General features: G+C 40.6%; 3 protein-coding genes, 1 long non-coding RNA gene and 1 pseudogene across 5 annotated transcripts; 2 read left to right on the top strand and 3 right to left on the bottom strand.

Annotated features, from left to right (window-relative positions):
- Positions 1-10,013: 10,013 nt before the first annotated feature.
- Positions 10,014-10,793, bottom strand: LOC110170472 (MORN repeat-containing protein 3-like). Its single transcript, XM_020936129.2, has one exon. The coding sequence runs from the start codon at positions 10,737-10,739 to the stop codon at positions 10,014-10,016; it is 726 nt and encodes a 241-aa protein (XP_020791788.2). The 5' UTR covers positions 10,740-10,793.
- An 8,238-nt stretch (positions 10,794-19,031) lies between these two features.
- On the top strand, positions 19,032-33,988 carry LOC110168495 (NACHT, LRR and PYD domains-containing protein 3-like; annotated as a pseudogene).
- A 6,401-nt stretch (positions 33,989-40,389) lies between these two features.
- On the top strand, positions 40,390-53,171 carry wdr73 (WD repeat domain 73). Its single transcript, XM_055163338.1, has 9 exons — positions 40,390-40,617; positions 42,904-42,971; positions 43,055-43,140; positions 45,784-45,872; positions 46,406-46,473; positions 47,261-47,503; positions 48,515-48,525; positions 50,205-50,562; positions 52,108-53,171. Exons 1-9 carry the CDS (start codon positions 40,544-40,546, stop codon positions 52,335-52,337), a joined length of 1,227 nt encoding a protein of 408 aa, XP_055019313.1. The 5' UTR covers positions 40,390-40,543; the 3' UTR covers positions 52,338-53,171.
- Positions 53,172-55,609: 2,438 nt separating this feature from the next.
- LOC129411900 (uncharacterized) lies at positions 55,610-58,670 on the bottom strand. The gene is made up of 2 exons (XR_008633489.1): positions 58,606-58,670; positions 55,610-58,523 (listed from the first exon to the last, which is right to left on the bottom strand). It is a non-coding gene; the product is annotated as an uncharacterized LOC129411900 (long non-coding RNA).
- A 1,745-nt stretch (positions 58,671-60,415) lies between these two features.
- Positions 60,416-85,250, bottom strand: plekhf2 (pleckstrin homology domain containing, family F (with FYVE domain) member 2). Of its 2 annotated transcripts, none has more exons than XM_020933936.2 (2): positions 85,111-85,250; positions 60,416-62,693 (listed from the first exon to the last, which is right to left on the bottom strand). In XM_020933936.2, the coding sequence occupies exon 2, from the start codon at positions 62,682-62,684 to the stop codon at positions 61,950-61,952; it is 735 nt and encodes a 244-aa protein (XP_020789595.1). In that variant the 5' UTR covers positions 62,685-62,693; positions 85,111-85,250; the 3' UTR covers positions 60,416-61,949. The 2 variants fall into 2 exon arrangements, with proteins under 2 accessions (XP_020789595.1, XP_055020027.1); XM_055164052.1 differs by lacking the exon at positions 85,111-85,250 and adding an exon at positions 82,816-82,887.
- Positions 85,251-105,000: the final 19,750 nt, after the last annotated feature.

Genomic DNA, 105,000 nt, shown 5'->3' with positions numbered 1-105,000 from the left:
AATGACATATGCACCGGGAAACAGAGGTACGGGGACACAAACATGATACAAACCTTTCTCACCATATTACACTCCACTTATTTTCAAGTGGAATAAACGTTTATATGATCGTGGAATACATTAATTCGGCTTTAAAATCGGAATAAACCACCCACTTAATTCAAAATGAAATTTAATTCTGAATAATCATTAGGAATGAAGTGTTTAACTCCGCTTGAAAAAGACCATGTCATTTTTATTATTGTATTATTATTTTTATTATTATTTAATATCCGATGAATTCTTTTGAATCTGAATTAAAGCTGTCATGTAAACGGGACATACTGTTGTGTCTGCGTCGGTAACAGGAGTTTTAGATCATATTTCAAGTGTGTGGATCTAATAGTCAGGGAGCCAAAGTCTCAAAAGCTCTAGAAAATGGGTTGAACCTGACATCGCCTGCCATACTTTTTATTTGTGTTTTTTTGTTAACTGTGACCCTGAGGACCAATAATTGGAGGGTCTGCTCTTCTGGAAATATCGCGAAAAAAAATTGTGGCCATTTTAGTGTAGGTAACCTTCATACTGTGATAGAAAATTTTGAAAAATGAAAAATTTCCTCAAATCCTCAGTGGATTGGGTAAACTGTCTACAAATACATTCCAGATGCAAAGAACACATGTGGTGACAACATTCAGTGAAAAAAATATTCATAAAACACATTTCTACATGATTTTGGCTCAATTTAATGCCAAAAAATAAGGCATTTTTTTTTCACTTTTTTCCAATATTTTCATCTTTACCTCATTGGCAATCAACTATTCCCCCAAGTTCTGACATCAGCCAATATGCCATTCTTTTCTTCAAACAGTATAGTCATTCCACAGAAAAAAATATAAAAATCCAACCAAAATCAGTGGATCTGTGATGATTTCTTTACCATCAACAGGCCCAGAACCTCAATAGAATGTTAGGCTCCTCTCAACTTTCCATAAGACACACTGGATATTTAGCATGGTTGTTAATGTCCACATTATTAAACATCATGGCCTAGGCATCTTTTTAATAATAATAATAATAATAATAATAAATATAGCCGCAAGCGGCAATGATCGGCCCTCACTCGAGCCTATGCCACGCCCATGCCACGCCGCACCCCGGCCACGTTGAGCTCTGCACATGCCGTGCCCCACGAATGCACCTTACTCATTGATTTAACTTATAAATTAACACTAACCCCTAAACCTACATGAACTCCTAACCATAGCCCTAACCCTAGCCTAACCTTAACCCTAGCCCTAACCCAAACCTTACCCCTAACCCAGGGGTCGGCAACCCGCGGCTCCGGAGCCGCATGCTTCTCATTAGCACTCGCCTAGTGGCTCCCTGGAGCTTTTTCAAAAATGAGTGAAAATGGAAAATGAATGATTTTTGTTGTTGTTTTAATCTGGTTTCTTTAGGGGTAAAACCCTCGTTCATCTCTGGTCATGGATTGATCCATCAGCTGTGTGCAAATGCAAACACATGAAAAATGTTTCAGCAGAACAAATAGATGAGCTGAAGTGGGGGTGGTGTCCGGTGCCTCCACCTGAGAAGCGCTTTCCCCGAAAAAAAAAAACAAAAAAACAAAAAAACATGTGCGCAGGCAGACCGCTCAGAACAACATATAACGAACCAAATGGGATTCACGCTTCTGTCCGGATGCTTTGCACCCCCTCAGAACCAGCCGCGGTCGAGCACGGAGGACCGGAGCAGCCCAGACCTGTGGTCCACAGCGCATTCTCACTTTTCCCACACGGAACCAGCGCACAGATGACGGCACTGAAGCAGTCGGCCCCAGTCCTTTGCGCGCTGGTCTTGCTTGCCCCTGTCTCGAACCAAGACATGGAGGACGAAGCCTCCGGACAATCAACAGTGGACCCCCAGACCCGTCTTGAGGGGCTGCGCACTGACTGCTCCCATATGTTTAGCGCTGCTGCCCGAGCTCAGAGCTTCTGCTCCGGGTTTATTTTATGAGTGCTCCTATGCATGACCAGAAGAAATGCGACTGCTGCTCTGAATACTTCCGCACTTTCAGCACGTCAGCTCCTAAAACTCCGTTTATCTCAGTTTACACACAAACGTGAAACCGGAGTTTTCCAAAATCTCCACTCTAGCCAGAGTTTTTAGGAAGATTCGTTTTCAGAGACGAATTCGCCATTTGCGTTTAAACGATGTGAACAAATGAAGGGAAATGTCTCCGTTTTTAAAAATACCTGTGTACGTGTAAACGGGGCATAAATGACAAAGGAATAAACACTAACCACCTGATTTCAGTGGCTACAGACGGCACGCACCGAGTATGAGAGGGTCACAAAAGGGGTTTGTGTAATCATGAATGCTCATTTTGTATTTGTAGCCGACTAAGTCATTTTAATAGTCGGCTTATATAGCTAATATACTGACAGCCTATGTTGCCTTTCATATTAGGCTTATATAAGGCTTTTCATTTTGTGTGGCTCCAGGCAGGTATGGTTTTAGTTTTTTTGGGCCAATATGGCTCTTTGAACATTTTGGGTTGCTGACCCCTGCCCTAACCTAACCCGAACCCCTGATCTTAACCAAACCCTACTGTTTTTCTCAATTTCTGTATGTGTTGATTTTTTATTTTTTTTAAATCCAAGATGGTGGACTTCCGGTTTGGGAGAGAGCGTGGTCACAATATACTTTATTGTTCCTATTCCCATGATGCATCTGTGTACTAAATTTGGTTTGAGTACATCAAAGTTTTTGTTGGGACGTCCCCTTGGTGAAGACAGATTTTTGGTCAGTTGCCATGGCAACGCAACGGGAGATGGAGTGTGGGCGTCATTGACTTTTTTCATTAAGACCAGGCCACGAATGTGTGTACCAAATTTTACATGCCTACGACAAAGTAAAATTTTATTGTTCCATACAACCTCCCAAGGGGGCGCTATTGCGTCCAGTTTAGATTTTTGTATATAAATCTGTTCAGGGTCGGAGTGTCCACCAACAATTAAAGTTTGAGTGAACTTGGCCAAAGTTTGTGCGAATTATCACGCACTGAAGTTTGATGGCGAGCTGCAAAAACGAACCCGAAATTTGCACCGTTGCCACAGCAACACTGTTTTAAAAAGCTTTAAACAACTTTTAATGTCTCACTCGTCTAGATGATACAGAATGATTCTAGTGAGTCTGGGTCAAACGCCGTAGGACGAGTTCGTTCAAATATGAGGACAAGAAAATGTGCCTTTGGCGCCGAGTCGCGCGATCAGTCCAATATGGCCGACTTCCTGTTAATATACTTTTTTGTCCCTATTCCCATGGTGCATCTGTGTACCAAATTTGGTTTGGCTATGCCAAAGTTTTTGTTGGGCGTCCTATAGATGCATCAAGAATCTCAGACTTCTGGTCATTGTGCAATTCATACTGGGAAGGATTTTCCAAACGAGTGAGCATCAAACCTCCATGTTTGTTTTCCCAGTGGAATTTATTGTCAAAGTCGATCTTTTCTAGTCTTTTGAACCATATCACTTTTGTTTCTGGTTCTGATATTGTCATATTTTAGTTTTGTGATTCAGATATCGTTAATTGTGTGGTTGTTGGATCCTAACAGCAGAAAACGACTCAAGAAATTTGTTTGCAAACTTCATAAATGCAAAAGTGAATCAGATGTGTGTGACTCAAACCTCTGTTCAAACTGTTTCTCTTCACAACGGAATTGAAAAATAGTGAAAGGTGAAGGTGATGGGCAGGATTGATCCACAGGAAGAACCAAAAAGGAAACCTTTGACTTCCTAACTCATCCTGAGTTTGCAGAGAACATTTTGTATGTGGAGTGATATTAAAGTAAAATCCTGTTTGTTAAGTGAGAGGAGCAGAAGACAAACAGACTGAGCTGCACTTTCTTGTTCTTGTGGTTTTACAGCAACATCACGTCTTGGTCTCTTTGCAGTGGAAGGTGTTTCTTGGTGAACAGCTGGTGCCTTTCACTTTGGCGTTGACTTTTTAAATTTGTGAATAAGGTGAAGCGAGGGACCATGATGTTTAATAATGTGGACATTAACAACCATGCTAAATATCCAGTGTGTCTTATGGAAAGTTGAGAGGAGCCTAACATTCTATTGAGGTTCTTGGCCTGTTGATGGTAAAGAAATCATCACAGATCCATTGATTTTGGTTAGATTTTTATATTTTTTTCTGTGGAATGACTATACTGTTTGAAGAAAAGAATGGCATATTGGCTGATGTCAGAACTTGGGGGAATAGTTGATTGCCAATGAGGTAAAGATGAAAATATTGGAAAAAAAGTGAAAAAATACCTTATTTTTTGGCATTAAATTGAGCCAAAATCATGTAGAAATGTGTTTTATGAATATTTTTTTCACTGAATGTTGTCACCACATGTGTTCTTTGCATCTGGAATGCATTTGTAGACAGTTTACCCAATCCACTGAGGATTTGAGGAAATTTTTCATTTTTCAAAATTTTCTATCACAGTATGAAGGTTACCTACACTAAATGGTCACAATTTTTTTTCGCGATATTTCCAGAAGAGCAGACCCTCCAATTATTGGTCCTCAGGATCACAGTTAACAAAAAAACACAAATAAAAAGTATGGCAGGCGATGTCAGGTTCAACCCATTTTTGAGACTTTGGCTCCCTGACTATTAGATCCATACACTGTCTGCGCCACACGTGACTGTAAAGAACGCGCCAAGACGCCAGTGTGCTTACGTCAGTGCGCACATGCGTGCTGTTGTTATTTTTGTTGCTACGTGCATCTTTCAAACATTGCAATCTTTGCAAACTTTGATCGAGATGAGAAAGTGCGCTCTTAAACCTGCTCTGAATATTTCTACGGACACCAGCCTCATCTTTGGGATATTTCTTCACCAACAGCTTGCGACCGTCCCCTGACTCGGACTCCAGGACTCTCGGGAGGTAAAAGCACAGGTTTGTCATTTATTTGACTAGGTCCAAATGTCAGTAACGCGCCTTAACCTGGACTGAAATGGCGCCTTTTTCCTTTTTCTTCATACAAATTCACTAAAATCACTGCGATATAAGCTGCAGTAACACGCCAGAGGGACGTAGGTTTAGTCCCGGTTCAGTCTCGTTTTAGTCCTGGATCAGTCTTGTTTTAGTCCTGTTTAATTCCTGTTTTAGTCCTTTTTTAGTCCTGTTTTAGTCCTGGTTCAGTCCTGGTTTAGTCCTGGTTTAGTCCATATATGGTACAAAAGTTGGGCATCATGGCAGAGTTATTTTGGTGAGAGTAAGTGAAAAGTACTGCAGTAGTCGAGTGTCTTACAGTTTAAATGCAGTAATATTGTAATGTAATGAATAAATAACACATTACAGTTTTGAAGTAACTTGTCCAACAGTTTTTTTTACTCTTCTGAAAATTCCTAAAAGTTGCGTCGTTTATAATACAGTGAGATTCCTCACCATAGACAAAATCAGATTTAAACTGGCAAAAATAAATAAAAGTTTGCGTTTGGTGTTATTTCACAAACCCCCATCACGGAGAAAGAAGATAGAAAGATTCAAGTAGTAACTCAAATGAACAGAGATAAACAAAAGATAACGTGCTGTCTGTTTCATTCAGAAATATTCATTTTTTCTATTAGAGTCAAATAGAAAAATGTTTGAGTAAGACTTTAAATCAGTCAATAACAACAGTCATATGTTCATAAGAGAATATAGTTGAACCTGAGAACATGAAGCACCAAACCAGACGTCCTCTTCTGTGGAACCCACGTTAATAGTCACTTTTTTGATTCAAGGAGACGCTCCGAACCACTGATAAATCCTCTTTCTATCTTTAAGTGGTGCGTCCTGTTAGTTCTGGTGTCTGACACAAATGTTTCTTCCCACAGGTCTGTGTGAGCCAAGACCCAGGACTGCTCCTGGCCCCCGGGCCTTCAGGCCCCCAGACCCCCAGACCTCCAGACCTCCAGACCTCCAGACCTCCAGACCTCCAGACCTCCAGACCTCCAGATCTCCACCACAGGACATCACATCTCACTCTAACTCACAAACAGACACTAACACACTAACACACATTAACATCCACTAACACACGCACAAACTCACACACACACACACACACACACACACACACACACACACACACACACACACACACACACACACACTAACAGCAGCACACTCACACAAACACACAAAGATTCACACACAGACACACTCAGAAAAGCACAGAAACAAACACACTCACACAAATACACACAAACACAGAATAAATATACAAAATGCCTCAACAGATGTTTCCCCCTGCAGCTTTTATGTTTCCACCCGCAGCTCCGGTGTTCCTGCCCGCAGCAGCGTCGGCATTGTACCCCAACGATGTGGTCATGTCCTCGGTGGATGACGACATCTCCCTGCCTTCTGCTTCAGCGTGGTACCTGAATGATGTGGTCATGTCCACCCTTGACGATGTCGTGTCTGCTCCTGCTACGCCCCGACCTGCTCCCGTCTCTTCTCCTGCTCCTCGATGTGTCCCTCGTCCTCGTCTAATCTCCCTCTTCTCTCCTCTTCCTCCTCTTAAGCCTTTCCAGGATCCTCTTGCCAGATGCTCCAAGCCCTCTACGCCTCCTCCTACTGTTTCCCTTTTTGCTGCTCCTCCTTTGCTCATCCCTACCTCTTCTGGTCTGTCTCTCCCTGCTCCTGCTTTGTGTCGCTCTGCTCCTCCTATTAGGTACTCCTGTGCTGTTACTCGTCTGCGTCTGAGGTACAGCCCTGCTGCTCCTGCCACACCTCCGCCACACCTCCGCCTGCTGCACACCTCCGCCTGCTGCTCCTGCCACACCTCCGCCTGCTGCTCCTGCCACACCTCCGCCTGCTGCTCCTGCCACACCTCCGCCTGCTGCTTCATCTTGCTGCAGATCTTTCTTTTCTTGGCTTTTGTCTTTTCTGAAGCACTAGTCCTTCCTTCTCCCTCTACTTTCTCTCTATCTCTCACTTCTCCTTTTCTCTCTCTCCTGCTTCTCTTTCTCCCTCCCTCTTCTCTCTCTCCCCCCACTCTCTCTTTGGCTCCTTTTCTCTTATCTCTTTCTTTCTCTATCCCTCCCTCTCTCTCTGTCTCTCTCTCCCTCTCCCTAACTCTCTCTCTTTATCTCCCTCCCTCTCTCTCGCTCTTTCTTTAGCTCTCCCTCTCTCTCTAACCCTCTCCCCCTCTTTCTCTCTCGCTCTCTAACCCTCTGTCTGTCTCTAACCCTCTGTCTCTCTCTCTCTCCCTCACACACTTTCTTTCTTTCTTGTTTTCTTTTTCCTCTCGTCGTGTCCTGTCCTGTCGTCTCCTTTTTCCTCCCCTCCTTGAGTCGTCACCTTACCGTGGTGGAGGGGTTTTGGAGCCTGAATGATCCCAGGAGCCGTGCTGGGGGACGGCTCACACCAAGAACGGCTCTTCTCTCTCTCTCACCTTTCTGCTTTTGCTCCCTCTTCTTCTCCTCCTCCTCTCCTGTTCTTCTCCTCTCCTGTTCTCCTCCTCTCCTGTTCTTCTCCTCTCCTGTTCTTCTCTCTCTCCTGTTCTTCTCCTCTCTCTTCTTCTCCTCCTCTCCTGTTCTTCTCTCCTCCTCTCCTGTTCTCTCCTCCTGTTCTCTCCTCTCCTGTTCTTCTCCTCTCCTGTTCTCTCTCCTCTCTCTGTTCTTTCTCTCCTCCTCTCCTGTTCTTCTCCTCTCTCCTGTTCTCCTCCTCTCCTGTTCTCCTCCTCTCCTGTTCTTCTCCTCTCCTGTTCTTCTCCTCCTCTCCTGTTCTTCTCCTCCTCTCCTGTTCTCTCTGTTCTCCTCTCTCCTGTTCTTCTCCTCCTCTCCTGTTCTCTCCTCTCCTGTTCTTCTCCTCTCTGTTCTCCTCCTCCCTCTCCTGTTCTCTCCTCCTCCTCCTGTTCTTCTCCTCTCCTCTCCTCTTCTCTGTTCTCTCCTCCTCTCCTGTTTCTCCTCCTCTCCTCCTCTCCTGTTCTCCTCCTCTCCTGTTCTCCTCCTCTCCTGTTCTTCTCCTTCTCTCCTGGACGTGTGGATCTTCAGTTCTGTTGTGTGTAAAAATGAACATGTAACAGAACTTTTCTCATGTACTGAACAAGAAAGGACAAAATCCAGGTGGACGTGTTTGCAGTTTGACAGAGAGAGAGACGAGGGGATGAAGAGAGAGACGAGGGGATGAAGAGAGAGACGAGGGGATGAAGAGAGAGAGACGAGGGGATGAAGAGAGAGACGAGGGGATGAAGAGAGAGACGAGGGGATGAAGAGAGAGACGAGGGGATGAAGAGAGAGACGAGGGGATGAAGAGAGAGACGAGGGGATGAAGAGAGAGAGAGAGAGAGACCTCCTGTTGAAGACCTCTGCCACAAATTAAATCTTCAACTGGACTTGGTCATTTTCATTCTTTATTCATTTAGACCAAGTCTAAACCAGGTCTAAATCCGGTCTAAACCAGAACTAAAACAGGTCTAAACCACGACTAGATCAGGTCTAAACCAGGTCTAAACCAGGACTAAAACAGAACTAAACCAGGACTAAAACAGAACTAAACCAGGTTTAAACCAGGTCTAAAACAGAACTAAACCAGGACTAAAACAGAACTAAACCAGGTCTAAACCAGGTCTAAACCAGGACTAAAACAGAACTAAACCAGGACTAAAACAGAACTAAACCAGGTCTAAAACAGGACTAAATCAGGTCTAAAACAGGCCTAAAACAGGTCTAAACCCGGTCTAAACCAGGTCTAAACCAGGACTAAACCAGGTCTAAAACAGAACTAAACCAGGACTAGATCAGGACTAAATCAGGTCTAAAACAGGTCTAAACCAGGACTAAATCAGGTCTAGGTCTAAAACAGGACTAAATCAGGTCTAAAACAGGTCTAAACCAGGACTAAATCAGGTCTAAAACACACACACACAACAGTACAGTATCAGACATTATCAGATGAGACACAAAATATAAACCCAAAAGTATCCAAGGATTGTTGAGTATCTGATAATAACAACTCAAATACAAAATACTGAACGGTTACAAAAAGACTTAGACTTAGATTTTTTTAAATTCATTTTATTTTATTTTATTTTTTTAATTTTTAAAAATTGCGATTCCAGTGTTACGTCATGTAAAAGGAGATTGGTCAGTTCCAGGTCTCCTCAGGATCGGCCATGGTCTACTGAAGCTCCTTCCACATCAGCCATAACATTGTCTGGGATTGGATGAGGTTTTGGTGAGTAAGTTTGGAGCCTCCATGTTCCTTGTGGTCAGCAGTATCCACCATGTACTGAACTACGTAGCCGATACTGCCTGCACATGGCAAAATTTTAATTGCTAACCCGCCTAGTGTGCTTTTTTAGCAGGTTTGTTCTTCTTTTGTTGCATTCGCTGGTCGTTGACGAGTTGACGAGAACCATTTTTTCACTGATGTTGCGTATTTTAGCGTTGTGTGCGGTTTTGGCGCACTGCTCCATCTCCCTCTTGTGGTGAGTTACAATTCTTTCTGTGCGCTCTTTTTGAACTTGTATATACTCCACCAACTGCCTGTTCAAATAGCGTGCGTCCTTATCTACAATGGCTTTAGTGTTACCTGCGATGTAGTATTCGATCATGGACGAAACCTTCTTCTTGAGCTTGGCGGGGTCTTGTAAAACGTCTCGACAGCCTTCCAGACCTACCAGAATATTGCGCTGCTTGCATTCTAAGATTTCTTACTTTTCCTTCTCAGATTTCAAAGTCGACTGAGAAACTTTGAGTTGGCTTTTGCATAATTGCATCTTTTCTTTCATGTCCTGATTTTCGTCCGTCATCATTTTAAGCTCGAGCTTATTTTTTTTTCTGGTGCTTTTTAAACTCATCGACCTCGTCCTGCAAATCTTGTTGCATTTTCTTACTTAAGTGGACGCTACTTTCTAGTATCATTTGTTTGTGTTGTTCGTCCAACTGCGCCTGTAGTTGCTTCTTCTCTTTGGCCTGTAAGTGCAAATCCTGTGCGCGGTTCACTTTTTTTTTTTTTTTTTTTCCAGTTTTTTGATGGGACTTTATTCTTGAGTGGCTGTTATCGTGTGATTCTCGAAGGCTGATTGGGCTTCAGTCAATACTTCCTGCATATCCACTAGTTGCAGCTGTGGAATCTGATATTTTGGTGGTCTTGAAGCTTCGCATCTGAAATTGGCCAGTGTGCCACATTTTGCTACACCATCCACCCAAAGGCCCTCATAAAGCTGCCCTTTGTCAGGGTAGAATAACTTCCCATAGCCATTCTTATTTCCATCTCTCCAGGAACCCTCATAGAAGTTTCCATTTGCATATTGAATAATGCCTTTGCCATGTCTCTTGTCCTTCCACCACTCTCCTTCATAGGTATCTCCATTGGCACAGTACATTATTCCCCACCCACAACGTGTATTCTCACTCCACTCTCCTTCATAAATGTCTGAGCAGTTGTAGCTGAATATCCCAAAGCCATGTTTTTTCCCATTTTTCCACTCTCCATAATATTCTGTATACTCATTGGATTGTGGATTTCCAATGCTGTACATGCCACATCCATCACGCATTCCACATTTCCAATCACCTTTATAAATTGCACCAGTCTTCTTCCACACTTGAATTCCCCAGCCATGCTTCTTGTTGTTCTGCCATTCTCCAGTATATTTGTTTCCACAGACAGAATAAACAGTGTTCCTCAGTCCATTCTTTTGGGTCTTTTTATCCAACAGTGTTGACAGTGACTGTTTGTTGTGACTGGGTCGCAAATACTGCATGACTAGGATTTAAGTCAACGAAACTCCCTACAAAAAAGACCTCACACGACACTATTTCTCCTCGAAAATGTTGTTAGCTTGCTGTTTGGAGAGTCCCTGTGTCGCAAATGCCGTAAATGCACTCTTATAAACTTTCATACCGTTATAAAGCTTTAACTTCCGTTATAAAGCTTTAACTTCCGTTATAAAGCTTTAACTTCCGTTATAAAGCTTTAACTTCTTAGAATGTTGCTATGGTGATAGTTCTATCACCATAGCAACTGTTGCTATGGTGATAGAACTATCACCATAGCAAGTTCTAGGCCCTAGAACTTGTTATTTTATTTATGTATTTTTTTCTTCTTTTCCTAGAACTTGTTATTTTATTTATATATTTTTTTCTTCTTTTCCTAGAACTTGTTATTTTGACGCGCTCCAGCCAAACTTTGTATTTGTTGTTATTGTCATGTTACGATATTGTTCTGTTGTGAACATGTAAAAGTTATAATACACTTAAAGCAAAAGGTTCAGTCATAAAAGTGATGTCACAACAAGTATGCTATCCTAAATTTAAATCATTTTATGACATTTTTCAATTAGAAATAAATAGTAAGTTTGATGCAAGGAACATTATTCATTAATAGTTATGGTTTTATTTACCAAGAATGATGGAAACTTAAATTGTTATTACAGAGTGGAAAGAAGAGAAACGAATATTGTACGTAAATGTAATTTCTATGTAAATTGTAATTTTTGGTATTGTGCTTATTTAATTAAAGTTAATTGGCAGTAGCAGAAAGCCAAGGCAACAGAAACTAACGTCTCCGTTTTATTTAGTTTATTTCAGTGCCAACCTCTCTCCACTCAAATATTTTAAACTGTTAGCTGTGGTTGTTCTGGCCCAATACCTTTGCTACACTAACATGACTAAAGGCTCACGAGTCAATTCTGCCTTATATTGGACCTTTAAGTATATTTAAACATCCACAACACAAAGTAGGTAATCATAGTGTAATCATGTCTTATTATCCAAATTATGTCATAATGATCTACAAGTGTCTTAGATGTCATTCTATAGTAGACACAAGCACAATATGTCTTCTTTAAATCAATAGGCCAATAAAGTCTTACATACATTTTAGTTTGAAATGTCTTAAACCTGACCTTTATTAATGCTAACGCTGATTTATTCATAATTACAAAACACTGGCCATAATGGACAAGTTATAACTTGGCGTCATTTGGGCTGCCAGTTTCAATGTTGAAATTCAGAGTCCAGTTGGTTTAAAGTCCATGGACTATCAGACATGTTAATCATGTTATTCTTCTGCCACCTAGTTAAAACATCAGGCAAGTGCACTTTTGATTTATCAGAGAGAAGCAGTAGGACCAACTGACCACGTTTATAATAGTTTTATCTATAGGTCTACAGTACAGGTTATGTTTTCTTTTTTTATTAGCTTATTTAATTTTTCTACATAGCCTCGTATTAACGTATGACGTATATATGTGCGATTACAAAAAGAGTCACTTTTTGAAGCAAAGCTAAAGGCCTGCCTAAACAAAAGTTATTCTGTAAGTCTGGTCTGTTTCTATATTGTTTAACAGATACAGGGTCAGTGGGGCAGGACATTGTGTTGCTGTGCATCTGTGACCCTCCTCTGGACCTCAGGGCGCTCACGGTGCTGTGGTCTCACTCCGGGCTGCAGGAGGATGAGCAGGAGCACAGGGGGCACCAGGGGCACCAGGAGGATAGAGACGTGGCAGAGGATAGAGACGTGGCAGTGGACACGCCGGTTTCACCCACCAACCCAAAGGACGAGGACAAACGCTCAAAGGCGTTCAGACTGGAGGACAAGGAGCTGCAGTGGTGCTCAAGCTGAAGACTCTGGGTCTGTTTTTTTTTACTTTTAAATTAAACATTTGTTGAATTGATTTGTTGATTTTTTTTAATGCCAGTTTGATATTATCAATAGGCTCAACTTACTACGTTTTTAATATTTGTGATGACATGATTAAGACAAACATTATGCAAAAGAAATAATTACAACATTTTACCATGCCACTCCAAAAATATTCGTGCACATAGAATAGAAATCCGTGCATATTTGGTAAATCCGTGCATATTTGGCTGTAGTTGCGCATAAAATAAATATTTGTAAACTCTCAAATGAGTCCAGTCGTACATAAAATATATTGTGTGTATTTTATCCATCAGAATACGAATTGAAAAATTACGACGTCAAGAATTACAATCACGAAATGAAAATTTACGATTACGCTTTCATCAGTACGAATACGAATTCACAGATGGAATTTTACTGTCAAAAATACGTCATCACTTCACAGACATTATTCATCGAGCAGAAGAAACATCAATCAAGATCAAGACTGTGCAGCTCAAGTTTGTAGCAGAGGGTAAAAACAGAGTAAAAGCACAAGAAGCTACAACAGCGACCAACAAGTGGGTTCATTAAAATCTATTGTAAAAATGTCTTGAATTCGGGAACCGAACGCTACTACAGCCAAATATGCACGGATTTCCCAAATACGCACGGATTTCTAGTTTATGCGCACAAATATTTTTGACAGCTTTCTTACTCCATACACTCCCCTAGACCCTGTGGCACGTCACTAAAAGATGTTAAAAAACTGGACGTGGAACAAAAACGGGAGCGTGGAGAGGTGTCCAAAAAGAAAAACAATGTTTAATGTTCAAATAACTAAGTAACACAAAAATGAACCAAGATCAACTAAGGTCCCCCCAGCTGACTCTTCATGTCATCTCGATCAAAAAAAGTCAATGACAACTTGACGATGTGCAAAAGCGCCCATGTTATCCTAATACTGTAGTGTGGGCGATCTGTGGAGAACACCATAAAGTCTAGATAATAAACAATGAAGTTCACTGCACCAGCTCAGTGAGATTCAGACCAAAACACACATTTGACCGCCGACGTATGAAGATGAAATTTTATTGTAAACACATTAGGCCCCTGTTTCTTTTGGCCAAATCAATTCCATGTACTGTTGTAGGCGGCTGCTGACCAAGTTTGGCAACACATTGCAATTTGGACACTCCACCGCAGTGCTACAGAACAGATAAGAAATTTCGCCTACATCTCCGTGTCGGAATAGCAATACTAAAAATTTCAGAAAACCGGCACATCTAAATAGAGGCAGGTCGTAATGAAGGGATGTCGGAATAGGCGGTGGACCCCTTACAGAATGTCATATTTAGTTTCCAACTGAACTCAAATATGACTTTTCTGTCCCTCCTCACAGCAGTTGTACAAACCTAAATAATTATAGAGCTTCAGTTCATTATCACAAATTAAATTCATGTTGTGTGGGTGCACCCAGTAGTTTTACCTGTTCACATTCCACAGAGGCTGGTCACGTGATTGAGCTGCGTGCTCACAGTGAAAACAGCGTCTGAGCCATGGTGAGTTTTTGGTTCTCTGCCTTTAAATAATTCTATTTCTTTTTTAAAAATGGTTCACTGGGATTATCCATCTTTATTGTTTGTTTTTTTTTCAGTGGTATAAAGTAGTTTCAGGATCATCGTTTATCGTGCTATTTCTCTATATGAATATATAAATATAATGTGATATCATGTCAGGCCTAAGTACTACTAATCCTCACTTTGATTCAGTAGAACTGGTTCACAGGTTTTCCCTAAAGTTGTGAGCAGTGCTACTGTCAGTTTAGTAGAAGTGGTGTTAAAATGACAAAAGCCTTTTTCACATGGAGCAGAAATGTAAAGAGTGAAATATGTCTCTCTGTGGTTTCTCCTCCAGTTGAAGCGAGCGGGGAAATGGCTTCAGGGAATCAGCAGATAAAAGGACGTCCCATCAGAAAAGAACCTCCAGGGGGGAGCACTGAGCCGGATCTCTCTGGGACAAAGTGAGTGTTAGAGAATTCTATGATATAAATGTATTTCTTTGATTAAAGTCTCATTAAAGTGTTACTCATTTATATATGTCATTTGGTGCACTAAAGTATTAATCATTTAAAGGGTGAATCATTTAAATATTAATCATGGTGTAATCAACATTGCTTTGGGTCTGTTTTGGTTCAGGAAGTACAGGACATGATACCAGCAGCAGATATGAATGACATGTCAACTGACAGATTAAGCTAATCTACTATGGGCGCCAACAATTCTGGGTTTGTCCCATCTTATGTTAAAACTGAAGGCCTTGGGGAACTACTAAATTGTCTATCTTTGGGATATGTAATCAAATGTGAAATGGGAGGGTGGTTCAGTTGACGATTGTTAGTTATAAGATAACATGTGAAATGTATGTCATCAAGTGTTGCTTATCTGTGACATGATTTTCAATAAAAGTGTGACTTGGAGAGTTGTTGAGCAGAGTCGGTCAGGGAGCTGACAGACAGTGTGCACGACTCTCCTTGCGCAAGTATAAATTTTAACCGTCTCTTTCTGGTGTGTCTGGTGTAATCTGATGTCTTAGGGTAGAATTCCCTGACAGTGAGTCCAGTCATTTGTCATTCACTGTTAAACCCCATCAGCTTATGTACTGATTTATTTTGGGGACAGTGCCTAAAAATTAAAATAGGATTCAATATAGCAGTAGACACACACACACATATATATATATATATATATATATATATATATATATATATATATATATATATATATATATATATATATATATATATATATTAAAAACTCACTTACCTTCATTTACTAGTCAAACAGGGTAAAACTAAAATAATCTACTCTGTAAACAGATCAGATCTCAAAGTGAAAAAAACCCTGGATATCTCTACAAATATGGACAAGGCAATGTCAAACAAAAGGATGCCTCTTTTAATGGAAACACATTTTTAGCCTACAGAGGGCTTCATTTTATAGAGACCCAGAAAATCAAAGTGAAATAATGATGTGACAGGCTTGTCCATTTTGACAAAATGCAATTTCTGCATCTCAAAATCTTTCTCAATATCTTCTGTGATCCCCACGTGCTTGTCTGCATGTTTGACAAAGTCGTTTGCTCCTGATGAGACGACAGATGGAGTCTTGTGGAATGTCCTCCCAGATCTGTGTCAGGACATCACTGAGCTCCTGTAGAGTCTGAGGAACATCCTGACAGACCCAAATACCGAAAGGTGTTCAATTATGTTTTAGTCGGGTAGATACCTAATGGCAGTCAGACAGCTGTTTTCTAGCCAGTAGAAGTCTGTGCTTCCCTCCATAGATATGCCTCCCCAGACCATCACTGACCCACCACCAAACCACTCATGCTGAACCATGTTGCAGGCAGCACAGTGTTCTCCAGACTATTTCTCATTGTCTTCTCCAAATTCTTTCACGTCTATCACAGGAGCTCAGGGTGAACCTGCTCTCATCTGTGTCGTCTTGCAAATGTTAATGGAGCTCCACTGTGCTGTGGAGTGAGCACAGAGCCCACTGCAGGACATGGTGCTCTCAAGCTGCCCTCATTCAGCACACAGTCATGACATGCTGCTGTTTTCATCTTATTGATCCAATAAAAACGGCAGTGTAACATGTGTCTTTGTCAGACTGATCTAAGCTGACAGTAACAAAGTCTTCTAAGTAACAACACATGATATTTTCTCTCGACACACAGATCCACAGCCTCAGTGTCCAGTGCTGTGTCCATGAAGAGTGACTGGTCTAAACCTGAACCTCCATTCTTCAGCCCTGAACCTGCTCCTTCAGTCTTACTGTAAGAACAAATGTCACACTAAAATAACATGTCATATAAAGACAAACGAGATTTACAGTTGTGTGTTATGTAATGTTAAAGGCTAAAGTGTTGTAGAAGACACAAGAGTGAGCACTTCAGTGCAGCACCAGTATAAAATAGTGTGACTAGAAGAGAACTATGTGAAGCTCCTCAAAGTCCCAGTGTTGAATTACAGATGTGTGATGAAGACGTCACCAATGTCACAGAACCTCCAGAGAAATGGCACCATTTCTACTTGTGATGATCTGGAGATGTTCCTCACACTTCAGGCAGGACTCTGTGTTTCTCCTAACAATTGTCTATGTACAGATTTGTACATGTACAAATAAAATAAAACAGTCATTATAAACTGTATCTAGACTACACCCAAGGGGGTGGGGTAAGGAAAGGCCATGCAATGATAAAAATGGTAGTTTTGTCTAGTTCAGTCCTTGCTTGGAACTTTAGGTCTTTTATAATTGTACAGCCATGGGTTATTATATGACTGTTGGCTCTAATGCCTTTCTATGACCTATCTGGGCCTGTCTGAAAATATTAGATTGTACAATAATATAATCACTTTATGCCACAGACAACGCCCCGAGAGCAGGACAGTCTCAGAGTAAACCATTTCTAAAAGAACATATTGTGAATAAAACTGTAATAGGTAAATAATTAATGACACAATGACACATTTTAGTATCTATTTTTTATGTAAATGATTTGACCCTCTACAGTGAACACACTACAAAAATAAGAACACTTGCTCAAATATTTGCTCAAATATTACATACAAATATTTAGCCCTAAATACTACAATGAATCTCTCTGAACAGTTCATCAATTCAGTCATTAGTGTGACAGGCCTACACAAATCCATACGATTTCTACAAAATGCATTTATCTTTGTGATACTTTGTGTATGTTCAGAGCTCCCATTAAAGTTCTACAGAAAGTGACATGACATTGGCTGTTATACAGATGTAGGGAGTATTATCTGTTCTTCTATAGTCTGGTGCAGTGAGTGAGTTGTTGTACAGTTGTAGGGAGTATTATCTGTCCTTCTACAGTCTGGTGCAGTGAGTGAGTTGTTGTACAGTTGTAGGGAGTATTATCTGTGAGCAGTGGTGTCCATGATGGAGAGAAGTTTGTCCAATGTCCTCGTGACCCTCACAGTGACAAGTGTCTCCAGCTCTCAGCCAGTCAGAGGACCAACTGTACAGAGTCTGTACAGTCTGTACTACAGACCAATCAGACCAATATATTATAAAAACAATAGTGTCAAAAGAGCAGATTCAAAATAAAGATGCTTACAGTACAATCTTTTAAACAAGTGCTCTTTTTGTATTTGATGGTCCGCTCAATTTTGTCTGATACTTGAACCTGCACCACAACATTTAGTCTATTGTAGCACAGTGCTTCTCATGTAGAAGTGTAGTTCTGGTGATACACAGAGACCTCTTCAGTTCTACTGTTTGCATATTGAAGTGTTTTTGTCCTCGTCTTAGTAAGTAACTGTAGTAAAGGTGTAGTCCTGTTTCAAATCTAGTTCAGTCCTTGTTTAGACCTACAAATGTTCATTATAGATTTTCTTTTAGATCTGGTGGTACTCACAAAGCCATATATTGTCATTGGTGGTACTTGGTGTTATGTTTGAAGACTGCAAAACATATGGTCTAATTCTCATCATCATTTTTGTCAGTATCACCCACCCCTTAGAAATCTGTGGACTTGCTGCAGTTCAGATGTGAAGCATTTCTCCAAAATTCTCTTGTTTACCACAAAATATTTGTAATCACATGAAACCTACATCTGAAATATGTTTACATTTCTACAGCCAATGTTATCATGTGACTGTTGGATCTAATGTCTTTCAGAAAATGTTAGACTGAACAATAATATTGAAGATCAATTTATGCCACAGACACTGACCCTAAAGGAGGAGAATCACAGTGTAAACCTTTTCTAAATGAACCATATTGTGAATAAAACGGTAATAGACAAATAAACAATGAAACATTTTGTTGAGTTAGTGTCTAAAATGTATCATAATTATGTGAAGTATTTGGTCCATTACATCTGATGCATAAAAAGATACATCTGAATAATGAGCCCAAAATAATATTGTTCATCTCTCCATTATTGAACAGTTTGTCAAGTCACTAGTTATTTTAACAAGATATGTACAATACACATTTATCTTTGTGATATTTTAAGTCCTTCTAAAGTTTTTAACAGACAAACAATGGCCAACAAGATTAGATTAGTTTAGTTTATTTGTAATTTTTATGTTACATAAAAACAAGACTGTTTCACTGCGATGGCAATTCAGTGCAACAGTAGATGAAGTAAAAGTCGTATAGAATCCAATCAGAGTGTCTGATTTACCAGCCTAACTGCTGTGGGCAGGAAGCTGTGGAGCATTAGTAGCAGTAGTTCTGTAGACAAACTTTGGCTGTGGACATGGCCAAGAATCAAAGCTGTGCACTAAAAAACCTGTGTCAGTAGAAGTTAAAACTTTAGAATATCAAAGTCTCTTAAATAAAGCTTTTAAGTAACAACAACAATATTTTCTCTCCACACACAGATCCACAGCCTCAGTGTCCAGTGCTGTGTCCATGAAGAGTGACCAGTCTAAATATGAACCTCCAGTCTTCAGCCCTGAACCTGCTCCTTCAGACTCACTGTGAGGACTAACACCTAAATAATAAAACTGATCCAAAACTTCATCAGTTTATATCAAATGAGTTCAATGTTTTTGTCCATAGAGAAAAGTCACTACGAGACTCCAGGCCCAGGGCTCAACACACTGACACGGCAAATGAAAAGCAGGTCCACAGGACTACACAAGGTTGGTCTATATTACACTGTTTATGAGGACACACAAAACACATGTTACATGAAACATCTGCTCACGTGTTCCTCTCACAGCAGGTGAAGAGCTCCAGAAGGTTCTGCAGGACCATAAGCTGAGCCTGAGCAGCAGATGTGGGAGTGTGACAGAGGGAAATGAAAGAGCAGGAAGTAGAACTCCTCTGAACAGCATCTACACTGAGCTGTACATCACAGAGGGCCTCAGTGAAGAGAGCACAGCCCAACATGAGGAGAGGAGGCTGGAGGAACTCTCCAAGAAGGTTCTCTCCAAGAAGACTGTCCAGGAAACCTCCATCAGGTGTCAGGACATCTTTAAAGCACTGCCCACTGAGCAGCAGCAGGGGGCGCTACAGCAGGAGGAGCAGAGGTCCATCAGAGCTGTGCTGACCTGCGGCGTAGCCGGAGTGGGGAAGACCTTCTCAGTCCTGAAGTTCTCTCTGGACTGGGCCCAGGGCTCAGAGAACCAGGATCTGGACCTGGTGCTGCCTCTGTCCTTCAGAGAGCTGAACCTGGTCAGAGGGGGGCGCTACAGTCTGATGGAGCTGATACAAGTGTTCCATCCAGTGCTGGTAAAACAGGTGACTCTCCTTTATCTGCTCTTCTGCTTCTTCTACTTAGATAAATCTGATCACACTGAAATGTCTCCTCTTGTTCATGTTCTTGTTGTGTCCACAGACGCTCACAGCACACACTCTGTCTGCCTCTAAACTCCTGTTCATCTTCGACGGCCTCGACGAGAGCAGACTGTCTCTGGACTTTGACTGTAACGTCATCTCTGAGGTCACACAGAGGTCAGAGGTCAGCGTGCTGTTAGTGAACCTCATCAAAGGCACTTTGCTTCCTACTGCCCTTATATGGATCACCTCCAGACCAGCAGCAGCCAATCAGATCCCAGCGCAGTGTGTGAACAGGGTGACAGGTCAGGGGCTTCATCACTGACCATCAGAAGGAGCAGTACTTCAGGAAGAGGTTCACAGATGAAGAGCAGTGTAAGACAGTCCTGTCCCACATCAGAACCTCCCGCAGCCTCCACAACATGTGCCAGATCCCAGTCTTCTGCTGGATCACAGCCACGGTCCTGGACCACATGTTGAGAACAAATCAAAGCGGAGCGCTGCCCCAGACACTCAGCGACATGTACGCCCACTTCCTGTTGGTGCAGACCAAGAGGAAGAGGAAGTACAGAGCACAGAGCAGTGGTCCAGAGCTGAGCACAGACGAGTGAGAGCTGCTCCTGAAGCTGGGCAGACTGGCCTTTGAACATCTGCAGGAAGGAAACATCATGTTCTACCAGGAAGACCTGGAGCAGGTGGGTCTGGACCTGACCGAGGCCTCGGTTTACTCAGGACTCTGTACAGAGATCTTCAAACGAGAGAGTGTCCTCTTCAACAAATCAGTCTACTGCTTCGTCCACCTGAGCGTCCAGGAGTTTATGGCAGCGGTTTACCTGCTCCACTGCTTTGGAAGTGACACACGTGTCGTTCAGAGGTTTCTTGGTGAAAATACAAATAAAACATTAAGTGCAAGTGAGTTTCTCAAAAGATCTCTTGACAAATCCCTGAAGAGTTCAAATGGCCACCTAAACCTGTTTGTGCGCTTCCTTCATGGCCTCAGTCTGGACTCCAACCAGAGACTTTTAGGACCAAAACATCAACATCTTCCATTGTCTGATGGAAATGAAGGATCAGTCTCTCCTGGAGCAGATCCAGGACCTCCTGAAGTCTAGAGGAGGATCACAGGAGGAACTGTCAGAGTTCCAGTGCTCGGCTCTGGCCTACATGCTGCAGATGTCAGACCAGGTCCTGGAGGAAATGGACCTACAGAAGTACAAGACGTCTAAAGGGGGGCAACAGAGACTGATCCCGGTGGTGAGGAACTGCAGGAAGGCTCGGTCAGTCTTCACTCACAAACAGCAGCTTCACAGACCTGTGTTAGGACTAATTTACATTTAATTACATATAATACATGTTAGGACTAATCACATTTAAATGAAATATCTGTTCACAGGCTTGTTAACTGTGAACTCTCAGAGACTCACTGTGAAGTGGTGGCCTCAGCGCTGAAGTCCAGCTCCTCCCATCTGAAAGAGCTCGATATGAGGCGGAATGATCTAACTGACTCAAAAGTGTCTGTGCTTTGTGATGGACTGCAGAATCCTCACTGTGAACTCTCCACTCTCAGTTCAGTCTCCTCCGTTTAAGCACAATCATTTAAATTGAATCTAAGCATAATTCTAGTGTCATTATTATTCCTCATCAATGTTTGGGAAACTCTGGATATGTGCCTGGAACAGGATCTGAATCTGGTGAAATGGTTTTCACAGAATTAGTGTAGAGTCTAATATTATACTACATTTAAATCAAAAAGCATTTAAATCATCCTCTCAATCCTTGTTTAGTCCTGGTTCAGTTCTGGTGCAGTCCTAGTTCAAACCAGCTCTCTGCTTATTAAACATGTGGGATGTTAATATTTCTGTAGTTTTCAGAGTAAACATGATTGACACAAGCAGAAAACTCCACTCAGTGCCGCTGATAGATCACTAATCCTCCACACGCACATGGAATCATGTATTTAGTGTCACTCTAAGTTTGAAGACTTTAACGGGCCGTTTCTCTGAGATTACGGACTCTCTGTCATGTTCTCTGTACAGCAGGACTCTCCTCCTCATGTCCAGTGCACAGATACAGTGGACCTGCCCCCTCGTCTGTGTGTATGTGCTGAGAGAGAAACTCACACGCTGGAGCAGGGCTCTATGATCCTGGTTGATGCACTGAGACATGTGACCTGTGTTAACGAGCGACAGCATAATTTATCATGATTAATTATTTTTTTAGTAAATGAGAAAAAACGCTCTAATGTGCCCAGCCTTAGTTTTAATTATTATTAATGCTTTATTATCATGTCTTTATTATTCAAAATGTCTTCATAAGCAGAATAATCTGCTTTAATGAACATGAACTACATCATATTTTCTTTATTCAGACGAGTTCAAGGTTTGAACTAAAGTCATGTTTTGGAGAAATGAGTTGAAGCTGTGAGGACTTGGTGCAGTGAATGACAAATAGTGTGTTAACACTGGAGAAAAAGTGTCATATAAGATGTATAACCACATCATGTTTTCTTTATTCAGATTGAAGGACTGTGGTTTGTCAGAGATGAGCTGTTCCTCTCTGGTCTCAGCTCTGAAGTCCAACCCCTCACATCTCACACACCTGGATCTGAGTTTTAACACAGACCTGTCTGATTCAGGAGTGTCTCATCTGTGTGGTTTTCTGCAGAGTCCAGACTGTCGACTGGAGACTCAGGTCAGTTCAGTGTCTCTTACTTGTGTCATGTTTCTTTCACTAAAGAGCTCGGCCATAATAAGCTCTAGTATTTATTCTGCACTTGGACTCAGAGGTGGACAATAATTATATTCAAACAAAGTACACTGTCAATTTTTCTGGTGGGTTTCTGCCTCCTGCTCGTTTCATTGTTAAAAAAAAAAATCTTTAAAAACATCTATTCCTACACTGAGTGGACCCGCCTCTCCATAGACCTGACTTGTTAGTTGTCCTGGTGGTGTTAGCTGTTTGTCTCCATGGCGATAGATAGATTTAATTCTTGGAATGCCCTTGGCAAAGCAATAACATGTCCATGAAGACAGGAAAGGGCTGGAGCCTCTACCAGAGAAATCCTAGTGACCTTAAGGTAAGAAACGTGTTACTTCTAAATGATTTTAGACAAACACAGGTCAAAAAGTTCTGCTCCAACAAATGACTCCTGGCTCTCTGCTGTACAAGTGTTCACTTATGTGTGTAAAATCCCTCAATCGTCCAGGTCGAATTCAATCTATTCAGTTCTGTTCACTTATGGTAATTGGTTTTCACCAAAACCAATGATCAATAAACATTCAGTTGTGTTTCATATATTTTATTATTGCCATGTTATATTTGATTTCTTTAATTATTCAGAATGTCTCTATAAGCACAATTTATATTTATATGGACTTTAACCACATCATGTTTTCTTTATTCAGATTGGAGGGCTGTGGTTTGTCAGAGAGGAGCTGTTCCTCTCTGGCCTCAGCTCTGAAGTCCAACCCCTCACATCTCACACACCTGATTCTGTGGAGGAATAATCTGAAAGAATCACATGTAAAAGAACTCCTGGACCTTGAACAGAGCCCTCACAGTCGACTGGAGACCCCTGAAGTGAGTAGTGACTTTATGGGTCTGTTTTGAGCCTGGAGCAGTCGCACACATTTCCATCTGTTGTCAAACTGACACATGGAGTTTCTCCTTATGCCCCAAACACACTGCAAGAGCATTTAGAAACAGAACAGCGAGCAGAGTCCCCTGCGCCAGGCTCATTTCACTTGTGCTCCCTGTTTATCAGATTTAAATGTGCAGACAGCAGAACAGAGCAGCACAGAGCCACACGCCCTGGATCACAGCCCAGGACTCATCCAAAACACACTCCAAGTGTACATTTTTGTCTAACACACAGACCCTCACTGCCTGTATGTGTTAGACAAAAATTGACTCAAGTAAAAGCATGTTTTTCATATGTTTTTTTTTTTTTTTTTATTGCACTGGAAAAGTCAGAAAAGCATGTGCCCTGACTCTTCTTGTCCTGGACAAGAGCCTCCTACTGTTGGTTTCCAGGGAAATTCCACAGCATACAACTCGTCTATCTCAAAGAAGAATGAAATCACATTCATTGACATTTATGTGGCTGTAGTGAAGTGTGTTTTAAAAATGTAATATTGATCAGAGAAAAGGGGCGGGCTCAGGGCTAGACGTGGGTGTTATGGGGGAAATGGAATGAGTTTGTACAATAGATTAAACCTAAAAGCATGTGCGTTACAGCTATCAACAGAAACATGTGCGATGTCCCTGCACTAAATTAGGACTTAATATTCACTCATAAATGGTGAGAAAATGTTACTTTCATAACTTGGATTGTAATGAAAAGGAGCACAAAAGGAAAGAAAGAGGAGAAAAGATGAGCTGGGACTAGATCAGAGCGAGGGAGGGGAGCAGGGGAGCGGTCAGACCACACCACACACAGACACAGACGGAGAGGCACATTGGACTTTTAGTCAAATTGTGCAGATTTAAGTAAAAATTTGTGAACACGTGAAGTGACATAAATCTGCCACTGCCACATGATTGACTCTAGACCTGTTGATTAAAATACACACGCCTTATCATCGAGGTCGACCAAAGTAGAGATCGTGATCTATCGATCTTTAGATTTGACACAGCTCTATAGGGCAGAGTGGGCGTTATCTGAGCTCTGGAGCTCACTGCACTTGAATCCACTGAAGCCTTTACACTTTGTACACACTTTCTCCTCCATGGGTGCTGTTTCGCTGATGTGTGCGTGTTGTATCCATAGACTGTATAAAAAAGTGGAGTAAGTGTGTGTGACGTCATCCAGAGGTTACACGGTTACAACCGTGAATTTGGAGCCGGACTCAATTATGAAAAGGATTTTTTTGACAAACAACATTGTGAAAATAAAAAGGATCATGTAGAGTGGGTTAATATGAACATTTTAAGACCAAAATGATGAGGCTCACAGCAGCAATTAGAGCGAGAAGTGACACAATATTCCAATGCAAGTCAATTCCCAGTTTAATTTCGATTAAAAATAATTTAATTCTGAATAAAAATGAATTTCGCTTTAAAAAGACAACGTAAACACTTAATTCCTAATGATTATTTGGAATTAAACATATTCAGATTTAAACTTAAATCTGAATTAACTGTGGTTTATTCTAATTTTAAAGCAAATTAATTAATTTTAAATAATTAAATCGGAATTAAAAAACATGATGCAAACGTGGCCAGTGGGAGCCAGGGTCATTTGGAGCCGTAAGAGCCACATGTGAACTTCCTGTTTGGAACATCTATGGTGTGAACACAGATTAACAGTTAAAGTGAATAATTTCTGATCTCTGCTTCTCCACAGGTGGTGACCCTGAAGATGTGTGTCGTGTGCAGAAGTTCAGTCTCAGACGCAGCCCAGGACAAGAAACACAAATTAAAGTACTCCTCCTTCATAATGGATGGTGGCACGGTGGCTGAGTGGCTACTCATGCCTCACAGCAAGAAAGTTCTGTCTTCGATCCCTGGGTCGCCCGGGCGTTTCTGTGTGGAGTTTCTCGCCGTGTCTGGATGGGTTTCCTCCGGGCGCTCTGGTTTCCTCCATCAACAAAAAACATACTACATAGGTCTCCAAGAACAGTTGATAGTCAAGGTCAGTTAAATATAATCAATCTATGAACCTGCCCAGGGACGACAGGTGGAAACAGGTGGTTTCTACTCAGTACATTTACAGTGGTCATGGTGTGTGTAAATATGAGCTCAATCCAAATACACTGTGTGCACAGTTGTGAGGCGTTATCGTCGAGTATTTTGACCATATCATGATTTTTATGAATATTCTCCAACTCCAAGCTGTATAAACTTGAATTCTTATTGGATTTAAGCATATCTGGTGATGTGTATTTGTCAACACCAACACCCTGTATCAAGGTGTTCAGAATTATTATTAGGCAGCTTCTTTTCCTCAGGTATAATGGGTAAAAAAGTGATTTAACTCACTCTAAAAGGTAAAAAAAAATTGTTAAAATGTTTCAGCACTCTTGAAATTGCAAAGATATTGGGGCGTGATTAAAGAACCATCAACATTTTGTTGTAAATGGTCAACAGTGTCGCAAGAAACGTGTTGAGAAAGACAAAATGAACTTACTTAGATTTAAGGAGAATCAAACATGAAGCTACCAGGAACCCACTATTCTCCAGCGCTGCCATATTCCAGAACTGCAACCAACCTGGAGTGTCCAGAAGTCCAAGGTGTTCAATGCTCAGAGACATGACCAAGGCGAGGAAGGCTGAAACCCGACCACCACTGAACAAGAAACATGAGCTGAAATGTCAAGACTGGGCCAAGAAATATCTTGTTTTGGTATTAACACTTATTACTAAATTAAACACTGAAATCAAACTTTTACATACAGTTCCTTTAATCCTTGTGCACCTAGCACATGAGCTCTCACAATGGAGACAGGCTCTACATACAGGCCCCATCCACACTAGTACGTATTCAAGTCGTTTTCTTTGTGGATACAGTGTTCGTCCACACTAATCTGATGGAAAACGGCTCCAGAGACAGAACGATCTGGTGCCACCAACCAAGTAGGAGCTCAAGTTGCGTCCTTATTGGACCACGTCACTATGACTCAGGCCTTCCTGATTCACTGGGTCCGTGACATTGATCATGTGACACTATTGCGGAAAACAGTTTAAACAAACCAGAGACAAATGGGAAAGAGTGGCGCTAGAACTACTTGCTAGCAGAAAAGACTGTTTTCACACTTGCCATCTTCCCTGGCTTGAAATCGGCTGCTGCAACTTGAGACACAGTGCTCCATTTCTTTGTTTTTACCGCCGGCACGGTGGCTGAGTGGCTAGCACTCATGCCTCACAGCAAGAAGGTTCTGGGTTCGATCCCCGGGTCACCCGGGCCTTTCTGTGTGGAGTTTGCATGTTTTTCCCCGTGTTCTCCGGTTTCCCCCATCAACCCAAAACATGCTCCACAGGTCTCCATGAACAGTTGATAGTCAAGGTCAGTTAAATGCAATCAATTCAATCATTTTGTGTCCTAAGGCAAGACACTTCACCCACATTCTCTTACTTACTTACTTACTTACACGTGACAACATGAAGCCAGTCTAGTTATATGACTAGCGTTTCAGGCGGTTTCGTGTTGCTGTGTGGATCATGTCTGGACACAAATCGTTTCTGATACGGTGATACAGTAATTTGTTTCAGTGTAAACATAACTATAGTGGCAGGTTTACTCAGAAACATGCAAACCAGGAGTGTAGTGGGCATGGTGCACGGGGGTACATCGTCCACCCACTTCTCCCGATGTGAGATATAAAAAAATAACAAATAGCTACAACTTAAATGTCAAACCAGAGCTACTGACAGCGGTGAAAACAAACTGCATAGATTCATGAAATCTGCACTACTGTCCTATAGTGACCTGAGACATGAAGGACCAGGACTGAACCAGGACTGAGTGTTGGGTGACCGCAGGAGAAAAGATCCCGCAAAATCCCGATCTCTCACTCAACCTGGGTTACGAATTTAAAAAGTCAACGCCAAAGCAAAAGGCACCAGCTGTTCGCCAAGAAACACCTTCCACTGCAGAGAGACCAAGACGTGATGTTGCTGTAAAACCACAAGAACAAGAAATTGCAGCTCAGTCTGTTTGTCTTCTGTACGTCTCGATTAACAAATGGGATCCCACTTTGATGGCTCCACATACAAAATGTTCACTGCAAACTAAGGATGATTTAGGCAGTCAAATGTTTCCTTTTTCATCCTTCCTGTTTTGGTATGGTATGTGCATCAGTCCTGCCCATCACCTTCACCTTTCACTATTTTTCAATTCCATTGGGAAGAGAAACAGTTTGAACAGAGGTCTGAGTCACACACATCTGATTCTCTTTTGCAGTTATGAAGTTCGCAAACAAATTTCTCGAGCCGTTTTCCGCTGTTAGGATCCAACAACCACACAATTACGATGTCCGAATTCCAAAAACTAAAATATGACAATATCAGAACCAGAAACAAAAGTGATATGGTTCAAAAGACTTGAAAAGATCAACTTTGACAATAGACACATCCCACTGGGAAAACAAACATGGAGGTTTGACACTCACTTTTTCAGAAAATCCTTCCCAGTATGGATTACGCGATGACCGGAAGTCCAAAATTCTTGACGCATCTATTCCGAGGCGGTCACCCATCCAAGTATAACCAGGCCCAACCCTGCTCAGCTTCCGAGATCAGACGAGATCGGGCGTGTTCAGGGTGGTTATTGTATTTATATGTACTTTATATCAGTAGTTTACAATGTTTCTAGAGATCATGAAATGTATATTCTAAAGTAGAGTGACCAGATTGACCAGATGAGTTGGTTGGTAATAATAATGTTGAGTTACTTTTGCTGCAGTTAACGTTGCATTGGGATGAGAAGAGTAAATGATAGATGAAACTTCTTTAGTCGTTCTTGGCATATTTATTGGAGAACTCCAGACACATCATGCAGCTTTACTGAACTGACTTAAAACTACGGCAAGTCTAATTGAACAAAAACATACTGACATACACCTGCCTTCTATAACCTGTGCTGTAGCGCCTCCTTGTGACATAAAACACAACATACTGTACACAAATAATGTCCAACTGATATAAGTGATGTACAACTGAGGGCATAATTAACGTATTTTAACAAATAAAATTGTGAAACAAGTGCGTAATTAAGGAAAAATTTTTCGCTCTCGGCATTAACACCAGAGTCAGTATCGTCACATTGTCAGTGTTTTGGAGTAACAGATTACACGTACTGGTGTTACATAATCAGAGTACAAATTATGAGTAACTGTATTCAGTTACAGTTACTGCTTCAGTGAGTGGTAATTGGATTACAGTTACTTTGTTGAAATAAATGGATTACACAGAGGTATTTTCCTGTTTTCACATTTTAGGCTAAACCAGGACTAAAACCAGTAATCAACCAGGACTAAACTAGAACTAAAACCAGGATTAAATCATGACTAAACCAGATCTAAACCAGGACTAAACCAGGACTAAACCAGATCTAAACCAGGTCTAAACCAGGTCTAAATCCAAGACTAAAATCAGGACTAAATCAGTACTAAACGAGAACTAAAACCAGGACTAAAACCAAAACTAAACCAGGACTAAATCAGGACTAAACCAGATCTAAACCAGGTCTAAACCAGGTTTAAAAGCAGGACTAAACGAGAACTAAAACCAGGACTAAAACCAGGATTAAATCAGGACTAAACCAGATCTTAACCAGGTCTAAAACCAGAACTAGACCAGGACTAAATCAGGACTAAACCAGGACTAACACCAGGACTAAAACCAAGACTAAAATCAGATCTAAATCAGGACCAAACTAGGACTAAACCAGGTCTAAACCAGGTCTAAACAATATGACACTAACAGTAGGTGGACATAATTTAAAGCAGCAGTGATCTCATATAAAAATCATTTCTCTATCAATAATATTTTTAATGGTTAAGGAAAGACTGTTTTTTTTTTCTTTAAACAGACAAAACAAAACTTCTCATGTTAAAATTTCCTTGTCTTTCTTGTCTTCTCTACAGTAAACAGTTGCTTATTCATGGAGACTTGGGCTCAACAGACAATTTGAAGACAACAAACTAGAATTTTCAGGATGTGGTTTCTGCATTCATGTAGTTTTAAAAAGCATGACAATATCAAGTAATCCAAAGTATTCAGATTACATTACTCACTTTAAGTAATTACATTTATGATGTTACAAACTACATTTTGGGGTATGTAGTCTGTAATCTGTAGGGGAATACGTTTTAAAAGTCACCTTCCCAACACTGCCACTGTGAGGCCCAAACATTTTTGAAGCCATAGTTGACGCTTTGCTCACCTTGTTCCACCTTTAAAATGCCTCAAAAGTGAAAGAATCCACGGAGAGCGATCCAAGTGCAGTTAAAAACTCTTTACTGAGGATTCACATAATTGGGACATACAAAACATACAAAAAGAGGAACTTTTAACGTACAGGTGACAGGAGGACAAAAAACTGTTTGGCTCTACTCCACTCCCATGGTGCACCTGCCACAGACCACTAAATAATACAAAAAATAAACATTACTTAAATAAACTTATGATTAACATTAGCAATAATTAATTGAAAGAAACATTTAAATAGATCACATTATTATTATTATTATTATTGCAAATAATCAACAAATAATCATGTTAACCATAAAGAATTACCAAAATTACCAAAAATCATGCATTTTAAGTAAATATTAAATCAAACAAAATAAGAATAATTATCTCTTTTCTCTATCTCCCTGTCTCTTTTCTTTGTGTTTTGGTTATTTTTAAGCAACTTTTCTGTATTTTACCTAAACAAATGACAATTTATACCTCAGCAGGTATTAGATTGGTTAAAAATAGGGACACCTGGGACATTTCTTGTATAAAACTTGGACAAAAACTGGTTTTGGATAAATCTGCTGGGACAGAGGACACAGGGCTCAAAACTGGGACTGGTAAGAGACGTCTGGTCACTCTATATGGTATATGATATATTGTAAAATAAAAATAAAAAAGCTGCTCAATGTATAAGTGAATGTTTGAAGAGAGATTTTCTGGCTTTGTAGTTTCTCACTGTTATTCAGCCCTTTTATTTGGATTATGTTGTTTTTTATTCTGTGTGTTATTAAGGCAAAAGTATAATTTAATTTACGCTGTGGGGAAATGCATCCTCTGTATTTGATCCAAGGATCCTGGTGATTGAACATGTTTAAAGCTAAACAGAGCTAAATCTAGATATAAAAACAGTGTCCATGTCACAGTCTGTCGTTTACGGGTCGGGCCTAGTTAGTACTTGGATGGGAGACCGCCTAGGAATACCAGGTGCTGTAAGCTTTTTGAAACTCTCATTGAAAAATATTGCATTTTTAAACAGGAGTGAAAAGAAACACTTTCGTCTTTCCATGATTCACTCTGATGTTTTTAGTACAAATGACGGTTACTGTGACTGACGGCTGCACTACTACAATGTGACCAGAAGAGGGAGCTGTCTTTCTGTTTACTACATTTCAAAGTCCCTCAGGCGCAGCACAGTACTGGCTTCATGAGTTCTGTTTGTTGGATTTTTCTTCATCATTTAACTCCATCAGATGCAATAGAGCAAACTGTGACGATAAGGTTATAAAAGTAAATAAATAAAAGAAAGTAAAATTAAAGAATTGACTTGTTTGTTGCCACTGCCGCAGTTACTACTGAGCCACTACAACTCATTTTAAGCTCGGGCCCAAACTGCATAAATGGGAAAAGATATGGACTCCCCTTTTAGACTTTATAAACATACAGACATGAACAGTAGCTTCTTTTATTTTCTTATTTTTTACCTATTACTACAATGATAATGGTGATTGGGGTGGTAATAATAATAATAATAATTATTATTATTATGTTTATTTATTTCGGACAGTAATACATAGAACATAAATTAAAAAACAAAAACAAAAAACAAAATAATAAAAAAAGACAAAAACGTAAATACATAGATATAAACACAAAAAGTAACTATTTCTATTCTATAATAACAGGCAAAATAAATGTTACGCAGAATTTTCCTTGTGTCCGAAAAAGGAGTGGGAGGAAGTAAATACTTATTTAACCCCACCCCTTTTTTCTACAGTCCCAAATTAACGAAGAACAAATACAGACTTCTCATTTCCTGTACATTATAAGCAATAATTGCACAGTACCTCCATTGCATTACAATCTAACAGACAACAACAAATATATGTATATTATGTACACAGATATAGTACACATCATATACACAGATATAATATATATACATACATATCACATACCCATGCATACCTATATATATATATATATATACATATATACACCCATATACATACACATACATATACATGCACACATATACCCTAAGCACTCATTTCTTCCGCACAGTATTTTGAAATAATTAATTTTTTAATTGCCCTTTTGAATACATGTATATTCGAACAAAGTTTTAATTCTATTTTCAAGTTGTTCCATAATTTCACACCACAAACAGAGACACAAAAAAATAATAGTAATAGTTACTGCTGTTGTGGTTAATATTGACATTCTTTTGATCTATCCAACTATCCAAATTTTAATGATCAAAAACCAGGATCCCTGAGTGTTTGAAACAGTCAAATAAAACGATCTTTGTCAAGACATTTAAAAAGGAAAAAAATTACTAAATTAATTTTTACAACTCTTATACACTCTATAAATACTCATATATAAATATACTATGTTTTTTTTTTTTTTTTTTTTTAAGTGCAATTTAGTTTAAAAGCCAAATAAATTGCATAAATCTAAGCTATATTTGGTACTTTGGTTTAAAGGCTTGAAATGACTTGAAGCTCAAAGCAGACGACTTGGACTTGACTTGGACTTATGGGCCAGTGACTCGAGACTCGACATGGACTTGCCTATGTTTGACTTGGGACTTGACTTGGACTTGAGGTAAAAGACTTCAAGTGGGGACTGTACCAACCTGAAATAAACAAAATAAACGGAAACGTTAGTTTCTTTTCTTCTTTTTTAAAATTGCAGACATATAACAAGACAAAACAACCAATGTATATACAGTATAAGGTGCAGATTGGATTGTTGTTGCATCAATGCAAAGTCCAGATCACAGTGGAAAGTAGTTTGTGCTACTGTCGATTAACACGAAGCAGAAGCCAAAGCGCCTCCAAACCGTCTCACTGTGTGTGCTGTCATCTAGCGGACAAAATTGGAATTGCAACTGTTCATCTCAAAATAAAACCCCACCATTATTCCTCATTTACAAAATCTCATTACATTAAATAAAAACTATGTGACCACACATTGTGGGCGTCACACATTTTTACAATAAATTTGAATGAACCCACTTGTTGGTCGCTGTTGTAGCTCCTTGTTGTGCCATTACTCTGTTTTACCTCTGCTACAACTTTAGCGCATGCGCAGTCTTGATCTCGATCGATGTTTCTTCTGCTTGATAAATAATGTGTGTGAAGTGATGACGTATTTTTAACAGTAAAGTCCTGCCTGTGAATTCGTGTTTGTACTGATGAAAGCGTAATTGTAAATTTTCATTTCGTGATTGTAATTCATGACGTAATTTTTCAATTCGTATTCTGATGGATAAAATACACACAATATATTTTATGTACGACTGGACTCATTTGAGAGTTTACAAATATTTATTTTATGCACAACTACAGCCAAATATGCACTGATTTCTATTCTATGCACACGAATATTTCTGAAAGCTTTCTTACTCAATAGAAATGGAGCTTGTTTGGATAAATCCGGGTGTTTTGGTGTCAGGGTGTGGCACCTTTCAGGTGAGTTTGATGTGCTGCTTTAGTCACTGGGGACATTCTTACTGGATCTCAGAGCCACAACAAGGCAAACTCCGTGATCAACTCTTTTATTTCAGCATGTTTCCTGTGTTTTACACATTTACTGGTGTTTAAAACGGACCTTTGAGAAGTTTGAACGGGAACTTTAATGTTGCGACACGATGTAAAAGTGGATTTGTTCGCTACAGAAAACACACCATGCTCCATGTGTGTGTGTGTATGTGTATATATGTGTATGTATATATATATATATATATATATACAGTGACTCAGCCTCAACTAAAGTCAGGTAAGAAATCAGTACCTTTCTCAATATAGATTTAGTTTGATTGTTTTCAAATACCGATGTATTCTATTTTACTTGTTTATGCCCAGTATGGGAGTCAGAGGAGGAAGAAGAGTGGGAGGACAAACCAGAGCCATCGTCGGAACCTGGACAAGAAATGGTGGCTTTGATGAGGGAGTTTCTGGCAGGTCAGCAACGCCGGGAGGAAGGTTTGCTGGCAGAACTCCGGGGTCTGAGGGCCTCCCTCCCTGCAGCAGAGAATGTGGCTCAGCGTGCACCTCCTCCTCAGCCAGCTCCCAGACTTCATCCGGTGCCACACCTCCCTGCTCCACTCCTGCCTGCGCACCTCGAGGCAGGTACCCCAACGTCCACGGCCAAGTAGCCCAAAGATGGGACTACAAACCCCTGGAGGCCAGAGGTCCTTCTATGGAAGTCGCATGGAGGTCGGGGGCAGTGCTGAGCTGCAGCGTCAAGCCCGGGAACTGGATGACCGACCCAGACCTGAATGGAGACATTTCAGTGAGCCCAAAATACCCCAGTACCTAAGTGGGGAGGACATGGAGAACTATCTGCTACGTTTTGAGCGGATAGCTAAAACCTGGAGGTGGCCAGAGGAGGAGTGGGCGTGTCAACTTGTACCCCTGCTGAGTGGGAAGGCGCTGGAGGCCTACTCTGCCATGGATGAGGAGAGGGCCCACTGTTACGGGGACCTGAAGGAGGCCCTGCTGGCCAAATTTGACATTTCGCCAGAAACCTACCGCCAGCAGTTTCGCTCTTCCACCCCGCCACCTGGAGAGAGCCCACAGAGACCTATCACCGTCTCAGAGGACTCTATCGTCGCTGAACTCAACCCTGTTTCTTTGCTGTAAATACTTTTTGGACTGTTTTGCTCACTGTAAATATTTTTGCACTGTTTTGGGGATTTTTGCCCTTTGTACACTGGCACAATAAATCACCTGCACTTGGAATTTCGATCTTGCCTGAGTTTTTAATAGAGCCCCGCCACTATGTATGTATGTATGTATGTGTGCATGTATGTATGTATGCAGACACGAGCAGACAGAAGCAGACAGGGGCACGCAATTGTGATTTGAATTTGAGCTCTCTAGGCCAATGCCTGTGGCCGTGACAGGTCACCAAACAAACAGGAAATGAAGGTGTTTTTGCCGGCGTGATAAGGAGTATCCTAAAAAAAATGTTGAATTTTTGGTGAGTTTATGTCTCTAGATGTGACATGGACTAAACTCAGGGGACTTGAAGCTTTTTGGAGACACCCAAGTCAAAATGGTGGCGAATAATTGATCCAATATGGCCAACTTCCTGTTCGTCATAGAGCCACACAATGATTGGCTTTTTTGCTTGTCTCCTTGAGTTCTAACACTGTTCCGAATTTTGTGACCCTACGCCAAAATATGCGTCTGAGCCTCCAATTCATTTAAAAATGTTGAAATTTCAAGGGGGCCCTGTTGAGTGGGGGTGCTTTGGGCATTGTCGCGATGCCCATTTTATCAAATTTTTTGCCAGACCGATCGATCTGATACCGGGTTTGGGGACTTTTTGTCGACGTTTAGGCCCTCAAAATTGAGATTGTTTGCTAGGAAAAAAAATTTAAATAATAAGAAGAAACCGACGAAGAACAATAGCCGTAACTGGCTCGGGCCAATAAAAAAAATAAAATAAAAATGATTAAATAAAATGTCCATTTGCATATTAGAAAACTTGATGTCATCAACTCCAAAATGATGAAATAATAAAATAATATGGCTGAGGAACAATTTTGACACTACCCAGCTCTGGTTCTAACTTCACATTTAGTGGCCAGTGCGTTATTTTTCAACTTTTCCTCACAAATTGCTTGTAAAACTATAATTTATATTTAACAGGTATTATCTCACCAAACTGAATCAAACAAAATTTAGAGAATCATCAAAATCTGTCACTTTAAAAGAAACTATAATTATAAATAAAACTTTTGTTGATTGTGTTTTATTGGTTCTGTGTTGTGCACTGTAAGAGTTTTAGCTTGATGCACTTTTATTCACTGTAGCACTTTGAGTTTCATTTATGTAAAGTGCAATATAAATACAATTTATTATTATTCAAAAATATAGTCGCAAGCGGCAATGATCTGCCCTATGCCGCGTCCTGAAAACACCATGCTCCGCATTTGAGGTTTTTTTTTTTTTTTATTAAAGCATGAATTAAAAATCTGTGGTTTATTAAGAATGATTCAGGCAATAACAACTTAATGAATACCTTTGATATCAATAAAGAAGTGATTCACTCTGAATCATCATTTAAAGCACTACGTCCCCTGTCCTTCGACCCTCCTTCACTGTGAGGAAAAGGTGACATCTTCAAATAAACATGTGGCAGACAAACTTTAGACACATGTTCCCACAAGTCCACATGAGCTTTTGGATGTGGACTTTTACAGACGGGACGTGTCCGTGTCTCTTGTGGGGGGTGCTCCACCTGTACGGGGTTCGGGGCTTTTTGCTCGGGGCTGTGTGGTTCTTGTGTGACATGAGCGGGGGCTGTGTTTGCTTGGGCTCCTCTCTTTTTGTCTCTGTTTTTTCCATCAATCCCTCGATTTCTTTCACCCATCAGGGGGTTAACACATTATTTATGCCCATGTCTCCAAACACAAGCCTAAATAAAGTGCACCCTCACTATTTTTTTCTAGTTTTAACCCCAAAGGAGATTCAACAAAGTGAGCACCTACAGACCGGATCGTGTTATCAGAGCAAATCCCCCCTCCCCTGAATTCTGCCTTTATTTACTCCCATGTCTCTTAACACAAGCCTAAATAAACAGCACTCCCACTATTTGATTTTTCTATGAGCCCCCAGTCGGATTCAATAAAGTGACCAAGTGATCACGCCCTAACCCTGACCCTACCCTGCCCACTACCCAGCGCCCCCTCACGCCCCCTCACTCATCTTAGTCCACCGTGTCACCGCTGAAACAGTTGGCACGTGAACCAGGACAGGATCTTTTGGAAGCAGTTCTTTTGCTTCTGTGAGCAGAAGAACCTAAAAAAAAAAAAAAAACAGATTAAGTTACAGATTAAGTAAAGGTCATGTATTATGAGCAGGGGAGTAGTGGGCGTGTAGTATAGTAACGAATCATTATCCGTTTTTTCATTTTGGTTTTGGAGATAAATAAGAAAGAAAATAGTTGTCATGTTGCTCTTACTTAAGTACCATTTAATGCTCCTCTACCCACCTCTGCTGTACACATGTAACAGTACACCTTACCTGTAGTGGACACGTTGCACTGTCATGCCCGGTATCGCCTTTTTCCGCTCAGTAAAAGCTCCAAAATTGGCCTTTTCGATCTTAATTATCTTGATTGGCCATTATCAAACCTTCAGACTTTAATTTTTTATTAGAGCAAACAGAAATGTTCAAATCCTCAGAGTACAGTTGGATCATTATTCAAATGAACTCAAATCTAACCACACGTCCTGATCATTTTATTATTGGAGTTTATTATTATATGTAGTGTCCCTATTTTGACCTATGAAATAGTAATAGCACTTTAAGAAGGACATTTTCACTAAAGCAAATAGTTTGGGTTAGATGCCGTCTATGACTCTCGAGGATGCACGACCATCCCCTGCAGCTCTTCAGCTCTCTGGACCCTGGACGTGTCACTAAATGAAGACTGATAGAGACTTGTATTCTGCAAACAGAGACAATCTCTTACTTCTCCTCAAAGACTCTCCAAAAGAGCTACAAGATCTACCAAGTTTCTCCCACAAAGAAACAAACTGACTGAAGTACATTCAGATAAACAGGCCATAACCAAGACACAAATAAAACACACTGCTGTTTGATCAAACAATCTCAGCTAAAGGACTTCCTCCACAGAAACAAGAGGACCGGTTTATGCTGTGAATATTTTCAGTGTTGTTTGAATATTGATGAACAAATGTTATGTGAATATCTTTTGTGGTTCATAATGCAAATGTGAGAGGAAACCCACATCCTCCTCGTCACCCACTCATCTTTAGCCAAGTCACACTCATGACTTCATCTGGTTCACTGGTTTAACCTTCTGATTAAAGTGGAACTAAACTCTAAATCACCTTTTGTTGCTACTAAAGTGCAATGGTAATTTTAGTGCAAACTTTACAAACATGCAGTTTTCTGGTCAAAAATGTATAAAAGTTGTGCCAGCCCCACATTCATACTTGTGAATATAGGTGAAGTGTCTTGTTTAAGGACACACCAACCACTAGCACCTCACTATGGCACCTGCTATTCCCCACAGTCTCCCATCCAATCAGCCCATTAACCAACTAACCAACTAACCAACCAACTAACTAACCAACTAACTAACAAACTAACCAACTAACTAACTAACCAACTAACTAACCAACCAACTAACCAACTAACTAACCAACTAACTAACCAACTAACCAACTAACTAACCAACTAACTAACCAACCAACTAACTAACTAACTAACAAACTAACCAACTAACTAACTAACAACTAACTAACCAACTAACTAACTAACTAACAACTAACAACTAACTAACCAACTAACTAACTAACTAACTAACTAACTAACTAACTAACTAACTAACTAACTAACAACTAACTAACCAACTAACTAACCAACTAACCAACTAACTAACCAACTAACTAACCAACCAACTAACCAACCAACTAACTAACTAACTAACTAACCAACTAACCAACTAACCAACTAACTAACTAACCAACTAACCAGACCTGCAGCTCTGACATCAGACTGTGACAAAGAGGTCTGACCACACAACAACAGGCAGTCAGTATTCTGTCACTAAATATATCTTCAAATTATTCATCACCATCACTGCAAACAACATTTAAAAAAAAAAAAAAAGAAAGTGAAACCCTCATATGCATTTTACATTTTAAATGAAAGTTTACACACTATGTATAAATGTCAACACATTTCTTTGAATCTTCAAATAACAAGGAACAGAAAACATGTATGTTCAGCCTGTCAGTCTGTAACAGAACTATCATAAACTCGTATTATATTTAGTGCTGTCATGCGATTAAAAAAATTGAGAGATTAATTAATTATGATCTGTAATTAATTAATCTAATTAATCTCATTTTAATCTCACCTAAAAATTGCTGAGAAAAGCCTTCAATTTGAGGTATTTTCATTTAAATTCATTATTACATTATTGTGGCAGATCAAAAGACTGATATAGAACAAAAAAAAAGTGACTTTATAAAGTCATTTATTGTTCAACAAATCTCTTCAAATTGTCTGTTGAGCCCAAGTCTCCATGAATAAGAAACTGTTTGTTGTAAAGTAGCAAAGACGAGGAAATCTGAACATAATAACTTTTGTCTACTTAAAGACAATAAAAAGTCCAGTCTTTCCTTAACCATATTAAAAATATTATTGATAGAGAAATGCTTTATATATGAGATCACTGGTTTTAGTCCTGGTTTAGACCTGCTTTAGTCCTAGTTTAGTCCTGGAATGGATTAATCCTGGTTTTAGTCCTGGTGTTAGTTCTGGTTTAGTCCTGGTTTAGACCTGGTTTAGTCCTGGTGTTAGTCCTGGTTTAGTCCTGGTTTAGTCCTGGTTTAGTCCTGGTTTAGACCTGGTTTAGACCTGGTTTAGTCCTGGTTTAGTCCTGGTTTAGACCTAGTTTAGACCTGGTTTAGTCCTGGTTTAGTCCTGGTTTAGACCTGGTTTTAGTTCTGGTTTTAGTCCTGGTTTAGACCTGGTTTAGACCTGGTTTTAGTTCTGGTTTAGTCCTGGTTTAGTCCTGGTTTAGACCTGGTTTTAGTTCTGGTTTTAGTTCTGGTTTTAGTTCTGGTTTAGTCCTGGTTTAGTCCTGGTTTAGACCTGGTTTTAGTTCTGGTTTAGTTTCTGGTTTTAGTCCTGGTTTAGTCCTGGACTGGATTAGTCCTGGTTTTAGTCTTGGTGTTAGTTCTGGTTTAGAGGCGCACAGGAGGAAGTGCGGTTTACGCAGCGTACGCGAGAAAACACGATCCACACGCGGCTCACGGGAGCACGTCGGTGTCCGCGCAGTGTCTACGTAAGGAAACGTGGTCCGCGCGTTCTCAGGTTAATGACGATGACGTTTGTGTGTGTTTGTGTGTTTGTGTATGTTTGTTTGTGTGTGTTTGTGTGCGTGTCCCCCCATGTGGCAGGTCACTATAGGACAGTAGTGCAGACATCATGAGCCTATGCAGGTTGTTTTCAGGCGTTATTATATTTGTTATTTTCTTTTATATTTCACGTCGGGAGAATAATTTCCAAGACACGAATGTGTTTTTCCCTGTGCACTGCTGCCTCTGTTCTACTGGCTCTTCGACCTCGTCCATTGTGCGACTGACGCCGCCAACGTTAACATTATGTTTACATCGCTGTTAACTGCGTGTGTTTTGTGTGGCTTTCCGGCAATGAGTGGAATTACCGAAATAAAAAAATGTATAAATGTGTTTTGTGTGTGTGTGTGTGTGTGTGTTGTTGTTGTCCCAACAACACATAAAAACAGGTTTTATAATAAAGAAACTCACATACAGAAACACTAAAGTTAGAGATTAAAAATGAGATTAACGCGATTAAAAAACATAACGCGCTAAATATGACTGTAATTAATTAATCGCAATTAACGCGATAATTTGACACCCCTAATTATATTACAGTTTTATGAGTGTCCAGCTCAAAGAAACTCACGCACCAAAGCTGCAGTAGCGGCGCGTGTCCACAAGAGAGCGCCGTGTGCAAACGTGACGCCACTACGCCAGACCCGGAAGTAAACACGGTGGTTTGAAAAGAGACGCACGCGGCTCAGTAACATGCTCAGTAATGGATCTGTTAAAATAACAATCTAGGATCATGAATGGATCTATTAAAGTGACAGTCTAAGTCTCAGTCTGAAACACAGAAAACACTTTAAACACGCGGAGATGCGACACAGTGAAGAGGAGGAAGAGGAGGAAGAGGAGGCTCTGGACGACTGGTTCATCGACTCTCTGAAAACGTGAGCACATTTGGTAGATTTATGTCAGTAATAATAATAATAATAATAATAATAATAATAATAATAATATACACTGCTCCAAAATGCAAATGTGGACAGAACAATGTCTTAAGAGCAAATAATAATATAAGAAATATAAGAAATAATATGTTTAGCCACAGAGGGCTTCAGTTTATAGACACTCTGAAAATCAAAGTGAAATAATGATGTGGCAGGTCAGTCCAAAATTAAATTTCTGCAACTCAGAATGCTTCTCTGTATCTCCTGTGTCCCATGTGATTGTGTGCATGTTTGACGATGTCGTGGCTCCTAAAGAGACGATGGATGGAGTCTTGTGGGATGTCGTCCCAGATCTGTGTTAGGACATCACTGAGCTCCTGTAGAGTCTGAGGAGCAACCTGGAGGCGTCTGATGGACCCAAACATAATGTCCCAGAATGTTCTATCAGGTTTAAGTCAGGTGATCATGAGGGCCATTCAGTTGTATCAATCTCTTCGTCCTCCAGGTTCTGCCTGCAGACTCTTGCCACATGAGGTCAGGCATCGTCATGCATCAGGAGGAACCCAGGACCCACTGCACCAGCGTAGAGTCTGACAATGGGTTCAAAGATTTCATCCTGATACCTAATGACGTCAGACTTCTGTTTACTAGCCTGTAGAGATCTGTGTCTCCCTCCATGGATCTGCCTCCTCAGAACATCACTGAGCCACCACCAGAGTGGTGGCTCAGTGGTGGCAGAATGGTGGCAGCAGAGTGTTCTTCATGTCTTCTCCAGACTCTTCACAGGTGCTCAGGGTGAAGTTGCTTTCATCTGTGAAAAACACAAGGCACCAGTGGTGGACTTACCAATTCTGGTATCATTAGCAAATGGCAGTGAAGCTCCAGGGTGCTGGGTGGTGAGCACAAGGCCCACTACAGGACGTGGTGTCCTCAAGTCACCTTCATGAAGTGTTTGTGATTGTTTGGGCAGAGACATTCACACCAGTGTCCTGCTGGAGGTCATTCTGGAGTCATTCTGTAGGGACAGTGCTCAGCCTGTTCCTCCTGCACAAAGGAGCAGATATGGATCCTGCTGATGAGTTCAGGACCTTCTACAACCCTGTCCAGCTCTCCTAGAGGAACTGTCTGTCTTCTGAAAAATCCTCCATGTTCTGGAGATTGTGCTGGAGACACATTAAATCTTCATGCAACTTGTCCGGATGTGCCGTCCTGGAGAAGTTGGACAATCTGTGTAACTTGTGTAGGGTTCAGGAACAGCCTCATCCTCCCAGTAGTGATGATGAGTGTTGTCCAAGCAGCACTAAACACATGTCAAACCAGTCGTGTTTTAGGACTTGTCACATTGGTGCTGCTCTAGTGCCCCTGTTGTTCATTTCCATTAAAAGAGGAGCATCTTTTTGTTTCTAAAACATTGTCCTGTCCAGATTTGTATCAGTATGCAACATACATGTGTTTTCAAAGTGTTCCTTTCATTTTTTTGGACCGATGTATTTACTAATGAACAGAGGGGGTAGTACTCAGTTACATGTACTTGAGTAACTTACTTAGTAACTTGAGTACTTTTCTTCTGCGTGAATTATAATTTTTACTGAAGTAAAAGTTGTGCTTCCTCTTCCTGCTGTGAGTCTAAAGTGACAAAAACTTTGTGACAATCTGAAATGATTTGAACATTTGTGTTTCTTGCAGATCCTTCACATTTGGTGTTAGTTTGTCTCATTTTTGAGTCTGTCCTCTGAAAACAACAGATTTTGTGACTTATTTTATGTTTTGTCCTTCAAATGACATTACCTTTAAATTATAAATCACATGTTACGCCCCAACAGTTACATTTTAATTACTCTTACTTGAGTAGGACTTTTCCCAAATACAGTTTTACTCTTAATTTCTTTGACTCTACTTTGTACTCCTACTTGAAAGATATTATTCATAGTATCATTACTCTTGTACACTTTTTGGCCACTGTTCCTCCTCACAGGTGAACAGTGGAATAAACAGGTATATTTTAACCTTTAAATCCACAGTGTTTCTCATTAGTTCTGGAGACTCTGGAGGCCTGAGGGACTAACTGAAAATCTGACGGCTAATGCCAGGTAGCTTGTGACTGTATTGTTTTTTTCAGTGTGAGTAACAGAGCTTCAGACAGAGTAGTGCTTTCAGTTAGCATCACAGCCCCACGGAATGATGATGATCAGCTACAAACTACAGTTCTGAATAGGTTGTGCTTATGCAGTGGAATCATAATGAAAGTCTTTTTCTTGCTGGGATGTTGATGTGTTTGTTCCTCAGGTACACAGACCTGCACGTGTACGAGCTGGAGCAGGCCACACGTGTCCTGGAGTGGACCTCACAAACAAGTAACATGTTTAAACACACCACCTCAGCACATTTCAGTCATTCACTGCATCGGATAATCACAGGTTTATCCTTGTGTCCACAGCCGTGTGTGTGGCCGGATTCTCTGCTTCTAAAAATCAAATCTTGGAGCTCAGTTTACCACTTCGACTTTTGGCCCAACAGAACAAGGTAAATCAGTCCTGAGAGGCTTTTGAAACACATAAAGCTGTAAAATACAAATAGAAAAAAAAAAAAGAACGGAAAAGTGCAGCTCAACAAGTCGAGTCATCATATCCAGAGTCAGGGCAGTTTAAGGAGAGTAAGAGTCCTCAGGACAGAAGTGTCACTCTGTGTCCTGCAGCGTCACAGCAGCCTCCAGGGGGAGCCAGATGAGCTCTGGACACCGGAAAAACAAACTGCTCAAATTAGGGATGGGCATGATTAGTCGATTAATCGATAATTGATCATTAAGAATTTCATCGATTACATTCATTTTTAATCGACAAACCAAATGTAGGTTGCTGTGCGTAGCGTAGGGAGACCAAACGTCCATGTCCGGGGATTAATGGGTTCGTACATAGCTCTCGTAGCTCTCTGCACTCAGAAGGAGCGAGCAGACACAATCGGTCAGTCTGCAACCTGCCGAAGCACAAATGTGTATTTAACGATGACTTGTACAAGAAATTCCATGCTTTCCATTACGGTCGGGACAAGTGGGAGTCCATGTGCTCATTGTACAAAGCAGCACATATGTTTCTGTGTCCAGTGGGAAAAAGCTCACCAGAACACCGAAAACATGAAAAAGTTTTACCAGGTGAGAGTCGCTCAATGTGGATGATGAGTCCCCGCCCCCTCCCCCCGTACGCTGTCCTGGTTTTGACAAACACAAATCTGGTCACACTGACCTGTATTCACCTGAGTCATGTCTTTTAATCCGACAGAAATTGAACCACATCAGTGACACAAGAGCAGGAGATTTCCCTTCACTTAGTTTATGTAAATTAGTGATGTGGTTTTAAGTTTTGTTTCTGTGAGATTTGAACAAAACTGAATTAAACACATGATAATGTCAAACAGCTGATGTGGCTCTAGAGTCGTTATGTTTATATGTCGTAAAGTTGAATTTATTTATGCAGATTAGTGCAGATAGTAATAATAATGATGATCATTTTAATATAAAAACGTTAATGATTAATCGATAATCGATCATTAATTCTCCTGACGATCGATTAAGAACATTTGATCAAATGCCCATCCCTAGTTCAAATACACAATCCATCTGTCACAAAATGAATTCTTGTGAACTTTTAGTCATCTTAAAATGTTGTTGCCTGCTCAAAAATGTCCCTGGAGTTGTGTTTTGTTTTATTCACACATGTTTGAGTAACTCTATATTATTAGTGTGAGTACAAAGCTCCAAAGCTCAAAATGTTCTGTTCCACCTTGTGATGTCATGAAGTGGTAGTTTTCAACAGTTACCTTTTTATATTTTGTCTAGTAGAGATCTGTACGTCCATGAAATGATCCAGATGATTCAGGTGAAAGGTTGGAGAGTTTAAAAAGACAGTGGAGCACTTCCTGTATGACCACATGACACAACGGCCCTGTCTCATTTCTCTTTCCACACTTCCTTCTCCTTGAGCCTCTCTTTCTCTCTTCTGTCCTTCTGTCTGTCTGTCTCTTTCTTCTTTGTTCTCTCTCACTCTCTCTTCTCTCTCTCCTGTTCTTTCTTCCTCTCTTCTCTCTCGCTCTCTCTTTTGTCCTTCTCTCTTCCTCTCTGTGCTGTTCTTCTCTCTGACTCTGTCTCTCCATCTGTCTGTCTCCCTGTCTCTGTCTCTCTGTCTCTCCGTCTGACTGTCTCCCTCTCTCTGTCTCCCTGTCTCTGTCTCTCTGTCTCCCTGTCTCTGTCTCTCTGTCTCCCTGTCTCTGTCTCTCTGTCTCTCCGTCTCTCCATCTGTCTGTCTCTCTGTCTCTGTCTCTCCATCTGTCTGTCTCTCTGTGTCTCCGTCTGTCTGTCTCCGTCTCTCCGTCTGTCCGTCTCTTCGTCTGTCTGTCTCTCTGTCTCCGTCTCTCTGTCTCCATCTCTCTGTCTCTCTGTCTGTCCGTCTCTTCGTCTCTCTGTCTCTGTCTCTCTGTCTCCGTCTCTCTGTCTCCGTCTCTACCTCTCTTTAGTTGATCAAAATCCCCAAATATTAAGTTCTAAATATTCGGTAAAAACGCTCAGTGTACCAGCCAGTCAGCCACAAGAGCAGCCAGAATTCACAGAAAAACAACATTCAGTTCTGTGTTTGTCATTTGTGAAACAGGTAAAATGAGGACGATGTGTAATTATGTCGAAATAATAGAAAAGTGTCTTGAACAGTGTAGTAACAGACAACCCTGTGTCCTCTTTTGTTTTATTTTTCTTTTCTATTTTGGCTTGTACATTTACATTTATATAATTCTGTCTTATTTGACACCCGTCTCTTGCTCTTTTTTGATACTTATTTAGATTTTATTATTACCATTTATATTTTATTATTATAATATATTGTGAGCTACTGTGTCCAAGTCATTTCCCTGTGGATCAGTGCATTTAATCTCAGTCTAAATAAACGGTGTGAGGATGATCCTGGCTCAGATCTGGTCCACTGCTCCTGACAGGTTTAACCCAGAGACGCTGAAGGATTTTGGTCTTCCTTTGGGTTAGTTGGTTATAACTGCTGTGACAATGGTGTGGGACTATTTTAGACCTGGTTTAGCCATAATTTAGACTTGAATTAGTCCCGTTAAAGGTGTGAAAAATAACATAAGACTGTGTAACATGATTCCATTCTTGTGTGTTGTGTTCAGGGTCTCTGCGCCGAGCGGGATTTTAAAGTTGTCCATGGAGGATTTTCAGACACTCCCATCCACAGCTTCAAACACATCCCAGGAACCAGGCAAGAGTCTCCTCATTTTGAACATTAACCTGATAAAGCAGTTTCCTCATAAAAAAAACTCACCTGTGACGTGGTGATGTCATGAAGTGCTGCTTTGTGTCCACACTCCACTGAGTTTTATGTTCATCTTTCTGTTGTTTAAAAGCTGCACTCTGTGAGGTCAGGTGTAGAGTCTGCCACCGTGGCAGGTTCCACAGTGTGGCCGACTTGTCCATCTGCATTTATTCAATTACACATTTTTTTCTATTTCTCAAAAATACACTCAAAAACATTCTATATGTGTGTTCTTACTGTGAACGGGGTGACCTCTCCATAGATTTGACTTGTAACTTGACCTGGTGGCATTATCTGCTTGTCTCTGCAGACACATCTCCATGAAGACAAATAGGTGGCAAACTCTCTACCAGAAAAGTTACACAGTGGTGCTTTAAGTTTGAAACCATGAAATACTGAGGATAAGATGCCAGAAGTATTAAAAAAACAGAGTTGAGTTATTCAGAGTTGGGATCATTCATATTTGTGTTGTTGTGCAGATGTGCTGTGTCCAGTGGGGGTCAGAGCTGCTCTCTGCTGCTGTGGGACCTCGGGGGAGATGACACAGGTCAGTTTGAGTTAAGCACATTTTATAAACATGAGTTAAGCATGTTCAAAAATAACTTTCTCTGATCATTTTAATCCTCATTCATTTTTTATGTCAAAAACATTGGACATTATGGCCTATTTATCTATGTTATCATTTGGTAGATCTCAAAACGATTATCCAATCAGAAAACAGAATGAGCGTCACATGAGTCTCGCTCGGGTCAGTGAGGGGATTCTGGAGGATCTGAGCTTCCACACGAGGCCTGTCCGTAAACTGAGAATGAGACACACTTGTGTATGTCCTCGAGCTGCAGGTGAAGGCTCTGGAGACACAGGGTCAGTAGGGATTGTAGACGCCTTTTTGAAACTGTAGGCTGCATCTAGTTCCTTTAAGAACGTTTTCCTCCACAGAGCTACTCATTTTAGCAGTCATAAGAAATTGAGCATATAAGAGCCACAGTGAGCCTTAGATGAGGTACAGTTAGATGCATAAACGTAAAGAATTATCCATTTGTTTGTGTACAGAGTTAGGCATCAAAATGATACAGTGCAGTGGTATAAGGCATTTCATGAATCAAATTTTACTTATTCAGCACAATACATGTAACTTAGAAGTCCCTTGGCAAGATACTTGGAACAAGGCGGAGAGATCCTGGTAGCTCTCGAGCTACAGGTGTAACTGGAACACTGAAGCAGTCCTTTGGCCTGTAGCAGCAGCAGTTTGACTTGAGTTTGAAACAGAAGATGAGATCCAGGGCTCAAAGTGACCTGTGTGTGTGTGTGTTTTTATTTTCTCTCTGTGTCAGATGTGATCAAGCGAACAGGACAAATCAAAGTTAAATGTGAGTCTTCTGCTGGACGAGACGGAGAGGACGGAGCAGACGGAGGGGACAGAGAGGACAGAGAGGTGGGGGCAGAGTGGAGCAGAGGGAGGCAGATGGCGGCTCCTCCCTCTCAGAGCTCAGAGCCGAGGATTCTTCATGGAGCAACGACCAACGACGTCCAACTCACCGACATCAACACTGGAAAACAACTCTACACAATACAGGGTAAAATAAACCTGCTACTACTACTACTACTACTGCTGCTACTACTACTACTGCTACTACTACTACTACTACTGCTACTACTACTACTACTACTACTACTACTACTACTACTGCTACTACTGCTACTGCTACTACTACTACTACTACTACTACTACTGCTACTACTACTACTACTACTACTACTACTACTACTACTACTACTGATACTACTGCTACTACTGCTACTACTGCTACTGCTGCTACTGCTACTACTGCTACTACTGCTACTACTACTACTGCTACTACTACTACTACTACTACTGATACTACTGCTACTACTGCTACTACTGCTACTGCTACTACTACTACTACTACTGCTACTACTGCTACTACTGCTACTACTACTGCTACTACTACTACTACTACTACTGATACTACTGCTACTACTGCTACTACTGCTACTGCTACTACTACTACTGCTACTACTGCTACTACTACTACTACTACTACTACTACTACTACTACTACTACTGCTACTACTACTACTGCTACTACTACTACTACTACTACTACTGCTACTACTACTACTACTACTGCTACTACTGCTACTACTGCTACTACTGCTACTACTGCTACTACTGCTACTACTACTACTGCTACTGCTACTACTGCTACTACTGCTACTACTACTACTACTGCTACTACTGCTACTACTACTATTGCACTACTTCTGCTATTATTAAAGGGAACAATCTACTACGACTGATATTACACCCACAATTTGAATTTCCTCGTACCGCTAACTATTACTGTTACTTGAAATGATTATCTTTAAGGTTATGCTAAAACTATACCCCGTTTCCACTAGTTAATATTGGAGAAGTTTATAAGTTTATAATTTTACTGAACAAGGAGCAAATCTCTTCTACATGACACAATAGTTCTGATTACACAGAACAATAATGAACACTTTAATTTTATTAAATTCATGTTTGAACCGTGCACTTACTTGCACACAAATTGTCCCTGCAGAAGTCATCACGGTTAACGCTGTCCGTGCCTCGTTTCCTGATTTCAGTGGCCTCCTTGATCCAGCGTTTGAACTTGTTGTTTTCTGATCCAATGACCCGAGTCCGATCCATAATGTGGTTGGTCCTTTTACAGTGGTCTGATATGGTGGATGCATTGTCTTTAAAAAGAACCCATGAAGTTAAAGGTTCATGCCTTGGATCCTCCTTCAGGTTGTCTCTGCATTTCTTCTCTGTGAGGAGATGACCCCCACTAGATCATTGTAAATCACCACCAAGTCTTGTTTGTATAACTCCAGCCTGGGATGTCTCCACAGGACTGTCTCTGCAAAGGAATGTCCTTAAACGCACATATGTTTCACACAGTAGAACCTTTAAACATATATAAGATTTCAGTGTTTAAGCATTAACTCAATATTCAAACAAATATATATCTATCAATCAATCAATCAATCAACAACTTTATTAATCCCAAAGGGCAATTCAGTTCGTACATCTCTGGTCGTGCACAATCTACAAATAATAAAAGAAAGAAAAAGAAAGACAGACACCAGACGTTCAAACCTCAGAGCGTCAGGGACACAGTAACAAATTCACTTTCCATTTAAAATCTTTATGGCAGAAGGAATAAAAGATTTGGTGTAATGGTTAGTCTTTTGCTGTGGGGTGACATAGCGCCTCCCAGAGGGCATTTTCATGAACCGTGAGTGCAGTACATGGTTAGTCTGGCTCAGTGTGGTCTTAGTCTTTTGGTGCACCTGATGTCTCCACACAGAGGCCAAATCCTCCATCTGAACACCACTGATGTTGCCGCACACTTTCACTCTCTGGTTCAGACTGTTCTTGTCCTTCACAGATAACCCATAAAACCAACAGATAAAAGAAAAGGTCAGCAAACTTTCGATAAAGGAATGATAAAAATTATTTAAAATGTTAGACGATACATTAAAAGAGCTGAGCTTCCGCATCAAGCGAACCCGCTGCTGTCCTCGTTTCATAAATTATAAAATATAAATTCAATGTTTAATATGCACTTGTGATGCGCTCAAGAAACTTCACCACCTGATGCAGCCTTCAATACACTCTACTTCTAAAAATCTAAAATCAGATACTAGTCGACACTAAAACTAGTATCAAAGTTTGACACTCTCTTGAGCAAGTATCAATAATAAAAAAGTGCCATTGACAGGACAGAGCTGAACGTTTCCTGAATGTCTTTAGAATGATGATGAGCTGGATCAGAACAAGTGGAAGAGCACATAGGGAAAAGAAAGTACTGCAGAAAATCAAAAAAGCTTAAGAGATAAACACTTAAATCTATCAGAAAATGACTTGAAAGTAGTGAAATCATTTTGCTGCATGGACAGATCATTTTACTTGATAAGTTCTCTTACATTAAACGACCTCTAGACTAGAATGAAGCATCTCAGAACTATTAAGTTGATAATCTAAATCTAAAAACGAGATGAATAACCTTATATAAGTTTGAAAATCTTGGCCAGATCAGAGACATTTAGAATGTGCCATTTAATGCTGAAAATCACCTTCCTTCTAAATTAAGAGTGTGTTTTATTGTCATCGTGGTATCGGAAGAATCAGTCTTGAGTATTGAGTTTATTCCTGAGTACTGGAATAGAGTTTGAAAGTGTAGAAGTGTCGAGTGTTGTCCTCACTGTCTCCTCTTGTGTCTTCAGCCTGTGCAGTGTCAGAGCCCGTCTCCTGTCTCCACTTCCTCAGGTGACGGAGCGTTCGTGTGCGGCTCTGTAAACGGCAGCGTCCTGGAGGCGGACTCTCGCTCTCCCGCCCCGCCCACCTGCCACCCCGCCCCCTCTGTGCGTAGCCCCGCCCCCACCTCCTCCGCCCCCTGGAGCATGGACGCGTGCGGCGGCCTCGTGGTGCGTTCAAGGGCCTCTGGACAAACTGTAGTGTCAGATCTGCGGAGGATGGACTCGTGTGTGGCTCAGGCTCTGGTCTCAGCGAGCGATGGGAAAAACAGAGGGTCCCTGAACGTGTCGTGGTCTCCAGCGCTGCAGCATCACATCGCTCTGTCAGGTCTGTGGGCTGAAGAGCAAAACAAACATGGAAAACTTGGCAGTAAACAGAGGGGGAAAAAATACTGACAAACTAAGACACCAGAACACTTATGGGTAAAAACAACAAAATATTTTATGGGAAGTGCCTTTTGTTTAGACAATGATGACATTTTTGGGGCTTAAAAATGCAAAACTCTGAACCCACCCTTGAATAGGCTCTGCTGTAGCGTTTCTGTCTACACTGACCAAGACGCAAAACTCTGGTCAGATCTGCTCACGTCGTGTACACATTTACATCACCAACATACAGTACACAGAAACAAACATGTGGCATGCACACACAATCCAATTCTACACACTTTTGCATCACTGTATGCAGCAGATTTCCTCCTGAAAACACTCGTCTAAACGCAAAATAAAAAGTGAAGACGCGACGTTGCCTAAGTAAAAGTATCTTTACTTTGCTTAATTCCTACTCAAGTAAAAGTAAAAGTAACCATCTAAAAATCAACTTGAGTAAAAGTTAATAAGTAATTCATTTAAAATGTAATATGAGTAAAAGTTACTTAGTTACTTTCAATTACTTGATGTAAAAGAATGAGTCATAAATCAAATCCAGCACAAGTTGTTTTAATCAACTTTTAGGTGATACAGACAAACTTTGTACATTTTAAAGAGAACTGAGCTAAACCGGGACTAAACCGGGACTAAACCGGGACTAAACCGGGACTAAACCGGGACTAAACCAGGACTAAACCAGGACTAAACCAGGACTAAACCAGGACTAAACCAGGACTAAACCAGGACTAAAGGGCGAAGTATAGTTCTGAGTCCACTCAACACACACTGCCGCCTTCACTTTGTTGCTGTCGTTTTTGATTTTTGGGTCTGTGTCAAGGTCTATGTGCTGCAAAATAATTCACCACCACAACACTGGGAGACGAGGATTTAAACCTGGTGTTAGTGTAAACCAGGCTCAGCAACTTTAAATACTCAAGGAGCCATTTGGAGCAACTCCCACAGAAAAGAAAACACTCAGAGCCACAAAACCATTTAGACTCTAAAATGAGGAGAAAACTGCAAAACATTTTTTACCTGTGTGCTGAGCTCTGTGTAAAAGACTAGAGTGTGTTACATTTATGAAATCAGCGGCTGCTCGGCCCCGGGTGTGGGGTGGCACCGCAGTCCCGTGGCTCACCTCGCATGCAGCCCACGCAATTTCCTTTCATTTCCCGCAGATTATTGTTGTTGGGTTTTTTTTTTTCGCTTTTTTTTTTCTCTCTATCATTCTGAATTGACTCAGTAACGAGGGTGGGTCCCAGTGTTATGAAGTAAAATACTTGGGTCAAAATGTACATGAGTAAAAGTAAAATGACATATTTCAAAAACTACTTAAAAAATGACAAATTACTCATAAAAACTACTCAGTTACAGTAACGTGAGTAAATGTAATTGTTACTTTCCACCCTTGGTAGTAAAGTAGTTATTACATAAAGCAGTAACCTTTACACCCGTCTCTTTATCTGCTGTATTGACTGTCTCTCTGGTTTCCTGTCTCTTTCAGGTGTGAGCGGGCTGGTGCAGATTCACAACACGTCGCTCTGGGGGGCGGAGCTTCAGGCCGCACACGCTCAGTTTGAACACAGAGGTCACGTGGTCTCATCTCCTGAAGATGATGTCATCACTACAAGTCACGCGTGGCACCCCGAGCGACCGCGAACGCTACTTTCGGCTGCAAGTGATGCCTCGGTGCACGTGTGGGACTGGAACCACCAATCAGAGAGCAGCGAGTGAGGACGGACCAATTGGAGAGGAGCGAGTGAGGACGGACCAATTGGAGAGCAGCGAGTGAAGACGGACCAATCAGAGAGCAGTGAGTGAAGACGGACCAATCAGAGAGCAGTGAGTGAAGACGGACCAATCAGAGAGCAGTGAGTGAAGACGGACCAATCAGAGAGCAGTGAGTGAGGACGGACCAGTTGGAGAAGAGCAAGTGATGACAGACGGATTGACTGATCACATGATCACACATGAACCAGAGCAGGTTTCTCACGCTGCCTTCACATGCTCTCGGAAACTTGGACGATCTGGCCTTCAACTTCCAAAAATGGGAATGAATGTCTAGTCCCTCCTCTGTTCTCCTCTCCCTCTCTTCTCCCTCTCTTCTCCCTTCTCCTCTCCCCCTCGTCTTCCTCGTGTCTCGCTGCAGAGGACATTAATGGGAGCTGGTTGCTCTTGGTGTGAGTTTGGTGACAAACTCAGAGGGATTTTCCATTGAATCAGTGAAGTGAGGTGATGTTCACACATGCTGCTGTGTTCTGGAGCGACCCCAGTGACTATAGATGTACTTCTGTTTACTTCACTTTTGAGTTGGCCTTGTTCACAACCTCCACCTCAAACACCAGGAGCCACATGAGAGACACCACACACACAACTGATCACCATGACAACGAGCTTCAAGCACTCACTGGAGCTGTACATGGTGCTCTCCACACACTGAAGACTGCACACACTGCTCACAGCAGAAGAACTCACTCACAGACTCACCTGCAGACAGACCCGGACTCACCTGCAGACACAGACTCACCTGTGCAGACACAGACTCACCTGTGCAGACACAGACTCACCTGTGCAGACAGACACCTGCAGACACAGACTCACCTGTGCAGACACAGACTCACCTGTGCAGACACAGACTCACCTGTGCAGACACAGACTCACCTGTGCAGACACAGACTCACCTGTGCAGACACTGACTCACCTGTGCAGACACAGACTCACCTGCAGACAGACCCAGACTCACCTGCAGACAGACCCAGACTCACCTGTGTCTGTTCATATGAATAGGCCTGTGTTCGAGCGCTGGAGGATGTGTAGATGGGCATGAGTTGTTCTGTGTGAGTGAGAGTGGAGCTGCTCAGAGAGTTTCTGTACAAGTGTGTGTAGTTGCAGCTCGTGTGTGTCGCTGCTGCTGTGAACTGTCTCTCACATTATGTCATGATCTCTGAGTTTCCAAGGTCACATGAATGCAGCGTCACTTCTCTGCTGCTGTGAGCCTGAGCTCATGGGTTACACACTTGAACCACTGGGCTCAGGAACATCAGTCTGATGTGACAGGAGCAGCACCTGTCAGTTTAGCGTGAATCCACTGAACACTTGATTAGCACTTCATTAAAGAGCTACAGTGCTTGTGTCTGCTGTTGTTATAATCTACAATACCCATGGGGCATTGTTAGAATTACTAAAAGAAATAAGACAAACTGGAGAAGGAAGTGTGCGCGCCGCGTGAACTGGTGGAGCTGAAAACAGATCAGAGCAATGACGTCTTGAATCCAGGAGAATAAAGATGATTCAAACATGAATCAGTCCAAACACAAGTTCAGAGGAGAAACGACTACAGAGCTCCTTAACATATGAATGTATTTACATTGATACTTTTTCTTTATTTGGTTTAATTTGGATGATTCATCCATAGTGTCATAACGATTCAAAAACTGTACGTTTGTGTATTGTGGATTTGAATTAAAAATAGTGTATTAATGAAAGAGAGAAAAGAGACTGAAGAGAAACGACCTGAACACTCTTCACATGTTTTAACGTTAATGACTGATCAGAAATGTGGATTGTTGAAAATAAAATCACAAACTGAAGTTAAATGAATCACGTGTGTTTATTCCATTGACATGAGTGAATGAGCTGCTGTGGAGCTACAACATGAGTCTGGGCACATCATATTTTTACTATTTGATCCATGTCACATCTTTTCCACTGTCAGTGTCACTGAACATGATGATGTACGGGGATTTAGAAGAAAGAGTATTTTTCACAAACATCTCCAAGGACATTTTTTGATGATATGAAGTGAAAAGTAAACCAGGGATAAGGTGAAAATGTCCATGATCTATACCAGAGGTGGGACCTGCAAGTCGTGACTTGGACTCAAGTCAGACTTGAGTCACTATGTTTAGGACTTGAGACTTGATAAAATAGACAAAGACTTGGGACTTGACTTGTACTTGAAGATCAGTGACTTGGGACTTGACTCGGACTTGAGGCCTGTGACTTAAGAAGACTTGATGCTTCTCCTAAAAAATATCTGTTTTTAGAAAATGTTCTCTTTACAGTTGATAAATGTGATTCTTAATTTTACAGGAATAAAGTGGAACATGTCGCTCCCACTTCTGTTTTTTACTTTGGATGTAACTGAGATACTGTGATGTGATATCATCAAATGTACTACAGTAATATACAGTACAATACAGTACAGTACAGTAATATACAGTACAGTACAGTACAGTACAGTAATATACAGTACAGTAATATACAGTACAATACAGTACAGTACAGTACAGTACAGTATACAGTACAATACAGTACAGTACAGTAATATACAGTACAGTATACAGTACAGTACAGTACAGTAATATACAGTACAATACAGTACAGTACAGTAATATACAGTACAGTACAGTAATATACAGTACAGTACAGTACAGTAATATACAGTACAATACAGTAAAACAGAGGGAACTACAGAGAACATGATCCTTCTATTTCAGTGCAAACTACACAATAAAATAATTTATTAAGCACTCTTAAATCTAAATTCTTTCTATTTTGACCTAAATAATTTGCACTCTTGTCAAGAAATTTAAAAAGGAAAAATTAGCAAGCTATATTTGGTACTGTTTTGCCTTAAAGACTTGAAATGACTTGAAGCTCAAAGCAGACGACTTGGACTTGACTCAGACTTGAGGTCAAAGAAGTTTACTTGAGACTTGGTCCCTCCTCTGATGTGTATCTAGATCTTACACTTGAATAGAACACGGTGCCACGTGAAGGTCACTCATGTTAAACCCATTAGTTTAAACCTAAATTATTTTCTACGATTTCATTTAATGACAACAAAACGTGGGTGCAGGAGTTCGATAATATGGTTTAAAGCTCTGAAATGTGAGTTTTGCGATGTCTCCTTTAATGTTTATTATATATTAGATAAATCTTTGCTCTTTACATTGATCTAAAAATAAAAGTCATGTGCTTAAGAACAAAACCAAACACACAGCTTTGTCAGAATCACGTTTATGCACAGGGCAGATTTAGTACAAATTGCTGTTTACAGTCGGAGCCATTTCAACTTGAATTCAACTACAGACAAAACATAAACTACAAGTCTCAGCTGTTTCAGAATGTCACTGTTTCCAACACATGAGCAGCTGAGAATCAAAGCAGCTCCTTTATATCGTTTCTCCACAGCTCTTAAAAGAAAGAAAAGTCCAAAATGTTTCTACGTTATTAAAAAGCTGCAAATGTTAAAGTTACATTTCTGAAATGGCATCATATTTTCAAAATCCAAAACTATACAAATAAATCCATATGCCCCAATTCATATATACACATTCATTTTACAAACCAATAGTTCCAAACACAAAAGCAACACATTTAGTGGAATTAAGGAAGTTACTGCCAAACGTTCTGCAGCCACAAAACTATTACACTTATACATTTCAACTAAACTCAAGATTCCCTTTAACCCCACGCTCTTTCTTTTTGTCATTTCAGTCGAAAATACAAATCTCAGGTACAGTTTGGGTTTACTGGTCTAAATTTCTCCAAAGTAATGTCTTCATGAATAATAGTTCATACTTTATAAAAGACTTTAGTCATTTTAAATGCCTCTTGAAAATAGTGCTTGATTTTTGTATTTGCACAAAATATTAAAACATTTCAAAAGTCAAATGTACAAATTTCCACAAATGTATGAATTCTTTTTTCTAAGGGCACACCGTTTGTTTAGAGAAGTGTTTATTTTTGTGCGTCTGTCATGTTCTCATCGTGGTCTCAGCGCTCACTGTGAAACATGTCCAAAACTCTTTAAACAGAACACAAAGAGGAGATTTTACACTCATGCATAGTTTAAGTAGAGATGCACACATTCACTTCTGATTCCATCATTGATCCTATGATTCTACGTATGTGCTCATACCCGATCTTCACCATTAACAGCTCAATGAAGTATTTTCTACTTCAGTATTTGTATGGATGCATCTCTAGTTTTCATGTGTTTGCTCATTTAGTGACATGACAGCAGCGCTGGAAGAACAAACTCAGCTCAGTTTGAGTTTAGTGTGATTTGTCGACGCAGTCACAGTGTATAATAAGGTCTATTATTAAAACATCTCCAGAGGGAAACCACTTTCAGAGCTACAGTTTACATCCTAAGCAAATGTCATTAAACTCTGTTAAAAAGCCTGAGCTTTGAGCATTAGAAGTCCATTAATAAATGACACGATTCACTTTAAAGAAATGTTCCATCTGATCAAAACTGCTTCACTGTGTGTTTGTTCATTCTCACTTCTCCGGTTCTCCAGTTTATTCAAGGGGAAAATTAAGTCTTTGTTCAAAAACAAAAAGCATTTTTAGAAGAAAAAGTGAAAATTTAATTCAAAGTGCAAATTTCAGATTACAATTTGTCATTTAATCTCATCTAAATAATATATTTAAGATCCTCCGTTTGGAGGAGGAGGATTTTTATTAGGAATAGGAATTTATTTATGGACAGAATAGAGAAATAAAACCCCAGGATCATGTAGAGGGACTTAATGTGAACATCTGAAGTGAAAATAACAAGGGTCACAGCAGCAGTTAAAGAGAGGAGTATTTTTTCAATACTAAGTGAACTGGACCTGGAGTGAATGGAGCTGGAAGTGCCTCCATGAACACTTCCTATTTGGAACGAGATCACACGATAAATATTGAACCCCAAAATAGTTCCATCTTTCATACACTGAAAGACAAGTGGCTGCAGTAATGATCACACAGGCCTGGACGAGACATCAAACTCCCCATGTTCACTGGACACACGTGTGAAAGAGTGAACGCAGCTCATCCTCTCATCCTGTCTGAGCTAAAACAGCATTGAGGTACAGGCCATGTAGTTCAAAAATTCTGTGAGAGCAAAAATACAAAACGACTTAATATTAAATGTTCTTTCTGAAGTCAGAAGATTTCCAAAAATGAAAAAAAAGGACATCCAGAATTCCAATGTCAAGTCCTAAGCCATAATAACGGAGAAGTTCTAGTTGTGTGGAAATGTTTTTGAAAGAAAAGTTCAAAATAACGCTCCAACTCAAAGCAGAAACCAAAAGATAAAGGCTCAGGTCCACACATGACCTGACTCATGAGCTCAAGTCAGGAGTGGGATCTGAGTGGATGTTAAAGTGCCCACGACAGGCCCGACTAGTGAATATTACAACACACTTAAGATCACATATGAGCTATTTTTAGTTTTCAAAAGACTTCCTGGAAATCATGACATCACACTAGGGAAATCCAGAACTATTACCTAGCAACATTTTTGTACAGCATCAGAAAAGTATTTGTAAATAGACTATTCACCCTCATGTCACAAACCAGGAAGACGTTTGGAAACACGCGATGACGACTTCAGGTGTATTTCCCAACGCTGGACTCACCCGACTGTGATCAAACCCACTGAAGGAAATGTGATGGAGACTGCAGACGCATGTGCTGGAATTGAGCCCCTCATCTCTTCTAATCACATGCAGCAGTGCAGTCAGAGCTGTGTGTCCGGGAGGAAAAGATGAAAACTGAGGTGTGGTTGGAACTGTTGATGAGCCGAACAGAACGGAACACTCCAACGACACGGAGATGAAGACAACTGGGCCTGGAGAGCTTTAATCCCATCTTTCCAAACGTCTTCTTGGTTTGTGACGTAAGTGTGAACAGAGAAGACTTGAAGTGACTTGTGGACAGAACTCTCCCAGTGTGATGTCCATGTCTGTGGATTTAAAACTGTTTTCTCCTTTTCTTCAAATTGCTTCTTGATCAGAGTAAAAGTGTCACTTCTACTGACAGAAGCTGTGACCAAACCACACCAACATGAGAATCCTCCAAACCTGTCACACACACACACACTCAACACACACACACTCAACACACACTCAACACACACACACACTCAACACACACTCAACACACACACACACACTCAACACACACTCACACACACACACACTCAACACACACACACTCAACACACACACACACTCAACACACACACACTCAACACACACTCAACACACACACACACTCAACACACACACACACACACACTCACACACACACTCACACACACTCAACACACACACACACTCAACACACACACACACACACTCAACACACACACACACACAACTCAACACACACACACTCAACACACACACACACACACTCAACTCACACACTCACACACACACACACACACACACACACTCACACACACACACACTCACACACACACACACAACACACACACTCAACACACACATCACACACACACACACACTCAACACACACACACACACTCACACACACACACACACACACTCACACACACACACACACACTCAACACACACACTCACACTCAACACACACACACACACACTCAACACACACACACACACACACACTCACACACACACACTCAACACACACACACTCACTCAACACACACACACTTTCACTCAACACACACACACTTTCACTCAACACACACACACACACACACTTTCACTCAACACTTTCACTCAACACACACACACACACTTTCACTCAATACACTTTCACTCAACACACACACACTTTCACTCAACACACACACACTTTCACTCAACACACACTTTCACTCAACACACACACACTTTCACTCAACACACACACACACTTTCACTCAACACACACACACACTTTCACTCAACACACATTCACTGAACACACACATTCACGGCACACACAAACACACATTCACTGAACACACACACATGCACGCACACACTCTCTAGTCTGTGCATGTATCTATAGTCTTTAGAAAGAGACTCACTGAATCCAGGTTTCATTTTTTCATTTCATTATTCTGTGCTCCCAGGCAAAAACACGCCATTATTCCCCATTTCAAACGGAAGTGTGTTATACATCTCTAAAGTCCAACGTATCGGGAACTTCACACTGGTCACACAATCACCAGATAAAAGTGATCAAAATAAACAGAATGCTGAATATGTTGGATTGAAAAGGCCTTGTATGACACTAAAGTGACTCCTGTGAGATTTACGTCATGTTACAATGTTGTTTCCTCCTCAAAAACACATCTGGACTTGTGTTTTGTTTCATTCTCACATGTTTGAGTAAACCTGCATTATGAGTCTGTCTACATCTCCAGACCTCCAAATGCTCTGTTCCACCTTGTGATGTCATGAAGTGGTGGTTCTCAACAGCTCCTTTTCCCTTTAGTTCAGTAGAGACAGACAATTCCAGGACTGACATTATCCCAATGATTCTAGAACACAGTGGAGCACTTCCTGTTTTACTGCATGACATCACAAGGTGGAACAGAGTGTTTTCTTGTTTGAGAGAAGAACTAAATGTGCAGGGTTTGTGTGAATGAAACAAAACACAACTCCAGGTGTAGGTGTGTGTGTGTGTGTGTGTGTGTGTGTGTGCGTGTGTGTTGAGATGGAGTAACATGGGCGCTTTAAATGAAGTCACGTTCAGACCCATGTGCACCTTTAGTTCAGTATTAGAAGTTTCTGAAAATAAAAATGAAAACAAATCCACATCATTGTGTAAAACAAAAACAGGTTCAGTTAGAGCCAGGATTCTAAATATTAAAGCTGCACTACAGGACATTCTAGGGGAAGCTTTGCCATTGGGGAGATGTTACTGCTCTGCCTGGAATGTTCCACAGTACAACATTAAACATCTAGCTTGCATTCATTAAAAGAACACACATTGTTACTGTTAGAGGGATCGCCTCTTTGCATCGTTTCAGTTAAAGTTCCATTAGGGATGGGCATTTGATGAAATTTTATTAATCGATCGTCGGGAGAATTAATGATTGATTTTCAATTAATCATTAACATTTTCATGTAATAAGTATCATCATTATTATTACTATTATTAATCTGCATAAATAAACTCAACTTTACAACATATAAACATCACCACTCTAGAGCCACATCAGCCCGTTTGACATTATCATGTGTTTAATGCAGATTTGTGCAAGTCTCACAGAAACCAAACTTAAAGTCGCATGACTCATTTGCATAAACTAAATGGAGAAAAAAATAAATAAACAGCTCTTGTGCCCTGATCCAGTTCAGCTTCTGTTGGACTAAAGGACCCGACTCAGTGGAATATGAGTGTTGTTTCTGTGACAGAGGATGTTGACGCTGAAGGTGAGTGTGTGTTCTGTGTGTCGTGATGTTTTCAGAGATCAGACATGTGCAGGTTTAGTGCAGTTCTTTATGTTGCAGTATCTGGGATACTGCGTTTACATGCTCCATAATGAAACCTGGATACACATGTGCATGTAAACACACTCACTGAGTGGAACAGTGTCTCCAAGGAGGAGCCAGAGCCCAAACGTGGGACTGAGGCACAACTCCAGTGTTTGTGTGAGACGCAGCTGCATATCTACACACAGAAACCTACGTTCAGTTTATCAATTAGAAATGAACATTATCGACGAAATTCTTAATGATCATTTATCAATTAGTCAACAAATCATGCCCATCCCTACTCTCCACTGAGACAAGCCGTCCACTAGAAAAGTTCCACAGTGCAGCTTTAACGGACGTCTCATTATAACCTATGTACATGTATTTAGTATTCTAGATTAGAAAATGAAGAAGAATTGAGTCAAATCTAAGAAGAAAAGGGTTAAAGGGGCTGTTCCTGATGTCACTGTGTGTGTTAGAGTGAAATGTGTCATGCCCCAGTGCACATCTGTGGAGTACACGCAGCTCGAGCTCAAAAGAATCCACTGTGTACTGGCTGCATCAAATTAGAAAGAGTGTTTTTGACATAGAATGAGGAAGTGCTCATTAGCATGCTAGATGATGTTAACTTTACTCTGTTGTGATCTCTGAGAGTTGTGAAACTCATTGTTGTTGTCTAACTCATGGTGGTGAACCATCAGGATGCTCACAATGCAGAAGGGAAGTGAGGAAGTACTCTGGACCACTGCACACTGTTCAAATAAAAGACAAGTGCGCCGGCGGCTTCTGTGTTACAAAACTGTAGTGGCCGATGGAGCTGACGTCACCGTAAACACCATCACAACTGCACATCAGGGGAGGGGATCAGCAAAACCCCGTTGTGAAAATAAAGGATTAAAGATGAGTCAAAAATGCACAAATCACTCCAAAGACAACCTCAGAAGGTCAATGAGAAGAAACAAGTCTAACATGGTTAAAAGCTCTGACAGTCCAGTTTGAGGACCGTACAAATCAGGTACAGCCCCGCAAAGTTAGATCCATGATTCCAGATTGAAACGGACGCCTCATTCTAAACTTATGTACAGTCTAAGTCCACAGCACTGTGACTAATCGCTGCTGTCTTCATCGTCCTCTTCCTCCGACACGGCGCTGTTGTTGCTGAACGTGTCCTGCCTGATCTGTCGCGCCCCGTTCGCCGCCGTTAGCATGTCGTAGCAGAAATCGCAGACTCGCACCGGCCGTGACGACTGGCTGGGCAGCAGGTGGCGCTTTTCCGAGCACGGGCCGCACACCACGAACCCGCACTTCCTGCAGTGGTGGCGGCGGTTGACGGCGGTGAACTTTGCCCTCTGGCAGCGCATGCAGATGGACGCCTCGGAGTCGGGGACCCAGACTGCCGCGTGCTCACCGGTCGGCGCTTTCCCGCTCTTCTGCAGCAAGTCGCCCACGCACTTCCCGATGTGATTCATCCACTCCGACTTCTCCGTAGCGGTGGCGGCGAAGACCGTGAAGGATTTGGTTGGCGTTTTGATGAGCCAGCCGTTCCGCAGATCATACTCGGCGTTGTCGGGGGCCGTATCTATGGTAACGGACTCCAGAGGGATGATGTGCTGCTTGTTGTATTTTTTCTTTTGAATGACGATGTTGCCGTAGACCAGGATGTCGTTGAACAAGAAGAACTGGCGCAGTTTGGGTTTCTTGCGGCAGAGCTTGGTCAGGATGCCCTCCCCGATCAGGACGCGGCCGGGAATGGCTAACGGCTGACCTGCGGCGCCGAAGCAGCTCTCCACCACGGCGATGCGTTTGGAGTTTGCCTCGCTGTTAGCCAAACGGTCCACCATCTTCACCGCCTGGAACAGAGAGGAGACACATTCAGCCCACAAAGGTTGACAACGCTAAAGTCACATTCACAAGGCAGAACTGAACCTGTGCTGAAAACATTACAAAAGACGTGGAGTTGAGGAGAAAGATTCACTGCAGTATCTGAATTAAAGAGGTGGGCTGAGAGCACTGGAGCTCCTAAGGCCACAAGATTAAATGCAAAAAAAAAAAAAAATCCCTGTCGTTCACACCTCTAAAACATGTTCTGAAATGCATTGGATTCTTGAATTAGTTTTAAATTCAGATTTCAGTTTCCTCTCAAATTTGAACACTCTTGGACAGGTTTAAAATTTTATTGCATAATTAATCTAAATTACAAATGTAACGGCTGTACAGAAAAAGAATCACTTTTAACCCTTTCAGACCTAAGAGCAATTTTAATACATTTGTCCTCGCCTGGATTATTATTTTTTTTCTTAATGTTGCATTTAAAACTCCTCCTTTTACCCCCTGATGAAGTGTTCTACATCCTTTTTTTTACAACAACCTGTTCTTTCACAATCTGCTGCTGCTGTAGGTGTGTCATATGACTGGAATAAAAGCTACAGGGCCAGAAATACAAAAAAAAAAAAAAAAAAAAACTGAAAATGAAATTCATACTCATTCATACAAAACAAAAACTTCTTGGACATAAAAAATGCTTAAATTTAGGGCCTTAGCTACAAAAGTGGAAAATATCAAGTGTGTAAGTAAACTCAAAATCTCCTTATTGCCTCAAAACCAAAAAAGTGCGATGGCCCCATGACTTTCCTGGTGTCATGGAAAGAGCTGGTGTCAGGTCCAGGACACAGAGCCACATCACTTCCTGCTTTTCCTTGGGGTTTATTACATTTGGATTTGGACATTTGGACTGAAATAAACCTAAAAATAAAAATAGCAAGAGATGTGCAATTACACAGACCAAGATGCATAATTTGCCATTTATTTGAGAAATCTCTGCACTTAGAGCAACTTTTTCAATTGTTACGAACCCAGACACTTGGAGCATCGAACATTTTCACTCACTACACTCTTCGGCAAAGTTTGGACCAATCAAAACGGACGGAGTGCATGAATTTGGCCCAAAACAAAGTTCCTACTGGACACTCGTTTTCCTGACATCATCACGCAGCTCGTGACGTAGGATAATGCTCGGAAAGCTGGAACTGTCAGCATTTCAAGGAAAAAAAAAGTTTCTATCTTTTATGTTTGTAAAGTTCTGTGAGGTTATCTAAAACATATTCCCAAATATCGTATACAATACCATCAGTCTGGGAGAGCTATATATCCTTCCAAAATCATTCAGCTCTGTAACTTGCACTATGTATGGAACTTTTCTTGGGGAAGGCTGTGACCTGCTTGTGTGGCATTAGAGAGGGAGTATTAGAGAGGGGGTATTAAAGAGGGGGTATATGACTTCACTGTAACACATCACATATGTAGATCACCATGTTCCTTTTATTGTTTTGAAAATGTTATATTCACCCAAAATTATGTACCGTATTTTCCGGGCTATTAGTCACTCTGGATTATAAGACACGCGCTGTAATTAAATGGTCTAATTTTGAACCTTTTTCACAAATAAACCGCACTGGACTTCAAAAGAAACACAACAGTGTGATGGGTGAGTGGTTTTGTTTGTTTGTGGCATTCACGGTGACTCTGGGCTTTGTTCAGTTGTGGCGTGTAGGGAGGGTGTTGTCTGGGACCGCTGGATTGTCGGCGTGTTCGCAGTGACTCAGTTGCTCAGTCGTGTCTAGAAGTGGCACATTGCACTCGCTTTTTCTTGCACATTGCACTCGCTTCTTTTTTTGTAACTTCATCTTCTGAGAACGTTGTGAGACACTGAATGACGTCACAGCAAACACAAATAAACAAGTTCTTCTTCAAAACTAAATGTAGGAACCACATCTCAGATTTTGGAGGATTTTCTCAGATTTCCCGCTTCTCATGGTGACGACAGAGGCACGAACGGAACATGGACAAACGGCAGACAAACACGAGTCCAAACCTCTCAAAGTCCAGAGGATCAGATCAGATTACACAGGTCAAAGTTTCACAGAGCTCACAGCAGTCAACTGACACTTCAACTGAAACTTTATTAAGGCACAAGAATGTTGTTACTGTGAAAAAGCCCCTCTTGTTAAATGATGAGGTAACTGTAATTAATCATATTATTGTGGAAAATTGACTTGAGTTTCAGAGCCACACCCAGGCCTGATGCTGCCAGAACTTTAAATCAAGAGATCACACAAATAGAACCTGTGTGACAACGTGAAGTAGGCCAGACTGAACCCAACACATCATGTCAAATCAAATGTATATGGAAGGAGTGAATCTGGTGTAAAATGAACACAGCATTTGATAAAAAGAACATGATTCCAACAGTGAAACATGGTGGTGGTGTCATGGTTTAGGGCTTTGCTGCTTCAGGACCTGGATGACGCTGTGATTGAAGGAACCATGAACTCTACTCTGCCAACAAATCCTGAAGGAGAATGTCCGGCCATCAGGTGGTGATGTCAAACTGAAGCGCACTTGGGTTCTGCAGCAGGACAATGATCCAAAGCACACCAGCAAGTCCACTTCTGAATGGATTAAAAAAATAATAAATGAGGGTTTTGGAGTGAGCTAAGCAAAGTCCAGACCTGACCTGAACCTAAATGACATGCTGTGGTATGACCTTAAAAAGGTGCTTCATGCTTGGAGACCCGATGTGGCTGATTTAAAATAATTCTGCAAAGAAGACTGGGCAAAAATTCCACCACAGAGATGTGAAAGACTCACAAACACTTGACTTCAGTTGTTGCTGCATAGGGAGGTTCAACCAGTTCTTAGGTTTAGGGGGCAATTACCTTTTCACATGGGCCACGTAGGTTCAATGGCTTTTTTCCCTTAATAAATAAATCGACACTTAAAACTGCATTTTGTGTTTACTTGTGATTTATCTTTGTCTAATATTGAAGTTAGCTTGATCTGAAATGGTAAGAGGACAAACACTTTTTCACACCCCTGTACCTGGAGTTGTGTTTTTTTTCCCCATTTATACATGTTCGAGTAAACTCCTCTCCTAAAATGATTCTAATAAAAGAAACAAGTGAACTGATTCTGTGTGAGAAAATTGGTGTTCAGTGGGAGCTGATGTGGCTGTAAACGTCATGACTACAAAGTGCCGCATGGACTGAACCAGGACTAAACCAAGACTAAACCAAGACTAAACCAAGACTAAACCAAGACTAAACCAAGACTAAACCAAGACTATAACCAAGACTAAACCAAGACTAAACCAAGACTAAACCAAGACTATACCAAGACTATACCAGGCTGTGGGCCCCTCCTGTGGATAGCTGCACATCACACTAGACCAGAGCATTTTTTTTTTTACATTTGGACCAAAATGATGACACAACGCTGCCCAATCCTACAAGTATCACCGATTAAGAACATCAGACTGGAGAAGGAAGTGTGGACGTCACAGTGGGCGTGTACCAGTGCAGCTGAAAATGAAGGGAGATCTGCAAAATGACGTCTTAAACACAGGAGAATAAAGATGACTGAAACACACAAGAATCACTCCAAATACAACTTCAGAGGGTCAATGAGAAGAAACTACGAGAATGTGGTTAAAAGCTCTGAAAAGTCCAGTTTGCACCATAGGTCCACTTAAAAAAAAGTACAAAAACTGTATCAACATTATACTTTCTTTCCAGATGGAAATAATCTGATATTTTTACAGTCAGAAATGTAAAATGTATGTTATGTTTGAGATCTGTGTGAATATAATAGCAAAAACAAGGACTCCATAACAAAAACAACAAAAATCCTATCAGTTGTGAATCATTTTGTTTTTCACTTGTCAGTAATGAGTCTGAACGGTGAAGTGGCCAGCAGCCCAAAGCAGTGAGAGCGTCCCATTAAAATGAACTCCTCTGATTGCGGATGAGGCACGGAGCAGGATTTCAGAGGCACACTTGTGTTAAAAAGAATATTCTAATGTGACGTGCACGCTTAGACTCCGAGTTTGGTGTATAAAAACTCGTTTGAACCAGAAGTGTGAAAAATCAAACATTGAGAGATAATCAGGACGAGCTGCAGAGGCAAAGGGCTGTGGGAATGGACCACAGCCCAGAGCACCAACAGCAAAATAAACACACTGATTACAGCTAATGGTACGGACGTGCACACTCCTAGACACGTGCGCACTCCTAGACACCTGCCTGAAGTTGGCCCCCCATCAAACTCACACATACACAAAAACTGATGTCAGTCGTTTGTGCTGAAAAAAGTTTCATTTGTGATACTTTAGTTTTGGAGATACTTTTATAGGTGAATTTGTGGTCAGCAGCCTCCAGGAAGCTTCAAAATGCTCTAAAACCACACAAAATGGAGTCAATCGTTTGTGCTTCACTTGTGCTGAAAAAAGTTTGGTTTGTGTGATTGACATATGAACAGTTTTATTTGTGGTGATGATGTTGTCCAGACCCTCAAAATGTGAAACAGCCTCAAAACAGCAGAATTGTTTGTATTTGGTTTGTGCTGTGACTGTTTTCATTTGTGCGAGTATATTTCTAAAATGATTCATTATTATTTTTGCTGAAATTATATAATGTGATTTCCGCTCAGTTGACGGCAGCAACTTTAACAAAACTCCACAAAACTAGTGAAGAGAAATGATCTGAGGCTGTGGAAAAGTCTGGATCAGTCTTTAGGAACTTGATTTTGATTCATATTTTATATAATAATACATACCACAAAACAGCGAGACAAAATACAAAGGTTTCATATAATTTTCTACCTATTTTGAGGCTGTTTCACATTCTGAGGGGCTGGATGACGTCAAACGGAACACAAACGATTGACATAGTTTCGTGTAGGTGTGCGTTTGATGGGGGCCGACTTCACTGAGGTCTCCTAGACATGTGCATGCTCCTAGACACGTCGTGCACGCTCCATGTGTTACTGGAGTTACTGGACCAAACCAGGACAAAACCAGGACCAAACCAGGAGGAAAACCATGAGGAAAACCAGGAGGAAAACCAGGACAAAACCAGGACCAAACCAGGAGGAAAACCATGAGGAAAACCAGGAGGAAAACCAGGATCAACGAGGAGCAGAGCAGTGCGTGGGAGACTGAAGACAGTGCTTTTATAGCTAAGCACAGTCAGAACATAATGATAGTAAATTATGAAACAGGAAAACCACAAAGTGTTTAAACTGGTCTGAGGTCAGAGCAGGAAAGTCCAGGGTTAAGACCAGATAAGAGATTTACTGTACAGACGAGAAGAGGAGCAGAAACAGAGGAGCAGAGACAGAGGAGCAGACAGTAGCAGAGTTTGTTCCAGTACAACAGCTGACATCACTTGAGTTTGTGCTCGACAGGAGGCAGTTGTTTCTGACAGTTTGGCAGTTGAATCTTGTCAAGTGAAAAACTGTAATTATGAGTCATTATAATGTTCCAACACACAACTAAACACCTCCACTGGCACATTATTTAACTCCTCTGCTCCATCTGACCCTCTCCTCCGCTCCATCTGACCCTCTCCTCTGCTCCATCTGACCCTCTCCTCTGCTCCATCTGACCCTCTCCTCTGCTCCATCTGACCCTCTCCTCTGCTCCATCTGACCCTCTCCTCTGCTCCATCTGACCCTCTCCTCTGCTCCATCTGACCCTCTCCTCTGCTCCATCTGACCCTCTCCTCTGCTCCATCTGACCCTCTCTCCTCTGACCCTCTCCTCTGCTCCATCTGACCCTCTCCTCTCCTCCATCTGACCCTCTGACCTCTCTCTCTCCATCTGACCCTCTCCTCTCCTCCATCTGACCCTCTGACCTCTCCTCTGCTCCATCTGGGTGGGAGGAGAAGAAGGAGGAGGTGAAGCAGGAGAAGTCTTCATCTGTTTAAATGTGTGATGTCACTGCTCTTCAGTTTCACTCAATAATAGAAGGGCAGGAGTGAAACACTGGTCCAGGAGAATGTTAAATTAGGTTCAAGTTTGTTGTGTGCACAGGGCGCATGTGGTTCCTGTATTCACTGAGCAGTCCATGTCTTCTCTTCTTTCAGGTAGTAAAGATACTAGGGTCGCTGAAGTATCAAAATTCAAATAGATCAACAGAACTAGTATCGAAACTAGATACTTAATGTACACAGGTATTGACACTAGAAAAGTCCCATTGACAGTACAGAATCTTTCCTTCCTACGGCCAGGACTACAGTGAGCTGAATGCAGAGGCAGAGTAAATGAGAGCTGTGGGTAACGAGTGTAATAAGTGTAATGAGAGAGGAGCTCACAGACTCAGGTGTGCTCCACAGGTGTAGATGAGCCCAGCTTTATGTTTAAACACTCTGGAGTCTGGAGAAGAGAAGGTGGACTGTTCCAACTGCATTAAGACAACACAAGACAAATGAAATTAAAGCTGCACTATGTCATTCTGGTGGAAGGTACACCACCTGACCATCTCCCTGTTACTGCTTTACTTTGAATGTTCAGCAATATGGCATTAAACTTTTCTATTTAGCATTCATTACAATAGCCAATTTTACAGCTCAAAAATACCTTAAAAACCATGCATTACTGTGAATGAGCGAGTTCTCCAGTCTCCACAGATCTGACCTGACTTGGCCTGTTGGACACCGGCCTGTCTCAGTGGAGATATCCAGGTTTGATGCCATACTGCGTTATTATTATAGACAATATAAGGACCGTAGCTGGCCCGCTAGCCGCCATATTCCAAAAAAGAAGTGGGCGTGCTTCTGGCTCTATCGACTCTCACTTTCTATTGAAAAACCTCTCTCTGTCTCTCTGTAGCTGCTGCTGTGAGCCTCGTCATTTTGGTCTTTAAATGTTCACATTAACCCGCTCTACATGATCCTGGGGGTTTTATTTTAAATCATTCCTATTCTCAGTATGGAACAGTATGGCCAGTTCCAGTATGGAATAACTGCAGGCTCATTTGACAAATCCTACAGGTGACATCACTCTCCCTTTACACAGTCTGGTCATTATACTCTAGTACAGCACTAATATCTCCATGGAAACAGACACACAAGTGACCTTTAACCCCAAAGATCTGAGAAATGTCAGATCCACTTCAGTCCTCTGGTTCTACTAAGGGTGTGGTGTAGGATTTTGACCCTGGGGTCAGAATATTAACCCCCCTATGAAAATATTCTATATTTATTGGTTTAGTTAGTTATTAATGTATATTTTATTAATAAAGAACTTGAATTCTATAGAAAAACTTTGAATATTAATACTATATCTGCAAATTAAAACATATTTAAAAGTGCAGATGCAGATGCATTTTTTATGTCGATTGTAACTTTTGAATGTTAAAAATGACTTGGTTGTTTAAACACATATTTTACTGAAAATGAGATACGTAGTTATTAATTAGTTATGCAATCAAAGTGATGTCTAATGAGTTGGAATCTTGTTAAAATAGACAGGGCTGGTTAATTGAGTAATTAAATAGGGGAAACCTATGACTATAGTAATCTGACCCTCCAATATGTTTATTATAACACCACATGACTAAATTCAAGATCATTATCCTTACAAACTATTGCCTAACTTAACATTCTGATTAAGGATTATCTGAACAGAGCAAACTAAAAACCATAACAATGTAAAATACAATATAAAAAGTCACAAGATTGCTATGTACATGCAATTTTAACAATATGTTACATTTACACAAAATACCAAGTCGTTCTCCATCAAAACATTCCTTAAAATACCTTCAAAGAAAATGAATATGTAGCAATATATAATAAAAGTCAATTACATGAGAAATAATGATCAGATAAGTAACTACTAAAGAAAAAAGTAAGGGGAGTCAAAATTCTATGGGGGGGTCACTTTACTATAGTGGTATGTTCAACCCGGAGTCAAAATACTGTCTCACAGGGGTACACCTATTGAATTTTTTCAATGGGGGATTCATAGTTGCATTGCCTGGAATGTTCCACACTATGGAATTTATGTCTCTAACATTTATTGAACTACATGTTTTTTTACATTCCTTGAAAAACACCAGTTCTTGTACATAGAACTACATATGTTAAATGCCATAAGATTTATCATTTATGTTGAATAAAAGGATTCTGTTCAAAGGTCACATTTTAAACTCGACAAACTAATACAAGAGTCGCATTTCTGAACATGTGTATTAGGGGTGGCATGGTTCACAAAATTCACTCTTCAGTTCGTATTGCAGTTTTAGGTCATGGTTTTTGGTTCGGTGCGGGAGTCGGGTTTAGTTGGTTTAGTGAGATTGTGCTCTTGACTGCAAGGTTAAGGACCTGGTTCCACTGCACACGTCAGCGGTTACACACATAACCTCACGAAAACACAGCCATGCGTCTATGCAAAGATGGCTCCACCGGCAGCTGCAGCAGCACGTACACACGCAGGGCTCTGTGTGACGATCAAACTTGACTGGCTGCATTTAGTCGCTTGTATCAGGTCCACAGTGAAACTAACAGCTGAACAGACTTGTATTTACCTTCTGTACAGGCTGATCACGGCAAACACAAGGATTTCAAAAGTTAATTTTAAAGCACTTACTAACAGTATTTCTGGAGCTGGGCTTTTTCACACAACACAGAACTGCCCCAGGAGCATGATGTGCTGATGGTAAAACTCACAAATACTACCAAAGATTCATGCTCTCTGTGTATTTTGATGAGGACACACGCCTATGCTTGCGTAGAGCGTCAGAAAATAGGATGGAGCCTATTTTCTGAAATCTAAGCACACAGGAGGTGCTGCTCCATACGCGCATCTAGTAGAGATGCGCGGATGGGCTATTTTTTCATCCGCAACCGCGACACAAAACTCATCATCCGCCCGCTATCCATTTTGCACCGAAGGTTTTCAAAACCGCACCCGCCCGCCATCCGCCGATTGATTTTAGATTTTAGCACAATCATACAGCAAACAAACTAAGGAGCCTCGATAAAAATGCAAACTATAGCTCATTCATTACAAAATTCGCTCAGCGTGTATGTTCGCATTCTTAATTGTCAGAGTCGGCGTCAGAGCACATCTACTGGAGGGGCAAGGGTCACCAGCAGGGGGGGCACTGCCATTTGAGAAATATTTTAACGCGGTGGAGTCATACACAGCAGACATGCTATCAAACACGTTTTTCTTTAACAGTATTAGGCTAATTATGTGTTGTTATTATAATCATTATTATATTAATATTATTATTATTATTAGCTGCAATAGTTGTTGAGGCTGTATGGTAGACGATAGGCACACAAGACAATAATAAAAGGTTGAGGTTTATTAAAAAACAATAAGTCATATCCTATAAGGGCTTAAGGTTGTATGGAGGATTTTTTTTTTGTTTCAAATTGTCAATGATAGCATTATAGAGGTGCAGTAGCCTTGTAATTATGATGACAAAAAAAAAGAGAATAAAAATTCATAACTCTGGACGTGGTGGGGCTAAACATTTGCCAATAGATAACGACATTGCCTCGTTATCTGTGAGCTGACAGGCTGTCAATCAATCTCCCTACGTTTCTAGTGTAACTGACTTGCCTGCGCGCCGCCGGTAGTGGTTTACGTACGCCTGTCATGCAGTCCACAGACGCAAGACGCACAGACGCTGTTTACTCCACCAACGCAACAGTTCTTAGCGGCTTTTTTTTACCTATATTTCCTCGCAGTTAGCACAAAGTTTTTGCAATGGCGACAAGAATCCAGGAGCAGTTAGCCGCAAAAGAAAGTTTTTTGAGGTCGCTGAAAGAAGAAGACAAGGGGAAAAGCAGCGAAGCCAAACTAAGGTGATTCTTGAAGATTCATTCCAGCGATGGCGCAACTGAAGCAGACGCAGGGTCTAAAGACTGACGCATTGGTCGCCAAATTACTCCTGGACAGGTTTCTGCTTATTATGAAAATTACTTTATTTCCAAGAGCTAGTCAAACGTTTTTCAGGACACGAATCGATATCCTATGTCTGAAAACGTAATTTTCAAGGCAAAGAAAGAGTCCGCTTGCTGCTGCGTGTTGTAGCTAGTTCATTCGCACTGAATCTCCGCACAACCTTCTCTGCACCCCTTTCCTGATCCTGTCCCCGCTGCCCGTTCTGCTCTTCCCCCTGCTCCTCACTTCTCCGGGCACGGAATCTCCGCGCACCGCTCCCCTCTCCTCTCCTCTCTCCCTGCTCCGCTCTTCTCCCTGCTCCTCACTTCTCGTCCGTGAACGAAATGTCCGCACCCGCTCCCCCCGCTCCTCACTTCTCCGTCTTGCCTAACCAACACTGTAGTTAGTTGTTTACAAGTCATGTGCAGCTCACCGGCTGTAAACAAACCTGTTTCTGGCGTAAAGAGGAGGCGGGAGGAGGCGTTTCTACGTAGGGAGCTGTAGGGGAGGGGGGTGGTTTCACGCATGCGCAACATTTGAAAAAGGACAAACAGTCGCTGGATTTCTCGTTCCTTGGAAAATCCTCTATACAACCTTTAAGGATATGACGTACACTTCATACTACAAGCATAGACAATGAGACTCGTCTTTTCAGATGTAGGTAACAATACTAACAATAACTTTTTTTTTTTTTTTTTTTAGTAGTTAAAACGCCATCCGCCTGAATTTAATTAAAATATAATTTTTCATCACGTCATCCGCCCGACCCGCGGATTAACCGCGGATACCGCGGTTGTAACCACAATCCGCGCATCTCTAGCGTCTAGCGCCAGCAGTGGAGCCACCCTCATTCACTTTCCATGCATTCTAAAAGTTGCGCGTCCACAAGTTGCAGTTTTTACGCTTGCGTAAGGAGAAATACACATGCAAGGCCCTTAGCACCTGACTCCACTGCATGGCTAAACATGCCCAGTCAAATTGATCGGCTTTACCATTAACAAACACAGAGCCAGCGCTGTGCGTGTACGTCCTGCTGCAGCTGCTGGTGGAGCAGCCCTCACGCCGACACGTGGCTGTGGTTTCAAGAGGTAATGACATGGGCGCATCCTCCATCTCCAGGCAGCCCTCTTCTCTCCTACTTGCCATTTGTACATGTGATGCGCAGCACCCACCCTCCACACCTTCTTTTACGCTAAAGTGAAACAGGTCACATACGGCACGAGGCTAGGATGCACAAGCTGGGAACTGTGGAAACTGTACAGTACACACACGTCCCGAACAGTGACAAGCAAACCCAATGGTTCGTTTTTTTTCATGAAGCGTGCCACCCCTAATGTAAACACATCTTAACTACCCGGTTACAGTGATTATGCAGAATAACACTCCATGGAGACACAGGGAGGGCACCTGACACACACGGGGAGGGCACCTGACACACACACGGGAGGGCACCTGACACACACACAGGGAGGGCACCTGACACACACACGGGGAGGGCACCTGACACACACACAGGGAGGGCACCTGACACACACACAGGGAGGGCACCTGACACACGGGGAGGGCATCTGACACACACACAGGGAGGGCACCTGACACACAGGGAGGGCACCTGACACACGGGGAGGGCATCTGACACAGGAACATTTCAGAACGTTGGTACAGATCTAAACTACAGGGTTAGCAGTTTTTATGCAAAAATGAGAAATGCTGGTATTTCAAAAATGTCCATGTTTGAGATTTGCTAATTACGTCCATTTGTTTTGGATTGGTATTCCTCTAGTCTCTGACACTACACAGTCCATCAATACCAGCATTCATTCCTAATCACACCTAAAAATACAGCCATTTATCCCATTCCACCATGAGTCTGTGAGCTCGTTTGAAGTGTCTCATGTGACGTTTAAAGCCCTCACAGAAAGTGGGACAGATCTAACTCTGGTTAACTAGCCTCTGCTCTGACTCTATACAATATTCCATACATAACATATGGGCTGGAAGCATACACATATGCAGATCCGAACAGTAAATCATGAGTGAAGTCATTGAAATGCAAAATACTTCTGAGTTAGGACCATATAATGATCCATTTGACCTCGACGTTCACATTTACTAAGGCCTGATTAAAGTCACACAACTGTTTCAGAAATGAGTATTCGTACAAACCGTATGACATGATGAACCAGCTGAAGGTTAATAAGCATTTGACACATTCATACATTTCTAATTTATTCTGACTTAGTATCTACAGGAGTACAGTACAGAAATACAGAAAATAGACCGAGGGTTTCTGTTAAAGAACTCAGAGCGATGTCATCAGCACGGAAAACTCCAAAATGCACAGATGGTTTAAGCACAACGAAGGCATTTTTCAGACACTTGAAACCTTTTTTAAACTGGCTTTAGTTGTCAAATCAGAACTATTGTGTTTTATAAAGGACTAGATCTGATTTTTAGTCAAGTCTTAAAATAGTATTATATGAATTCTGTTTTAGAGAAATGAGAGGTATAATCTATCATAGGTTAATTCCCAATAAAAATAATTTAATTCTGAATAAAAATGAATTACGCTTTAAAAAGACCATGTAAAAGATGTGACATGTGATAATGATTATTCAGAATTAAACTTAATTCTGAAGTAAGTGGGTTTATTCCGAGTTTAAAGCTGAATGAATTTCTTCCTGGATCATGTAAACGTTTATTCTTGTTAAAAATAATGTCAGTAGTTCGGCGCATGCTCATTGGGTCGTCTTTCTGACCAGTCCTGTGTTCGGACTTTCATCCACGTCTCTTTGGATTTGTGAGCGGGATGTGGGAGTGGGCTGAGGTAGAGCAGCCTCACACTCAGTTTATCTTCTTCCTCCCTTCTCCTCCTGACAGACGTAAAGTGTAATAAGAGAATTCTCCAGCTGCTGCACAATTATCATAACCACTGCGGAAAAAGTTTGGATCATGTTTGTGTCCGTGGAGTAACGACAAACCAAGATGACAGAAAAGCCGGTAGCAGCTGAAGTGTGTGTTCTTCTGGTCGACATAAATACGTTCGTGTCTCTGTCCAATCAGAACCCTAAAGGTAATTTAACGTGTTTTACACATAAACCTCAATTCCAAATTATTATTTCCATGTAAACTCAAAGGAAAATATTTTATTTCCAAACTATTTAATTTAGAACTATTCATTCAGAATTAAAATACATCATGTAAACATGGACAATGTGTGTGCTGTAAATGGAGAAAAACATACATTCTATCTATAAGCAGGTTCATCTCTCCACAGATCTAACCTCTAACATGGCCAGGTGTAATGAGCACTCCAGGCAATAACATCTCCATGGAGACAAACAGGTGTCATTCCCTACATCAGAAAAGTTACACAGTGTATCATTAACAACATGAAGCAGATATATCACTCGAGAGGAAGGCGCTGGACTGAAGTCTCCTCTGGGACTAAACTGGGACTAAACCAGGATCTGGACTGGACTCCTCCCTGATACAGCAGATACTCTGATGACTGTCCTACTCTTATCTCTGCTCTTCCTCTGACACTAGGCTGCAGGCACACTCACAGGGAGGGCATCTGACACACAAGGATTAGATTTAGACAAACAGGCTTTTTCACTTTTGTGGCTCTAACCATGAAAGCACATGTCCTGTGTTCAATGTCACAGCAGCAGCAGCAGCACTTACTCAAACAGGTTTATTTCTCTAACAGCACATTTTCACACCAAACTAGGGCTCAACTGTTTGGGGAAAATGTCCAATTGTGATTTTTTGGACAAACACTGTGATTACATTTGAGATTTTTGTTTTAATAATAGGATTCTACACAAAGTTAAACACATCCAGAAGAATCGACAAAAAGACTGAAATCTGAACTGACCAACTAGTGCAAGAGTCACGTTTCAGAACATGTTCACATCTACAGAGTTCACAGTTATGGTACTTCAAAATGTCAGGCTTTCTGGCTAATTGTGTCCATTCAAAATGTGGTCAGCACAACAGTCCACACACAGATGGAAAATCTTTTTAATCCACATGGCTCTAACTCACCTGTGGGGGTCATGAGAAAGCTTCAGGAGCTTCTGCATTCTAAGTGCATTTGACAGTTTAGATACTCATTTCATTAAACATCGTTAACATTAGGGCTGGGTATTGTTATGAGGCTGCCGATACTAGGGATGGGCATTTGATGAAATTTTCTTAATCGATCGTCGGAAGAATTAACGATCGATTATGGATTAATCATTAACATTTTTATATTAAAATGATCATCATTATTATTACTATCTGCACTACTAATCTGCATAAATAAATTCAACTTTACATATAAACCGTAACGACTCTAGAGCCACATCAGCTGTTTGACATTATAATGTGTTTAATTCAGTTTTGTTCAACTCTCACAGAAACAAAACTTAAAACCGCATTGCTAATTTGCATAAACTAAGCGAAGATAAAACTCCAGCTCTTGTGTCGCTGATGTGGTTCAACTTCTGTCGGATTAAAAGACATGACTCAGGTGAATATAGGTTAGTGTGACCAGATTTGCGTTTGTTAAAACCAGGACAGCGTACGGGGGGAGGGAGGTGGGGACTCGTCATCGACACTGCGCGACTCTCACCTGGTAAAACTTTTTCCCACTGGACACAGAAACATATGTTCCTGCTTTGGACACTGTGCACATGGACTCACACTTGTCCCAACCGGAAGGGAAAGCGTAGAATTTCTTGTACAAGTCATCGTTAAATACACATTTGAGCTTTGGTACGTTGCAGACTGACCCACTGTTTGTGTCTCGCTCCTTCTGATGAGACACATGTACAGACCTGTTTGATCTCCCTACGCTACACACAGCAACCTACATTCGGTTTGTCAATTAAAATGAACGTAATCGATGAAATTCTTCATGATCAATTATCGATTAATCGACTAATCATGCCCATCCCTAGCCGATACGATACACACCTCGATACATAGGCCACGATACGATACACACCTCGATACATGGGCCACGATACGATACACACCTCGATACAGTGCTTTTTCAGTTTGATACGATATATTTCAAATCAATTCAGTACAGTTCAATAAAAAATAATAGCCAATTCATGGCTGTGACACTAAAAGTCTTTGTGAAACCACTTTTTGTGCAAAGTTCATATGAAACACAAACATTTTAATCCTGAAAACAGTGAAAATGTCAAATGCGTTGCATAAATGAGTTTTTTTTCCTCTAAACAAGCAACAAAACTGTAGTTGTAACAAAATAATTGAGTAAAATAAACCAAAAAATAGACTTGGCGATATATCGATACAGCAGCCCATGATATCGATACTGTATCATTACATTAAACGATACGATATATCGATATTTTGATATTTTTGCACACCCCTAGTTAACATGACTATATTTGATTGGGGATTGGCATTAGAAATATGGATTTTTCAAGCCTGCTACTGTGGCTGATACCAGATATTTGTGATACTGATATTTTGCATTTAAATGGTAAACAGACACATTTCTGTAGAGCACTTCCCTCCTTCAAGGCTCTCAAAGCACTTTCCACTCACACACACATTCACACACCAGTGTACACAGACAATCACACTGCCAACCTGTGGGTTAGTGTGACCACTTATGTCAGGAGCGGGATTCAAACCAGCAACCTTCAGATCAGTGAACAAACACGATCCACTACTGTGGCCCCAGTTCAAAATCACAGTCAGACCCACACATTTGTCTAAATGTGTGATCCTTACTTTAACAGAACTTTTTAGTTTTGTGAAAATAAATCTATTTATCTGACACAGATAATAATGTGATAATAATGTGCTTCTGGAGGATACAACCATAAAACACTCTTTACATTTTTACTCATTCATGTGTTCAAAAGAGCACACAGGGTTAGGGAAGCACAGTATATTGAATATTGTATAGAGTATCAATATGAGGCCTGTATTTAAGAATCTGTAGTTTGACACTTTTGGTGTTGATGATCTTAGTAGTATGTGGACATGAGCAGCACATGTGTGTGTCAAACATTCTATCTGGCTTTGGTCACATCATTATAATGTGATGTGGACTTTAAGCTGATTCAAATGAGAAGGAGACGGTGCACATACAGCTGTTGTCCCCATGAGCCATGACAAAGCCTGTGGGAGTCATGTGATCTGAGTTTACAGGGAATACGATCACTAACAACTCCAGGACTTTGATAAACATGGGACTGGAATAGTTTTACAACTCCAAAACTCTTTTCATAATCACATATTGAGTGGGCATGTAACCTCAGCCACTGTTACCTAGCAACCATAATGTAATTTACAAAAGTGATTTGACAATCAATTAGATGGATTTATATATTAGCACATAGAAGGCTGCTTCACAGGCTGCACCACAAACACTGTTCTTGTGCAGAAAATGACTTTGCATTTGGTTTGAAGTCTGTGCACTGATGCATAAACTGATGCAGCTGATGTCATCAACATTCTCCGGACTGTGATGCTAACTGAGGCACTGCTCTGTCTGAAGCTGTTATTCAGATTAAGAGTTTAATGGTGCACTTGTAACTTTTTGATTGGGAGTCATTTACCTTCTTGTTTCTATAGAGATGTCATTGCTCTGCTTCATATGTTCCACAGTGGGACATTAAACAGATCGACTTTACATTTACTCAATTCCAAATGGTTTTATAGCTCAAAAATACCTGAAAAAACAGACATTCTCATTGTGAGTGGAGTCACTGGTCAGATCTGTGGAGGGCACAGATCTGACCAGTGACATAGTCTGGTTTGGTCTCTATGAAGACAGAAAGGTTTAATGCGATACTGTGAAACATTCCAGACAAAACATCTCCCTGGAGAAAAGCAGGTGCTGGATCCTCCACCAGAAAGATCACACACTGCACCTTCAGTCTGAGCTTTATTTCAACACAATCTGACTATAAAGAGTTGACTTATCTGAACTACAACAGATGAGATGATCTGTGCTGTTACAAGAGTTCCTCTCAAATAACATTAGTCACCATCTAGCATTATTTTCAGTCACTCCTAAACAGGACCATGAACACTGAGATCACAGGCTCCTGAAAATGTGCTCTCTAAATCCATTTTGTATTTTTTTTCTTGAGCTTTCAGACCATCTTAATTTTTTTTTGGCGGTGTTTGCTAATGTGTGCATTGTGTCACCATACAAACACACACACACACGCACACGCGCACGCACACGCACGCACACACGCGCACACACACACACACACTCACAAACACATAAAACACCCTCAGCATGATGTCACTACAAAGTATAGAAAGATTCCTTTTAGAACTCACCATTACTTCTCTAATTTTCTTCACAAGCTGGCACTGATATAAAACTCTGATAAATACTAAGTAATAAACAGAAAAAACATGACAAGCTGTCAAATGATGTTCCTTAAACTCCAGAGGATGTAGACAGAAGCAAATGAGACAAAAGCATGTGTGATGTTCACTTGACACAGCGTAGTGAACAGAGTGGCTGAAACTCAAAGTACCTCAGAGAAAAGAGGAAGAGAAAGTGTCTCCCAGACTCACACAAGTGAAACACTGCTTTGCACTCGGCCTGCTCCACAGCCAAAAGCACCGCTCATCTGCTTCAGAGCAGAGGCCTGATCCTGCCAGTGTTCTACATGGATGTCTATGATGGAATGTTCAGCAGTTTGTGACACATTGGACACGATACCAAAAACTACAGTACATTTTTAGGAGCCTGTGATCAGTGCGAGTTTTCATGGTCCTGTTTAGGAGTTTGATTTGCAACTAAAAGGTGAGAGTGAGTCACTGAAAATGTGTTGCTTAATGCTAATGATTGTGCCTGTAATTTAAAATGTGAGAGACTTGTTTAACAGCACACATCAGCTCACTTGTAGTTCAGCTAAGTCAGTTGTTTCTGGTCAGACTGTGTTGAAATAAAGCTCAGGTTGAAGTTGCATGATCCTATCATGGGGCAGATGGCATTTCCTCATTGTGGTTGGAATTAAACAGTTATTAATGTATTCACAGTTCTATTTGCATGTGGTCTGTGGCCTCAAGCATGTTTATAAGTCATAAACCTCTAAATCTGCAATCATCTCAAAACAAACGTTTGGCTTTGAAACTTCAAGCAAGATTCACTGCAGCTGAGGAACTCAGAACTCACTCAAGACAAAACAAAAAGTTCTAAACCAGGTCAAAACCAGACACAGACCAGGCCTAAACCAGGCCTAGACCAGCGCTGATAAACAAAGAAAAAACAGTAGCAACAGCAGTAGCTTTGGAAATGCTCTCACTCTTTTCTCAACAATTTTGTCATTACATGGTCATTGCCCAGTCATTACAAACCCTTCTTTTAACCACATCTCTGTTACAATCATGTCTCTGGGTTTAAGTAAAAACACAAGGTACAAAAACACAAAACCTAAAATCTTTAAATGTGTAAAAATTTTTCCTCTAAAAGTTATTACAATTGGTAACTCTGCTGTTCTCTTGTGAATCCATTATTATTATTATGAGATGGAGAAATACTAACCAATAAACTACAATCGAAAGAAAGTAGATCCTCATTTGAGCTGGTATCACTACAAAAAAGTGCCACTGACAGGACAGAAATGAACCTTTCCTGAAAATCTTTAGAATAATGTTGTTGTGGATCAGAAAAATCAGAAGAGCACACAGTCTAGTATGTATAGTATGAACCAACAAGAACCTACTGCACCACTGACCATTACACATTACACATATAAAACCCATGGAAGAGAAAAGAAAGTACTTCTATTAAATATTGAAAATCATATTCTATTGTCTAAAGAAAGTGTTTTTATTATCATTATAGTATCAGAATCAGTACAGAGTATCAAGTCGATTCCTTAGTGTCATAGAGAGATATTATTCTGGATTTGCCTGGCAACATTATTTCATCAAAACATAGTTAATATCATTATATGCAAGTGTTTCGTTTTCATGAAGTCTATCCTTTTAAAGGCAACAGAGATAAGACTAATAATTAACAATTACCTAGCAACCATGCCATAAACAAAAACTTGTCTATATTGCATAAGCTACTTATGATAAACATAAATCATAAATCAGACGTATTTTGTGAAATGAAGGTTTAAACTGAAGGTTTAAAAAGTCCTTTCTTTTGTAAACTGTCCTTGCATTTTGGCTGGACTTTTCAGTGTTGATGACATAGTTTTAGAACTCAGCACGATTACTTCATGTATTTATTTTATTTTGCAAACTGCCACTTAACTGATGCACAGCTCTGGTAAATATTGACCACAGGCAACTAGCCCACCAAACCAAGACAGAAAGCTAAGAGCAGACAGCTCTCTCCACTCTTTCCATGGTGAACAGGAATAGCTTTGTAATCGGCACTTTGGAGAAAGATAATGAGCTTAAACCTGAGACTGCACCGGAGACACTGGAATCTGAACATGTGATGCAGCTCAACGTCATGTGACCGATGACATCACAGTGAACTACAGCAGGTAAACACAACCACGGAGTTTGATTTCACCTCAGAGTCAAATCTGCAAAGGTACAGATAAGAATCTAGAGCAGGTTCAAAGGAAACATATCATATCACCTTTCAAACGAGTTTTTTTTTTTTACCACAAGTAACACATTTTCTTTAAACTATCACCAGGGGAAAGAGATGCCAAAAAGTGTACGAGTAAGACTAAGACTTACTTCAAAATAATATTACTAGAAATACAAAGTAGTGCTCCAAGAAATTCCTCACATACGTGTAAAAATGTATTTAAAAAAAAACTCCTACAAGTAAAATTTACTTAAAAGAGTAACTGTTGGGTTGAAACATCTGATATATAATAGAGAGTTAATGTAATCTGAAGGACAGAACTTTAAATAAGTCACAAAATCAGGTGTTTTCAAAGGACAGGCACAACAATGGGACAAACTAAATCAGATGTGAAGGAGCTGCAAGAAACACAAATGTTCAAATCATTTCAGATTGTCCCATAAAACTTTTGTTACTTTAGACTCACTCCCTGTGGGAAGAGGAACCACACCTTTTACTTAAATAAGAGCACTGTTGTTTCAATAAAAATATTATACAACTAGAAGTAAAAGTATGCTGCTAGAAAAATACTCTGAGAAGTACAATTTGTTTCAAACGTTACTCAAATAAATGTAAACGAGTACTCCCCTAATCTGAAAACTATAGAGATGGGTTGTAGGAAGGATACTTCTTCTACTCACCCAGAATACTCAAGACAAGCCATATTGTGTTGTAACTATGTTCCACCCTGTACTGTCAAACACGTTTAGTTCTGACTAAATCTGGTCTTGTCATAGGAAATCACGTGGTATTTTGAAATATCTGCAATACAAACCAAATACAGCACTATACTACTACACCACTGTCGCCTCACAGCAAAAAGGAGGGTCCTGGTTCAACCCAAAACAAAAGCACAGTATGTCAAATCTTAAAGTTAAGGTAGTTCTGAGACCTGACCGAGACTAACTCAAGATCTAGAGACAGGTCCCAATGCACTTGACAACAGAGAGGCACGGAAGGATGGGTCAAATACAAGTTTAACCCAGACACTGAAGGATGGGTCAAATACAAGTTTAACCCAGACCCTGAAGGATGGGTCAAATACAAGTTTAACCCAGACACTGAAGGATGGGTCAAATACAAGTTTAACCCAGACACTGAAGGATGGGTCAAATACAAGTTTAACTCAGATGGGTCAAATGCAGAGGACAAATTTTCTTCTTCTTTTTTTTTACTTGCTCCACATAACCAAAATTACAATTTTCAATAACAGTGTTCAAAAGTATCTTTAAGATTGCTTTTTCTGATACTTTAGTAAAGTCCTCATTGATTGCTAAAATAGGGTACTGACAGCTGTGTGTGTCCTCTGGGACAGTTCTGTGTCTGTGGGGACAGTCCTCTGTCTGTGGGGACAGTCCTCTGTCTGTGGGGACAGTCCTCTCTGCTCCGCACTCACACTTGGATAAAAAAAAAAAAAAAAGCAGCAGTTTTGTTGCTGGCCTAAACTGTCCTGAGGTTAACTTTATCTCTCCTCACTTCTAATGTTGAGATTTCCTGAAAAATGTGTTAGAAGTATCTATTATGTTAAAAATATATATACATTTTAGGACTTTAAAATCATTGTCTACGGACACTATATTGTCATCCATGATTCTGAAAAAAAATAAAAAAAATAAAAAAATATTATTATTAAAGAAAAATATTATTACGTGATTATTACCAGCTTATTTGTTATAAAATAATTCATATTTAGTGAAATATATATATGTATGTATATATATATATATATATATATATATATATATATATATATATATATATATATATATATATATATTTATCATGACATTGTTCCATGTCTGACACAAAACTCGCAGAACTATATTTTATATATATATATATATAATCAACAAAAAAAATCTACAAAAAATAAACAACTAAGTCATTTTCAATTTAAATAAACACTTAAACCGAGCTTGATATTTTTGTAGAGTGACACATGTATATAATTTAATGATTGTACAACTGATGTTGAAATAGGCGTATCCATTTAAAACTCTTTGTTAGCTGCTCTGAAAATATAAATTGGGATATAATTTAATGTTACTTAGCGACATCTGGCTTTACATTACGTATATTATAATCATGTCATTTACTTAAAAAATATCATTTCTAGAAAACACCCTCTTAGGACAGATTTGAGAGCCCTTCCCGCAGTAATAGTAGTTCTGTTTCTTCAAACTGTGTTGTTTAAGTGCTTCAACTACCCAGCTATTGTGCGTAATCATGAGTTTAGGCTTGTCTCAACACTGTGAGAATGTCATTAGAGAAAGCGCTGTGGTCCCTGCCCTTCACACCGCAGACAAGCTGAGACAAACTTCCCTTTTTCTGTGCTAAACTGTGCCAAACTGTGCCAGGATCCCTGCTCCCTTCCACCAAGCCGCCGGGCTGAGTCACGTGGTCACACAGGTACGGCTCAGGTGTGCGCAAGGCCAAAACCAAGGAAAAAAGTGTAATTTAAGATACTTTCACAACATTTTACCAGCTTTGTATCTTTGCGTGATCTGATTCTGCAATCAAAATAACCCAAACATGCACACAAAACGCACACCCTACATGTTAAATCCACATAATCTGAAAAAACGTAGATTTTTGTATGTTTTAGTCGAGTTTCCAGTCAAGCGTCCAACTTTTTAGCATTAGCAACCTAGCTCCAAAGTTAGCCAACTGTCAACTCCACTCCGTAAGATTCAAACTACAATTTTATCAAATAACTCCACTTTAACTGCTCGTTTTGAAATCCAACTTAAGCAGTACAACGTTTAAAGTCTATATTTGTGCGTGTTATAAGTTAAATTCAGTAAAATGAGATGTTTGGTGTGTTGTTTTGCTTAGTTAGCGTCTGTTAGCCTCAGTGGGAAAAGTAGAAGTGGGCAGCCGGACTTATTAACCGCTAATTCCCCGGGTTTAATCGTGTTTATTCGGCTCGGACTCACCGGACTGGTTTGGACGTGATCTCAGAGCTGGTACCTGGGTTTTGAGTGAGTTTTAGCCCAGAAAAGTTAGTCCCAACGCGGCGGCCACCTGTGGAATAGTCCCCCGAAGGAAAAACAGCTCCAATATGGCTCCAGCGCTGGTCCAGAGAGCGGCGGAGGAGGGGGAGCTGAGCCGGGGGAGGGAGGGCTGATCCGGGGAGGGCTCACCACGGCCGGGCGGTGTGGCTATGGAAGAGGGAAAGTTATAATTAGGAGAAGAGCAACGCTGAATCAAAACTGCTATTTTTAATGCCTCTGATCGCATTTCATCATGAGTCTTTTTTGTAGAATTATCACTTATTTTTCCTAATTTTTTTTTTGACAGTTTCACGTAAAGGGCCCATATTATGCTTTTTTCTCATTTATGTTCAGTGTTGGGAAGGTGACTTTTAAAATGTATTCCCCTACAGATTACATATTACATACCACAAAATGTAGTTTGTAACGTAATCCATTAAATTACTTAAAGTGAGTAACGTAATCTGAATACTTTGGATTACTTGATTTGCTGTAGAGAAGCAAAGACGAGGATACTTAACCGTATTAAAAATATTATTGATAGAAAAGGAGGAGACATGTCCGCGCAGCATGGTTTAGTCCTCTTAAATCCTGTTAAATCCTGGTTTAGACCTGGTTTTAGTCCTGGTTTAGACCTGGTTTTAGTCCTGGTTTAGCTCTAGTTTAGACCTGGTTTTAGTCCTGGTTTAGATCTAATTTAGACCTGGTTTTAGTCCTGGTTTAGATTTAGTTTAGACCTGGTTTTAGTCCTGGTTTAGACCTGGTTTTAGTCCTGGTTTAGACCTGGTTTAGCTCTAGTTTAGACCCGGTTTTAGTCCTGGTTTAGTTCTAGTTTAGACATGGTTTAGATCTAGTTTAGACCTGATTTTAGTCCTGGTTTAGATCTAGTTTAGACCTGGTTTTAGTCCTGGTTTAGCTCTAGTTTAGACCCGGTTTTAGTCCTGGTTTAGATCTAGTTTAGACCTGGATTTAGTCCTGGTTTAGATGTGGTTTTAGTCCTGATTTAGTCCTGGTTTAGACCTGGTTTAGTTTCCAGCAATGAGTGGAATTATCAAAAAAAATAAAATAAAATAAAATAAAAATAATAGGAAAACAGGAAATTACCACCGTGTAATCTATTTATTTCAGCAAATTAACTGTAATCCAATTACCACCCACTGAAACTGTAACTGTAACTGAATACAGTTACTCATAATTTGTACTCTGATTACTTAACTCCAGTACATGTAATCTGTTACTCCCCAACACTGTTTATGTTATAATGTTTCCTTATCACAAAACCTGGAGCTGTGTTTTGTTTCATTCACACATGTTTAACACACAAACACTGCTTAGGTATTAGTTCTTCTCTCATAAATAACCAATGATACAGTTATTTATTCATCCAAAGCTAATATTGTACTGATATTCAATCCACTATTCAGCATAATTTTAATACTGTTCAGTTATGGCTACGGCCTAACTAATTACTACTTTATAAATCTAAAAAAAATATTTCACGCTGTTTCAGAAACGAATCTGTCCCTTTTCTGTTAATGACATAAATCTACTGATTCATCACCAATTAGCTGTTGAAGCATTTAAATATCTTGGTTTATGGCTTGACCCGTCTCTCTCATTCAGCGCCCACATACAAACCATTACAAACCAAATTTCATACCACTTACAATTACTTTACCAGTCCATCATTTAATTTAGCTTTTCTCTAAGGAAAGATATTATGCCACAATTAATTCTTCCCATTTTAGATAACTGTGATATCATTTACCAAAATACCACAACTTCTATCCTCCAACTACTCAACGTTAGAACAGTCTGTGCAGGTTGATTCTTCACTGTCCCTTCAGAACTCACCACTGTGTGATGTATCACTGTTCTGTTCTGTTCACTGTTCTGGCTCACTCTGTTCTCTCGATGTCAGCATCACTGGTTATTATTTATCTTTAAATGTATTCACCTCAGTTATCCCGAATTCCTCAAACATATTTAATTCCATTCAGATCCTCTTACAGTTTACACCACATAGATCAGATATTTTTGTCATCCCAAGAGTCAAAAACAAATAGGAAAACACTCATTTAAATATAAAACTCCTTCTGATTGGAACAATCTTCCCTCATCGATTACTTCTGTCCCTTTGTTTAAAAATGCTCTGCTACAATATTTGCAAAACCCTTGTAATTGTTTTTGATCATCTTGTTGAATTTTGTTGTTCATCTTGTTGTATTTTGTTGTATTTTGTGACTATATTTGACCTCTGTCTTAGTTTTTGTTCAAATGTCATTTATTCACAGTCATGTGATTTTGTTGTTTAGTTTTTTCTATATTTATTTGAATGTATGTAGCCTCCTGTCTGCCCTACTGGATCTGTCTGTTGTTGTGACTATGAGGGCACCCTTGAAAACGAGATGGTGAGACATCTCAAGGGGCTTACCCTCCAAACAAATAAATTCAAATTTCAATAAATTGAAAACGTGCTGTTCCAACCTGTGTACGGTGACCAGATTTTCAAAATTCTAAACTGGGTTGGGATGGTTGGTATAAATAAAATAATGAAAAGAGTGTGTAACATTGTACATTCTTGTGTCAGTCATAATCTGTCACTGCATTTTTTTTTGCTTTATGGTCATTTGCAAACACGGATTTCTGTATTTTGGCAAAACAAATGATAATTCATGCTCCTCTTTACTGTTGGCAGGGATGAGATTAGTAAAAAATGGTGATTGTCCTGTTTTAGTCCTGGTTTAGATAATATGTAGTCCTGGTTAATCTTAATTTAGTCCTAGATTAGATCAGATTGGTCAAAAATAGAGACATCTGGAACATTTTTTTGCATAAAACGGACAAATCACTGGTTTTGTGTAAATCTTCTGGGACAGGGGACAGAGAGCTCAAAACTGGGACTGTCTCAGGTCAATAGAGACAACTGGTCACCCTAACCTTGTGATGTCGTGGTAATACAGGAAGTGCTCTACTGTGTTTTTAAACTCCATACACCTTCACTTGAATCATTTGCATAATTTCAGTTCAGGAGTTTCCAATCTCTTCTAACCAAAAGGTAAAATGAGCTTTTAACATGAAAACCACCGTTTCATGACATCACAAGGTGGAACAGAGCATTTGTAGACATGTAGACAGACTAATAATGCAGGATTACTCAAACATGTGAATCAAACTAAACACAACTCCAGGTCTGTTTTTAAAGAGATGACGATACATTATAATATGTCTTACAGTCAGTTTGTAATATAAGACCTTTAAATTTCATGATAACATACCCCTCCCCTTCTCCAGACTCTGGTGCTGTCCTGTCTCTGCGCCCTGATGAGTCCTGAGTCTAACCTGGAGCCAAGGAGGCGTCTGACCACATTTAAATTTCTGTATGGCAAGTTACCGTTCAAAAGCACGTACAAAAATGTGACTCTAAAGCTGGATAATCTGAGTAAACCTATTTCTAGATGAACTTGATGATACATGAACATTATCTTAAACCCATATTTTAATACAAAGACCTGTTTTTGCCAGTGGTGGAAAGAGTACTGCAAATTTCCTGTGCAATAATTCATGGTACAATCCACATAGGGTATTTCTCTGAGCTCTGTCCAGTCCGAGCAGATGCAGAGCTGCGATGTTTTGCTGGTTTAGAGAGAAGAATAAACAGAGGTGAGACAGCTGTGGACTGGGAGTGTACTTACACAGTATTTAAATGATTTTAGATGCAATTACTATTACAATTACATGGCTTGAATTATACTCAATTACAAGTAAAAGTTTAGGTTTAAAAATCTACTCAAAAAAGGACAATTACCCAAAAATGTACTCATTTACAGCAATGTAAGTACTGGTATTTGTTATTAGTTACTTTCCACCCCTAGATTTTCAATATATTTATGTGGACAAAGATTCTGGACTTGACTTGGATGTTACATCAACAATCTTGGAACATTCACTTTTTTGTTACCAAAATATGTGTTGTATTTATACTATGTTATACTATAAATTACAAAAATATGTGTTTTATTTTGGTAAAATACTATTGTAGCCACAGCTGCCCTGCCCACAAATACACACACCCACATTGCCATTCATACAAGGCAATGTGGGTGAAGTGTCTTGCCTAAAGACACAACAGTTTTGCCACTAGCGCCCCATTGTGGCAGTCTCTAGTCCAAGTCCTGAGCAGGCCCAGCCCTGCTTAGCTTCTGAGATCTGACGAGACCAGGCCTGTCGCCATAATTACGAGATCGACTTAGTGTTAAGCACAAGACAGATGGAACCAAACCTTATCTTTGCACTAGTAGTAAATCAATGGTTCTTTTTTGGCAATACAATCAGATGTAGAAAGTTGAGTTCTGAACTTCTATGACTCATTATAGATGCAAACATAGACTTTTGCATACTGTTATTTATTTATTGCACTTTGGATTTTTTAACCATATTGTAAATTTAGAAGAGTTCTTTGGGGATAATCCTGTTTGAGGGTTTTTGTGTCAGTGGCATGAATTAGTTTCAGTATAATTGTTTATCGTCTATTGATACTTTGGAGCTGATGTCATCAACATTGGGAAGCAAACTGAGGCACTGTTCTGTATGAAGTGCTGTTACTCAAGTTAGACGCCAATAGAGATACATGTAGAACACCACATAATGTAGTGTTCTGCATGTATAGAACACTACATTACTTTGTGTAGTGTAGTGTTCTACATTACACAACATAAACCTTTCACATTTGTGGAGGTTTAGTCCCACACTGAAAGTTGCCTCTGGAAGTTAGAAACAATCCCACAAATGCAGCTGATAACATAATGATTATGACAAGTCTCCAAAGAGCTAAAACAGACCACAGAAAAGAATCCTTCAGTCTCGAGTTCTATTCTATTCTTTTGAGTAAGTGGGCCATAATTTCAGTGGACGCGGTCAGCTGCTGCTTAAATAAAAGGCTCTGGGCTGTGAAACGTCCATTTGAAACATTATACAAGACTCTGAATGTGTCAATTACACCCATGAATAGAAGCATCATTAAGAGAAACATCAGGAGCTGTCATCTCCAGAACTGCACAGGACTGTCCGTCTGTGTGAATGAGCCTTGATTGTTCCAGCACCGGGTTCACCAAGTTCACATTTAAATATCCCAAATCTCATAAAAAAGTTTTCACCAGAATATTATTATTTATCAGAGGTGAGGTCAAGATTGAATCATAGCCATAAAAAAACGAGGTTGTGAAGTTGTGAAGTTATGGGGTTGTGAAGTTGTGGTGTTGTCAAGTTGTGAAGTTGTGGGGTTGTGAATTTGTGGGGTCTAAACTAAGACTTAACCAGGTTTAAACCAAGACTAAACCAGGTCTAAATCAGGACTAAACCCAGTCTACACTAAGACTAAAGCAAGTCTAAACTAAGACCAAACCAGGTCTAAATCAGGTCTATTAAAAGTGTACTCTCTCCTTCACGTTCCCTTTCACACTCAGCACATGTGGGGTAAATTAAAAACCCTCATTCTGACCCATATTTATGAGGCTGTGATTAAACCCTCAGCCCCTGGTGATGTCACAGGCTGCGGGGGCTCGGGCTGGTCCATGTTCCTCTCTAAAACTTTGATTACAGCTGCTCTCAGTGCCAGCAGGTAAAATGGGCTTAAGAACAGAGGAAGCAGAGCTACACTGACGTCAAAGAAAAGAAAATGGCTGAAAAGTGTGTACTTGTCACGTACCCTCTCAGCTCCAACATGTAATCACCCCGGCTGCGGATGGGACAAATAATCCACTTTGTGTTTTGCACTTGGCTGATTCAGAAAAAAAGACAGTATGCAATAATTTGAAGACTTTTTTCCCAGTTAAAAGTAAGGTGGTGAAAGTATTGAAAATCAGATTCTAATCGATAAGAAACTAGTATCGATCCTAGATACTCATATGAGCAGGTATTGATACTAAAAAGTCCCATTGACAGGACAGAACTGAACCTTTCCAAGTAGAAGACCACAGAGACTAATATACACACATGGACCTACATGAAAGTACTGCACCACTGATGATTACACACATGTAAGACACATGGAAGAGAAAAGACCATTTAATATTGAAAAGCATATTCTATTGTCTAAAGAAAGAGTGTTTTTTTATTATGTCATGCCACAAGATCTCACAAGACCAAACTGCCACGAGACTGTGCGTACATGGAGGAAACCGTCTTGTGAGGTTTGATCCTGTGTCTTTACATTTGGCACAGGGGTGAAAGAGGTACGACTGCTCCAGCTCTGGTGTGTCCACACAGGTCTGTTTTAGCCCGGTTTAGACTTGTTTTAGACCTGGTTTAGCCTTGCTCTTGTCCTGTTTTAGTCTTGGTTTAGACCTGTTTTAGACCTCTTCTAGCCCTGGTTTTGTCCTGCTTTAGCCCTGATTTAGAGCTTGGTTTCATTGTGTTTGGACACTTGGTTGTATAAATGACATGTTCAGTCGTATTACTGCAGTACCTTACCGTGTCTGTATCAGTGCCTGTGGGTTTGGAAGTCGGTGTTGTGGTGAAGCCAATATTGAACAAATACTTGATTTAACAGGTGCTAAGGTTGTAACAGAAGAGAAATCATAAATTAAAATGAAGTGCAAATTTCAAAAATTAAAGTGGCAGTGTTTTCATAAGATGAGGGATAATAATACGCTTCAAGATCATCAAGCTCATCAAGCTCATCAAGCTCATCAAGACGTCAAATCCGAGGTCCAAGTGTTAGTCTGAAGACAATCGAACACAGGGTGAGTCTGCACCTTACCTGGGCGTGACTTGGGTGTCATCAGATCGTGTTTGGCACATGGACATCTGTCTCCCATCATCCCATCAGCTGCAGTAGTAGAAGTCTGGATCTTCAAGCTCTCCTCACCAGTTGATTGTTTCTTCTCCCGTTAAGTGAATTCTCAACTCAGTCTCTGCTTTTGGAGTGTTTGTACTTTTTTTTGGACTTACCTTTTCCTGTGTCCAGGTGCTGTCTGTTTGTCTGCCTTCTGACAATATTCCACAAAATCACTGGAATAAACCACTTACCAACTTACTTGCTGTGATCTGTGATTCTGGGTCTGGTGAAGGTTTACACAGGTTTTTTAAATAGACTTGTGTTTAAAGCACACAGTGCATTTATTGAAATCATATGATGAAAATAACTGGCTGTGACATTCTGTATCCACTCATAAAAGTATACCGTCACAATACAATCAGACCAAAACTGAATTGATCAAATCCTGGTAAATGAGTCCAAAGTCTCACCTCGTTTCACTTTAATCACAACATTAGAACAGCTCCAGTTTTTCACAGCAGCTTCACAGAGTGGTGCCATTATTCAAACACTTATAAGTGAGTGTTGTCAGTTGAAAGAACTTAAAATCATAAGATTAATGTGACAAGTTTGTGAAGCTGAACCCAAACAAATAATGAGAAGGAGAAACATTTGTGGATCAGAGGTTTGGCTATTGTATTGTCAAAACCAGTGGCCTTTTGTTTGTAGTTTTACTCTTATTTCTTTACTCTCAGTTCATTTGAGGTTTTCACACTCTAAACACATTTCTGAAGTAACATCTCAGTGTTGTTGTTGGTCATCTCTATTTCAGACTAATCCTGCATATTCAGGCTGAATTTTTCTTTCAAACAGAGACATGACATCCACATTGTGATGTCATGAGTAGGGGTGGGCGATATATCGATATTTTAAATATATCGAGATAGTTTTTAAACTCGATATGAATTCTGACATATCGTATATATCGATATAATGCTTATATTCAATTCTAATTTCGCCGCTTCACTTGTTTGTTTCTCTCTCGTCGCCCTCGCCTCCCTGATTTTGTTCGCTCGTGTCTCATTCACTCGTCACTATCGCCCTGAAGGCCGAAAGTTGGTGCCAGTGAAAAACTTCAAGCATCACGAACCTTTTCCACCATTTACAGACAAAACCATCAGCAGCACATCCTCATATTCCATCGAGTCGCGTCCTTTAGCCCGAAAGAAGCTGAACGAGCTGAGCTGCATGAGAAGTGCTGTTTATGCAAATGAGACATGCGCTTAAGATTCGTTTCTGTAAAATGTAAACACACGTGCGCAAAACTGCATTAAACACATTATTATCTCAAACGGGCTGATGTGGCTCTAGAGTCGTTATGCTTTATATATTGTAAAGTTTAGCAATGTAAAGTTTATATATGCAGAATATTTAAATTAATAATCTGCTGCAGTGTCACTTGTACAATAGTGTTTGGAAACGTTGGGTTTGATCTGCAGTGGATTGTGGGATTAAACCTCAGAGCTCCTCACTGCTGGACAGGAACATGGATCTATTAAAATAAGGAACATCCTGAGCTTCTTCTGCTAAATGAGCTCATGGTTCTGGTTCTGGTCTGTATAACAGAGTTAATGCAAAGATGAGCTTGTGTTGAGTTGTTTTATTGATGAATGAAAAGAAGGAAATATGTTTTATTTCTTTTATTTTACAGTTAAATTATTATTTATGTAATTAGGTTTTTTTTGTCATCTTAAATGTTCTTAAATGTTAAACTGTCGACCTCTTACATTTCAATTTAAAAAAAAGGACCTTGTGGAATTTGGCAGATTTGTTTTTGCAGTTTACAGTTTTAGGGGGTTATTTTTTCTTGAACATATATCGAGATATATATCGTATATCGAGATATAGCAAAATATATTGAGATATATTTTTTGATCCGTATCGCCCAGCCCTAGTCATGAGGTAATACTGGTGTGCTCCACTGTGTTTTTAAACTCCAGTAGAGATTAAATCTGACATCGCCTTAATTCTGCAGTATCTGGACATCTGGTTTAGTTTTCATTAAAAAGCCTTCCTGGGGATGTTTGTGAAAATAAACTTTATTTAAAGGTTCAAATGATGTGTAACGGATAAAACTGTGAAAATACAACATGCTCAGACTAATGTGCAGATATTGTAGCTCCATAGCAACGAATTCACTCATGTCAGTGTAATAAACACAAAAAGTTTTGATTTAACTTTAATTTCTGATTTTATTTTCTACAGTCCACATTTCTAAGCATCATTATTGTTAAATGCATGAACAGTGTTTAGCAAAATCATTTAGGATCATTTCTCTTCAGTCTACTCTCTCTGTCTCATTAACACACTATTTAATGTTAATGGACAATACACAAACTCTATGGTTGAATCTTTCAAATTAAACCAAATAAAGAAAAAAATATTGATGTGTAAAATATGTAGTTGGAGCCATTATATATTATCTGCTGTTCATAAATGTGAACATCAGCACATGTCCACAGGTCAGGGGCTGCAGGTGATCTGTGTCCACTCTGGTACATGCTCATGTGATGATGCATCACTTTGTCTTTCATTATAATGTATGTTTATGTGTTTGTGTGGGTGGTTTGACACATGACACTGTTGTCATGTCACTTGTACATTTAAATACAGTCCATATACACGGGAGAATCTGACATGCTCTGATGAAGACACAAGTTGAAACGCGTTGGCGTTGTACTTAAAATAAAAATAAAACTAAGCATACTGGAGTGCCTCGAATCTCTTCTTTCATCTAGAAAGAAAAAATAATGATGTAAAAATACACTCATAGCTTAATTAAGAACCACCTCTACATAAGTCAGTCTGGAGCTCTTGAAATCTGGTAAAAGGCTCAGGCTTTTTTCTGTCTTTGATCATGTTACATCTCAGTGCAAAAAGAATCCACAATCTTTAAACATTTGTTAATTTCTTTGGGCCTTCTCTGCCCTTCCACTGCCAGTGTGAGGTCTGGAGGTGTCAGTGTGAGGTCTGGAGGTGTCAGTGTGAGGTCTGGAGGTGTCAGTGTGAGGTCTGGAGGTGCAGTGTGAGGTCTGGAGGTGCAGTGTGAGGTCTGGAGGTGTGAGGTCTGGAGGTGTCAGTGTGAGGTCTGGAGGTGTCAGTGTGAGGTCTGGAGGTGCAGTGTGAGGTCTGGAGGTGCAGTGTGAGGTCTGGAGGTGCAGTGTGAGGTCTGGAGGTGCAGTGTGAGGTCTGGAGGTGTCAGTGTGAGGTCTGAAGGTGTCAGTGTGAGGTCTGGAGGTGCAGTGTGAGGTCTGGAGGTGCAGTGTGAGGTCTGGAGGTGCAGTGTGAGGTCTGGAGGTGTCAGTGTGAGGTCTGGAGGTGCAGCGTGAGGTCTGGAGGTGCAGCGTGAGGTCTGGAGGTGCAGCGTGAGGTCTGGAGGTGGAGCGTGAGGTCTGGAGGTGCAGCGTGAGGCCTGGAGGTGGAGCGTGAGGCCTGGAGGTGCAGTGTGAGGTCTGGAGGTGTCAGTGTGAGGTCTGGAGGTGCAGTGTGAGGTCTGGAGGTGGAGTGTGAGGTCTGGAGGTGTCAGTGTGAGGTCTGGAGGTGTCAGTGTGAGGTCTGGAGGTGTCAGTGTGAGGTCTGGAGGTGCAGTGTGAGGTCTGGAGGTGTCAGTGTGAGGTCTGGAGGTGTCAGTGTGAGGTCTGGAGGTGTCAGTGTGAGGAACTTGACACACCACTAGAATCATTTGGATAATTTTAGTCCTGGAATTTCCAGTCTCTCCCGAACTAAAAGTCAGGAGCTGTTCACTTGAAAACTACCACTTCATGACATCACAAGCTGGAACAGAGCATCATGAGCTTTGGAGATGCAGACAGACTAATAATACGGCGTTACTCAAACGTGTGAATGAAACAAAACAAACTCCAGCCTTCTCTGCCCTTCCACTGCCAGTGTGAGGTCTGGAGGTGGAGTGTGAGGTCTGGAGGTGCAGTGAGGTGGAGGTGCAGCGTGAGGTCTGGAGGTGACAGTGTGAGGTCTGGAGGTGGAGTGTGAGGTCTGGAGGTGGAGTGTGAGGTCTGGAGGTGTGAGGTTGGAGGTGCAGTGTGAGGTCTGGAGGTGTGCAGTGTGAGGTCTGGAGGTGGAGTGTGAGGTCTGGAGGTGGAGTGTGAGGTCTGGAGGTGTCAGGTGAGTCTGTGGTGTCAGGTGAGGTCTGGAGGTGTCAGCGTGAGGTCTGGAGGTGCAGTGTGAGGTCTGGAGGTGTGAGTCAGTGTGAGGTCTGGAGGTGTCAGTGTGAGATCTGGAGGTGTCAGTGTGAGGTCTGGAGGTGTCAGTGTGAGGTCTGGAGGTGTCAGTGTGAGGTCTGAGGTGTCTGGAGGTGAGGTCAGTGTGAGTGTGAGGTCTGGAGGTGTCAGTGTGAGGTCTGGAGGTGTCAGTGTGAGGTCTGGAGGTGCAGTGTGAGGTCTGGAGGTGCAGTGTGAGGTCTGGAGGTGTCAGTGTGAGGTCTGGAGGTGTCAGTGTGAGGTCTGGAGGTGCAGTGTGAGGTCTGGAGGTGTCAGTGTGAGGTCTGGAGGTGTCAGTGTGAGGTCTGGAGGTGCAGTGTGAGGTCTGGAGGTGCAGTGTGAGGTCTGGAGGTGCAGTGTGAGGTCTGGAGGTGTCAGTGTGAGGTCTGGAGGTGTCAGTGTGAGGTCTGGAGGTGTCAGTGTGAGGTCTGGAGGTGCAGTGTGAGGTCTGGAGGTGTCAGTGTGAGGAACTTGACACACCTTCACTAGAATCATTTGGATAATTTTAGTCCTGGAATTTCCAGTCTCTCCCGAACTAAAAGTCAGGAGCTGTTCACTTGAAAACTACCACTTCATGACATCACAAGCTGGAACAGAGCATCATGAGCTTTGGAGATGCAGACAGACTAATAATACGGCGTTACTCAAACGTGTGAATGAAACAAAACAAACTCCAGACATGGGTTGATGAGGTATTATCATGACTCAGAGGTTCAAGAGTTTATTTTGTGTTTTGCTTCTCTCCTTCTGTAATAATTGACCTTTTTTAAATAAAACTTGGTAACTCTGACTTGTGTTAAAGCTGTTGTGCTGTAAACTAGGGCTGCAGTTTGAATGGATGATTCTGTCAAACTGCAAACACTCCACAAACAACATTAGTCTGTCAGTGCAGATTACAGTGTTTTTGTCAGCTCTTCTGGATGTGTTAAAAATGTGAACTTTAGACACAGTCCTATTATTAAAACATGAATTACAATTCTGTTCACAATCACAGTGTCAGAAAGATCACTTCTCAAACCCGTTTTGCATTTTTGATTTGGGAACATTATTTATTTTCTTCACAAACTTGAATCTGAAAATATCCAAATCCCAGCTGCTGTCTTTCTCCTGTGTTGGCTGTAGTTTTGTTTCTGTGACCCTTGACCTCTTGCTGAAAACTTGCCTCAGCAGTTTCCTGTCACATGACCCACAGCACTTTACCCACGATGCATCAGGACAGCTGTCAATCATCCGGAGGGACTGATGATCATGTGACCTGACACTAACGCAGCGGTGGGCACTTTTTAGGCTCCACGTCTGTACTGCTGGTTTAGCCCCGTTTTAGCCCTGATTAAGCCCTGTTTTAACCCTAGTTTAGTGCTGATTTAAACCTGATTTAGACCTGGTTTAGCCCTAGTTTTGCCCTGATTTAGTCCTGGTTTAGCCCTAGTTTTGCCCTGATTTAGACCTGGTTTAGCTCTAGTTTAGTGCTAATTTAAACCTGTTTTAGCTCTGATTTAGCCCTGCTTTTGTCCTCTTTTAGCCCTGGTCTAGACCTGTTTTAGATTTTGTTTTGCTGCGTTTGTCCTGGCTGGTTTAGTTAGGGCTATTTTGTGATTTTAACAATCAGGATTTGAAAAAATCACAAAACTGTGAAATGTAGGATTATTATGAAGCAAGTTTCCTCTTGATGTCATTCTTAAATGAGATTGTGTACACAAATGTAACAGAAGACAGGTTAGGATTTCTTCAGTAAGAATGTGATAAGAATAAAAACACAAAGAGCTTCCCCTGTTAGAAACACGAGCACTTCCTGCTCTGACTTCCATTCAAATCCAGTCAAATCGTAATGGTCCAGTGTGTGCACAGAAATCCACTTTAGATCTTTGTGGCCATATTGCCCAGTCCTACAGAGCTGCTTTAGACCTGGTTTGTCCTGGTTTAATCCTGCTTTAGTCCCACTTTAGACATGATTTAGACATGATTTAGACCTGTTTTTTTTTTCTCTCTGGGTTTAGTCCTGGCTTTGCACTGGTTTAGTTCTTGTTTGGTCCTGGTTTAGACCTGGTTTAGACCATGTTTCTGTCCTGCTTATGTTTAGTTAGTGCTGCAATGAGGGGAGTAAGTGTCATGCCCAAGGACACAACAATAATATGCAATGTAGAGGTCAGTCAGGGGATAACATATATGAACAGGAGGGCATCTAACACACAGACACAGGAGGATGGGAGGGCATCTGACACACAGGAGGTGCCTGTGGTGCCTGTTGTTCTTTACTGGACACACAGTAAATGCTTTATATTATATTATATTATATTATATTATATTATATTAATTATATTATATTATATTATTATTTATATTATTATTTATATTATATTATATTATATTATATTATATTATATTTATTATATTATATTATATTGTAGACTATATTCATTTTCTTGAAGTGTGTACATTTAAATCTTTGGTTTCCCACTGCTCTCCTCCACTTCAAATGTCACTGTGTGATTGTCCAACTCTAATAGGCTCCTATAATAGGCCTATAATCGGCTCCATTATTGACGTTTGACAACATCACTGCATCTGCTGCTCATTTAAACTTCAGTGTTGGAAACTGGTCAGATGATTCTGATTCTGTACAGTTGCCACATTATATTATTTAATTTCAGACCTAAAAAACAATTTGTTGTTACTAATTGTCTTCCTGTTGGTTAGGTGTGGCCTATCTATTCCACGCCTCAGTGTGTCATGTGACCATCATGTGACCTCGTGTCTTCAGCTCATGTCAGAACTTGTCACTGCAATGTTATTTGGGATTTGTTTAACAGGAAAATCAGATCTCCTGTTGTGGTCCAGATAAATCAGTTGTTTCTGACCAGACTTTGTTAAAACAAAGATCAAATTAAACTCTATTTTGAGTTGACAGCTTCAGACAGAGCAGTGCCTACAGTTAGCATCACACCTCCAGGAAATGTTGATGACATCAGCTGTAAAGTGTCAATAGACCAGTCATATTTATACTCAAATGAATGTTGTTCAGGTTTGTGTTGTAATGAATCCCAGCTCGAGTGTCTCATTCTCCGGGCAGAACGTCCCCCTCCTCCCTCCAGGCGCTCCCTCCTCCCCCCAAGTCACACACTGTGATGTACTGAGTTAGAAAATCAGCTTTTATATCAAAATAAAATGAAATGTAAATGTACCAGACCAAATGTCGGCCTTGTTCATGTTATTTTACCAATCTTCTCAAAGCAGCACACATTTTTGTACTATGTAATATCAATATAATCCTAATTTGTTCGCAGAAGTTTACTGTGATATCATATATTTTGTCCTATAGCATCTGTAACTGCTGATTTTGGAAGAAATGTGAATAATTTCCTTACCTGCCCTGAACATCATTTGTAAGCAGCACACACAAGAAACTTTTTGTTTCAATTTGTTAAAAAATCATTCAGAATCACTTTTATTAAGGTACAAATGTGTTGATATGTATATATATATATATATATATATATATATATGTGTGTGTATATATATATATATATATATATATATATATATATATATATATATATATATATATATATATATATATATATATATATATATATATATATATATATATATATGTATGTGTGTGTGTATATATATATATATATATATATATATGTATCCAGCTGTTTTGTGTTGTGGTACAGTGAGTGGCTCTGGTCACTAATAGAAATGATCGGGTTCAACATTAGTGCATTTACGTTTAGGGGAGTTCATGGTAAAGTACAGTGTGATCTAAAACTGTCTCTTCTCCTCGGAGAATCTGACATCAGCACATTGTAGAATCTGAAAACCTCCAGTGGCCACAAATCATTCGACTGTGCCGTTCAGTGTCTCTGTCTTTGTTGTGTGGAACAGAGCCACACAATGTTGTGAGATCAAACTGCCACAGGATTCTGCACACATGAAGGAAACAATGAGGGACAATGCTGATTTCTGACGCCAGAGAATTTGAGCTTCGACACTGTCCTGTCTGATGCTGTTTGTCTGAACAACAAACACACACAAAAGAATCAGTGTGTTTTTGCTGCTCTAGTCCTGCCCTGATGTGCAGCCACTGCTCATACTGTTTTTTTCCTTGTTTAGTCCTGGTCTAATCCTGGTCTAATCCTGCTCTAGTTCTGGTTTAATCCTGGTCTAGTCCTGATCTAATCCTGGTTTAGTCCTGGTCCAGTCCTGGTTTATTTCTGGGCTAATCTTGGTCTAGTCCTTGTTTAGCCTGGTCCCAGTCTGGCCCAACGCTGAAACCCCCCCCAAAAAACTTTATTTACGATTTACTAGAAAAAAATCCTCGTAACAATTTGCACTTTTGAAGTAAATGTCACTGCTGTAATATCAGGTACAACTTACTTGTCAGTATTAAGTCAAATATATCTTTAACACCATGAACAGTCATGAATTTACTGACTAATTGTTACTCTTTTTTAAAACTTAAAAGTCATATTCATGTAAATTCATTAAGTAAAATATATAAAATGTTGTCATAATTAATTGCATTGTTGTAGTGAAATAATTAATTCAATATTATATCTCTAGTATTTACTGATGTGTAATAAATGGAACAGAGCTTTTCCACTTTCACAGTACTCAAAGTGTCTTGCCCACGGACTCAACAACAGCATTCATCTGTGGGAGCTTGAATCACACCTCCAGCCTGTGGGTCAGTGGATCTGACTGATCAACCAACAGTGTTTTTTTCATATGTCAAGCGCAGGATTTGAACCGCCAACCTCTAGTGGACCAACCAACTGAGCTTCTGCCACCCGGACCCAGACACACTGACACTGAGGGCAGGACTCATAGGTCAACATCACTTTAGGTTAATGCTTTTCTGTGTACCATATTTTCTGGAGTATAAGTCGCGCCAGCCAAAAAATGCTCAATGAAGAAGAAAAAAACTTATATATAAGTTGCTCCAGACTATAAATCGCACTTTTTGGGAAAATGTATTTTGTAAAATCAGAGACCAGGAACCTACATTTCATGTTGAAAGGCAAGTTCTACTATAACTTATAGTAATAACCACAGAATAAAGAACAACAGGCTGAACTGGCGTGAATATTTGAACGTAACATATTCACAGTTATTCAGATAATTATAGCATAAACAACATAAGCTTAACAAACTCACGATCTCACTCCAAATCTCTAAATCCATTGAATTCTTCATCCTCGGTGGCACTTCTGCGCAACCTCCAGAGATAACCATAGATCCATGATGTAAACAGAGCGCCGCTTCCTCTTCTGTGTCGCTGTCGTCAGACTCAGCATCAGTTCCAGTTAGAATTATCCTGGTCTTTCTGAATCCCGACAGGATGGTTTCAGTGTCACTGAAGTCCAGACTTTGTCCATCCATCCAGTGACTTCAGGAAAGATTCATGGTGCATCCTCCTGGTTGCCGTGAAGCTGTGTTCTCCATCTCCGCTTTCCACCAGTCCCTCACAAGTTTTTCACTCACTCCAAACTTTCTTTTTGCTGCTTGATTACTGTTTTCGCCTGAATATTTCACTATTTGCAGCGAGACAGCAGCTTTTTCAACAGGAGACATGTGCAGTAGAGTGAAGCGACAGTGATACAGGAGTAATAGTAGTACTAGATACTGACACATGAGCCTAGAGCCTCTCGCAGCTGTCAGTCTGAACATTTTAATATATAAGTTGCACCGGAGTATAAGTCCCAGGAAACACCCAAACCATGAAAAAATTGCGACTTATAGTCCAAAAAATACGGTAAATGTGTGTGTAAATGTGTGTGTAAATGTGTGTCATATTCTCCAGCAGCTTCATAAATCTGCTCCATCACCAATTCTTCAACCAACAAACTCCACAAAGATTAAACATTCTTCATGAACAATTGATCCACAAATATCAAGAGAAGAAAGAACAAAAGTTAAAGGAGAAAAACAACGACACATTAGTCACACAACAAACTCAACACATGTTATGATCAAGAATAAAACAGAAGGAACTTGTTCACTCAGATTCAGATTCTAAACCTGCATTTGACCCACCCTTCAGTGTCTCTGGATTAAACCTGCATTTGACCCACCCTTCAGTGTCTCTGGATTAAACCTGCATTTGACCCACCCTTAAGTGTCTCTGGATTAAACCTGCATTTGACCCATTTTTCAGTGTGTCTGGGTTAAACTTGTGTAGACTTGTGCAGATTTGTGCAGGTTGAATGTTCCAGATGTTCACAGATGATCACATGTTGAAGACCTTGCTGCTTGAAGATTTGGTGATGGGGCAGATTTATGAAGCTGCTGGAAAATATGTGAGACATTTACACAGATATTTTTCTATAGAAAAGCAAAACTTTTACCCTACATCACGGTGAAAAAATGACTCAGTATTTGTGGGTTTAACAAGGAGTGAGTGTAAAACCTTTAAACGTGTTGGTGATTCTACAGTAGAACTGACTCATTAAACACAATACTTGTACTGCATGAGGACAATAAGAACATTTAGTCCACTGCTGTTAGATAAGTTGTATTTCTTACAGAATGATGATCTTTGAGTGTAAAAATGACTTGGTGTTTTCTCCGTGTGTGCTCGGTCTTGGTGCGCTCTAATGATCTCTAAATCCTTGGCGTTATGTAAAGAGGCAGATGCTTAAATCCAGCTGTGATTTCTGTCCCACAATGCACCACTCTGTGGGTCACAAACAGATGACATCATCATCCCGAGCCAACGTGACTCAGGAGGAGGCACGTGTGGCTGGCGTGGCGGGGTCAGAGGTCACGCGGCTTAGCTCTGCTCATTTATTTAAAGCTCTGTTTGTGCTCCAGCTGTTTGCTATGAGCTGACAGAGGACTACGACTCCCAGCATGCAATGCACTGTTTACATAGTCCACTACAAGATTTCAGTCCTGGTTCAGTCCTGGCTCAGTCCTGGTTCAGTCCTGGTTTAGTCCTGGTTTAGTCCTAGTTTAGTCCTGACTCAGTCCTGGTTTAATCCTGGTTTAATCCTAGTTTAGTCCTGGTTTAGTCCAGGTTCAGACCTGGTTTAGTCCTAGTTTGGTCCTGGCTCAGTCCTGGTTCAGTCCTGGTTTAGTCCTGGCTCAGTCCTGGTTCAGTCCTGGTTTAGTCCTGGCTCAGTCCTGGTTTGGTCCTGGCTCAGTCCTGGCTCAGTCCTGGTTCAGTCCTGGTTTAGTCCTAGTTTAGTCCTGACTCAGTCCTGGTTTAATCCTGGTTTAATCCTAGTTTAGTCCTGGTTTAGTCCAGGTTCAGTCCTGGTTTGGTCCTGGCTCAGTCCTGGTTTAGTCCAGTTTCAGTCTGGCTCAGTCTTCATGTGCATTAGGCCAAATATCGTTTAGGTTCAATCAGGCCTATTGTCGTTTCTTCTCTGAGGGAGTGATTCATGTTTGACTCATCTTCTTCTCCTTGATTCAAGACATCATTTTCTACTGTGGATATGTGAGGATTTGTTTTTTTCTGAAGTGGTTTTAGATGAATATTGTGATGGGAGTTTCAGAGTCTCTAGTGGAGACGTCTCAGGACTGTCGAGTCTGTGGACTGTGTCCTGCGACTCTTCAAACTCTCCTCCGCTCAGAGAGAACGCACATGGATTTAAGAGCTTTAATGTTCTTTGTTCTATCTTTGCATCTGTGTGTCTGGTAATCTTTCTCATTAGATGAGGTTAAAGGTAATGAAATGACCCTAGGCCAGCAGTAACAGCGTTACCATGGTTACTACGATGCTCGCAAGGACCCCTGAGCTGCCTAAGAACGCCTGAACTAAATAAACAGTTACTGAATTCACAGTTCCACTGGAGAATTTACAACAACCTGGTTCAGTCCTGGTTTAGTCCTGGTTCAGTCTGGTTCAGTCCTGGTTTAGTCCTGGTTCAGTCTGGTTTAGTCTTGTTCAGTCCTGGTTTAGTCCTGGTTCAGTCTGGTTCAGTCTTGTTCAGTCCTGGTTCAGTCCTGGTTCAGTCTGGTTCAGTCCTGGGTTGGAGCTTGTTGTTTAAATCAGATGAATGTTGAGCGTTTCAGACTCATGATGACTTTACAGCGTTTGTTCATCAAGGACAAAACACAAACACAAACAGTGAGACCTTCACTAAATACACATGTTGTGTTCTTCATTTGCTCACTGTTCTGTTTCACCCAATCCATTCTGATGCGTTCATGTTTTCAAACTTTTATCCAATGTCGTTGTCATTCATAAAACATGGCCTTGCACACAATCTTACTGCTGACCTCGGGGCGGCAGGAGCTCAGATGGTCGAGTGTTTGTCCACCAATCTGAAGGTTGGTGGTTTGAATCCCACTCTAAACATAAAACAAAACAAAACAAAACAAACAAACAAAAAAAAACAAGATCCACTGACCCACAGGCTGGAGGTGTGATTCCAACTCCCACAGATGAATGCTGTTGTTGTGTCCTTGGGCAAGACACTTGACCCAGCTCACCCCCAGTGTGTGCATACACTGGTGTGTGAATGTGTGTGTAAATGTGTGTGTAAACGTGTGAGTGAATGTGTGTGTAAATGTGTGTGAATGTGTGTGTGGTTCCTTGTTGTAAAGCACTTTAAGCGTTGAAGATGGAAAAGTGCTGTATAAAAATGTGACCATAAGGAGGGATGGAATAGGGCCCAGGAGAGATCTCTAGATTAGTCAAACATGCATGGCTGACTCTTAAACCTCTACTGTACAGTTGTGTTTGTATAGTAGCCCTCACACTGCTTTCACACAGATGCAACTCAGCTCTGACTGTTGCACCGAAAGTTTTATTTTATATTATTTTATCTCATTTTAACTGTTTAT

This window comes from Boleophthalmus pectinirostris, unplaced genomic scaffold (assembly GCF_026225935.1).
Source record: "Boleophthalmus pectinirostris isolate CB_2022bp ecotype Guang Dong unplaced genomic scaffold, ASM2622593v1 HiC_scaffold_6, whole genome shotgun sequence".
NCBI classification, from domain to species: Eukaryota; Metazoa; Chordata; class Actinopteri; order Gobiiformes; family Gobiidae; genus Boleophthalmus; species Boleophthalmus pectinirostris.
The sequence above is the reverse complement of the archived record's forward strand: the minus strand, read 5'-3'. Positions and strand labels throughout refer to the sequence as shown.

Excerpts from the sequence above, each read along its gene's own strand:
- LOC110170472 (XM_020936129.2), bottom strand. The coding sequence starts at position 10,739 with ATGCAGTATTTGCGACCCAGTCACAACAAACAGTCACTGTCAACACTG.
- wdr73 (XM_055163338.1), top strand. The coding sequence starts at position 40,544 with ATGCGACACAGTGAAGAGGAGGAAGAGGAGGAAGAGGAGGCTCTGGAC. Across the intron at positions 43,141-45,783 it reads TTTTGGCCCAACAGAACAAG|GGTCTCTGCGCCGAGCGGGA; the intron begins GTAAATCAGTCC and ends TGTTGTGTTCAG. Across the intron at positions 45,873-46,405 it reads AAACACATCCCAGGAACCAG|ATGTGCTGTGTCCAGTGGGG; the intron begins GCAAGAGTCTCC and ends GTTGTTGTGCAG.
- plekhf2 (XM_020933936.2), bottom strand. The coding sequence starts at position 62,684 with ATGGTGGACCGTTTGGCTAACAGCGAGGCAAACTCCAAACGCATCGCC.